Here is a 109,859-nt window from a genome sequence, read left to right on the forward strand (position 1 = left end):
TTTGTGTTCTCCAGTTGCAGGTACCTCACAAATACCTTGCTCCAATCAAACTATACTAGGTTTACTTCTTGCACTTTAACTCTCTTTCCTCATCCCATTTAATTCTTTAATTCTTAGCTCTCTTCACCAGCTTCCCCATAAAAATCTTTCTACTTCCTAGAAACCTCAGGTCTTACCTACTTGTTTTTAATGAATTCTACCAAGAAAAAACATATTCAGCATTGCACTGTGCCAACAGAATACAGAAAATCCTCACAGAAGAGCAGATCATACAAAATAGTTTCATAAAACCATCATGCACACAACCAAAACACATTGGCACAGTCCTCTACGTTAAGTAGAAGACTTAAGAAGTAATGCAGGTGTAAGATTATTTGATAAATTTGGACCACAAATTGGGAATGTTCTTTATTTAAATGATTCCCCATAGTAGGCTGGCATGTGGAAAATAATGTGTTAGTGAGCAATAACGGGACTAGAATAGGAAAAACATAAAAATTTGAAGTGTGAAAGCACTGGGTGAAAGGCTGGGAATAAAACAATGCAAGGGGAAGAAAAGGATTTGAGTTAGGATGCTAGAAAGTGCGTCAGTGCAAATTTTAGCTTCCCAAAACACCTATTCAGCTATCATCTAGTAATGTAAAAAAATGTTGGTAGCTAAGTGGAGAAGCTAGTATTTCACTGTTTCTGAGGCACCTAAAAAAAAAAGCATACTACCTTGTCTGAAAACACCCAAAGCACCCCATATTCAAGAAATGAGCTGCTGAGAGTCTTTTTTAGTGCTTTTTGGGGTGCACAAGCTGGGCATACCCTTAAGCTAGTTCACCAGAGGAGCATATCCCACGTGTTCTCATAGTACGTCTGCTAAATGTGATGGTTACTGAACTTCAGAGGCAGCCAGCAGAGAAAGTTAACTGCCTCTCAAGGCAGCAATTCAGAGGATACATCACCTGTGCAGCTGGGTATCAGCTGAAACCTTCTAGGCAGATGTAGGTGCATGTTGGATTTATGGTGGTTGCACACCACTGCCTGTTTGTGCATGAACAGTAATTGCCTGTCTGCTCCAGCCAGACTGCTGGCTGTCCTAAACCTCCTGTGTCAAGTCATGCTGATAGGGAAAAGCTAAAATGCTCTTGGTTCTCTCCTAGTAAATCCATGCATGTTTTAGGAGAGCACTTTTGTCACCAAGCTATACGATATAGGGTGAGGAAGGAGGAACCAGGCACTAATGTGGGTTAAATAATGCCCGCTCTTGCCAAGTCAGGCTGTACCACTTGTAGCAAGTCATTGAAGATTAATCAAGGTCTGGAAGGAAGTAATAGGGAAAGAATGAGACTCTGCCTAGCAGACAGGGTAATGGCCCTCCCTCACAGAATAGAAAACTTGGTTCTAGCTCTTGTTCCAAGGGCTGACTGTGTATTTTATATTAAACAGATACTAGAATAAGCAACCAAGATCCAAGTGTTTCTGCACACTCCATACCAACTCCCCTCATCAACTGACGAGAATCTCTAACATTTTCTCACCCAGTCAGTGTTTACTTTGATACGAAAAACAGCTTCAACCAGAGATCCTTAGAAGGCACACCGAACAGCCTGTGGTGTTGCCATCTGGGCGTTTTAAGGCATGGGGTATAAAACTTCTTGGGCACAGAAGGGACTGCACTTGCACACCTCTCTTTCCAAGTGAGTGCTCCAACTGTTCACATAATGTGCTCATCAGCTTCTATTGCGTATTTGCCTCTGGGCCTGACCAAAAGAGGCTGTGACTGTCACACTGCTAGTTTTAAAAGTCCTCTCTTCATTACTAGTGTTAGTTAAGGTTTTCCACACTAAAGCCTTGATATCCCCATCTTCCTCTGGCAATGCCTGCTTTAGCAATTAGTGCAGCCCAACAGGAGCAGACCTGCAGAAGCAAAAGTCAGTACTGAGGATCTGACACCCACATTTTACAGGTTTTCCTGCAGACTACTTCTAGCCTGATTCAGTGGATTGAACACCCATTAGTGACTGAGCACAATGAGGTACCCACAGGACACTAAAAAATGGAACATTCAAATGATTACTTATTTTCTTAGATCTGGTGTACTCAGCAGGTGTGCCCACATCAACACTGTCACAACAGAATTTCATGGTTCAGGAAGGAAAGTTGGCATCTTGGTAAATCTCTGAGCATGCATGTTGAGAGCCAAAAGGTTTTCCAGAGCTTAATGCCTATGTACTCTGGAAAACAAATGGTGTCTCCCTGCCCAAATGGAACTCCTCAATGAAGATTAGGTGTTGTAAATGTGTGATGGTCACCTCCTCTGCTGAATTTTCTGGGTATTTTATATTAGATACATACTATTTGAAATTTTCCTCCTTGCCACAAAGACTGCACAGTATTTGTTTTGGGAAAACAGAATTCGGAACCTTGCAGGGAAGTGAAAGAAAATGAGGAGGATCTCATGTAATCTGTAGCCGTTGTCCTGATTCCACCTGCACAATACTTGTGCAAAGCTTTTGACACTGTCCCACATGGCATCCTTGTATCTAAATTGGAGAGACAAGGATTTGACAGATGGACCACTCTGTGGATAAGGAATTGGCTGGATGGTCACACTCAAAGAATTGCAGTCAACAGCTCGATGTCCAAGTGGAGAGCAGTGATGAGTGGTGTTCCTCAGAGGACCAGTGCTGTTTAATGTCTTTGTTGGAGACATGGACAGGGGGATTGAGTGCACCCTCAGCAAATTTACTGATGATGCCAAATTGTGTGGTGTGGTCGACACCCTGGAGGGAAGGGATGTGCCATCCAGAGGGACCTGGACAGGCTGGAGAGGTGGGACCATGCAAAACTCATGAAGTTCAACAAGACCAAGTGCAAGGTCCTGCACAAGGGTCAGGGCAATCCCAAACACAAATACAGGCTGGGTGAAGAGTGGATTGAGAGCAGCCCTGCGGAGAAACACTTGGGAGTAATAGTGGATGGAAAACTGACTATGATCCAGCAATGTGTGCTTGCAGCCCAGAAAGCCTGGGCTGCATCAAAAGAAGTGTGGCCAGCAGGTTGAGAGAGGTGATTCTCTCCCTCTCCTGTGCTCTCATGAGACCCCACCTGGAGTACTGTGTCCTGCTCTGGGGTCCTTAATATAAGAAGGACATAGACCTGCTTGAGAGGGTCCAGTGAAGGGCCACGAGGATGATCAGGGGGCTGGAGCACCTCCCCTATGAGGACAGGCTGAGAGAGTTGGGGTTGTTCAGCCTGGAGAAAGCTCCAGGGAGACCTTATAGCGCCTTCCAGTACTTAAAGGGGGCCGACAGGAAAGATGAGGAGGGACCCTTTATCAGGGAGGGTAGTGATAGGATGAGGGTTAGCAGTTTTAAACTGAAAGAGGGCAGGTTTAGATTAGCTATAAGGAAGAAATTCTTTACTGTGAGGGTGGTGAGACACTGGAACAGGTTGCCCAGAGAAGTTGTGGATGCAACCTCCCTGGAAGTGTTCAAGGCCAGGTTGGATGGGGCTTTGAGCAACCTGATCCATTGGAAGGTGTCCCTGCCCATGGCAGGGGGCTTGAACTAGATGATCTTCAAGGTCCCTTCCAACCGAAACCATTCTGTGGCTCTGTGGTTCTATGATATGATGCACGTTTTGATTGAACCAAATTTCTTCACGTAATATGCCGTCAGGAAAGCATACTCCCGCCTTATCCTCTCACTGGAATTGGGTGTCCTTTTCTTTTGGCACGCTTCAGGAAAGAGCTCATGAGAGAGCCGCCCCGCCGTGGGAGGTTACATCCCCCAGTGCAGCCTCCCGAGGTGCCCCCGCCCGCCCTGGCGCGCTGCCGCCCCGCGGCGGCAGGGACTCCCCTCGCACTGCGGGTACGGTCCTGGAGCCGTTTAAATGCGTTGTTTTCGGTGACTACGTGGCAATAAGTGCCTTTAATTTCAAGAGTGAACGTTTGAAAAGCTTCTTTTAACTTCCCTTATATTTAAAAAAAAAAAAAAAAAAAGGTTTGCTGTAGTCGAAGACGCTCTGGACGCCGCTCCTGGGCTAGGACCAAGACAAAGGACATCCCTCCTGGGCATAACCATCTGCCGGGCAGCTTTCAGGAGCCGAGAGGCGGCGAGCAGCGGGGCAGCCCTCGCCCGCGGCCCGCAGCGCCAGCCTCGGCCCCCGGCCCCCGCGCCGCTCCCCTCACAGCCGCGCTGCCACGACTCGGGAGGCGCAGGGGCACTGGGGAGACGAGGAAGAGGAGGAGGAGGAGGAGGAGTAGAAGGAGAAGGAGGGGAACTGCCTCCCTCTGCGGCACGCACCAGTAACCTCCCGGGGCGGGAGCGGGGAGCGGCCGCAGCCCCCGCCGCCCCTCCGCGCCGGGCGGCGGGGAGCCCCGCTCCGCCGAGCGCCTGGCCGCACCCCCGCCGCCGCGTGGAGCAGCAGCCTGAGGTGAGCGGAGGGGCTCCCCCCCTTATCTCCCCCCCTCCCGCCTCGGCGGGGCCGAGCGGCCGTTGGGGCTCAGGAGGGTGAGGGGAGGGAAGCGCGCGGCGGGGCCTCTCCTCAGGGGAGGGCGGCAGGGAGCGGGGAGGCAGCGGGGAGAGAGGCTGCTCTCCGGAGCGGAGCCGGAGGTTTTGGCGGGGAGATGGAGCCCGGCTGAGGGCCTCCTGCAGGCCCGGCCCTGCTCGGCCGGCTCCCGCGGCGCCCCGCCGAGCGCCCCGCTGCCTGGCCGGCGGACCCGGGCCTGGCCGGCGGGCACAGCCGGGGTGAAACGCCGCTTTTCCCCTGGGCCACCTACCCCGGTGGGAAGGGGTGTCCGGGGGAGCAGGCCTCCTCCGCCCCCCGCCACCCGCTCTGACTTCTGCATGGGCACAGCTCCAAGGATGGAGTAAATCTGACAGAAAGAAAGGGAAAAAGTGATCGAAAAGGGCTGTCTCAGCCCGCCCGGACTCTTTCTGCCTCCACTGAGGTACCTGGGTGGCTTGTGCCTCTCCTCAGCTTCATGATGTGCCATTGCGAGCTTACGTTCAGTTAAAGCAGGTTTAGTTGGAGCGGCATGAAACTCTGGATATTCCCGACTAAATACGTTGGTCGAGGAGAATAAGCGTATCCATGGGTCTGGTTTAACTTTGCTGGCTTTAAATGACATGTGTTTTTTATTAAACCAGTGCATCTATGAGTTAAAGACCCTTATTGCATGTGTGCTTTTTCAGGCTCCTGCTTGACACACAAATTGGTAGTTTACAAAATTCATGTGTTTTCTATGCAAAGAAATTTCTCCTATGTCAAATAGAGTGTGTGTTAAGCTCAGATCTTTAGGAGATAGATTTCATTATGTACAACTTAACATTTCCTTTGACTAGGAAAAATATCCAAATACAAGTTTTTAAGGTGTTTTAAGGAGTTTGAAGCGTGAACATTTTGGACAGTAGTCAATATATGAGCATTTTTTAAAAATCTATCTGCTTACGAATAAAAGTGTATTTATACACTGTAAATGGAAGTGAGTCTGCAGTATATTAGAAATAGCTCTAACGGAGATTAGCAGTATATTTTCTTACTACTTAAGGAGTCAGAGCGATGCAAAGTTCAGTGGTAAATGAGGCAGATCTCTATTTGATACATATCAAAAATGAACAGATTTCTTTGTAGCAATTGCTGGAGGCCCTGTTCATGGAAAATGAGGTGGAAAAAATGTCATCCTTGCAGGAGAAGACTGTAATGTTACAAACACCAGACAGTATCTTTCAAAATTTAAAAAAATGTCATGGCAAGGGATGGAAGAATGTGAATGGAAGATGCACTGAACCTTAGGCATTGCGGTAAAGTGTGGCCAGTAGGCCTAAGGTTAAAGGTCCAGAAAGTAAGTTATAGTGCCAAGTATTTTGGAAGATTGCCTTCCAGGGTGGCTCGAGCCAACAGGCAGGATGGCTGGCTCTCTTGTGTTCATGTTACTAACTTCTCTGTTTGAATTTCCAATACATTGGAATTCATCTTGTAGGTTAATGAAACCTTGTGCTGGGCCTAGATATGTTCTTGGCAAAGTTGATTTCAAGCTTTTTACAAAAGTGGGGAAGACAGAAGAGTGTAACTTTTCAGTATGTGGATAAAGCAACAGAGAAGTCCTCCTGATTCTCTGTGGGTATGAAAAGAAAGGAATCTCCTGCATCTTTCCTGTTGTGTGGGGGTAGATGTGGGTGTGAAGAATGGGAGAGGCTGGTAAGGGTTAAACCCTGGGTTGCTGAAGTGGGTGTCTGACCTTCCCTGCGACTGATCTGGGCCTCTCTGACATTGGCTGGGGTAGGGATTTGGTAGCTGAGGGCTGGAAGAAATGCTTGGGTCTGTACTGTGAAGCAGAGGTGTGTCCCACAGTTGTGGTTTTGGGGTGCATGCTGGGTGTGCTGACTGTGAGGAAGACACCTCTGCTGAGGGTGTTCAGTACCAGACCCCCATTTCTCCCTGTCAGAGGTCCATCCTTTTGGAGTGTGAGTCTGCTATGTGCCCGGGTTTCCTTTCGGAGGAATGGGGACGTGCAGCCCACTCACCTCCTGACGCTGAATCAGAATGTAGCCAGCGTGCATGTGGGGAGTAGAGCTCATGGGGGGCACCACAGAAGAGCTATCCTAGGGGTTGCCCTGACCATAGGTTGGATGTATATACTGGGGTGCGTCAAACAGAGCATAACCAGCCAGTCAAGAGAGGCGATTATCCTGGTGTACTCAGCATTGGTGTGGCCTCACCTGGAGTACTGGGCCCCAAAATTTAAGAAAGATGTGAAGGTACTCGAATGCGTCCAGAGGAGGGCAACAAAGCTGGTGAAAGGGCCGGAAGGAATGTCCTATGGGGAGTGGCTAACGACTTTGAGGTTGTCCAGTTTGGAGAAAAGGAGACTGAGGGGTGACCTCATTGCTCTCTGCAGCTTCCTGAGGAGAGAACATGGAGAGGGAGGTGCTGATCTCTTCTCCCTGCTATCCAGTGACGTGACGTGTGGGAATGGTTCAGAGTTGCACCAGGGGAGGTTAAGACTAGACATTAGGAAACATTTCTTTACCAAGAGGGTGGTCAAACACTGGAACATGCTTCTGTCCTGGTTTAGCCAGGGTAGGGCTAAGTTTCCCCAGCAGTGGGGGGAAGCTCTAGCCGGGTTATTCATATATCATGCTGACGTCACATCCTGGCGTGAGCGTGGGAAGAATCGGTGATCGCGTGGGTTGGCGCAGCTGGTTCTCTCTTTGCTGTATCAGTATATACTTTGCTCTGTTCATTGTTATCACTATTATTCTTATTGTTATTGTTTGTTGTGTTGCTGTTGCTCTGTTGTATTAAACCTTTCCTTATCTCAGTCTCGGGGCTTTGTATTTCACTCCCTTTGTGGGGGAGGGGCAGCGGCCACGTGGTCTCAGACCCCGGCAGGGGCTAAACCATCACAGCTTTCTAGAGAGGTGGCAATTGGACTAGGTGATTGTTGTAGATCCCTTCCAACGGATTCTAGTCTAGTCTAGTCTAGTCTAGTCTAGTCTAGTCTAGTCTACCTATGTCTGCTAATATGAGGGGAATTAAATGAGGCCAGGTTTGTAGGAAGATCCAGTGTATTTTGTTATGTCAATTCATATATGTAGGAAAAACAAACAAGCTTTTTGGCACAACAACCAACATAAAAACCTACATAAAACTGAGAGCTTGTAATTTGTGAGGGAAATGGTCCTTGTATCAGTGCATATAACAATGTTGATGGTATTTGCATGGAAGTAGATGTATGTTGTGGTTAACGGTAGACACGTTACTATTTACATTGGAAAGGGCAGCGTTAAAAGTGCAGATGAGAGGTGAGGTTCATTGCAAGTTCCCAGAAGGTAAATGGAGGAAAATATTAAGGGGGAGTCTGAGGGATGTGGAGAAGCTGAAAGGGTACAGAGGAGGGCTAACAAGCTGGTGAGGGAGCACAGCACATAATCTACAAGAAGAGGATGAGGGAACTGGGCCTGTTTAGTGTGGTGAAGAGAAGGCAAAGGGCACTCTAATAGTGGCCTACAGTTACTTGAAGAATAGTTGCAAAAATATCAGAACCATGTTTTTCTTGGTAGTAGATACTTGGTGAGATATGAGGAAAAATGTTTTCATCAGGAGGAGAGCACAGCCGTGCAACAGGTTGCCCAGAGAGGTCATGGACTGTTCATTCCTCTTAAATGCCACAGGTGATATGAACTAGTGTTGGTGATAGCCCTGTGCTGAGCAGAAAGTTGGACTGGGTGATGGTCACCAGAGGTCCCTTGAGAACGACATTGCTTTGAGTCTATGATGTATGATGCAGAGGAACCTATGGAATGGAGTGTAAGATAAAGTATTTATTGTGTGAATGTTCTTGGAGAGGTGTGTATCTAGGAATGACCAGGAAGATGAGAAACTGAAGCGTGTGGAGAAGGGACTGAGAAAAGGTAGGTATAAACAGGGTGGTAAGGCAGAGGCAGCATAGGGGACTGAAATATTAAGAAATGGTAACAGGAAGAGCAGGTTTTTGGAGAGGAGTAGTAAGGATGAGTGAGGGAGTAGGATAATTTTGTATGATGGAGGAGAAAGATGCAGCTGCCTGGGGACAGAGTTTGAAACAACGGAGCAGGAGCAGGGAAATGGGACACACCAAGCTGGGGAGTACTGGGGATTGTGGTGACGCGGGGAGTTGGTTGCCTTGAAGAAAAGTATTTGGGTATGAATGGTGAAGTAGGGGATGTACGCAGGCCATGAGGTGCTTCGTGGGGATAAAGTGTTTGGGATGGGTAGAGTGAGGCGGGAATGACGGGCGGATGTGGTGAGGTTGTTGGGTTACATGGCTGTAAGAGGCCACCTGGTGTGTGGTGATAGCAGGCGGAGGCGTGTTGGTGTGATGAGTGAGGGGAGCATTGGGAGGTGGTGTGTGAAGGGTGTATGACTGTGTTAGGGTGTGTGAAAGCGCCTGGCAGGAGGCTGGTGTGCAGGTGCTGCGAGGGTATGGAGCTGCGCTGCAGAGATTGCGTGGAGTTACCAGCTGAGGGTGGCAGCAGGGTGAAGCGGGTGTACAGAGAAATGGCATATGTACCATATCCTGATGGTGGGAAGGTGACAGGTGGCACCACATCTGGGAGGTGAGGCTGGAGAAGGGCATAAAACAGCACGGGGGTAGAGGAGTGTAACGTTGTGGTAGAGTGAGAGAGGTTTGTGAGTCAGGAGCAACAGGGAGGAGGGACAGGGGCGTAGGTGAGGAGGCACGTTGATGGCAGTGAGTGAAATGGGTCTGTAGGGTGTCACTTCGGTGGTGAAGGGAATGTGGAGAGAGAAAACATACGCTGTGTAGCTCTGGTAAGGGTCCATTTACGTCATCGAGGATATATTTGTCGGTGTGAATAACGTGTGAAGGTGGTAGAGGATGCGCTGGTACAAGCGGGAGGCATCCAAGGCAGGAGGGGGCTGGGACCCGCGGGAGAGGGCGAATTGGCCCGGCGCTGCCGGGCGGTGTGGGGGTGCTGAAGGAAGAGGGTACCGGGACGGGGAAGGGGACGGGATTTGCGCCGAGTGGCGACAGAAGTGGCGCCAGCTGTCCCGGGGTGGTGCCGGCGGGCCGGGCGGTGGGGCGGGCCCGGGGCGGGCCCGGGGCGGGCGGGAGGGAGGGAGGCGGTGCGGCCGGGCCTCACTGCCGCCTCCCCTCCGCGCAGGCCGAGGCTGCCATAGAGACGCGGAGGACGCCGACGCCGAGCGGAGCCGCGGGCCGGAGCCCGGGCATGGTGAGCGCCGGGGAGGGCGGGCGGTGGGGCGGGTGCCGGCCCGGCCCGGGCTGAGCCGTGCCTCTCTCCCGCAGCCCTTCACCGAGCGCGCCTACTACCCGCCGGCGGCGGGGGGAGCCGGGACCGGCGCGGGGCCGGCGCCGTTTCCCGCCTTCCAGTTCCGCGGCCGCCATGAGGGCCCGGACTGGCGGCGGCTGAGCGCCGTGGACGTGGGCCGGCTGTCGCGGGAGGGGGACGTGGCGGCCCTGCAGGAGCACCTGGAGCACGTCACCTTCTGCAGCGCCGAGCGGGAGCGCTGCCCCCACTGCCAGGGCCCCGCCGACCCGCTGCTGCTCAAGCTGCTGCGCCTGGCCCAGCTCTGCACCGAGTACCTGCTGCACTCCCAGGAGTACCTCAGCGCCCAGCTCGGCAGCCTGGAGGAGGCCCTGCGAGCGGCCCAGGCCCAGCGTGACCAGCTGGGCAAGGAGGTGACCCAGCGCTCGCAGGAGATCAAGGGGCTCAAGGAGGAGTGCCGGCGGAGGAAGAAGATGATCAGTACCCAGCAGATGATGCTGGAGGCCCGAGCCAGCTACCACCAGGTGAGACGAGAGGTCCTGGCGGCCCGGTCACCCGCACCTTGCCTGCTCTGAGCTCACCGGGGACGGGCGGCAGGGCAGCCCCATGCTGCTGGGGTGCAGTCGCTTGCTGGGTGAAAGGCTGGATGGAGCTGCAGGGACCTTACAAAAAGGGAATGCATTGCTCGCAGGTGCTTCACTTCCCATCCATGTTCCACAGACATTTGGCCGGTGTTGCAGACATTTGGGAGAGTGCTACGTCGCCTTTAACAAACCCTCTTTTAACTAACAAGTGCTCTTTATTCTTGGATTCACTTTTGACGCATCTGAAGTGTCAGGTACACACACATACAAAACCTGTGGTAAACGTGTTGCTACTTTTTGTTGCTCTCTTTCCTTGTCTGTCAGCTACATGGTTAGAAAACACACAGGGCAAGTACATCGGAACTGGTGCTAATCAGTAACCTGTCTGTCTGTGACTTGTCACTTTCCTGCAGTAACATTGTCCAGGCACAAAGTTTCTGCTTGTATGTGTGTCTCAGAAGTGACTCAGGCATGACAGTAGAGAGCCCCAGTGGGGTAGCTCATCCCTAACTCCTCAACAATCTGTTCCTTAAGGGTCTTCTCTAAGAGCCTTAGCACATTGCTGTTCTGACTCTCTGTGTCATGGCACTGAGTTTTTTTGGGAGGAGTTTTTGTGTTCTGGGTGTAATAGTTTGATTTAAATATTTTTCAGCTTCAGCATTTTCCAGCAAGTTTCAGGAGTGCAAATTGCAGCTTCAGATGTATTCTGAAGTCTAGAGAGTACACTGAAAACAGACTTGACATGATTTCAGGCTAGCTCTTTGTGTCTATACATTTAAAGTTGTAGTTTTCTTCTTTTTTTTTTTTTTTTAATTCTTGGGATACTACTGTCCTGATTGTTGAAATTCTCCTTAATCATGGTACAGTTGCAGTATAGAACAAATGCAAGTTTTCTTACAGTAGTACAAATCTTATCCCACAGTATGATACCAATTTCAGTAGTTAAGCAAAGTTTAATTTTTTAAGACATCAGCTAAGTTGGTTCAAGTGTTTCTGTAAGGGAAAAGATACCTTATACCCCAAAAGTTAAGCTATACATATGTTAGGTATAGGTTAATGGGAACCTTGCCCCTATGCGTTACACTGTTAGCCTTAAAGACAAGCTGCTGACATGCTATCATTTTAAAAAGCCTTTATGCAACTTACAGAGCAGTTTGTGTGTCCTGTGTTGCAAGAGAAAACTGATCACATGCATCATTTTATGTGTAAACTTAAATAATTCTCATGCTATGGTTGCCAGCTAAATATTACCCAGTTTTCCTGAAATATTTGTAGAATACAACTGCCTCAGTTGTAAGCTGAAAAACATGGTAGTGAACTTGGCTTATCACTAATCTTCTGTTCAGTGGCATTTACAATAAAGCAGAGATGGAAAGCTATTTCCCATTTTTAATTTAATTTCATATAAAGCGAACATCTGCTGTCCCTCTTTTTTTCCTCTCTGTTAGTAAATTCTTGTCTCTAGAAGTTATTTAGGTGGGGAAAGTGAATTCAGGGAGTGACATTGAACAGTTCCTGCAGTTCCTACTGTGTTTTCAGGATTCAGAGAGAAACTCTTTCTAGGGTTTGTAAATGCAGGGCAACAGTGTAATCAGTAAACAGTAACTGTGTGTTACTTATCTGTGCCATGATCTTGGCTGATCTGCAGTGCCAGATAACAGGGGTTTTACTGGTGTTCCTGAGAGGGTAGTTCAGATTCCATCTCCTCAAATTCTTGGCTGTTTTGCAAACAAGCCTGTAAATAGGTACTTGCCTTTTTTAGTGGAGGTGCACTTTGTATCTAATGTAACCATGTTTTGGAATCAGATTTAATGCCTTCAGTCCAACCACCAGGGTAAATTTAACCATGAAATAGTACTATAAAATGGTACTGGTACCTACAGGTCATAAATTTCGGACTTGTTGGTCAATACCTTCATATGAATAATACGAATTTAATTTTAAATAATAATTTTTCACTTTTTTGATACTTTGTTCACAAATCTAATATTCTTGTGCAATATGTAGGCACAAAGGACACTTGTGACCAACACTGTGAACAGTAGTTGCAAGAATAATGTTACATAATTCAAAACCTAAATATTCCCTGTGTTAATACTGTCTCCTGCAGTAAGAGATTTCTTTCACTACCAGCAAGTCAAACTGACGTGAAATTTGTGCTTGAATGGATAACATTATTTCACAGCCAATTTCATTCCATAAATCATGTGCAATCTGTTACACTGTAAGCTCCCTCTTGGTTGGCAGTAGTGCTTTGCTGTCATACTATATCTCTTTACTTTGGTTTTATGTTAGCACTTTTTTGCATTTGTCCAACAAAATTTGTCTTAATAATTCATGGCTTTAGTGTTTGCTGAAAGATGTGTTTAACAGGATACCTGACTATCAATGGCAGTATTTTAAATATTAGATGAACTCTGGAAGTTTGATTATGGCAACAAGATCTTGAATCTGTTAAGTCAGTCTCTTACAGTCATATCACCTAATAAGGAAAAAGGACTCAGCTGACTTTTAGTGGTTTGTTAAAATACATTTATTTGTAAAAAAGGTATGAGAAAGAGGTAACGAGCAACCCTACCTAAAGCGATTAGAGGATCTGATTCATAGTCTTACCAGTATGTTGCAAAATCTGTAGATGTAGCTTCTGTCCTTGTACAACCCATCTGTTTTTAAGATATGAGCACTAGTGGAATGTACTTTGAAGGTGAACAAAAAAAATATTTTAAAATGGGTAGGATCCAAATTTGACTTAAAATATAACTTAAAATTCAAATTAAAAAAAAAAAATAAATTATAGGTCCAGTAATTTAAAGAGTTTTATACATCAGAAGGATGCTAGGTAGCATGCTAATACATATACACATGTACCTTTTCTTGCAAAATGTGTATTGTTACCTGATTTTGGTTGAAATGTCTGATCTTTTTACATATCTATGGTCCTTCTAGTATTGTCATCTTACAACTCCCTTATGTATACTCAAACCCATCTTTATTGTTTTTTTTCTGACTGTATGTGTGGTATCACAGTCTCTTCTGCTGTGATACAAGAGTCTTAAGAATACCAGAGCTCCTAGTTGGCTGAAGTCAGTGTGTATTTTGCTGAATAGTGTTGTCTTACTTTTTCCTTATACTTCTCTACCTACCTATATTAACCTCTTATCTGTGGCTTATATCTGAATTTAAGCTTACTTGGTCAGAGTCTTTTGTGCAGAGTTTGTACAGTGCTAGTACAGTGCAATTCTTGCCCATAAGCATCACTGAGAGACATTAAATACCACAAATATATTAATAACTTTACAGAAATTTGGCACCGTGAGAATTTTAGTCATTATTCTTGTGAAATGGAATTTTATTACAGTTACCTGTTTTTGGACAAAATGTAGTAATCTTAACTGCTATACTTACCAGACAGATGTTACTAGTAATAACTAAAATGTTTTTATCTGTTTTTTGTAGTGTCAGTTTTGTGAAAAGGCTTTTATGAACTATTCCTTTTTACAAAGTCACATGCAAAGGCGTCATCCGGAAGAATCTCAGATTGGTATGTACTTTAATGTTATCAAAAAAAATTAAGATAAATAGTTTAGAAAAGTGTAAATACAGTGAGGATATGCAGTCCATGCTTTTGTGTAACTGGGAAGAATGATTTTCACGTTCCACTTTTAGGTGGCAGATACCAATTTGTGTGAATGCAGGGAACACTGACTGACAAAATGTTTTGGGTGACATATGTTTGAGTCTCTGGAAAATAATTAACAAAGAATTGCATGCCATATTTACGGTAGCTTTTCAAACTAACGTTTCCACCAAATGCTTTAGTCAGCAGCAGAGGTGTGAGTAAAACGAACAAGTTGTCCTAAGGAAAATAAATTTTGTGAATATATGTGAATTATCAGTACAGAAATAACCCAACTCTCCTGAAATCAGTTTGAATAGGGTCAGGCTCTCCTGAACTAAACTGAGTGAGAAAAAGAAACTGTCAAGAATAATCTAAAGTCATGTATCTATGATAATCTTGGTTGCTGTACCACTAATTTATATACTTCTGTCTCTCTTCATTGAAAAATGTTTAGTTTGAAAAACATTGATCTCAAAGTTTGTTTCATTCATCTCTAAATTCTCTCCTTCCTGTTAAGCTGCATGCTTATAATTTATTGCTAAGGACTAACAAGAACTGACAATTAGAATGATTAGAAATGATTAAAGGGTGACTAGAAATGAGTTAGGAAAGAAGAGCATTTGGGAGGAGAAAGAGTGGGAAGAATCTAGTGAGGTCTGAACTGCAGCTTGTCGGACAAATAAAACAGCAGAAACAGTGAGAGAGGTCTGAGTAAGCATCTGAGGAAGCATTAATATATTGGAAGAAGAAAGAAACTTGTGCACTTTACACTTGATGAAAACAGTAGTGGAAGATGCTGCACAATCAGTTGAACTAATTATCATATAAAGAATTAGTCTGAAATGGCTGTATGTGGGAAGTATTCCATGGAATTATTTCTGAAATAATATCTGCATTGGGCTCAGATTCCCAGATGGGCTAGTAAATCCTTGGTAAAATGATAAAATGTTTCAAGATTAAAGATTGTTATAATTTTTGCATATTTTAGCATGTTTTATTACAGTGACATTCCCTCTGACTCATTCCAGATAAATAATGAGTTGTATTCCAAATGGCTTCCTTACCAAAGTTATTTAGAATAAATTAAACCAAACAGAATTGATAATTGCGGTTCACTTCTTCCTTCATACATCCTTTTTTTGAGCCTGTGTTGCTTAGATAACTTTGAAATTAGATAGTATAATACTTTTTCTTGTAAACATTTCATAAACTATTTCACATGTCAGTAATATTGGTATTTTTCAGTCTTTGAGGATAATGTTAGCAGTCCACGGTGAGGATAATGTTAGGATCTTTGGAGAATCATGGTAGTGGGAGGGGAAATGGTCTATGAGAGTCACACTTCATAAAGATGTTACTGAAGTGCTATAGAAACACATTTGCAGTGTTACATTTCCAGAAGTTACAACAAACATTTTGAAAATCTGTGTTTCTTTCAAACAGAACAGAAGAGGAAAGCAAACACAGACAAATTGCAGGATGAGATTGATAAACTGAAGGAGCAGTTGCAGCTCACCAAGTCCCAGTTAGAGGCTGAACAACAGGCTAACATGATCAGGTTTTCTAAGGTAATATGTACTAAATAATATGAACCTCTCAAAAGAATTAGTACTTTGTTCTCTCATTTTGTAACTGGAACAGAACAAAAATGTATCTACAGCTTGCATGCCTGGCAGCAATGGTGCTTGGGCATTAGAGCATATCTTCCCCCTCGCCCTCCCCATAATTTTGAACATCTGCTTTCTGCTTACTTTTGTTTTAGACATACTTTAAATGACTACTTAAGACAACACTTTTATTAGCACTTGCCAGTTCATAAGATAAGTGTGGCCTATACTGAAGCAGATAAAACTGCCTTGCTGTGGTGAAATATAAGCTATTTTTAATATTATGATATTTTGTGATGATTAAACATTTCTTACATATGACTGATTTTATATGTGACTTTATAAACTGAGTAAGATTTATTCTTTGCTTGAAGAAAGCAGTCAAGGAAGAAAGATTGAGAAGAAACGAAGCAATCTAGACCTCACATGTTGGTCTTTAAATGCTTAGAATTTGGTTGACCAGAGAGCCAAAGCAGAAAGTAATCTTAGCTACTGCTGTGTAAATAAAAGAGTTTAAACCAGAACGATTTAAAAGCTGTAGTTATCTGCTTGTACTCACATGCAAGGCTTTATTTAGGATGATACTGAGCCTGGTGGTAGTGCTTACTAGCTCCTAAAGAGAGAAAAAGTCTTTAAGTTACTTGTTTCTGGTCTGTTAAAGCTTGATAATTGGGGGAGGGGAGGGCTTTGTGATTCACTAAGGAGCAAATTCTTGGCATAAGAGACAAGATACTTCTAATGATTCACTTAGATATTGATCTTGGTATTGCAGTTTGCCCTGTATCACATTCAAAAGCAGGGTTTTGTGGCTGTTAACATAACCTGTGAGAACCTTGTCTTAATAGATCGCCCAATATTCAGAACTTCTTAGTGGATTTTGAGGACCTTCAAGCATAAACCATTAAGTCTGGAAAGGAAGACTACATTTTTAATTTAAAGGGAATCAACCAAACATCACTATCATTAATTATTTTCTTCCTGTTTTCAGAGCAAAAGCTGGTCTTCTGTAAAACATGCGGTGTTTCTTTTCCTGAACACAGCTTCAGACTCTCCTTTCTTCAGTCTTCCTGTTCCCCTTCTCCCAGGACCCTTCAGCTTCTTGGTTTTTTTCCATTTTCAAAAGTAACTGGATGACCAAATGCAGAGTGTGGGTAGCGTTTCACCTAGGAGTGCAAGCAGAGGCAGAATAATGAGCCTTGGCCCTGTGTGGACATCTCCTACGTATTCTACTCGTTCATTCTGTGCCTCAGTTTTGAGAGGTGTATCTAAACATATTTCTCCTGCCCCTGAAGCATTGTTTTTCTTATGAGATGGAACTTCAAGTATTCATAACAGTGCAGTGTAGATTTTTTTGGTGCCTTAGGGGCCCATTTTGAAGTCACTTGTCTTAGCTGGGACTCCTAAGTACAAGGGGACTGCCTGAAATGTCCTGAAGCTACAGCTTGCAGTGTTACACAACAAGAAGCTTTCAAAGCTTCTGTGTTTTTCTGGGATGTCAGGGAAGATAGAAATGTGAAGTGTGACTGGCTGCAGTTTGTCTGCCATGACTGACATCCACTGTCAATTCAGGTATCATGATGTTGTTGTCTTTTGATTGAAAGAGCAGGGGATCTTTCCCCTGTGTTTTGTTTTTTGGTTTTTGTTTTTTTTTTAGGAGAACCACTGCTAGAGGGAACTTGGATAAAAATTGTCATGCTTCCAATTCTTGGTCCCTTCCAATCCTTTGAGGTGAAAGGGTACAGAAGATCCTGTTCTTCATAAGTGTACAATGGTTGCTTGTTATAGTTAGTCACAGAATGCTGTGATGGAAAGATGTAGGGGTTAACTAAAAAAGTGTGTATATTCTGGACAGTGAAATGCAGAACTTTGAACAAGTTGAGGACTATACAAAAATAAGTGACTAGGTAATAGACTGGTAAAAGTAATTCAACAGATAAAGGGAAAAAATAATTCTAACTTCGTCTACAAAGTGATGGGTTCTGAGCAGAGTGTTATTACTGAAAGGCAAGATCTTAAGGTTGTGATACATAGTTCCGGGGAAATGTCAGCCCAGTGGTTGGTAGCAGCCAGCAAAGAAAATCAGATGCTACAATTTATTCTGAAAAATCACCGTGCAAGCCACAGCCTCAGTACTGTGTGTAGGTCTAGTCCCTTCATCTTAAAAAGGATATGATAGAGTTATAAAAGTTATGGAGATGGGCTACAAGGATGATCAGTCTGTATTTAGAATGACTGAGCATGCTAAGAGTTGTCAGTCTGAAAAAGAGGCAACAGCTTAGTGGGGATGAAGGCTGAGATACTGATGTCTGCGAAGTCATGAGTTACAGAGTGAATAGGTATCCATCATTCACTCTCTTTTCCAGTTCAGGACCTAGCCTCCACCAAATGAACCCAGCAGGAGATAGATTCAAACCAAAAAAAAGTACTCTGCTCTTCATACAACTTGTAGTAGACCCATGGAGCTCGTTGGCAAAAGGTGTTGCCTTTGGTAAAAGCTGATACAGCCACAAGGGAGGACTCCAAAAGTATATGAGAAATGTATCAAAGGTTACTAAGTTTACAAAACTGTATCAAGCTGAGGAAGTCCTCTGGGCTGAAAACAGCTGGCAGCTTGGAGACTGTTAAGGAGAACGGACCTGTTTGCTTGCCCTGGTATTATCCTTTTCCACTGATCCACTTACGGCCTCTGTGAGAAACAGAATGCTGAACTAGGTGGATCTTTGATATGACCAGGTAAGATCATTCATGTGTTATTCAATGAAAAATAATGAACTACCAAAACTTCTTGAAGTGTACTTGTTTTGCTAGCAAAATATATAGTTTCTACCCCAGAATTCTTCAGAAACTGGTGTTTTTTCATGTTTTTTGATGTCATAATGTTGCCCATCTAAAGTGACTGCTTTCCACACATAGTTTGGGTGCTTGAATTAGTATTGAATGTGGGGAAAATAACAAATAATGTTTTTAAAATAATTTCAGGAATGTGAACAGCAAAAATCAAAAGAAGAAGAAATTCTGCAATCATTTCATAAATGGAAAGAGGAGGAAAAAGAGAAATTGGCTGATGAAATAGAAAAAGTGAAAGAGATGTTTATGAAAGAGCTTAAGGAGTTATCTTCAAGAAATTCAACATTAGAAAATGTAAGTGGTTTAAATTTTCCAACATATTAAGGCAGGAATCCCTTATAGTAGATGGTAGTGAACTTCACATATTTGAAATGTAATGTAGTCATCTTAGAGGTCTTCTTAGAAAACTTTAAAAATAATGGTTGAATGATAGCCATAATCGTATCTTTGTATACTGGTACTTTATTAACATAATTTCAGTTCTTCTTTAAATAGCGTTGTTTTGGATGAATGTATTATGCTTTCAGCAGCTAAGTTAGTTTTTTCTTACTCCTCACCTTTGAGTGCCTGTTTATAGATTGGTAGATATTGTTCCTGTTGCTGTCTGTTAGGCATCCATTATATTAATATTCTTCTAACTGGCATGGAGGGGACTAACCTCTGCATTATAGTCCTGATATTAATATTCTTGTAACTGACATGGAGGGGACTAACCTCTGCATTATAGTCCTGACAGAGGAACTGCATGTATTTTCAATAGATGCTCTGGAAATGCTTTCCGGAGTTTTGACTAGAAAGAGAATTGTAAAAGTGTAGGTGGGTCAGAAAACAAATATATACAGTATTACCAGAGCAGCTTATATTTTGTAGCTGCTAGTTCCTGTGTATGTTTGCAAGGTATATTTATGTTAGATGTATATATTAATTATTACAGGAAATTTGATAAATGCTGAACTCATGAGAAATGTGAGAAGTGTCTGATGCAGTCTGTGTGTAGTTATGTTTAAAATAAATTTTGTATTAAATGACAGTTTTAGAAAACAAAATCTGTATACATATTCAGGTCTTCATTTTTTCCCCCCTCCTTTTAGCAACTGTTAGAATTACAAAAGTCCAATATGCAACAAAAATCCAATTTAGGGACGCTGAAGGACAGCCAAGAATTTACAGAAGAGAAACCTCAGAGTCCTCAGGATTATCACAATGTGGTTAAACTTCTTGAAAAACAGGTACATGTAACTTTTAATGTATTGCTTTTGACAGGCTACTTGTGTTCTTTTCACTTTTTTTTTATATCTGATTTTAAATCTGTAAGTAAAAGTCTCATCCCTCTCACTGTCTAGAATAGCTGTCTTTAAAGATTTACTACTATTTAGTACAATGTCTGTAATGGAAATCAAGGAATTATTTCCCTTATCCTTTATAAACAGTTATTTATTTATTGATATTCTTTATTATTAAATATATCTAGCTTTACCAAGTATGGTTGCAGTTCAATTCCAAAAGGCTCTGATAAACCATTTATGTCTGCTTATCTGTGAGGTTACTTATGGAAGAACTGGAATTTTCCATTTTGCAATATGAAAAAAAGAGAAACTTTCTGACAGGATTTGTCATCCTGTGGCTGACAAGGAAGTGGTAATGTGTTACCAACAAGAAATAAAGCTGTGTATATTGAACTAAATGGTAATGTGTTATTAACAGGAATTAATATTGATTTCCTCTATGCAGGAAAGTAAGTGGACATCTAGAATACAAGCCCTTCATCATGACCACGAGACAGAAAAGTCCCTGGTAAGTGGCACAGCAAACCACTTAAACTAAAAGGAGAGTTTTAATTTTCTTACCCTTTCAGTCATTTTTGCTATGCTATAATAATCTGTCGGATTAGAAAGTCTAGATATCAAGAGTTTATAAGAGTGTGTCCTCTTAGATGTATTTACTGCCTCTGTATTACTGTTATACTAGGGTTCCGTTAAGTCCAGGGTTGAAACTGAATTTATCATTTAAGAATCTGACATACACCTGAAACTGTATCTTTCTTTTGAAGAGCTTACAACTAATTGTGAACACTGTATTATACAGTGTTTTTTGTGTTTTGTGGATAGACTGGACAGTTGAGATATAACTTGCAAACATGTAGTTTTCATCTACCCTGTACCTTCTGCTACCATGGATCTATGGCATATGTCTCAATCTTTTTTTTCTCTTTTTCTATCACTTCTCTGCTGCTTTTTCTGTTGTAGCTTTCTAATGCAGAATCTGTTCAGCTTTTCCAGGAAAAAAACACCATGGCATTTTATTTTGCATCAGTTTATATATTTTACTGTACAAAGCTTTGTTCCTCAGATTTTTTTTATGTCTGCATTTCTTTTTAATCTCTTTCCTGCTTTGTTTCTCTTGCTTCTTTTCCTTTCATTTTCCTTTCATCTGCGTGACCATGTAAGAACTGAGCAGATCATAGTGGTCTGACCAATGCTTCTCCTCCTCTGGCAAGAAAGCAGTGGGGAGGAACCATGGAACATTCCCCAAAAAGGATGTAGTTAATGATACACCCACATACAATGCAAGAATAGAATAAGGGAGGAGTAACGTAAGTATTACTTTTGGGATGGTGCACCTAAAATACTGTCTCTTTCTTCTACATTCAGAACTAATATATTAGGTTTATCATGCAAATTCACATCTCCTTAAAATATTGTTATTTGACACCATTTATAACCAAAACATTTTTATTTGGTTGTATGCTTTTTCCTGCAATCTTATTTTTAGGCAATCTCAGCAATGTGTTTGTATGTCCCTTTCCTTGTATTGAGATTTAGGTAGTCTTCCTTGTGTAAATAAAAAGTGATCCAGACAACTGTTTTGTAATATATGCAAGTCCCAATGAAATCACAAGAGACATTAAGTTTTTGCTGAAAAAAATATTAAAAATATTTAAGCGTGACACTTGCTTGTTTAAACTTTATAGCGTTAAAATATTCTATGTAATATTAACATGAAGTTACTTTTCTTCTGATTGCTTTCTAGCTACTGTCACAGATTGAGAAGCTTAAGTCATCAGTGAGAGAAGACCTGAATAAAAATAACACCTTTTACAAGAGGAGGATAGAAGAATTGGGGCAGAGGCTTCAGGAACAGAATGATCTGATTATTACTCAGAAGAAGCAGGTCTGTTTTGTGAAGCACTCTATGTACTAACATTTGGTCTTTGATACATCTCTGGCTGCATATTTAATATTCCCAATTTGTAATAGTATTGCTGTAGTATTTTGGTTACACTTTGGAAATTATGTTGATAAATAAAAATCCATCTGGAAAAGAGATATGGGAATGTAAACCAGGAATTAAAACACAATTTAAAAGGAAAGGCTTAATAAACCAAATATTTTTAATAAGTTCAACACAAAGTTAAAAGATTACTAGGTCACAGTCACCAAAGACCTCTACAGATGAAAAATTTCTGATGGTGAAGAGGATTTAATCTGCCACAGAATAATCATAATGAGATTTAGTGTTTGAAATCTGAAAGTACGTGAATTCTCACATTAAAAATAAAGTATCATATTTATCACTGTGAGAATAATTAATTACTGTATGAAATTTAACAAGAGCAAGTGCCAGATTCTCCACCTGCGACAGGGTAGTCCTGACCGCTCGTACAAACTGGGGGACGAGAGGCTGGAGAGCAGCCCTGCAGAAAAAGATCTGGGGGTCTGGGTTGATGGCAAGTTGAATGTGAGTCAACATTGTGCCCTGGCAGCCAAAAGGACCAACTGTGTCCTGGGGTGCATCAAGCGCAGCATCCCTGACCAGTCGAGGGAGGTGATTGTCCCACTCTACACCGCACTGGTGTGGCCCCACCTTCAGTACTGTGTGCAGTTTTAGGCACCTCAATAGGAGGATATCAAACTATTAGAGTGTGTCCGGAGGAGGGTGACTGAGATGATGAAAGCCCTCAAGGGAAAGACTTAGGAGAAGTGGCTGAGGGCACTTGGTTTGTTCAGCTTGGAGAAGAGAAGGCTGAGGGGTGACCTCGTTGCTGAGGGGTGGCCTCATCTCAGTCTACAACTTCCTCAAGGGGGGCAGTGAGGGGGGAGGTGGTGGTCTCCTCTGGTGACCAGTGATAGGACACAAGGAAATCGAATGACGCTGCATCAGGGGAAGTTCAGATTGGACATTAGGAAAAGGTTCTTCATTGAGCAGGTGGTTGGTCACTGGCACAGGCTCCCCAGGGAAGCGGTCACAGCACCAAGCCTGGCAGAGTTCAGGGAGCATCTGGCCAGTGCTCTTAGTCATATGGTTTAGTTTTAGGTAGTCCTGTGAGAAGCCAGGAGTTGGACTCAATGATCCTCGTGGTCCCTTCCAACTTGAGATAGTCTATGATTCTATGAAATTACTTGTTTAGAAATGAATTGTTTTTTCTTAAAAATATGCTTTTGTTCAAACGTAACTATTGATTTTTTTGAGGCGGTTGGTGGATGGAGATCTGGGTGTTGTGGAGTTTAGACTATGGGACGATTATGTGGTCCTTACAACCTATTCCTTTATTAGATGATGTGTTCTTTACAAATCAACATCTGATTTTACACTTTTTTTCTTGAGATTAATGTTAAACCTATACTTAAGTGCTTAAAGAATTAGAGAGACAAATAATAGCTTTTACATCTCCACCTTTACAAATTTGATAGCTGGAGCAATAGAGGACTTAATCCTAGACCAATTTCTTGCAGTAAAGTGACCTTTTTAAAGCAGAACAGTATGACCACAGATGTAAAATAGGTTTGGGGGGATCTTAGTTTGGTGTCTGTAGAATAAGTTGTGAAGACCTGCATTCTCAATCCCTTGAAATTGGAAGGGCTTGAGAAATAGCTAATACTTTTGTAGAATTCAAACTGAATGGACAATGAATTGAGGTACTACTGGCTGTATCCAAACTGATAAATGAAAGAGGACCAGGGTCCAATATCTTGTGCCAGCTCCGGCTGACATTGACTGTGTGTCTGTATGGTTTGGGTTTAGCTTCTGTTTGGGGAATTGAGTGCAGACATTGTTTTAATGATATAGGAGTCCCAAGTTTCCTGTTTTCTTTAGATCAAATTACAGCCAGCTTGTTTCCTTTGTGCTCTCAGTTTTGTTCAGTGCATGTCTTGGGTGTCAAATAGACAAAACTGTAGAGCAGACAGGAGAACTGTTCGTACATTTAAAATCAACGTGTAATTAAGCGTTTCCCTGGAGTGGAGCTAGACTTGCAAAGGTGAACATGAATTGCTGAAGCAGAAAGTATTGAGACTGTAAGTGCTGAAGTGGCCCATAAGCCTACTCATTTCACTTTACCGCTTGTAATAATGGGGTGTACAAAGCATGAATTCACATAAGACAACAAACAGAAATAAGTCTTCAGCATTCATTAAGCATGAATGAAATGTATGTTAGGCAGTAGAATAGAATTCCACAAAAGTAGTGTTTTTCTCCCCAAATGACAAACAGTAATTTCTGTAATGGAGTAGTACTGAAACTAGGTATTTTGTACTAAGCATTAATTTCTAGATATTGATCATTTACATTTGTAGCTATTTGTGTATCTCTCTTTTCTCTTTTAGATAAAAGAATTGTCCACAAGATCAGTTGCGAGCGTTAAACCATATGATGGTAAGTACAAACTGTAAGAAAAACCAAGTTTTGTTTCTAATTTCAGCAACCTGGCTGAAACAAATGTTATGACTCATTAAAAATATAGACATCAACTTTGCTAACTAAATATTGAAATCAAATCAGTACTGACGATTTATCTGTGTTTCACAGGGTACCTACCTGTTTCCATGCTATGATTTGCAAAGATAATGTTTTGCAGCTGTAAGGACTTCTAACGTACAAAGTTGATTGCTTGAGTAGTGAAGAGATGTGACATATAGCAAGTCTATTTTATATTATGTAAACAACTTTTGGCTTTGCTTTATGAAGTGTAATTTTAATTGTTTTTTTCATGCTTGACTGTCCTTGGGCTGCAAAACTCACAAAAGGGAAAATACTGAAAGAGTAGACAAAATTGATGAATTTGTCAGTTAAGATACAGATGTTCAAAGAATTTTAAGAATTCTGATGTTTTTGTCTGTGCAATGCTTTAACATCTGAAGTCCATTACAAACAGCTAAACCTGATAATAGTGTTCTAGGATGCAGTCCTGCAACCACAAACACCCGTATATTTGATGCTGCAGTTGCAGTGACTTGAAATAGATTTATTGCAATAGATGATGACAGCTGAATTAATTTTAATCCCAGTTTGGAAACCATCTTGCTCTATTAGCAAGACATTGGCTTGAGCTGAATCTAACAGCAGGGAGTAGGTTAGTTTGAGGAGAGCATAGTAATAGTGTGGCTGTATGGCTGGAGCTGGGCATGTTCAGCCACACTGAAGCACAGACAAGTATGAGACCGTGGCACACAAGCGAATTTGCTCCTAGGCCCCAAGCTGATGTGAGGAATGTAGAATTGAAGTGATAATTCACTCCAAGGCTACACTCTATACACGATATAGATAAGGTTTGCACTAATTGAGATGGAGTGTGGATGCAGCAGATCCTCTTTGGGGAATACAAGCCTCAATCAGACTAGACTAAGTAGCTTTCGGCCAAGGCTTCTTCCCTGGGACGCAAAGGGACAGCATACAGATGTGGCCAAAGAGATGATCACATTCCAGCTCAGTGATGATTTAGTTACTAGTTTCTTTTCCTGATTCTAGAAGTATTAAAAATGTTAAGCATATATAGAGACATACTTTTATGTTGTGAAGGACCATTTTTTACTTTGTAAATGATTATTTAATTTTTTCCCCATTAAACCCTGAAATTATGTCATTTACAAATATGATTAAATATTGCTACATTTAAAAATCTGTATAAATCTGTTAATATTTACTATAATAGATTTACATTATTTTTTATTTTTATGCTATTTTAGTGAACACTACTGTAGAGCATCTTGAAGAATCTAAACCAAGTCTACCAGTGATGCATGGTAAGTTTTTTTGATAGGTCCAGATCCAATACTTTCAAATCTAACACTCTGTCTTCTTAAATGTGTTGCTTGTCAAATCATAGCTGTAAGAGTAGTTATATTAAAAGAGCGAAATTTGAATTGCTTTGCTGTCTGTCAGTATTGAGAATTCCTGTCGTGTAAAGGTGCACTATTGAAAAGAAAAAATGAAACACAAAATAATTTGAGAATATTTCCTAGCATGTGTATAGTATTAAAACACTTTAAGGTAAATTAAACTAACTGAGGAAATAAAATTATGTTTTCTTATAGAAAATATGCTTGTTTGGTATATGCATAAGCTAGATAGGTATATGCATGTACTAGAATTTGTCTAGGGAAATGTGTGGAGATGTTTGTTTATAAGTCTTGAAATACTGTATTTTTCATGTAACTTCAAATGTCAAGGAGGAAAAATACAGAAGAAATAATCAAAACAGACAGTTGTCCCAGAGTATGTTCTTCCAGAGTATATCTGTCATTGCATATAGACATTATTTAGTTATTTTCACTTGTGGCATTGTGATATTGTTTAGAAGTAGGGGGAATGGATGAACCTCCGTTTACATTGGTTTGTACTTTGTGAAAATAGTTTTCTTTTTTTTTTCTCACTAGGCAAAGCAATAAAGAGTATTGTTACCATACCAATATTCTGTGATCAATTAATTCTTTATTTTCATTTTAAGTAGGAAAGTAATGAAAAATGAACTTTGAGCAAGTGAAATATTTAAATATTTAAGACGTTTATTAATTTGAATTATTTAATTATAATTAAATAATTATTTTTGTTATATTTCTCTTAGTTTTAAAACCTGTCAAAGGGAGACAAAATGGAATTTGTCTAAGAAAGATGTACAGAATTTTTCTTTTTCAACAAATTCAAAAAGTTCTGAAAAGATGTGGGGATAAGGGGTAGTATACAATAGAAGCTTTCAATAACTTGTTGAGGAATGAAAAACTGATGAGTATGAAGTGTTGTTGTGACGAGAATTATTAAAGGAAGGAAAATAGATTTTGTTTATTGTAACATTATTTGAATAACACAAAGATTTTGTTCTAATCTATGCAAGGTTAGTAGTTCATTGCTTGAAGCTTTTTAAGTGAAACTATATAGATGAAATGTTGTGTAGAGAAAAGTAATAATATATTAAGTATCAATTATTAGTAATAGTATTTTAAATAATCTAATTCTTTTTCATTCAAACGAGCTTCATTGCGCCATCACAGTAGTGCTGGTTCTGGCTAAGAGATCTCACAGCAAGTAGCTTGGCTATTGCCCTGAATTTAGGAAACAAGTTTTATGAACAATATTGCTGCTAAGGGCTTACACACCAAGCTTGTCAAGCATTGCTTTCTTAGTGCATTTACTTTCATTTGTACTGAGGAGGAAAACAGTTCTATGAACATGAGTATTTTTCGTACTCTGACAATTTAAATCAGCTCATTCAGATCTTTCCCAATTTCCTATTCTTCCAAATATGAAGTTTGTGACACGTTGTGAAACTTCTCAAGATAGAAAAGGCTGTTCCTGCCACTGATATACAAAAGTTTCACTATCAGTTTATTATGAAGCCTCAGAGAAAGTGTTTCCTTCAGATTCCTTTGCTGATGATTATTTTATTTATCTCTGCAGGTCTCTCTGTCTGTCCCCTTTCTTCCCTTCTGGATTTTTTTTAAACTTACCCTACCTAATTTCTGGATATAAAGGTTAGCAGAAGTTACAGTGTCTCTCTCAAAATTTTCAGGGCTCCTCAAGGGATTAAATACTGAATTAAGACAACATGGCTGCTTTTTGTGTCATTATGAAAATGAAAGCGCTCACTGGTGACTTCTGTACACAAATTTATTTAGCACAGAGCATCTCTGAAATCACAAGAGCTGTAGTTTTCCTACCAAACAATTGCCTGCATATGGAATATCTTCCTTTTTTTTTTTTTTTTTTTCCTTGTTTGAAAGAAAATTAATTCTAGACAAGGCTCTTCAATGTGAACCTTAAATACACTTTTCAAAGTTGCTTGGAAGTTTTTGCATCCTAATATTTGTTCAGCACATCTTAAACCTGTGTTATGAAAAGATACCCAAATTACAAATGACATATTTTAGGTGTAAAGTAGTGGAATAACTCTTTTAGTCTGGTGCTTTTGTGTTAACGTTCCTGATTTCTTGTGAGAGCTAATAGTGTGCCTTGAATGCCATCCTGGCTGACCATTCTTCTGTGCATTTCTGAGCTAGCTGTAGGGTTTTGTGCAGATAAAACTTCAGTCTTAGTTTCAAAGATTCCTTCAGTCTCACAAAAAGGCAACAGTTTAATTATGTTGTTTTTTTTTTTTAAATCATGTTCTAAAATCAGGCTTTGGCTCCTGTATTACTCATGAAATGTTGATACTTGTTCAATGTTTAATCTTTGTAAGGTCAATAATATTAGGTGGAATTGAAGGCAGTAGTTAAAAAGCAAAGACATTAATTAGATTGTCCATTAAAACCTATGTCCCAGTCTTCACACATGGTGTGGACTAAGGCCCAGCTATCATTAGGGACATAGCTGAAGCATCTGAGGAAAATTGAGTCAAAGTAGCCTTCCTATACAGTTAACAGAGGAAAGGGGCACCTTCAGAGTTTGGTTCAGCTGAACTAAGATCTGAATTGCTCTTTGAAGTTGCCTGTGTCTCTTCATTGACTGTAGAAGGAGTCTGAGATGACTAGGCTTCTAACTTAGAGGCCTCAGGTAAGTGTCAAAAATTTATCATATTTAAGAATATTGGTTTAAAGTTAATATTTATGCTGCTTATGCGCAGTGTATGGCTTCCTGTTGATTAGTTAGGAGAAAAATATATGAAGTGTGTTGATTCAGAGATGATGGTCAAAATTGTAGGTATAAGTCTGGCAGCTCTTTGGATGTGAAATTTGAGTATAAATTAAATGAGTATATAATGACTATAGCGATGGTTTACATTGCAAGAAGTGCAGCAATTTACAGCAAATAAGTTTTACATTTTGTCCTGGGTTTTCACACTGCAAGTGCAAAGTACTTACTGTAGGTGATACTCCACTATAGATAATTGTAACACTTCTGTTCAGGCTGAAAGTTCTTTAGCATTTAATATTTCAGAGTAAATAGACAGGATTTCTTCTTTAAATGTTGGCCAGAAGACTGCTTTTCCAATAGTACTGTCAGAATATTGGGATTTTTTAAACTAGTTGATAAGAACAGACAAATAATATATGATATGCTTGAAATATACACAGCCTGAATTTTTCATTATTGTATTTTTCTATTCCACCAGCATAGAAATTGTCTTAAAATATAATTTAAAACAGATATCTCATGATTTGTCAAAGTATTCCAGGCACATAATTTTTCAGTAGTATCATTGTCCACTGGAGAATTTAAGGCAACCTGTACTTTTGATACATCTCATCTATGTTTCCACAAATATTAGCTGGCAGAAGAGAGATTCTGGAAGATGTGGCATGACAGACATCATCGTTCTGGTGATCATCTTAAGGTTGTTGGCCTTAATGATGGCTAATATTAATATGGCTTGATTTGGGCCAGTGAGAGATGAGTACGACCAGCCTGCATTGGCTGGTGTTGGAAGCTGCCGTTTCATTAGGTTCAAGCCTGATGCTGACAGGAACCATTCTTCTGAGGCTAAAGATAGAGCTAGGTTTGGGACTGAGGCTGATGATATATCAGGAGGATGTGTCTAGAATTTGCCACTGGTCTAGGTATAGGATCTAGCAATAATACCATTTGCTTAAGGTCAGATGTGGGACTGTTGGGGAGGACCAGATGAATTAGGTTTGGAGCTGTGGTTCACGCCAGCAGAAGTTGTCAATTTATGGCAGGGTCTGCAAAGGGCTGGTATCACCCAGAGACATCTGGTTATTGCTGAGCCAATGTTTGGCAGGGATCACTGAGCTTGGGTTAGGGTTAGGATTAGGCTTAGACAGACATCAATTGGAAAAAAGAGTTATGTTTGAGTTAAGAAGGATCAATTAAGCAAGGTGGCAGCAGCAAAGCCGGACTGATTAGGTTTAAGTATGAAGTTGAAATTTATCTCTATTTTGTAGCCAAGAAAGGGGTGGAGATGAGAGCCGGGGTTCAAATTGGGTCAACGAAAAGTATAATTGAGGTTGCATCTGAACTGCAAGACTGATGTAATCTCCAGTTCTACCAGTACCCTGGTAGTCCAAAGCAGGTGATCTGCTGGAGCACAACATGCCTCCTGCCTTGCTTCAGCCTCCTGGGATCCACTTCCAATAAGGCAAGGACACAGTTTGGGTGTTCAGCTGGAGTGGGGAGCTGAGAAGTGACCAGAGCAAGGAAGGTGGCAGTGTGTCTAGGTTCAACATTCAGGCTAGGATGAAAGCTAGGAGTAAGATCCTGGCCAACAAGGTCTGATGTTGAAGATGCTGATGTAGAGCAGTGTCCACCAGGGTCAGCTGAACTCGCTTTAGGGCTGACAGGGAGGTAACTGGCTCTACTAAAGTCAAAAGTTGTAGTGATTTCTTGTTTAAGGCTAACATTTGATTGTGGCTTGGTGAGATTTTGGGCAAAAAGGTCGGATGAACTTGAGGAAGTTACAGTAATTCAGAGTAGTTAGGATTTCAGTCTGCATCAGCAGCATTGTTTTAGATTTGAAGTTAGTAAAAACTGCTTTGTACAGATTTGAGGTCTAGTTGGGTAGTCAGACTTAAATGATTCCTAAAAATAAGCTTAGTAATATTTAAATGCTGCTGATTTCAAGGATGTGTACTAAGGTAAGAGCTGAGAGGTCTGATCAGTTGGCTGGAAGCAGCACATCTCTGGTAAACATAAGGAGAGGGCTCCTTAAGGGGGCTGATCTCCACATGTGTGTATAAACCAGAGGAGTGGTGAACCAAGTCGCTTTTTCTTACATTTGATTCCATTGATGTTTAATAAATATCTCTTAGAATGCGTGTACAGTAAAGAGAAAGAAAAGACCTGCTTATGCTGGAGAAGTTGCTGTTCACAGCTGTTGCACTCCGCTGTGCCTTAGCTTTTGATCTCCTCTGTCATCATGCAGTGAACAGCAATATTACACGTAACAGTAATACATTTTGGTTTTGCTCCAATCAGTATTCTTTTACTGATTTTTAACTTCCTCTGTTTCTAGTATATTGAGGAAGAGAAGCATGTACCTTTATGCCTGATCAGCAGACTCTTTTCAGGTCTGAGTTCTGGGAACTGGGCTTTTCCTGTTAAATTAAGTTACTTGACAAGGGCTTGTGCAGAGATGAGTCAGCTCCTTTAAGCATATTGCATTTGAATAAAGTACAGGTAAAACAAGTATAGATTAAATCCAGTTACACAGCAACTGGCTTACTGTCTAGTACGTCCAGCCAAGAAACTCAGAGGCCTCAATGCCCACGCAGCTAAATTAAATCCCCCCAGAACATGTCATCTGTGCTTCAGGCTCTGTCCTCCCAGAACAGGCTCACTGCAGGCTTTTGGGAATGATCCCAAACTGTGCCTGAGAATTGTTTTGGAGAATGTTAGTTGGTGCAGGGCAAGTGTGGCAGGAGCAATAGTGTGGAGGATCATGTTCCAGTGCCCAGGAATGCTCTGGCCACTGTTAAATTTTGCAGCCTTAGAGGCTGAAAGACCAGAAGCCTATTTGTCTGGGTTTGGTTTTTAAGTGTTTCCATAAAATTTATTGACATTTGCATCTTGTTAGCATCTTTTGATGGTGTAAGAAGCATTTTTTTAGAGTTTATTTAGTACAAGTTATATGGGAGCAAACCTTAAATCTGGTAACCTGTTTGGAAAAGCAGGTGAGAGGCTAAATATAACCTCAAGTATGGAAAGCATGGAGAGAGCAGCTACCGTACACAAGCATTTACACCACCAGTTTTAGTCCCCTTCACGTGGGGAATATTGGAGATGTGACAGTAAGTGTCACTTTGCTCCAAGTGCTCATTTCATTGTGATTACCCATCACAGTGCATCCATGTGTGTACCCCAATTGTATGAGAAGTGCTGAAGAGCAGGCATCTTTACTGCAGCATCACTTCCTCCTCTTCTACCCATACAGTGTAACAACCATTTCTAGTGCCAAAGGTTTCTTGTGAAGGCTGGAGCAAACATATGTTGGCCCAAAATGTTGGCCAATAAATTGTTTTCTCCTATATTGCCAGTAGTTGAATGCTGAAAGTATAGTTTGTGCATCTCTGTTATCATAAAACCTAGAAGAAATTCAAGTTCTAGTTTTCACTAAAATAAATTAATTTTAGGAATTAATTTAGGAAGGTGAATATTAACATTTTAAAAACCTGAATTTTTATTAGTCTACATATAAGCATGTTCATGCATCTCATATCTGAAGTCTATGAAATTGTAAATAAACTCTGGCTCCATTTATATAAAGCAGATTGTACCTGACAGCCTATGGAATGATAATTTCAATGTGTTTAGGAAGCTGTTTTTAGCAGAGGACATTTCAAGATTTCTTTAAAACATGTGATAATACTGAATCTCATTATATTGGAGTGACTGAAGATTTTTAAATTAGTTTTATTGGAAATTATCATATATATATATATATATATAAATTTTTTCTATGTTTTGCACATATGGACTCAGTACTTAATAGTTCTCCAGAACAATGAGTTAACATTTTTTCCATATATTTTTGAGGATTTCTATGTCTGTCCATTTCACTTGCCTTTTGTAAACTTTTAGCATCAAATTGCGCATAAACTATTTTAAAATGAATTTTAAAATTAAAATGCTTCTTATGAGAAATGAATGACAATATTCATTTACTTAATCCTAGGTGGCCTTGTCGCTGTAGATGCCTAAAAGCATCCCACCTGGCCTCAGGGTGCCATTCCAGAAGGGCACGGGTTTTTCTATAGTTGTGTGGGCAACTGAATTGCTTCTGGGGGGACTGTTGTATTGGGGTCTCCTCTACAAAAATGTACCACCAGGGCAGTGAAGAGTCACAGTGCATTGGGTTTGTGATTAAGCAGGTTGTCAGCAATCAGGAAAATTGACATCAGTGTATTTTTTTTTTGCTTAACTTTCCTACTCTGGACCTTGACCTTCTTCTGTCCTGTTTGTCTGGTGTTCCTGTTCTTCCTGGTTATTAGAGCAGGCACCCTTGGTGCATATGCTGGAGCCCATAGAGGAGCTTTCAGAAGAGGAGAAAGGTAATGGTTGATTCAGCTCAAAATATAGAGGCATGTGTTTCTTGAAAATAAAAAGTAAATGTAATTTGATACCTACAATATTTTTCATTGTATTTCAGTATGCTTATGTGATTTGGGTGGGAACATTCCTTGTTTGCGTCAGTCTCCTGTTTGCTATTGATCCTTGCAAATATTATGATTTCCTTATCCAAGTTCAATGTTTTTATGAAAATCTGGCTGACTCTTTAAAGCAGGCATATTCCATACGTCTCAAGGCACTTGAGCTAAACAGAGCAGAAATGTTTGATGGGGAATAGCCCCTTACTAGGAAATTTTTGGGGCTGATGCAATGTGTGATTACTTCTTTTTCAAACACAGCGTAAGCGGATAAAGAGTTCAGATAGAAGGAGGAAGTTGGTGGTGGAGGTTGAAGCTGCCTACTTTCATAAATGCACCAAAGATACTTTTGCAAGTAATCTAAGTTACACCTACCTCTAAGCAGCCACAGCTCCAGCCAGGGTTGTGCAATTCTGAATGAAATTACGTAGCCCAGTGTTGGCAGCTGTTCTTCTGCTTCATCTGAGGATAACTTGGAGAAGGCCAGTTTTTCAGTGGCAGAACAGAAAGCATTGTCTCATCCTGCATAGCATTCTTCTCCTGAAGAAGGCAAACAGTACTTCAGATGAAACACCAAATAGCTGAATAGCATAATAATCTCTGCTGTCTGCAAAAATCAAAATCAGTCTTGAACCTTATAGCCAATGAGTTTAAATTTTGAAGGAATTATGCTGTTTTGGAGAAAAAAAAAAAATGTTGTTCAAATACGTCTGTGTGTAAGTGAGAGGTTTCCCCAGGGAAAATCCAGTGACTGAACAATCTGAAATAAAGACGGCTTGCATTTTTGCCGTTCTTTCTGCTATTTCTCTTGCTTGCCATCTTCTCTCTTGATGGATTGTCTTTGATTCTTCTGCTGTGCCTAAAGGCATGGCCTGCAGTGGAAAGGAGAGAAAGAAAGAATGCAGTCTGAAAAGATAGACCAAGATTTTTGTGTTTTCGGTGACAGCCATTTGTAAGGGAGAGTGTGAAAATTCTTGACTTGGCACATTATTTCATAGGATTATGTAGGAGCTGAGACAGTGGACCAGACTTAAGGTCCCTTGTCTCTGAAGTTGCTAAATCTAGTATTTAGAGGTTTTTTTTAAAAAAACAAAAAGGAATAAGAAAACAGTTCCTTAAATACTTGGCTTCAGCAAAGAGGATTTGGCTTGAGTTAATTAGCAAGAATTAGTATTTTAATTAATTAGAATAATGCTGGATAGTCTTGTTACGCATATTAGTATGTAGTAATCAAGAATTTTAAAATTATTTTAGATCTATTTTATTGTAAGGATTAACATCTGAAAGGGGCAGGGTTTTCAGAAGGCTCCTTGGAGCCTTCCACTTTAAATTGTCTCATGTCTGGCTTTCTGGGAGGGTTTCATACTGTATAATACACCTTTTCCTGACTAGAGATAGTCTGATAGCCCTATGTTTCCTCACTGACCGGTAGTTTGCCTCTTTTTAGGACTCAGTTCTCCAGCCAAATCACTTTTAATCCCACCTCGGTCAGGGACTGAGTTGTCCACACAGTTCCCAAAGCCAGGGAAGATTTCAGCCAGATTATGTCTTCAACACAGGTCTATTAATACAGTAGCTGGACTCTTTTTCAGTTTTCATGATGTATAGTTCTTTCAAGGATCCATTGGAAGCCACTTCCTCAAAACAACTTAAATATCATTTGTGTATCTTGAGGTTTCTTTGGGTCCTCTTCAGGGTGCTTATCTTTCCCTTAAAGAAAAATGAGAAGTAAATGGAGCTGCTTTTTAAGCAATCATTGATTAAAAATAGAAGTGGCACATCTGTTTTGAAAGAAAATACTTGAAAGTCACAATATGGAATTATTCCTTCAATTATGTCCTTGTCTGTGGGCTGCCAAATGACTCTGCTGCCCTGTAAGGCATACCGGAAAGAGACAAAGTCCTGCCCAAGATTTACCTTTTATTCCAGGGGGCAAAGTTGGGAGTGTGGTTTACAGCATGCTTTCCTGTGATGTTGCATACCCTTCTATGTATGCTTTGCCAGCTTTGCTGACCACTGGCAGACAGAAGCAGCTACCGTGGTGCCACAGATTATTGGTTCACTTGGTATAAGTGTCATTCAGTAAAATTTTGTCTTGCCAGAGACACTTTATAGGCAGGTTCCAGATGGGTGTTTTGCTTCTTTACTCCCCTGTATGACCCTGTAATACTTTGGCCTAACTTAAATGTCAGTCTTTAAGTTAGATGGAAGAATCTGTCTAGATGATTCTTTATTTCTTGCCTAAGAGTTCATGTAATTACTGACACTTAAAGTGAGGGAAAGAGATACAAACTTCTTTGTCTGCTTTTAAGTATGTATGATGTCATAGACCTGCATGGAAGAAAAAACAACACTGAACTTTGTCCTTGAAAGAGTTTTGAAGATAAGTATTACCCATCATGAATTTTCTGTGAAACGCTCTGGCTCAGACTAAGGTTTTGTCTTTATCAGACTTTTGAAAGTGTTACAACTTTCCAAAGACTTAATTTCAGTAGGTGTTTTTTATCAGAGGACATTATGTTGTTTGAAGCTTTTCTTGAAAACAGGTTTGTCATATTCCTGTTCTAATTCCTGCTAGAGTTCAGCTTTGATTTGAAATACCACTTTTAGAGAACTTATCAGAAGATAGTCTTTCTTTATCAGAAGTTTCCAAGTACAGTTCTAAAAGTAAAGATCTTTGCTGCTAAATATTCAGGCATGTATCTTTACAGTGATTCTGTAACATGAAAAATAAAAGATATTTGTGATGGTGAGTATGAGGTACTGAGGTATAGATTCCAAGTGAACTGCCTTCTGTAAGCTAGCCCAAGATTTTAAAAAGAATACAATTCCATGTAGACAAAAAATGCGCATGTATGTCTATGGTGTTTCTAAAAAATGCATGCTTCAGTGCAGTTTTTAATTGTCTCGTGTACTGTGGATTTTTCAAATGTCTCTTAAATGCATTTTTCCATTCTTATTTCAGAAACTGAGAAAGGTGATCATAAAACAGGTAGAAGTAAACACTATTTAATAAATGCTTTGAAGACTGATCCTTCTTTAACTAAAGAATTACGAGTTGTTTTGGAGCAAGCCCTGGAGGACAAGCTGGAATCCCTGGGAATTAAAGCAGTAAGATTATTTTAAATCATGTAAGGGGGGTAATCTTTGTCCCACTTTTTTGCTATTCTCTTTCACTCTTGTACCACAACCCTCAACCTATAAAATCCAAAGCTAAATTTCCATGTGTTGTAAGTGTAATTCATTACCCTGAGAGGATGTCCATCAAATTGCAACTGTGGAGGATATGGCTACACCTGTGAGCAGTGTTATCAACTTTTGTGATTTCTTTACAAGCTTTGTGATATTTGAAGTTTAAAAGAGTGTATATGATTGTAGGATATAAATCCCAGAAAAAATAGCCTCTCTGTTTACAGTACAATTTGTTTCCTTAGGGTGTTCGTGGTATCCCAAGTGATCGCTTAAATAAAATTTTGCGTGCTATTGAATCTGCTAGAGAAGGCAAACAGAAACAAGAGCCTGATATTCACCGAATTCGAGAGCATCTTGAACACCAAGTTAGCTTTAGGGTTGAAGAGAAATCATCTTGGAATAGACCTGTTTCCTGTTCTCAGCTTCCTTCAGAAGGTTAAAATGATAATTTTTTTTTGTTCTCTTACATTTTATAACTGCTATTTAAGGTTTTATTTCACAACATTTCTGTATAGTCACTTTCATCATTTTTCACATAAATATTCTATATAGTTATGGCCAACTAAACAGTTTCCGTTAAAGGGTTCTTGACATTGTGTTTAACTGCAGAAATCTTAGCTCCTATATTGGCAAAATACATAGTAACACTGAACTGCTTTGAAGAAGAAAATTACTTTTTTTCATCTTTTTTGTAAAACTATAATGTGCAGCAGAGGCCTCTTTAATTTTAGAAAGGAAATATAAAAGATACCAAACCTTGTTTCTAATAATGAGATAGATAACTTCTCTTGCAGATAAACAAAAGTGCAATCAATTGGGAATTTCCTCATCTGCCACACCACAAAAAACAATAAAACGGTCTTCAACAGCTGTCCGCCCAGCTGAACAAAGAACAGCCATCGCTGAGAATACATCTACACCAAAGTAAGAGATGCTCTTCTCATAGTACTCATACCTCAGGTAACAATCCTATGGGTTTGGGTTTGGGTATTCGTGACTGATGTGAACATTTCCTGATAACCTTGTAAGAAGTGAGCAAAGAATTTACATTACTTCTATATAAATTTTATGCTTACTTAGTTGACTGTCAGTCTTGAAATAACTTGCCTTGTTATTTTTAGATCCAGAAAGCTTTTTGGAAATGGAGCTTCCAGAAAGACATCTAGCATCACGTATGTTTTGTTCCCTTGTATTTTTGAAGAAAACATTTTTGGTGACTGAATATTCACATGCTTGCCTCACAAAAGCTGCTATTAAGCTAAAATTATAAATACTTTCTGGAATGCATATTTCATATTTTGTTTTAAAGTATTATTCCATTTGAGTGTGTTGTTACAATTCCTGAAAGACAGCATGTTCTCCTTTCAGCAGATGTATTCTCTGTTGTGAACTAGAGAGGGATATTCAGTAAAATCAGGTAGTATCAATTTCTTTAGTTTTGTTCTCAGGTGCTTTTTCTGACCCAGTTAAAAGCATTTAAAGACTTTGGTGACCTAATTTTTTCAGTTTATTGATATTGTCTTATTATGACCAAAATTAAACACAATATTCCAGACTCCACTCACATCAGGTACATTACTTTGTAATTTCCTGCACTGAAAAATTCCTAAATTGCTGTGGATGTTGTCTACCTTGACTTCAGTAAGGCCTTTGACACCGTTTCCCCCAGCATTCTCCTGGCGAAACTGACTACTCGCGGCTTGGATGGGCACACACTTCGCTGGGTAAAAAACTGGCTGGATGGCCGGGCCCAAAGAGTTGTGGTGAACGGATTTAAATCCAGTTGGCGGCTGGTCACGAGTGGTGTCCCCCAGGGCTCGGTTTTGGGGCCACTCCTCTTTAATATCTTTATTGATGATCTAGATGAGGGGATCGAATGCACCCTCAGTAAGTTTGCAGATGACACCAAGTTGGGTGGGAGTGTTGATCTGCTCGAGGGTAGGGAGGCTCTGCAGAGGGATCTGGACAGGCTGGAGCGATGGGCTCAGGCCAACTGTATGAGCTTCAATAAGGCCAAATGCCGGGTGCTGCACTTCGGCCACAACAACGCCCAGCAGCGCTACAGGCTTGGGGAGGAGTGGCTGGAGAGCTGCCAGTCAGAGAGGGACCTGGGGGTGTTGATTGACAGCCGGCTGAACATGAGCCAGCAGTGTGCCCAGGTGGCCAAGAAGGCCAATGGCATCCTGGCTTGCATCAGAAATAGCGTGGCCAGCAGGGACAGGGAAGTGATCTTACCCCTGTATTCGGCACTGGTGAGGCCGCACCTCGATTACTGTGTTCAGTTTTGGGCCCCTCACTACAAAAATGACATTGAATCACTCGAGCGTGTCCAGAGAAGGGCAACAAAGCTGGAGAAGGGTCTGGAGCACAGGTCGTAGGAGGAGCGGCTGAGGGAACTGGGGTTGTTTAGTCTGGAGAAGAGGAGGCTGAGGGGAGACCTCATCGCCCTCTACAACTCCCTGAAAGGAGGTTGCAGAGAGCTGGGGATGAGTCTCTTTAACCAAGTGACAAGTGACAGGACAAGAGGGAATGGCCTCAAGTTGCACCAGGGAAGGTTTAGACTGGATATTAGGAAGTATTTCTTTAGGTTGTTAGGCGTTGGAATGGGCTGCCCAGGGAGGTGGTGGAGTCCCCATCCCTGGAGGTGTTTAAGAGTAAGGTTGACTTAGCGTTGAGGGATATGGTGTAGTTGGGAACTGTCAGAGTTAGGTTAATGGTTGGACTAGATGATCTTCAAGGTCTTTTCCAACCTAGACAATTCTGTGATTCTGTAAATTATTTTCATCTAACAGAATGTCAGAACAGACTTCCTGTGGTACAGATTTGTTGACCCTGAACTTTGTTCTCCCTGCTGATCCATGAAAGCCTACCCTTGTTTGCCTGGCAAGACTTGTTATATATTGGCCTGTTGTTTTGTAAAGATAGTTGCATGGATAGAAATAGACATGTCTATATAAGAGATAATTCTGTGATAACTTTCTGAGTTTACTTAGCAGCATGATTTCTTTTAAATAGTTCTATGGATAGCTAGAAGTTATGGGAGTTCCTGTTATTTTCATGCGAGAAATATGCACATGTTATTGGAAAGGAAAATACAAGGAAGCTTAAATATGTATATAGCAATGCAGTCACTGAAACCCAGTAAATCCTTGGTTGGCTTGTATGTATTTTTGCTTAGAACTCCACCATTCAGCTCAGAGGAAGAAGTAGATGAAGATGATATTAAACAGTATTACACGTCACCAGAAGTATTGCAAAAGCAGTCAAAAACATCAAGCAGCAAAATCAGTGCTTTTCAGAAGGCTTCTGGCAAAAGCAATATAGATGGGATGGAGGACAGTGAAACTGAAGAAACTGGAACACCTGGCAGAACTTCAAAAGGTATTTTCACTACTTTTGTATATGCATGTTGTAACAGCTGTGCAGAATTTTGCATTTCCTGATAATATTTCTGTGTTAGAAAACATAATGAAGCCAGACTATCTAGTCTTAAGTGTATATATATTTGTGTGCACTTTATGTTTTTGCTAATGTGTTTATATAGTAGTTAGAGTCAGTTCAAATTAGATGTGTATCATGCTATTTTATATAAATGCAGAAAAAGAGACAATCTCTGCCTCAGAGAGACTTTTTTTACTTATTTTTACTTTGTGGAGGATTTCTAGAGGGTTTACAGTAAAGCCTTTTACTTGTGAATGGAAACTGACAATGTAATTTTTTGTGAACTTTAGGAACAGTTATTCAAAAACTGACTGAACAAGTTGGAAAGAGTCTTTCTAACCATGGAAATAAGAACAAACCAGCTGGAGGGATTAACGTTGCACAGGCATTTATTAAGAAAGAAGAGGTGAAAGAACTGAAGGTATCACTTTTAATAGTCATTTAATTAAGTAATTGAACTATATATATATGTTACTTTTTTTTTTTCATGCTGAAACCATCTTGACACAGTGGTGAACTTAATTCTCAAAGACAGTTTTGGAATTACAGCGAAGTGGTATTTTTGGGTAGATCTGCACTGGTATATAGTCGTGAATAGCTGTGGCAAGTGACCTTCTCATCCACACTGCTTATTAGCTTATACCATGACTGGTTTGGATCACTACAGCTAGCCCAAAGTTTGGGCACAATTGGTATCATTTTCATCTCCTGTTCTAGCAGCATAGAGGGAGCCCTTCTTTGCTTGGTTTCCTAATATCTTGTTTTGACGGAGGAAAAAATGAATTTGCTTATCTAATATTTTAAAATATTTTTATTTCTAGAGCTTTATCTGATATGGAAATTTTAAATACATTTTAATGAGGGGACAAATTCCGTTTTTGAGTATGGTCTTTGTTCTGCTGCATCCATTTACAATCATATACTGTTTTCACTAAATCAGATCTATCACTGATGTCTCTCCATTGAGTATGGCATGTGTTCACCATCAGAATACTAACACAACTTATTCTTTACCCTTCAGGCTCCTAAGGTCCCAGTCTTGCCCTCAGTTTAGAGTTTTATAATTGGTAAGCCACTTTGATGCAAATTGATCTTTGCCTGTTTTTAACAGTTTTTAAAAGGAACAAAAGTTACTCCAAATCAGAAGTCAACAGCAGGTAGTGTTTTTTATTTCAGGTTTAGTAGTTATTAGATTGAAGTAGGCAGCCAGATACTAGTCCTAGCATCTAAGAAAATATTTTTTCACTAAATAAATTATAATTACTGAGAATCCTGTTGCCCATAATAAAAATGATACCTTAGGGCTTCCTGATTGCCATTAAATCTGAAATTTATCACTCCTTCCAGAAACAGTGCCATTTCTATTTCAGTTTCCAGAAGGGGGTGATTGTCTTAATCAACTTTAGCTCTAATGGTAGGGTAATCACATTTAGCCTGTGTGCTTTTAATTGCCACTGGTGACACTTAACTTGTCCGTGTGGGAGCTGCAAATCACACCAGGCTCAAAATTACCAACTCGGATATGACGACTACAGTGTTAATTTTCTGTCCAAATGTTACTTTGAAATTTTCTGCAATGTCAGATGATACAAAACTGTAAAATGTTCACAGGTAAATTTAGGGGATGTTACATTGTGTAAAGATCACAGTGGGACACTGTATTAAGGAGTTTGGGCTTCAAGAGCAAAGAACTGTAGCAAAATAAGCCTTAAAAGCCGTGTTTTAAAGATGCGATAGTGTTCACTGGTAACCTCTCTTCCCACATGTCTCAAGCCCCTGAACCTCGAGGCAGGGACTGGGGGAATGAAATCCCCCCCATCACAGGAGAAGGTCAGGTTTGAGACCACCAGAAGAACATGAATATACATAAGCCCATGGGACCTGATGAGATGCTGCCCAGGGTCCTAAGGAAATTGTCTGATGTAGTTGCCAATCCACTCTCCATCATATTTGAAAAGTCATGGCAGTCAGGCGAAGTCCCTGACTGAAAAAAGGGAAACATCAAACCCATTTTTAAAAAGGAGGACCGTGGGAACTACCAAGCAGCCAGCCTCACCTCTGTGCCTGGTAAGATCGTGGAACAGATCCTCCTGGAAGATAGGACAAAACATGTGGAAGACAGGGAGGTGATTACAGACAGATGACATGGCTTCACCAAGGGCAAATGGTCCCTGACTAATCTAGTGGCCTTTTACATTGTAATGACTGCATCGGTGGACAAGGGAGGAGCTATGATTGTCATCTATCTGGACTCTATAAGGCCTTTGATATGGTTCCCCATAACATTCTTACTCTAAATTGGAGACACATGGGTTTGATGGGTGAACTGTTAGATGGCTGAGGAACTGCATGGATGGCTGTGTCCAAGGAGTTACACTCAATGGCTCAGAGTCCAAGTGGAAACCAGTAATGAGTGGTGTCCCGCAAGGGTCTGTACTGGGACCAGTATTGTTTAATATTTTTATTAATAGTGCATTGAGTGCACCCTCAGCAAGCTCGCCAATGACACCAAGGTGTGTGGTGCGGTTGACACGCTGGAGGGAAGGGATGTGCCATCTAGAGGAACCTGGACAGGCTGGAGAGGTGGGACCATGCAAACCTCATGGAGTTCAACAAGACCAAGGGCAAGGTCCTGCACATGGGTCGAGGCAATTCCAAGCACAAAGACAGGCTGGGTGATGAGTGGATTGGGAGCAGCCCTGCAGAGAAGGACCTGGGGGTATTAGTGGGTGGAAAACTATGATCCAGCAATGTGTGCTCTCAGCCCAGAAAGCCAACTGTGTCCTGGGCTGCATCCAGAGAAGCGTGGCCAGCAGGTCAAGGGGGTGATTCTCCCCCTCTACTCTGTTCTTGTGAGACCCCTCCTGGAGTGCTGTGTCCAGCTCTGGGGCCCCCAGTGTAAGGACATGGACCTGTTGGAGCAGGTCCAGAGAATGGCCACAAAAATGGTCAGAGGGCTGGAGCACCTGCACTCTGAGGATGGGCTGAGAGAGTTGGGGTTGTTCAGCCTGGAGGGGAGAAGGCTCTGCAGAGAACTTACTGCGGCCTTTCAAAAAATAAAGGAGACTTATAAGAAAAATGGAGAAAGACTTTTTACCAAGGCCTGTAGTGATACGACAAGGGGCAGTGGTTTTAAACTGAAAGAGGGTAAGTTTAGATTGCATCTAAGCACAAAATTTTTTATCATGAGGGTGGTAAGACACTGGAACAGGTTGCCAAAGGAGGTTGTGGCTGCCCCCTCCCTGACAGTGTTCAAGGCCAGGTTGGACGGGGCTTTGAGCAACCTGGTCTAGTGGAAGGTGTCCCTGCCCACGGCAGGGGGGATGGAACTAGATGATATCTAAAGGTCCCTTCCAATCTAAACCATTCCATGATTCTATGATAAGTATTTTTGCTATAATTCATTTAGAATACGTTGTGTCCCTGATGTATCAACACAGTGGGTGTTCCTGTATGGACATGAGTTCAAATGAGTTTATGAACCAGGGCAGGCATTGCTACTTGGTTTCTGTAATCTTTACAGAACAACACAATTATTATCTTTGCTAATTATATATGAATGTGCATATGTTCATGTCCATATTTGTATGTTTAAATGTAGACGTATAGTGCAAGTTCTTTAAATTTTAGGTGGGATTTTCAAAGGTCCCCAAAGACATAATTTTTTATTAGCTTAAATACTAATAGCGTAAATATTTATAGCTGTTAATGGTCATTCTCAAAACCCACAACACCATAAAACCTTTATAAGGCATCCCATTGTCGTATGTTTTATAAAGGTTATGTTTCACAGATGTTACTTCAGAAACATTTTAGAGAAAACTAATTTTGTGCTTACCTGAAGCTGTATTACCTGAGTTCACCTGTATCAGATATGGATTATGGTATTTCTTTGGAGTCAGTCTTTGAGTTAATAAAACTGCTTAGCAGTTTTGATTGGTGCTGTGTATTTACACTTGATCAGAACTGAATTCAGTTTGCAGTTGGCATTTTTCTCTGTATTTTGTATTTTAAAAATCCGTTGGGACTTAGTGGATGTTTGAGGAAGCTCTTCCCCCAGCATTCTCAATATATGTGACTCTGACTTTCCCATTACCACGCCCTCCAAATGCAGATAATTTAAAACAGCAAAATGTTGAATCCTGGTATGTTAATAATACAGCACACTGAGCAGATCTGTCAGTTTCTGAAAAACAGTTTGCAATGTTAAAACTGAATTATGTTGCAAGATAGAGCATTACTGCAGTCTCTTCCCTTCTTTCAAGACACACGACACGTTCATATTTGTTGATTTTTCTCTAGTATGTACATACCTTACATTGTTCTCTAATAGCATGAGTCTTTCTTCTGTGCAATAGAAGCACCTTCTATATCTTACTGTAATATTGAGAGACTCCAGTGAAAGAAGGTTTTAGCTTTGTGAGAAACCATCTTTCACTTTCCACAGTTAAGCTGTTTTAATAATGGCTTGATTCCATTGAACTGCATCCGATTGACAAATAGGGAGATGCTGTAGCTCTCCTTTCCAAAGCTGAATGAAGATATTTAGTTCTCAGGCAGATGAGGTAAGAAAGAACATGAACTCACTGCCTTCAAGTTCCATTTGTTTGACCTGACTCTCACTTTGTGAACTTATTATGCAAATCCACCACTTAATTAAAAATATGCTTGTACATGCTGACAGTGATTCTTAAGAGGAATACATATTTTAACATTGAACACCATGTGTTTTTTTAACTTTCATTATTTAATTTTCTCTTCAAATAAATTAGTTTTAAGTTGAAAAGGCCTTTATTGCAATATTAAATTTTTCTGAATACAGAATGCTTATATGACAAACTAAACTGCCAATTTGCATGGTAACACATCATGTCTTTATAGTCTTAAAGGACTTTCCATCTCATTGGAATAGCTACTATCCCAGAAAAGATGATCCTTATTTAAGTTAGACATGTAATACCTGAAAAGATAGGTTTCTGTCAGTTATAGAACTGACAGAACTTTAAACTGTTGCAGTTCCTGACTTGCTTAAAAAACACCCACTTTTAGCTTTGGAATTATAATAGTGAATTAATATCATTTAGGTAATTGAATTATGTGGATTTTAAAACTGTGGTGATAGATGTCATAAAGGCCTTGTGCCAGTGCATTTTTCTTTAGCGGTTTCACATTGTTGAGTTTATGGAAGATCTCAGCACAACTTGAATGGACAGAGAGAAAATGCATGGTTTTTCTTCTCCTTATTAGTTCACAGAAGTTGATGAAGATGATTGGGATATATCATCAGTAGAAGAAGACTTTTTATTGATGAAAGATGATAGAGGTCAGAAGGCACTGACAGTTCAGAAAAATGAGACAAATGCTGCATCTGTGGTCCATGCATGGGGTCTTCCAAAGACAAGTGTACCAAAGGAGGAAGGTAACGTATTCATTCTTATACATTATAAGCCCTAGGCAACTGACACACCTAGAGGAGAATTTAAGTATATTACACATTGTAATTCAATATATGGTATTTTGTAAGAAAACAACAAGTAAGAAAAACAAAGTGCTTGGTTTTAGGTCATATAAATATCATATATGATATTTGATACATACTTACACATAAACAACACACACACATAAATATACAGAGATGCCAAGAAACTTAAATTGGAGATTTTAAAACATATAGTACAATCAGCCTTCAACCTCATCTTAAAAATTAATCATCCAGGATTTTTCTTTTTAATCCCTTCCCAAATTTAAGGGAGGAGGGGAACTTTCTTACTTTTTCTTGAGAATAATATTTCAATTTTGTTCAAGATTTCTAAGTGACTTACCAGGCTGAGGTAAGTGTTTGAACTACTGGTAAAGTAATAGCCCCAATCTTACATAGAACTTACGTAGTAGTTTCTAGCCTTAACATTTCAATATACTTAAAGGTTAAAGCTATGTCAGTTATATAAAGATACTTGGGGTTGTTTTTAAAGAGAAAGTAATGTAGACACTGACTGCTTGTACTATGCATTGTGTTCTGTGCAGAAACAGCCTTCATATTATCAACACTTGTCATTTCCTCAGCAGTTGAAATTCTGGACTTTCTGAAGTCCACAGGTGTTTGCTTACATAGCATGTGATTTTATCTCATAGATATATACAAAGTAAAAATACCCCCAAAATATTACTAATAATTGTTAATATTTTTTTGTTATTTTAACAGGCCTTCATGAAGCTGATAACACAAGCACGTTAAAAAGCAGCTTAGTCACTGTAACAGATTGGAGTGATTCTTCAGACATATAATTGTTGTGTTCCTGACAGGAGGCACTGCTTTTGGGTTCTGTTGGGGTTGAAAATGTAGTCGAAAACATCAGGTGTTTCCTATTCATTCCTCATATTGGTCATGTAATAACAAGGAATACTGTTTACAGAGCTCTTGTGTCTTTCAGTCCTGAATTTGAAACAAGAATATTCATATACGCATTACTGGCCATGTCTATTTGGAAACTGAGGGTTAATTCTTCTTTCTCATGAATTCAATGGTGAAAGTCTCTTCGATTTCACTGAGGTGAAGATTTTGCCTCTAATGTTTACATTAAAGATTGAAACTGGTCTTGCAAGAAAGAACAGAATTTGTGGCAGAGTATTAATTTATGAAATTTTTAACTGCACATTTTCTTGTATTTTATCATAAACTTTATATAAAATTGTGAACATTTTAAAGAAAATATTTCCATGTATTAAAATGTTACGTTTCTACCATGGTTTACAATAAACACCAAATGAAAAGAAAAAAGGCCTCAACTATAAAACTAGTTATTATTAAATGCCTCTTATTTTGTGAAGCTATTCTTTTTTTTGTTTTGTATTAGAGTTGAGTCTTAGTTAACATAAAAGCATAAAAACTGGAAAAAAAACTAAAACATCAAGCTAAAGTGAGCAAAGTACTTACCTGCTATTGCAGAAATACTTTGATAATGTTTTTGTCCATATTGGCTGCCTTCTTAAAAAAACACAATAGTGTTTTGACTTAAATGAAATAAAAATAAAATAAAAAGAACTTTGAATGGCTTCTGATGTATTTTAGAAGGTATCAGTTATAAAACCTTTCCTATCATACTGTACAGTATTAAATAGAACTATTCATTTTTTATATTTACACCTTTGTCCCAAAATAACTAATGTATTGAAACTCCAAGGGTTCATCAGTTCAAGCCTCAAGACAGACCTCAGTTTGCGTCTTATTTTAGGGTCTCAGTCTAGAAGGCATTTTGTGGTTATTTATAAGCTCTGATCTCATTTACTGACTTGTCATACAAATATTCCCTCAAAAGCCATCACATTTCTATGAACAGGTTAAAAAAAAGTACTAGCTGAATTTTGGAAGTGTTGTAACTAATTCAGGATTATCTAAAATAGTGCTGTTAAATATTGCCTGCTTTTATTTGCTCAGCCCTTAGGAACGTCACTGGCAGAGCAGGCCGGCTGGCATTGCCTGGTGTTTTTCCTTCCCTTTCGTAAACCCGTGGCTCGGAGCCGAAGGTGCCCCAGCGCCCTGCCCAGCGGGAGGGAGTGAAACCAAGGCCCTGGAAGGGTCTTGTGAGGAGCAGGGGTGAGTGCTGAGGCAGGGTGGGAGCCCAGTGGCACAAAGCAAACGCAGAATGCAGGAACTGTCTCCGAGTCTTGTCTTGCCCACCACAAAACTCCCCAGGGCCTGCAGCCTCGCTCAACCTTTGCTCTCCCTGCCACACACATGAAATCTGAGTCACGCATGCGTTCTTCTCGTGTGTGCATCCTTCTTAGACCATGCAAGACCCTCTCTGGTGACTTGTTTTTGTAACAACTGGCCCTGATTCTTCTTAGTAGCTGCTCCTGCCTCCCCCTGTCCCATACTTCTTTTCACTTCACCCAGTCTCTTCTTATTCCTATGGCACCAAACCAGCCAAGTTGCACACTCTTCCACCCTGGCAATGTGATAAGGAGATAAGAGCCCGCCACTTCCCACTGACTGTCATCCGGTGCTGCAGTTGCCACGTGCTCTGCAATTCCAACGTCACTGCTAATCAGTGGTGAGCTATTTTACATACTAACCTGCCCAGAGTATGGCTGTTTTGTCCAGCACTGAGCCCATTTCAGACACGGTTGCAATGATGCACTGCAGGCCATATGATGTGTGCGAAGCCATTCCCATAAGCAACTAAAATACCAAATTGGTAAATACCTCATTTATTTTTTTCAAGAAAGCAACATCAGCTCATGATTTTCAGGTATAAACTTTACAATAGCAACATCAAACTTAAAATATTATATAATAAAATTTACAGCGGTATGTAAAAAGCTGCAAGTTAGTGTTTTAAAAAGTCATTGTCGTAGTGGTAAGTACATTGGGGGTGGGGGGAATCACTCTGAATGAAACATACAAACTCATTTTTAAAATGCTTTAAATCCTCCAACAGTACAATTAAACATAAGCATTCTTGTCAAAGTGCTTTGGTGGGGTTTTGTCTGGGACACTGTTGTGGACCTTTGTACGAGAAGACATCACAGATGTGGCTCCATTATATGCATACCCCCTCCTGAAAAGAAAAGAGAATCAACCATCTACAGCTCATCCCACAGACAGGTAACATCTCTGCATCCAAGCATTTTACTCATATAAGACTAGAAGAAATGTATAGGAATGTACCTATAAATTTCAGGGGAGGGGGTAGGGGGGATGCCTCCCCTCCCTGTGTGGTCTCATTCTGGTTTGACATTCCCCCTCCAGCATCTCTCTTCTTTGCAATTCGCTTTTCTATAAAAGCATATCCCTCATTCACAGCTAAGCTAAATTAGGGCCCACTCATGAAATAGGTTGTGACAGATCCTAGGTGAACAGTTACTCCCTCCAGCTGTGCTTCTTTGTTATCACCCCTCCTCTGCTGCTGGAGGTCCTGCTGCCACCACCGCTGTCCTTCGTTGCTCTCACTTTTGATCTGATGATTTGGGATTAAATAAACTTGTCTATTCACACTGTAAAATAACCTGACCGCTTTTCCTACATCAGTGAATGCATTTTTTTCCAGCTGTAGTAAACTTACGAAGTATATATAACACAAGTATTTTCTCTGAGGCAATAGCTTTTCTTAATTACATTAATGATGGACAAAGCATTATCCTTAAACCCCATTACTTTCTTTCATCCACAGAATCTTTGTCTGAACCTCACTACAAAGTGTTTTGGACAAGTAATCAAACCGCATACGTATAGTGGATACAAATGTGCTAGTATTGATTTCTTTCAATAAGTACAATTTGTGTTTTACCTTGGAGAATTACTGTTTTCAGCTATTGAGAAGCAGAATATACTGCCACCAATTATGCAGAGTGAAGCTCCAGCCCATCCAATGAACAAAGCTGCTCCTAATTCATACCTACAGGAAGTTAATAAATGGGTTTAGTAAAAGAGAGCATGGATTTAACAATTTTTTTCAGAATAAAAGAACTAAATTTTACTTTTTTCCTGAATAACTTTCCATTGACATACACATCATTCATCGCAAAGTCAGCAGCTCTGCCATTCACCCTTGTTCTTTTCATTATTTCCCTCTTACTCAGGAGGCAAACTCTGTCCCTGCAGTACAGTGGGGCAATGCTTACCTCCCTGCACAGCCAGCGGGGTGCCACATCCCCTCCTGCATTGCTTGGCTGCGGGCTTACGTGATTCTGGGGCCTGTTTACAGCGCAGTGCACAGCTTCTGTCCCCTTGGACCATTGCAGGTTTGTTCCTGTTGGCTCCCAAACTGGACTGGGGCTTTTGCTGAGCCGGCAACTAGAGCTGCTGCCTAGAACTCTGCTTAACTCTCCCCTCTGGCGCTCAGGATCTCTCTCCCTCCCTATCCACACTCCAGCCTGCTTAAAACATGAGGTTTCTGTACATACATATGTGTATGCAATATATATACACACACACACGTGCAATATATGCATATACAGATGTATCTGATATATGCATATACAGATATGTACGAGCATGCATGTGCAGATGCACACATGTGTACACAGGCACATGTGCATGTGCCAGCAACTTTTTGCTCCTCTAGTCCTTGTGGCTGGATCCAGGCTGGAAGACACCACTCCCCTCCAAGGCCTTGGGCACAGCTCCAGGTCACCAGCAATGGTCCTCTCCGCCGGCCGGGGCAGCCACAAATTGCAGTCAGAAACTCCTCAGTTTGACTCCAAGAGGAGATGGTGGTGCTTTAGGAGCATTATCACACAAGGATAAAGTTTCTAAAGCAACAGTAGCGAATGAAGGAAAGGAAGGGCATGGGGAAGCGATTCTTTTCCTCCCCCTGCTCAAGCTCAGTGCCCATAACCTGCTCTCTGGAGCTTCAAGACGAGCAGCAAGCCATGGCTGCCACTTGTCTGCTCCATTCCCCAGCTTTTTGCCTGAGGTACTGCTCTTTAAAACGCTTTCGGGATGACCTGTGTTAGACTGCAGGCCCAACAGTCTCCAAAGTCTCATATCCCTCACTATTAGGACAGACTGTGTGTCTCTTTCTCCTTCTTCTCTGCTCCAGTTCCTCCTTGAGGAAACATTTATCTCCTCCTGGCTCCTAGGATCCTGCGGTCAAAACAGAGGCCCCTGTTCCCCATCCAGCCGCAGTTACCGGTCAGGTGGCTGAGCTGTTCAAGCCTTTGTTAGTAAGTTTGTTTATTTACTGTAAGCTCTGGTGAGGCAGCCAAATGAAGGCCTCTGCTTGACAGCCTGCCTGTACAACTGAAAGACTGTGCAGATGCTAGTCTGAACATTTCCATGTGAACAGATCCTAATTTCATATTATCTGAAATATATGACTGAAAACACCTGTAAGCTGTTCTACAAAACTTGTATCTTTACAAAGATGACACTGTGGAAACACTCGAAAATTGCCTGTGAGCCCAGACCCCCAGAAAATGATATAGTGACTTCTATAATAGGTCACAAGAGGGTGAACACTGGCTGGAGAACAAAAAAAAAAAATCACTTTTCCATGTTTTCTTGAGATTCTAACCAGAGGTAAAGAACAGACTTTGGGGGAAAAAAAAAAAAGTCACATAGAGAAAAAGCCACACTTAGGATATCAGTGCTAGATGCTATGGATGCCCAGGTTCAAGTAATTTCTGACTCAGGGACTTACTGCCAAAAAAAGAAGGCGATATTGGAGCTCAGAGGTAGGGCACTTCGTGAGGGCTTGCACCTGACTCTTCATGGCCCTGCTAGTGCTCTAACTTCTAGGCTTCTTTTTTCATTTGCCAATCACATCACCTAAGCAGAGTTTTTACATATGACCCATTGCTAAAAAAGGATCAGATTCCCCCAAACATTCTCCATACCCAGTGTGGGACTTAGGCACCCAAACCCCAAATTAAACTGCTGGAAACCATAACTCAGCTGCCTTTCACCCTGGAAAACTCTGCACCCAGCCCCATTTGACTTCAAAATCTGCCAAACCTGTAAAGCTTTCATTCTAACTGCTCACATTTCCAACCATGTGCTACAGTTTTCAGAAGATGAGCAGAGTTCTGCCTGTTCAAGGATTGGGGGTTCTCTGATTAGAAGCAGATATCTACATCAGAGCTCGTCACCCAGGATCCCATTACAGTCAACAGACAAGAAATGCACACAAAATACACTTCTAAAACACCCTTGAGGCACCTCTTTTAAGGAGCTGTAAAGGCAGATCAAAGTGACTAACTCTGATGTGAGGTAAGCCCCATCCTGGGGATCCCTCCATCCCCTCAGGTACTGCCAGACCACACCTAAGGTACGTGGACCAGGGTTAGGCTCCCCACAAAAGTCAGCACAGACCAGCGCAGTGCTGAAGAACACAGCTGGGCCAAGATCCAGGAAGGCTGTTGCTGTAACAACTTACTTGCCAAGACCATTTGCCTAGAAAGTGAGAAACACAAGTTCGTTTCCACATTTCCATCTAACAACATTAAACATTTGGCCAGAGGCTAATGGGAGAGAAAGAAGGAGGCCAGTTGCCATCTCCCCTCCTGAAGCTCTTCAGTTGTACAGAAAAAAAAAAAAATCAAGATTACATTGGGTTTAATTGGGTAGAAAAGGGTTACCTGACTGTTGCCTACTAGTTGGGAAAGAAGACATGGGGTCCAGCCTTTGTTCTTGGGATGGTTTGCACTTTTTAAGCAACATTTGTTACTATAACATGTATAAACAGATTGCATTATATGGACCCTTCTCAGGTGACTGCCATGCTGCTAGGTTAATAAGTTGCAGAGTTGTCCCAATTGGTCTTTCCTCCACATCTTTATACAAATAAAAAACCTTTCTGATTTACATGGTGCTTACGAGGAAAACTTCGAATTTCTATCTGTGTATGGTTCCCTGGATTTTATCCAATCCATCTTCTCAGCATTTAAGAAGCCAACCCTAACCTTCCATTAAAATCCAGTATGTAAAAAAATCTTACCATATGAAAAAAACCTTACATACATAGGTACCTCCAGAAAAAGAGAAAAAAAAAGCAGATAGGCTTTTTTAGAAGAAATTTATGCACTTGCTGTTTTATCTTTAAAATCTTTGCAGGAACCACACTCTTCTGTCCCTATAATTCTTGTTTCCAAGAACCAAAGCAGCCACTCTCCAAAGTCTGTGGCTGCATATCCACTGTCTCTAATCAACGAAATCAAATTAGAGACCGCTTAGAGATCACTGGCAGCTCAGGGGGGAGCAGGACATGGATGAAGAGGCTCAGAGGTGGTAACTACTGAGGACTATGAGAATTCAGCTGCAGAGAACTGAAAGCCACCTTCAACTACACTGACCAAGCAGGCTAAAAGCAGAGTTTTTGCTGCAATCCAAGGAGGCAGAATTCAATGAAAGAAAGAAAGTACAGTATCAGTATAGAAGTACAATATCAATATAGAAGAAAAATATTCTAGTTGTTACTTACATTAGGACCATGAAGCAAAATTCCAAGCAAACCAGTGGAGGCTTCATTAGCCACCCGGATGTCAGCATATGTAAAGGACATACCTACCTACCTACTGAATCAGCACAACTACCCAAGGGAAATGCACATTTTGAATGTCTAATTCTTACAATTCTTGGAAAATGAAAAATAGATTCAAATGTAACAGCAGGGCAGTGGAAAGAGGGCCTATGCAGAATCCATTCAGAGACAAGAAAGCTAAAGAGAAACAATTCTCTATAAAAGAGAACGAGAAGTTAGTCAGATAATTTGGATAAACTAACCCCATTTAACAGTAAGAATGATCATGATTACAGAGTTCAAACTGTGGCAAGGGACAAAAAGGATAAAGACTCTACGAGGGTTTTTTTTTTTTAAATTAAAAGTGACGAAATAGTTCCCTAAGAGAAGCTGTGTGAGCAACAATAGCAAGACAGCAAACCAGAAGCACAGATTGTCCCCTATTAGAGGTGTCTGAAGAAAAAGGAAATCCATCTTGGCTGCAAGAACCAAAGTGTCCCGTGCTGTCCCTAAGACTCTGCGAGTGTTATTACGTAGGGTCAAGCAATTCCTTTGGAGCTGTTTTAAACTGGCAATGCAAACTATTGCATTGGGAACATACAGTCCAGCCTAAGATTTCTTTCTAAGTAGGGTGGGTTTTAGGGTGTCCCTGTTGTGCCCGTCATTCCTAGTCAGGATGCCTATTCCAAATGCAGAAGGCTGGAGAGAAATTCTAATGGCTGAGATGATGTCAAACATCTTGTGTTATTTGTTTTTCACAAACAGTATCTCAAGGCTGTCTTGGACACCGCCAGAATAACTTCAGGAGAGAAATGTGCAGTAAAAGGTGAAAGGTTGAAACCCTCTCTCAGTGAAGAGCCAATGCCATATTTCCACAATATACCAAAAAAGCATATTAAATTCTTCTGCAATGTGTATCAAAGTAAGGGCTCAGAGATAGCAACGAAATACATTATTCCAACATGTTTAACATTGGTTGAGAGAGTCGAATGCCACCATTAGCTTAATCTGACACAAGGTCATTGCATGAGATACATCTACTGTGCATAGCTCAAATCACAACTCCTGGCTTTCCTCTCTGCCTTTATCTTTGGGGATGTGATTATGTGTGCCCACAGCTGAGCCATGCTGGTTGTTCAGGAAAAAGGTAATTTCTTCAGAGGATGTTTTACTACCTTTATTCTGATATTTAAACTGGATTTCTCATTCCCTTGCAGTAAAACTCCGCTGTGAGGTCTGCCTGCTCTTTTGCAGCAGAAGAGCGGGGGAATACAGTGTAGGAAAGGGACTTCTGGCAACAGTCATGGTATTTTTCACTAGGGACAGTAAGCCTGATGAATAAGTAACTTCTGGCTATATAGCCAGGCTCCATTTTCTTCACAGTGCCTCACACCCTTGTTTCTTTCAGAGTCCTTTCAATCCTGGCCTCACCGTATCAAACAAGCAGAAACTATAGAAGAATTACAGAGGAAACTAATATCAACTTGTTTTCAAGACAGGACAAGCAGTGTCAGTCCTACCACAAATGTGGATCCAGTTAATGCCATTTATTCAGACTATTTTCTTTCTATCAAGAAAAGACAAAAAAGCTCAGCATTCCTTACTGAGCCCTTACTTTGGTGTCAGGAAAATGTATACTCAATATTTGACATATCCTGGAATCACCAAGAAAACTTTTGAGATCCTTGCCTTTAAAGACAACTTTACATTATGTGAGAAGTCAAAACAGGAAAATCTATGATGCTATAATTTATAGCCAGCGTTTGCAGACTTGGTAGTTAAAATATGAATCCAAAATCCAAGTACTGTTTAGTGAACTGCTGGTTTTGTAGGGCTGAGAACTTGCACAGCTTTAAAGGGTGTCTTTAGGGATGCTCATTATTTCTGCTATGGATCCTGCAATTCTATAAACACTCACTTCCTTAAATTATATTACAAGTATAGTTAAAGCATTTATGTCAGTACTTGTAAGATCGTGGGTTACAATAAGGTCTATGATTCACATTTCAGTCATCTGGATTTGAAAATCTGTAAGCAAAAAGTCCACAGAGCCTGCAAAAACCTCTCTTCAAGAGCAGTCAAGATTGCACACTGCTCGACACCTTTATGGAAACCACCTTCTATCAAAAGCTTAAGGAAATAATTTTTTTCCTTGCCTATTGAATGATGCGCCTAATGAGTGCCTCTGTCTTGTGCAATCCTTTTGCTGCATCTCTGACATAAATGCAAGCTTCACTCCTGATTAACCCCATTTGCTCTGCGGCAAGTGGGGCAGAACCCTGCCGAGCCACAATAAGCCTGGGCACAAAGATTACGGAGCAATCACTGTACGGGAAGGTGTTCGCTCATTAAATTTCAGCACACGGTTACTCCAGTTGGAAAATACGATTAAATAAAACTGCAGCCCACTTTCCTTCTTTGCCCAACAAGAGAAGCATATGCTCTCTGTTTAAATGGGCTCTGGTACGCAATACGAAACTTAAGGTCTACTTTGAAAGATTTATGGGTATAGGAAAGTACTTACTTTTGTGCAACAAAAGAAGGATCAAAGAATTCAGACGTAATCCTGTTTGCATACAGGGAACAACTAGTCATAGAGCACAACCCTGAAAAGCATAAGACAAACCATTCAGTGGAGCCAGCAGAAGAGCTTTGGGCCTGACCCTGAAGCCAATGAAGTTATGGAGTATTGTGCGTGGATTTCTGCAGAAAAGCAGCTCTGGTATGACTTCAAATATGCAAACTTAGAGAAATAAGGTATATTTACCAGATAGTATGAAAATCAGTCCAGCTAAACAAGCTATTTTTGCTTTAGTCTGATCAGAACCTCCAACTTTTGTACACTTCATCCCAACCAGTCCAAAAATGGCACCGAAGAAGCCCAGGCAGACAGCGGAGATCATCAGTCCTCTGCAGGCTTGGATGTAACCTGCAGTGAGAAAGAGTAAGGCTAACGTGAGAACTGGAACCACAATGGGTTCTGCTGTAGTTCCTCTCCTCCTGCGCAGCGTTAGGCATTCACTATTGCAAACTGCATCAGACCTTGGCTGGAGTGATGTCACCTTACCCCAGACTGTCATCTTCTAGGTGATGTCTGCCCTTCACAGGGCATCGTCACCTGAGCCCAGCTCATAAGAAACATACTATGGCATTCAGGGCTGCAAAAAACAATCCTGTGGCGTTGGGTAGAGTATCTGCAAGAGATTGTACCCATGAGGTTTTGAAGAGCAACTCCACATGGTCTGCGCAGCGGCTGTCACAGGTTGCAGAGCCACTCTGTGCACACAAAGCAAGTCTTACATGTCAGTCTTGTGTGTGTGTGTGTGTCGCAGATGCAATACAACTGGCAGCAGGTCGGCAGCACTGGCCCTGGCTGGGGTCCTGGGCCTGCCTGGACATGCCACTGATTTGATTTGGATCTGCCAAGAAGGCCTTCACTCTGCAAGGAAGTCAAACACATGCTCAGCTTCATGGACAGCAGCGGCCCTTCAAGATAAAACACATCACTGCCATACTTAAGCCTGGAGAAATGGCTTGTGGCTGGCTTTAGCCGCGCACAATTTTGCCACGCTGGCTGAGGCTGCTCTGAGCTGCACCTCCCAGGGACAGGGCCCTTCAGCAGGACAATGGGTCGCTTGGCCTCTTCTTCCTTCTGAGAGTATCTTGTAATTGAAAGACTGTGATAATCTTCTATCACTGTTTACAGGGTGGAACACTGCAATCTTACACAGCTGAATAGCTATCACAAGATGTTTTTCTTCATAACCTGTTGTTACATCTCATTTAAAATGAAAAAGTACTTCCACTATTAGGGTATTCATTCTTTTTGCTTTGATCTCCAGTGAGTGGAAATATTGAGAGCTAAACCATGTTTTCATTGCCTATTACCTCAAATTTTATGTAATAACAAATAAACACCACCCCCACATAAAAGTCTTTAATATATAGGAAATTAATACATTAAAACAGGGACTAGAGGACATCTAATGAAAACAGAAGGCAGCAGATTAAAAAAAAAAAGTGTGCTTATTCATATAATGAAGTTGCGGAACTCCTTTCCACAGGATTTGTGGATGCTAAAGGTTTACAGAGGTTCAAAAAGAGACTGGATACATTCATAAAAGAGAAATCTGTGACTGGCTAACAGGTCCTTGAGCTGCAGATGGCTACCACTGATGCTTGGCTGCCTTCTGCTCTCCTTACTGCCACCCGGTTTAGCTGCTGCTGGAGGTGTATCAGCTCCAGGATGACTGCTCTGTGAACAATAAAAAAACCCCATTGATTCATAGCTTTGTGCAACAAGCAGCACACAAGAAGCAATTTGTAGCATGTAGCACCCCGTTTTATCAGTCCTACCCAACTTGGGTGCCATGCTGCACGTCTGCGAACGCAACCTACTGGCATTTATCTACATCTGTTGGCAAGCACACAGACTTCTTTCACTTGCAACTGCTTCTGTAGCCTGTCTGCTAAAGAAATACAACAGGCAATGAAATAACTATAACTGTCAAACGACTCACATGTTGGAATATAAGAGAGAGAGTCATGTGTGCAAGACCCAATCTGAAGAAAGCAGCCTTGCTTTGTTAATTTTTGCTATAGGCATGGAAAAGTTGGCTTTTACTACTTTTGGCGGTGTATAATGCATTTCTTGTAGCACACAGGTAAAGCAGGGGATGAAGACTGGCAAGGAAGCTATTATTTTTGACAGGTCCAATTTATTGACACTGTTAGTAGCTAATTGACACATTAAAGTGCTGAACCATGAACATATTTACCCAGAGGTCCTCTAAACTTTTAGTTATGTCTGAATCTCCTAGGAGAAACAGTAAATATTCACCCCAACCAAAATAACCAGAATATGCTAGGAACCACTGGGCTGAAATTCAGCTGTTCCTGAAGGTCAATGCACAGTTTTAATATAGGTAGAGGGTAGTGAGACAGTAAGAAATAATTAACTCACTCACCCAGAAATCATTTTCAATTATAAACAGCATGAGCTGGAGGACTGCTCGGTTCTGCTGAATGAATAACCTTCCTCACTAAATATTTCACCGAATTGCGCAGGCCAGCCACAGCAGGACTTGTTTCAGTTCACCACAGCAATCATCCAACTGGCACGCAGTTTTGAAACAAAACGTATGAAAAAAAAAAAAAAAATCACAATCTACACCAGTAATGTGGAAGAGCAGAAGACTCTGTTAGTCCCACTAGGCTGACTAGGAAGAATGAAAGGGTGAAATCAACCTTCTCTCCAAATCCAGCATCCTATTGCTTGGACCCTAGGTTAAAACTCTGTATAGCGTTTGGCTGTGACTTTTGCTTTGCTTCCTAGAAAGTAAGAACATTACCTTGCCTACCAAGGCTTATAATGCAGGAGCTGCCTATTTCTTTACACTCCTCCACTCAAGACCAAAGATGTCCCCTTTCCAAAAGATTACTGTCAATATTTACAGCAAGTCCTGTAGAAAGCTTGTCATGTACATATTAACCACCCAAATGAAGGTCCCAAGCAACAAAAAGCAATGTTTTAAACAGACAAGCAGACAAACATGCATTACTCATAAAGTCATGTTTAGCAGCATTCCAAGAGAAACCTATTTCAAAGTGGTTTTTTTTTTAAACAAATGTGTTTTGTCTTGCATCCAAATTAATCTTGTTAGATCTTCATCTTTCTTGCCTCACTGCTCCTGATGCTCATAAAGAGTTAGGAGGAATGCATATATTCCTATCATATGACAGTCAGAGAAAAAATATATATACAGTTCTGAAGACTGTCACTTTCACAATAAATGCCTCTGGTGGCATCCTGCAGTCTCCATCATGTGAAGTATAAGAGGTTGCCTTCAGATACAGCACAGATTCCTTCTAAAAGTACACACCCATTGCTTTTGTATGTTTTTCTAAGCTCTATTACCTTCTTTTAGCTCATAAGTAATTTTTGTTTAGTTCTTGAAAAAGGTCATCGGATCCACTGTTGGAAACATGGGAACTGATAGGCCCTCTTTTGGGTAGGTGGTTTCATCACTAAGTTTCCACCTATGACCAGTAGCGCACAAACGCAAACCCAAAATGATCATAAGTCCCACAGACAGCAAGAATATTTTTGCTTGCATACAGAATGTGGGGCTGAGCCCTTAACAAGGACTGGCCAAATCAATTTCTTGCACAGGAATGCATAAAGGTGGAAGGGCACCACGTGCAATTTTCTCTGGTGGCCGCTCATGTGATGGAGTGATGGCCTGAAAGCCTTTGGGGCAGCCCCGCTGCCAGGCCACCCTACAGCAATCTGGGGAGCACAGTCCAAGATCGCTCCGTGATGCAAACCAAAACAAGGGTAATGGGGAACCATCTCCGGATCACTCCTGACTCAAACTATGACACTGTTTCTGAAGAAGGAAGGACTTCTGCATCCCACAAGAGAGCCCCAGCAACTGGCATGGTGATAGCCCGATTTCTTACCCCCTCGTTTTGCCTCTGATCCTCCGGCAGACCTGAGCGGTCTCTCTGGACAAGAAGTCCAGCAAAACTCTGAGGTTTCTGATTGGACAAAAAAACCATTGCCATAGAAGAGGAACTGCTCTGCAAGGCAAACCCTCTCCATCTACATAAGGAAGGAGTGGAGCAGAGCCACCTTTCCCTGAGACAACAAAAATATTTCTAGTAATTTCCCAGTCCTGCCCTACCATTTCAAGGAGAGCAACACATTATCACTATGTGCATCTCTACAGAGTAACTGTTTCTGCTCACAAGCACCTCAGCGAAAATGGGAAGACCGATGTCTCCTTTTTTGTGCCTTCTGAGTCCCCCACCTGAGGATGGAGTGAGGAAGGTCCATGTTCCCAATCACAGGGAAGGGGATTCAGCTTAGCCACGTAGTCTGTGCAAAGAGGAAGAGGAGGGAACGGAGAGGCTACTTGAAGGCTGAGGCAAATTCGGCTTCATGCTGACATACAAATCCTTCTAAGGTATGCGTGACACACTCTAACCCTGAAGTACGCTCCTGCACTGTGCAAGGGTTGGGGCAAAAAGGGGACGTACACACCCACTGTCAGGTGCTAATGGGTTCCCAGCAGAGCCCGTAACGGCGAGGAGGGGACTCTGGGCTAGGCTAGCTACTGAAAGCACCTCTGACTCTGGTGGCTGCCCCTCTGCCCCACCCCAGCTCGCATGGCCTCTGCTGTGAGGGTTATGTTACTCCCTCTCCAGCCTGCCTTTCATTCGCATCGTGCCTGGGTACCAAGGTCTGGCCCCACAGCGTTTAGAGATGTTACTGAGAAACACTGAAGCCAAAAACCTTCCACTAATGATAAGCAGTCTGGCCAGGAGGGTGGGATAAGGCCCTTCCAGATGTGCATTTTGGACTCACTTCTGTCCAAAATGAGATAGTGCTCGGGTGGCTGTTTCACTGTGCAGAAGGTGCCTCAGAAACTCATTCCTTGGGCAGGTGGAACCTGTTACCCAACACACAAGGTTTCAATGCACAGGAGTTTGGAGGAAGAGGTGGCAAGGACTTTGCTGTCAAGTTTCTTTTTCTTTTTGGAATTTTAAATGTTCCAAATTCTGCACACTTTGCAGCTACGCTTTTCTTACTGTGAAAATAGATTAACCCAGAACTAAAAGAACAGCTTAAACAATAGATTCGGTGGATCCAAAAGGTTACGCACCAGCGATCACTCCATGCCCGCCTGCACACAGACCACAGCTCCTTGGCCAAGCCTGGAAACCACGTTCTCAGCTGCCACGCTCGGCTGTAGGGTGACTGATGCCAGCAGAGGCCAGCCAGCCCTCTCACCCTTTTGCAGGAATGGCAAACCCCTCTATCACTGTGGGGCTGGGTCAGAAAAAGGTCTGGGGAACAGTACTTCTCTACCCAAGGGAAGCATCCTGCAAAAGTGATGCTTAAGGGTTGCCTTTTTAGTATCTTGACTTCTTTTAGCCCTTTGTACATACAGAGATTAAAGGTTTTCTGATACTGGTATGAATTAGCTTTGTGATAATGTTAATCCCTGTTATGATAATATTAATCTCTGTTAGTGATTTAACAGACTTTCTTTTCCTTTTAAACAAACCTTTCACACCAAAATCCACTCTCAGGCTCCAGTGCAAAGGGAGTGTCTGGCCAGACCGTTGAACAGTAGACCTGAATTTTTGTATCAAAGCCACTGGGACACTGTATATTTTATTAATTTACAACTATAAACACTTGGAAAAGGTGCCGTAATTTTAAAAACCTTTCATGCCTTTCTTTACAGTCATTCCTGAGGCTATAAAACCGATGCCATCTGCACTTCCACTGTTTCTGCCAGCCACAATCAGTGCGGATTAATCAACTAAAAGTTGAGGTTGTGAAGATTTCCTGCAGTGACCCTGTTTCCCAGTAGGGCTTCCTTAAAGGGCAAAAATGTTTCCCCTTAACCAGGGAAGAAATGCAGCACCAAGTCAGTGTTTGGTTTCAGGCACTACAGCAAAACTCCCAGCTTTGCTTCAAATTCACACTGCCCTAAATCTAAGCAGAGCTATGCATCGCTTTAGCATACCTTTGCATCCCTTACTGCCCCAAGCTTTTACGCTGTCATTTATCAATGAAGCAATTACACCCGAGTTAATAACTGCTTAGCAAAAAAAAGCAAAGGAACATTAATTAAAACAAAATGACGCCAAGGCTTGTTCTTCTCCACCGACCGTTGCACGGCTGGCAAAACCATAAAAAAGAGGAATGTCACGACAGTCGGAAAATAAATCGGCCAGAAAAATTTGCCTACATTCTTCTTGTGTCAAATCCACACGCACAGCGTCTTCCGTGGGGGAAAAAAAAAAAAGCAGGTAGCGACAGCGAGAGGGGCCGAAACGGACACTCAGGCACCAAATATAACCTCAATCGGTGGGTTTTAGGGGAAAAACCCCACTTCCACGGGCGCCTGCAAGCAGCGAGCTGCCACCTGCTAGGGGACCCGAGGGCACTTGCCCACGAGCCCGCGTGGGAGCCACCGCCGCCGCCGGGGTCCCCGCCGCCCCCGCCGGCCCCGCTCGCCGCGCCCCGACCCCCCGCTGCCCGCCAGCCCCACCGAGGCGCCGCGCTCGCCCCCGCCGGCTCCGGGGGGAGCCCCGGAGCCCCCCCGGTCCCGCACACCACCACGTAGGGGGAGGGGGGGGGGGGGTGGAGTTGGGATGGGGGTCGGCGGGAGCCTGACCGTCCAGCGCCAGCATGGATGGGAAGTCCTTGCAGTTGGAGACGCCGGTGGAGTCGGTCACGCAGGTCTTCCAGAGGTTGGCCCAGAAGGTGGCGGTGGTGATGACCGTGCCGTCGATGGTGGACACCTTCCAGTAGTCGGTGGGCAGCGTGGAGGAGACCAGCACCCAGCCCGAGATGGTCAGCAGGAAGGCGATGATCTCCGCCGACGTGCTCGCCATGGGCCCGGCAGCAGGCAGGCAGCGGGCGGGCAGCGGCGGGCAGCGGGCGGGCAGGCGGCGCGGAGCCGCGGTGGCGGCGGCGGCAGCCCGGCAGCAGCTGAGTCCCGGCGGCGGCGGCAGCGGGCGGAGCGGAGCGGGGCGGTGGCGGCGGCGGTGGCCGCCCCGGGCCGCGGAGCCCAATCAGCGGAGGGAGCTCCCGGAGCCCCCGGGCCGCCCCCTCCCGCCCGACCCCGCCGCGCCTCGCCGGGGTCCCCCCGGCAGGGCGGGAGTATGGGGGGGTGCTGCCCCCGGGGTCCCCCCGGCAGGGCCGGAGTTGGGGGGGGCGGTGCTGCCCCCGGGGTGCCCCCGGCAGGGCGGGATTTGGGGTGCGCGGCGCTCCACGGGGTGGCAATAAAAAACAGACTCGAAAACAAACAAACAGCGACGCGGCCTCTAATGAGGCTTTAGTGTCTCCTTCCCTGCAGGTGAGCGTTGCAGGGCATGGCAAGGGCGGGCAGCAGCCTGGCAGGAGCTTCCGTAGCGTTTTCTCAATAGTTTTCAGGTTTGCATCTCGTTCTGCATGCAGGCAACCCCCTGCCCCCCCCCCGAATAGCGTTGCCAGGGGGGTAGTTTTGAGCAATGCTTGTAGAATACAGGCCTGCCGACCGTATGGAGCGCTCCGTATTCATACAAGCAGGTAAGCGTTTCAAATACGTAGCAAGGTTTTATAATCCTCTGAATTTCAGCTGGCCTCTTGTTATTATCTGGCCACAGACGATACAGCTTTTAATAGCTGGTTTTGCAATGCGAGGTGGTGAACTTGGGATTTTCTACCTCGGTCTTAATGCACTGGCATTCGAGCCTGCAGCTCACAGGTGTAAAGTTATTCACCGCGGCTTCTTCTCTTGTTTGAAGGTGTTTACTTTCCACATCAGTAGTATATTTGCCATTGATGTGGAAAGTACACTGCTGGTCTTTACTTTCCTCCTATTTATTCCAAAACTATTGTTACATTTTCTAAACCTTTTTGCCAGACAGGCAATCACTGGAGGATAAGAAGCCACATTTCCATCATTATTCTTATGATGAAAGCTCTTTGGTTTTGCTGTGTGGACACAAACCCGGATGTAATCACCTTATAGACGTTTAAAAAAAAAAAAAGGGAAACAAAACCCAGCTAGAGTTAGGCGTACCCTTGGATGTGTGTCAGAGCTCAGTGGGAACAGGCTGTTTGTTGATCTGTTAATGCCCCAGCAGGATACAATGGGGTCCACAGCTGCGTTTTACTGATGCGATAGATCTCTGCCTACTCTCTGCTTCCTTGGTACCCTCCAACTTGCAGGTGACACACAGGGGCACTGGCAGGGAAGAGGGAGAGGTGAAAGCAAGCAGTAGGCTTGTTTGCACAGCAGCATTGGGCATGGAATATACTACAGCTCCCATTCAACCTCTATGCCAAGATGTCATCTCCTCTCCTCAGGAGGGAAAAGAGGGAGAAAAGAAAGAGAAAGGGTCTGGATGTGGGTGAGCCATACTCTGCTATGGTATTAGACTGTAGCCAGAGCTCACTTTGGGACACAGAGAAGTGCTTCTGACTCAAGGAACAGGGCAGGGGCATGACTGTAGATCCAAGTCCCATCTACACAACATTATGATCTATTTATTGTAGGGTATGGCAGCAGAAAAGAAAAAAAAGGGGTTTTTTAAATATTTTTCCCCATCATAGCACTTTGAGGTCTTGCAGACTGGATTTCTCTTGGTGGTGGAAAGCTAGGTCAATCCAAGCAGCTATCAGCTGGGATCTAATCTGGTCTGAGGTAGAAGACTTGAGTCCCGGTCTGGGTCATTGTGTTTTCTTGATGTGGGGAGCTCACCTTTTGTTGATAAGGCTGCTTTGGTGGTGTAAAGCTTGTTGAATCCAGGGACTAGTGTCTAGGCAAATTTTGTCCAGGGCCCATCAGAAGTTTTCAGTGTGCTGAAAGGGACCTTAAAGATCATCTAGTTCATCCCCCCTGCCATGGGCAGGGACACCTTCCACTAGACCAGGTTGCTCAAAGCCCCGTCCAGCCTGGTCTTGAACACTTCTAGGGAGGGAGCAGCCACAACTTCTCCAGACAACCTGTTCCGGTGCCTTACCACCCTCATAGTGAAGAATTTCTTCCCTATAGGTAATCTAAATATACCCACTTTCAGTTTAAAACCATTACCCCTTGTCCAATCCCTACACTCCCAATAAGTGCCTCTCCATCTTTCCTGTAGGACCCCTTTAAGGGGGTCTTTAAGGGGGCTGCTATAAGGTCTCCCTGGAGCCTTCTCTTCTTCAGGCATGACAACCCCAACTCTCTCAGCCTGTCCTCATAAGGGAGGTGCTCCACCCCCTGATCATCTTCGTGGCCTCCTCTGGACCCGCTTGAGCAGCTCCATGTCCTTCCTATGTTGGGTCCCTGGAGCTGGACACAGCACTCCAGGTGGGGTCTCATGAGAGCAGAGTAGAGGCGGAGAATCACCTCCCTCGACCTGCTGGTTGTGCTTCGTTTGAGGCCGCACCAACACTACATACAGTGGGATGATCACCTCTTTTGACCGGCTGGTTATGCTGTTTGACACACCCCAGGATGTGGTTTGCCCTCTTGGCTGCCAGGGCACACTGCTGACTCACACTGATCCTGCTGTTGACCAGCACCCCCAGATCCCTTTCTGCAGGGCTGCTCTCCAGCCACTTCTCTGCCAATTTATACTTGGGCCCAGTGTTACTCTGTCACAGGTACAGAATCCGGCATTTGGACTTGTTAAATTTCATCCCGCTGGTGATTGCCCAATGCTCCAATCTATCTAGATCCCTCTGCAAGGCCTCTTGTCCATCAAGAGAGTCAACAGCACCTCCCAGTTTGGTATTATCAGCAAACTCGCTAATAATGCATTCAACTCCTGCATCAAGATTGTTGATAAAGATAAAGATATTGATCAGAACTGGCCCTAGAAGTGAGCCCTGAAGAACATTGCTGGTGACCAGTCACTAGGCAGATGTAGCCCCATTCACTACAATCCTTTGAGCTCTGGCCTTTAGCCAGCACCATGAACCTGCGTATCCCACAGGTGGACAACTTGTCCAGAAGGATTCTGTGAGGGACAGTATCAAAAGTCTTACTAAAATCCAGAAAAACTACATCCACCTCCTTCCCTTCATCCACTAGGTGGGTGACCTTATCATAGAAGGATATCAAATTAGTTAAACAGGACTTTCCCTTTGTGAACCCATGTTGACTGTGCCTGATGACTGCATTGTTCTTTAAATGCCATTCAATAGCACCCAGTCTTCTTCTTAATTTTTCCAGGAACTGAGGTTAGACCAACAGGTCTGTAGTTTCCTGTGTCGTCCCTCATGCCCTTCTTGTTAACTGGTATAACATTGGCTAGCTTCCAGTCAGCAGGGACCTTCCCTGACTCCCAAGATTTTTAAACTACATATATTTTACTAATCAGAATGGAATATTATTCAATAGTTGGATTTTTAGAACGTACAAAGGTTTATTGTATTACTGTGTACAGAAGAGTCCTTCAGAAATGGTTTTGCTCCCAAGTCTGGAATACAGGATATTATTGCAGGATCAAAACCACAAGCAATCATTATTGCCTCATAATTTAAACACTGGATGACAACAGCATTTGTTCTGCAGCCAGGATAAGCAGGCCAGGGTCGTCATGCCACTGTCCTGGAGTAATTTTTCTTGTAAATTTACCATCCATAGGTTGGGCAACTTGAGACTCTTTCCTAGCTCTGCCATGTTATGATTTCCAGGGTGCCTAGAGCACTTGTGCAAAAGGAAAAAAAAAACCAACTTTATTTTTCTAAGGCTGAAAGACAACTTCCTTGTTTGCTAGGGTTTCCCTGAGAATTTGAATACTGAAAAGCTAAGGCAGACATGCGGGGGATATAGCCAGTCTTACAAGAGTGTCATCACCTGGGCAAGGTCAGGTCTGCTGTCAGTGATAGATCTGGCGAATAAACCTGAAATTTGCATATGCATTAGAGGAGATTAACACAACTGTAAAATGGGGAGGCTTGCATGGTGTTCTGCATTGTGCAGAACAAAAAGAGCTGCCTAAAAATTGAGCAGCTAGATCCTCTTCTCCAAAGGAGAGTAGACAAAGGAATGTTTCTGTGTTGCCTAAAAAAAAAATCCATCATAGTGGGAAACATCAGTTAATAAACACGAGTCCTTGCTGATGTTGTCACTGTTGTTTTTCTTAAGCTATCAGAAATGGAATTAAATGAAATTACTGCACGTCTTTTGTAAACTGCCAGGACAAGAATGACTTTAAGCTATGCGGTTCATATATTACGTAACAAAAAGTGAAAAATTAATAGGAAGTGACAACCCAGAGCATTTTAAAGGAGTGAAAAATTGCATTCCATGAGCCAATAAACTTTCCCCTCTCCCATTCCGTGCAGTGCGTTTGGACATTACAGACTTTGTTTCTTGACACCAAGATTAATGCATTATTTCTTCTTTTTTTTTTTTCAGCTTGGCTTAATTTTGTTGAAAAAAGCCTGTGTTGTTGCCTGAAAGTTTGTAATACAATGCTTTTAAAAATAGATATAACCTGTTTAACAAACTAAGCAGGAAATGTGAAGAAGTGCATCTCCTACTTTACTGGAGGTGCATTCCACCTGGCCAACAGCACAGGTGCAGCTCTTGGCATTCAGAAGTTGCCTCCACATCAAATTAAGTTTCTCTAAACCCAGGTAGGTCACAGTGTAAAGGAGGGAAACTTTTGAACTGATTTTTAGAACATGTGGCCCTATGTAATGTGATTTACAAAGTGTTTGCAAAATAAAAGAATACTGTATCTAATGGAATTTAAAAGGATTTAATTGAGGTGGGAGGCAGACGGATAAGCAAACGTCTTTCCAAAGCAGCCAGTGTTCAGAAGTGAGCCATAAAGATGAAGTTGTTGAGTCCTGACCAGTGGCTGAGCTGCAAGCCAGAGTTGAGACCCTGGTGTTCCTGGAGCAGGAATGCTTTCCCACCAAGCACATCCTCTGCCCTTGTGTGCCGCAGCTGGTCTCTGCCATTTCCTGAGCACTTGGTAGATCTGGCCACAGGGAGTCTGTCATCTTTTACAGGCACCAGGATAGCTCCCAGTTGGAGGACTCGGAAAAGCTGGAGCTGACCCTCTGGGATGGGCATAGCAACAGGACAAGGGGCGGGAGTTGGAACGTGGAAAATTCCCATTAGGTATTAGGAAAAAATTGTTTACCATGAGGATGGTCAAGCACTGGAGCAGGCTGTGCAGAGAGGCTGTGGGATGTCCCTCCTTGGAGGTGTTCAAGACTTAACTGGACACAGTCCTAAACAAGCCCATCTGATTAGACGTGTTTTGGAATAGATGACCTCTGGAGGTCCCTTCTAACCTGAATGATTCTACTACCCTATGATTTTGTTACCTCACTGAAGCAAATAAAGTAGCACTGGGATACATCTGTTGTCTTATAACTCTAAGTGGCGCACTGGTGCACTAATGATTACATATTACATGTTATGCTCAGAACATGATTGCATGTGGTCCCTGCTACCCTGTTGTTTGGCTTACATACTGAAATCTTCTTTTCACAGATATGTGTGTTTTAGTTCATAACAGCAGTACATTGAACTACTTTTCTAGCTATTGACACATGGGGAAATTTTTCTAATGGTCATCCTTTTTTGTTTGAGGTTGCCTTTAGATATGCCAAAGAAAACCCAAAGTGGAGAGCACGGCACAGAGGCCTTTAGCTCTGCCAGTGTAATACCCTTCACGAGACAGTGGAGCGGGGATGAGGAGAAGAGATGAGCTTCTGGAAAAGAAGGACTCATTTCTCGAGTGGACGCAAAAAGCAAAGCCAATAAACATGTGCTTCAGCTCATAGGAGGTGGTAGCAACTGGAGACAGCACTTGAGGAGATGACACCATGTGAGGTGACTGGCAGTCATGGCAAACGCCCTGGAGGACGCAGAAATAAACTGCAGGAGAGCATGGGCGAGGAGTGATAATTTACACCATGGTCTTTGTACTTAGCCCTGCTTAGGTACAGCCTAGCCCTCAGCACAGATTTGTCCTAGTTGCCAGCTGGGAGGAAGGGGAGACAGATGAAGATGAGCGTCTGCCTTATACCTTCCCACCGTTATCTCCATGTGCAAGGAAGCTCTTCCCCATGCCCTCCTCCGGCTCCTCTTCTCAATTCCCACAGTGGCCCCTTATTTGCTCAGAGAAGTGTTGTGCCATGAAGAGGGTATTGTGGTTTACCATCTCTGACCCCACTGTTTATCAGGCACCAGTTGTCCCAGCTGGTGGCATAGAAAGATTTCATTTAACTAAGAGCACGAAACCACAATCTGGAGCAAAGCAGCTTCTGTAACGTGATTTAATTTGAGAGCAAATGGGCTGGGATCAAAAAAGGTCACGGTGACAAAGCAGAGTTAAAAGCTGACTTAAATCAACATGCTCAAGCAACTCAGCAACAAAGGGAATAAGAAAATAATATGTGACTTTTTTTGATCAATACAGATTCAACAGCATTGATAAACAGTTTGAAATGAACATGCATTCAATCCATCAGCAATACTGCTTCTCTTGATCTACTGGTTTGATTTGTTTTCTGAAATGGTGTGTGTATTTGAAATAGAAGTGATAGCCAGACTGATTTGACAGAAGTGGGTAAAACCCTCCAGCGAAAAGGGGGGCTGCCGGCAGGTGCAGAAGCTCTTGGATAAAGAGGACGTTTAAAATCAAATTTGAACTTGCTGAACTTAAGGTATCACAAATAAAACTGACAGTAATAAGATCTGAGGAGAAGAAAACACCTGAAAAACAGATGCTGATGAGAGCGTGTGTGCACTGGGGGACATGATCAGGTTCCCCCCACCTTCCTGTCTTCTGAAAGCACTGCCTTGTCAAAAATCAAATGGATCAAATGTACTCAGAAGTTTTTTAGTGTGCCAAGCAGTGCTTCGGCTCATTTTGTGTGCAATTTGTGTGCAGCATGGGGTCTTCCTATTCCTCAGTGCAATGTCATGCCCCAGTGCTGACTCTCGAGAAAATACTCTGCTGGTATCTACTGCATGTAGTAAATGAAGCAGTGTATTACCTAGGAGAAAATTCATTTGGACTGCTTATTTTTGCTGGATCACAGTCCACAGTAGCCAACAAGACATTTGCCAAGGACAGGACACAATGTGCTCTGCCTGTTATGTTAATGCTTTCATGTTCCCATACTGAAAATATTTTTCTTTCATTGCATTGCAGTAGTTCTACCTTGCCATTGCCCTTGTAAAGAAATTAAACTTTTTCCACTGATAGAGATTCAGGTGTACACTGTGTTTTTCTGTTTTCCTCTTTGTTGAAGTGTCTTTTCTCAGCTCTTTATTTCAGTGGCTCATTTAGATGTTTGTTCTAGCTTTTTAATTCATTTTAGCTGCAAGTCAGGTGAAGAAGGGCAGCATCACTTTTGAGAATTTAGCATTAAAACTATGTAAAGTCTTTTTTCATGTCAGAAATGCATTTCAACTTTTAGAAAATGAGAAATTCTTAAACAGTTTTGGCTTAAGTCCAATTTGCAAGGGAAATTGCAGCACTGAATGATGCCTCATGCACATGGTCAATGTTTCTGATTTTGGTGGTAAGTCTTTTATGTGGCTTTATATTTAAAGCACTGCACTGTTTTTCAGGAAACAAAGTTGTAAAGTGGGAGAAAATGGGATAATGAAGCAATATCTTTATGCCAGCTCTGGGAAAATTTAGTTTCTTTTTCTTTCCCAGTGTCTGGTGTAGTTATCTCATGTGCTACATGTAGGTAGGAATCAGAAAACCTTCCAACAGCAAATTCATAAATTTCAGAAGTCTCTGTGTGACAAGGTGGTTGCTTTTGATTGTAGATCGCTTGACAAATAGTAATGAAATAAAAATGCCAGTATATGCCAAGCAATGAAGTTGGAGACACCTATACTTATTATACCGACTACTCTGTTTTTCTACGGGATAGTGCACTATTGACAAAAATGACTTTCGGTGATGTCTGGGGATTAAGGGTTTATTTGGAAAGATGGCCTAGAGCATTTTTCATGTGGTATTCTGGGAAGTGTTAACTTTTCTATGTACATACGGGAAAAACCTGATTTGGTAAGAGAGAGTTAGGACATAACCTGGCATGCAAAAGCCACAGGTTTGCTGCATCCATTAAAGAACCTGATACAAATGTTAAAATTCAGCTGCAGGAAGTGTTTGTGTTATTGCTGGATATACTGTTAATGCAAAATACGTTACTTTAGCATGAAATGCAAAACATAATTATTCGTTAAATTAATTTCCTACCCTCCCCCCCCCTCCAGTTTACACAGTCCCATTAAATACAGGGCATCTTTGGAAGATGTGCAGATTTATGGGAGGAATTTTCTTGCCTGTAAAGGAAACCTAGAGGGACTGCCCTTGGCCTAGGCATCAGCTTATAGCAGCTGGTGCGCAGGCTGGTCAGTGACGGAGCGCACTAGAGCCTTGTGAACCTGCGGTCCTGTGCCAGCCATTGTCCTCACCGGGCACATTTTGGTGACACGTCACATGCCCTGAGCTGTGAAAATATTGATTTTGAGATCATGTGCCTGAAGCAGTTTCAGTTTTCCTCCCATCCCAAACAGGAGCTAACCTCAAGCTGGGATCCTCATCAAGCCAGTGTAATGTCCCGGAGGTTACTCCGAACCCTTTTGCTGCCTGTACATTGCAGGAGCTTTTACCCACCTCTGCCACAACAGTTTTCCAGCTCTGGCAGCACAAGTCTCAGCGCCAGACACCTCTGCAGGCTGAGGTTTGCTTAAGCATGACCCAAGACGCGAGTCCCTCTCGCCTGCCTGCGGTCTCTCCCCCCAGAGCCATGCAATGTCTCTGTTTCAAGCCACTGCTTCTAGGGGGACGCTGGCCAAAGGTCGCCAGACTCAGGCAGGTGTTATTGCCCAGCTCTACATAGCGTGAACAAAGAATGAAAGAAATGATGTTTTTTGAGGACTGAGTTTAAAGTATAGAAAGGAAAAGCAACAGTTAAAGGGAAAGTGTAATCCTCCCCCGTGTTCAGTAAAAGTTATTTTCTCATGTTTTTCTAGCAAGCCTCACTCCTCGAACACTGACCGAGCAGCCTCTGCTCACCCACTTCACCAGCCCAATATTGTCCTGGGCTCTCCAGGCCTCCCACCTGACTGTACACATTGGCTTCCTGCTCTCATCCCAATGAGTTGCGGCATGAGTAGCTGAGCTTGCAGGTGTCCTCGGGTTTTGAGCCCTCGTCCCTCCACCCCTTTCACGTCTCCAGCAGTGGCTCCCATGGACAAGCATCTCATGCAAGCAGAAACTGCCCAGTTGCCTGGCAAACCTCACAGGTGCTGGTGTGTTTCTTGCCGTTTGGCAGGGACCAGCCACATCCTTGGACGCACGCCTAGCGGCTGACAGGCTCTTTGCCCAGCTGCATTTCAGTGATTAACCTGCTACCTCCATCTGTCAGCTTAGGGGTTTCTACCTCACACCAGAAAGACAGGAAAGTTAAAGATTTGCTTGAACTCTCTGAGGCTGGTATGATGCCCCAAGGGTGGGCTGGTATGGTGCCTGTCTGGATGGATATTCAGCTAGATATTTGCCACGTGGTCCATGCAATACTAACATCTGTAAATAAAGCCTGTTACAGATCATGTTGCAGACCTTGCTCTCCATACCAGGCTTGGAGAAGCCAAGGGGACATGTTTTCCAAGGCAGGACTGTAAGAGGTTACTCTCCTGTTTGTGCTGCCCCGGAACTCAACCCTTCTTCTGCAAGACACTTCTTGGCATGCCGGTGTCTATTGGCTTGTGAGGAGGGCCCCTGCCAAGTTTTTCAGGCGTGGAATAGGTCGTTCCCTTCTCGTTTTTGAAGTGTCGTGGTTAATTTCTAATGAGAAGTGCCTCTGAACTTCTGAACTTTGAACTCAGCAGAGGAAGCCCTCCCTTGAGGACATCAAAGGCTGTAGCTGTGCTTAGGGGAACGATTCGTGCCACATACTCTTCATGCCGAGAAATTATCTCTAGTCCTTTATGTGGCACATGCATCATTGAATATATTAATATACATGAGTAAATAAAATAAAGCCATTAGACTAGGATGCACATCCCTGAGAACAGAATTTGCTCTGCAGATTAGGAAATGGACTAAAATTCCAATCACTGATTTTTCACAAAGAAAATCTGTCACATCTTAGAACAAAGCAAACAAGCACATGCACACACACACATATATATCTCTCTCTAAAGAATGTGATACAAAGTCTTTTTTATATCCCTGCCTTATATTATGTCTAAGAATAGGGAAGAGAGATCAGGCTCTTATCAAAACTGCTATTTCCTCAATATAGGAGAAAAATTATTAGCCAACAACCCCACCAACCACTTTTTCATCTTTTCTTAACAAAATTAAATGCCTATGCAGCTCAATAAGTAAGCATTACCACTACGAATTGATGAAGCCAATTTTTAAAATAGTGAGATAAGTAGAGGAGACTAGAGTAACCCAACCCCCCTTTGCAGATAAAAATGTTATTTTCCCTCTTCTTACATAAATCTACTACTAGGGACCACAAATCATGTCTGATCACAGGGCTTCTCTTTATTCACGCAATCTCTTCTGCATGAGATATTCCTACATACTACTACCCACCACCTGTATATCCCTAGAATTTTTCATTACTAGAAGTGGGATGGGCATGTAATAATTACAGCAATTCATTAGACTTATCAGGAATTATCCAGATTTACTTACAAAACAGAGAGATACTTCCTTTGTAGTTTTGCCTTAAAAAACCATGGCCAGAAAATGCCCATCAGGACATTAATTTCATTAGGATTTTGCTTTTCATACATTTTTTTCCTCCTTCTACACTATTTTTGTTCTTGCTAGTAAGAACTTGTTTTAGTGTGTTTAATCCATTAGAGAAGATTTCCCAAATGAGCCATTTGTGAATAGCAGGTTGCTGTCTTTCATCAGTTCCACTCAAACAGCGGGTTACGATGAGGTATGACATTCTGGCTTGGTTTGTTTGTGCAACAGCTGGGATTTTTGTAATGGGGAAGTAAGGTACTTGGGTAATCTCCATTTGTTTTCAATAGGGCTGCAGTAGCCTTGAATGAGGAGGTGTTTCTGAGGTTCTTTCCCTGTTGGTTTCCAGCATTTGATGTTGATTTCACTTTTTTCTTTTATGGCAGCAGCCAAGCCTGGCTAGATAAGCTATCTCAAGCCCTTCCTGATACTGAGATGGGTAATAAGGATAGTGTTCAGCATTTCTGTGGGCGTGGTCTGTAGCATTACAGCACGGTATTTTTCACTTTAGAGTCCCATCACCTTCAGTGACTTTAACTTTACTGTCCAATTATATTTGTAACCTTGGGAGTACCCAGAGCTTTGATGGTGCCCTGTATAATCACTCTCATGTGCATAATTCTGGAGTAATTTGTACTCATCAGCAGAGCTTGCCAGATTTTCTATTAAAAGGATGAAGTTGCCAGCTCATGTAAATTTGCTGTAGTCCTGCTTTGACTAGTGTCTTCCTTCAGAACAGCCAGCCGTTGGTTTGCACAATTATTTCTGCACTGTGCATCCAGCGACTTACAGTCTTATTTGAATGAGGTCTGCTTATGACCAACTCACTAAATAGTTCACATCCAAAACCAATTGCCAGTGGTTCTTTCTTCATTATAAGCCTGATCCTGGTGGATTTTATTATTATTTTGGAAACAGCAAAGGATCAACACCATAAGAGGCAAGTCAGTGAGGGATTTACTTTGTTATTATGTTAATATCAGAGTATTTTAATGTAGATGTGAAGCAGCTGTGAACGCTGTTTCTCCAGCTCCCAAACCCTTTTCCAATGCCCGTTTCAGGAAGGATCTCTAAATTGTGATAGTAAGAGTTGACCTTGCCTTATGTATTAGCATGCTCATGAATTTCTCTTAGACTTACTTTTGTTGCTTCTTAAACTAAGACACTACTGCTACATAATTATTACCTATCCCTGTTTGCCGGGAGCAAGGCTGAGGTTAAAATGCATTTGTGCCTGGGAAGTCCCAGAGAAATAAATAATTTTCTCCACCTTTGTAGGCTGAGACAACAGGACACACTGTGTAACCTCCCCATTTGGCTGGACCACGGCTAGAAATGTGGTGCTCGCTTTGCACACGAGTATGCAGAGACACCTTAACAGAAGTGATTTTGTGTGATGACTACTGTATATATGCTTAAGGGGCAGGGTTACATCTTTGAGCTGAAAGCAACTCTTTGTGCACGCATAAATCACAGAAGGGCTGTGTTTGAAGATTGTATCATATCTAGTGGAGGTGATACAATCTACACAGCATGTACATCTCTGAAATGAGTCATTATTTTGAATAACGATCCACACTTGTTCATTTTCATGTGAACAGTTATATGAGGAAGGCTTAGCAGGAAGGGCTTACTTCAAGCTTTCAACCCCTCCTCAAGATCCACTGGTCTGTGAAGTTTAAAGAGCACTGACAAAGGCCATGTGAAATGGTAACAGGGATTGATGACGTGAAAAAATGGAGCTATTGAGCTGTGCAACAGCTGGCATAAGTAACAGTGTGGTCTAACCACAGTGATGCTCCTCTTCCTCTCCCTTTCCTTGCCAGCCATTTTCATCATGACTTCTTTAGCACCTCTGCAAGGGGCCCTTCATCCTGGTCCTATTGAAACGTTGGTAACAGCCCCACAAACAAAGTAGTCAGAACTTTCCATAAGTTCACTTAAATTTGAAAGGAATATGATGTAGTATGTCAACTGGTGTTTGGCAATCAACACAGTATGGGCAACCCTGTCCCACACTGTCACTGTAGAGCATTACCTTGCAAATGCAGGAGGTGGGATTCTCTCTAACTTAGATGTTCAAAATGCAGATGTCCACATCTGGGCTAGTCATTGGAACTCCAGACAATATAGTCAAAGGAGTCTGGAGAGCTACTCAGCTGATCAAATATGGGGTGAAAGGAGATGAACTGTGTCCCTGAAGTCCTTGTTTTGTTTTATGGACTATAAAAAGAACGAAGAAAGACAGATTTATATGTAGTCATCTATATTATAAATGTCATGGGATGGGATTTTTACTATGTTTAATGTCGAATCCCATATTTACAAATGGAGACAGAAACAGTGTGAAAAGGTTTTGGCATTCACAAACACAGGCTGGCAGTACCGTAGTTCTTTTGTATTGCTGGAGATAAATTTTGCGCCCTCTTCTGGAAAAAAGTGTTTGGCATATTGATGTAATAAAACGTAAAAAAAGAGATGTCGGTACAGTGAAGTCATCTCCTCATTTTCCTAGAGCAAACTTGGCACAATGAACAACTCATTAAATGTTGACTGTTCCTTCGGTTCTGATCACTTACAAGTACCTGTACATATGACTCCTGATTTGTGAATTTAACTGCTGATTAAGTTAATAACCAGCCCATAGTCTCTTGTGAAGTGTTGAATGACTTTCAGATGACTACACTGAAGCTCAATGAAAACAAAGATTTTTTTTAAAAAAGTCTATTGGTATCTGTTCACCTGGAAAATCCAGAGCAGAAAATGACCTGACAAGTCTGAATATGATCTCAACTATGGCAGTTTTACAGCAACAGCACTCGATTAGCATCTACACTGTTAAGATTTATTCAGCTCTGAGTTCATAATCAGATCCTATATCCAGTCACAGGAAAGGAAATGTCAATTATTATTTCACTTACAAGAAATGGCACTTTCAAGGGCTAATTCACATGCCTTATCTCCCTGAACGAGCTGAAATGTGGCAGATGGATAATGCAAGGAAAAGAAACAGTTGGACCTAATGACACCAGCCTTGGAAGAATGGTAATTTCAGCTATCAAAAAAGAGAGAGCTACCAGTTCACCCACTTATGTGGGAGGTTCATTGTCTGAAACTTGAAACATGTGTGAAAGGGGGCATGAGAAGAGTATGGACAACTTTCCAGGTGGGATCTGCACATTCCTGTCTCTGAGGGGTTTCATCCAATTCAGCTGAATGACACCTCTTCCAAACTTCTCATTTAAGCAGGATAAACTAAAATGGAACAGGCAGTTACCAGAGTCCCCAGTCTGTATACTCTCAGCAGAAGTGTTTGCAGGGTATCTGCTTTCTGCTGATACTATGTGGTCACATGCTGGAGATGTGTGATCACTCAGAAGCTTGCTGCATGCTGGCTAGGTATCAGCAAGTGAATAGCAAATAAACACTTATATTAACAAACCTGTGTTAAAATTGCAAAGGTCACAAACTACTCTTTGTACTGTTGACAGGCCGATAATGTGTATTGACACTGGTTATAACATCTTTGGCGGAGCCTTAGCCAATGGTCTGAAAAGGGTCACTGGAATAATCAGTTCCCTCCAATCATTTTGAGCTTCAGAAAGAAAAGAAGAAATGAGATCTGTTTTCTCTTCCCCAGTCTGGATAAGGCAGGATCAAGTCAGACACTGGCCTGACCGTTAGCTTTGCTTTGCTGAGCTGTTAGGTGCTAGCTAATGGGAGGAGCAATGGGGCAGCATATGGATATGCAAAGATGTGGACCCAGCACCTCTTCAGGGGGAAAGGACTAACACTGGAGAATACATATATAAAACTTTTGTGTCCAGTCCTTTTGTCATTCCACAAAGAGTAGGCTGGGTCTGAAGCTGCTCTTACCCGCAACTGCACAAAACCGGCTTGTTAGAAATGCCCATTTTTTTGCATCAGTAAAGGTCTGGGGTCCTACTGTGCAGCTCCTGCTCAGTGCTGGGCATTGCAACAACCACCAGCATTCCCTGTGTGGCAAACAGAGTCATGCAGAGTTAGCAGAGCCCCAGTGGCCTCCCCAATCCTCAGAACTGTCATCTCAGCCCCTGAAATGGAGACCTTGCAGCTCTGGCCAAGCTCTGTGCCCAAAGACCCTCGACTGTTCCACACTCCCAGCTTCGCCTGTGCAAATTGGTGGTGGCTCCCACCTCCTGCGGACATGAATGGCAGTTCCGCTTCCTGCACTCCAGCTGATCTTGGGACTCGAACACATTTTGCTACCAGGACCTTGCAGTAACAGGGCACCTAGGATTTCCAAGGATGGGAAAAATCTGTTCTCTGGGAACTGAATTTCCTGTGAGTTCCCAAACTCCACGCTGTGACAGAGGAATACATCTGTTCATACTTCAGTACTGCATAAGAGCAACATGGGAGCACGGGGATGAAGAGGCTGCAACAGGAGTGGAAGGTGAAAAAAAGTGAGAAAGCAGAAAAAAGAAACAAACCTGTCTCAAATAAACCTGAAGGAAAGAAACCTGTCTCCTGTGGACCCAGGAGACATGGAAATGTGTGGCACTTCAGAATATGCTGCCCATGGGCAGGGAAAACACAGATATGAAAGTAGTAGCAAGACCTGAGGAAGAACCTCTCAGCACTTAGGATTGTCTTGGCATGAAGGTAGGAAGGCACAGGAAATGAGATATATGGTCATTTTATAAGAAAGACTTACTCTCCATGTAATAGGGCTATGAATGCAGAGGAGTCCATGAGGAATCTGTAATACACAAACCATGGGTCTCACCTGTGAGCCACAAGCCTGAGCCACCTATTCATTTTGCATGGAATTTGTTTCTCTTAACTTAGCTGTCTACTGACACTGTCTCCATGTCACTGACTCCATGTCTAGTAGACAGACACTTCCAGAGGTTGATCAAGCCCATTGACCTCATACAAATTGCCCTCTGGGGACGCCTGTCTGTTTTCACTTATTGCAGAAAGAGTTTAAGATTATGACCTTAGACATTCCCTTTAGACTGCTAAAATTAGTGAAATGAGTCCCACCTCCTAAGCACAGCTCAACTCAAGAGGTAATGCTGTTGAAATGAGTGACTCTGTCTGTACGCCTTTGGAACAGCAACTTTCTGGATGAGTGATAAACTGCACATATTGCCCACAGTTTGGTGCCTGTCTGCGTCATCTCCTGTTTGTGGACAGACCCTGTGGTCACACTTGGGAAGGCTTTCTCTCCTCTTAGATGATGCCTGTTCCTGCTGTGGTTGGATGGGCCTGGCCATTGACTAATGAGGTATAGACACAACTAAAAAATCTGCTTTCAGCATAACAAGTGAGTTGGTATCGTACTGTGGATAGCTAGAACACAGTGAAAAGGTCACATTGGGAAAGGGGAAGAAATACACTTTTGTTCATTGTCTTCCCAGGACCTGCCGGTATTTATGTAATTTGTTGTCTGTGTGAGCCCTGGCTGCCAGAGTATGCAGCTTTTGAAGCATCTTTCTTTATCCAGGCAAGCAGCAGGTGGGATCAGTGGGCAACATGGTCATCCTTGCCGCAGGAATACCTCCGATCTGCCTTTCAGGGCTAAGGAACAGGAATGCTATGTTTCCTCAACGTCTGCTCCGTTGGGAAAAGGATGTGTCTGACCAGTACCTTGGGAAATACAACATTCACATTTACTGTGTCATTTATGATAGGGTGAAATTTCACACTGTGTTGCAAGTCATCTGGAATGTGTTTGCCTTGGCATGTCCTCTGACTGCCCTCAGTTGAATTACGGCCATCTCTTCAGATATCTATTCATGTAGATCTTGTTTATCAAGTCATTCACTACCTCTGGGAGGAGGACATGGCAGGTTGCTGCAGCTCCAGTCTCCAGTACCAGGTCCTTCTGGCACTCCATGGGTGGTGAGGGAGGGAGGCATAGGAGAGCTTTACCACTCAGTGCTTGCAGGATTGGGATCTGTTTAACATAGACAGCTCTGGACCTGTTCTTGATGTCTGTTAAGAGACTGCCACATTTTGTTGTCTGGAATGGGAGTTATGGGAGATTTTGAGGCAAATGTGCTCTGTGCAAAGCGAACTGTATGGAAATGTCTGGGTTTTTTCTGTTCTTTGATATTCAGCAGGATAGTAGGGAAGCTCCAGTGTGAATGGTTTTGCCCTAAATAATAATGCTTTTCCCAAGTAAGGTCTACTGCTGCAAACTTTGCCGTGTGAGTAGGCCTGGATTTTTAATGAGTGCTTATTGGTCCAACCATCATGATACTCTTCAGCTAAGTTATCTGACAGGCTTTACATGTATTCACTCATACTTCATGGCATCTCTGTGGGGGAGGGAATGGCTTTTCACCTGCTTCATTTCCTTCCTGAAATCTCCTTTGCTACATTTTTACTCTTCTGTCATCACTTTTGTTTTTCTTGCCTGTTTACTTTTTCCCTTTCACAGCCCTAAGACAAGAATATGGATCACTCCTTCCCACTGTACTTACTTGTTCAACTTTACCCCACCTAGTGACTCTTCATTTTTTGTCTTTTAGATGCCTCGGCTGTCTCTGTGTTGTGTTGAAGAGTTTCAGATGTTACAGGGCAAATTTTATGTCCCCTATGGTAGTGCACCTTATATTTCAAGGAATATTATTTTCTGCTCTTGAGGATTCATCTGTCTCCACAATTGTAAAATGACTGCAAGAGTTTTCTGGAGATAGGCTTTCATTCTTTTTTTGATGATAGAGAGGAACACAGAACAAACATGCTGGTAACAGCATAAAATGGCCATTGCCTCCCTCTCACAAAGTCACATAAATCTGTCCCTCACCATCACTCCTAAGGCAAGCAGCAGGTTGTTCCCCGGGCAGGAGGCATGCCTTTGTTCTTGCAGGGGAGAGACCTGTGTATGTGGGAGATGTTCTGTCGCTTTTCCCCTGCTATTATAAAAAGTTGAGACAACAAGGTATTTTTTTGATACACCTGCTCATTTTTTCCAGAGAATTTATTTGTCTGATCCTCTTGGTGGTACTTTTTAAATGCTACTTTTTTCTATTTGGAATTGGTGAATGACACTGCCTGACCTCCCAAGCATCAGTTCTCCAGATATTATTACATTTTAGACTTTGAGCAGAATTAAGTCATAGTAAGTGACCTGGTTGGTAGTCCTTCTGAGGACATGAAAGCATTTGTTTTCCTCCTACCATATAATTTTGTTTCTTACATCTGAGACTTGCGGTATTTGAAGCACAATTCTGTATCTTTTCTCAATAGCTTCTGTATTTATCTTTTTTCTTATGAGTAGATCTTTCTCTCAGTTGCCCCAATATACTATATTTTCCCTTTCTACAACCTTCCCCAACTTTAGCTAGGATTTGACATCTACCACAAAATGTATAACAGGCTGGACTTGAAGATCTGCAAGAATCCCATGTTTGAATATCCCAGCACTAGTGCATGTAGCTACTCCTGCCTTCTGTTCAGCTTTTGTAATGAGTGGTCTCTGTAGGGAACAGAGGCAACAAGGCAAAGCTGCAGAGCAATGCAAGAGGTAAATGCCTGGAGTTCAAATCTGGGGCGGTGCTACAGATTTATAGGTTCATAGAATCATAGAATTGTTGGAAGGGATTTTAAAGATCGTCTAGTTACAACCCCCCTGCCATGGGCAGAGACAGCTTCCACTAGACCAGGTTGCTCAAAGCCCCGTCCAACCTGGCCTTGAACATTTCCAGGGAGGGGGCAGCCACAACCTCTCTGGGCAACCTGTTCTGGTGCCTCACCACCTACCTAGTGAAGAATTTCTTCCTTATATCTAAACTAAATCTGCCCTCTTTCAGTTTAAAGCCATTACCCCTTGCCTTATCACTACATGCCCTTGTAAAAAGTCCCTCCCCATCTTTCCTGTAGGCCCCTTTTAGGTACTGGAAGGCTGCTGTAAGGTGTCCCCAAAGCCTACTCTTCTCCAGGCTGAACAACCCCAACTCTCTCAGCCTGTCTTCCTAGGAGAGGTGCTTCAGACCCCTGATTATCTTTGTGGCCCTCCTTTGGACTCACTCCAACAGGTCCATGTCCTTCTTACACTGGGGACCCCAGAGCTGAATGCAATACTGCAGGTGGGGTCTCACAAGAGTGGAGTAGAGGGGGAGAATCCCCTCCCTCGACCTGCTGGTCACGCTTCTCTTGATGCAGCCCAGGATACATTTGTCTTTCTGGGCTGCAAGCACACAGTGCTGGGTCATGTTGCACTTCTTGTCAACCAGTACCCCCAAGTCCTTCTTCTTAGGGCTGCTCTCAATCCATTCTCCACCCAGCCTGTTTTTGTGCTTGGGGTTGCCCTGACCACCTGCATTCATTTCTCTAACCTTGAGCACTTCACTGAGGCACTTCCATAAGGAATATTTAAACTTGTATTTAAAGTCAGACTTTTCCCCCACGTGATGGAGGGGAGCCTCACTTGTGGGATAATATTTGTGTCCCTGTGCTATCTAAAGGGCTTACTGAGGCAAGGGTCTTAGTGGCCCCAGCTTGGTAGTTCTCAACTGAGGCACTTGTAGTACTTTGGGTAACTGATCTAGTACCTGCTGCTCCTAAGATAACCAAACTGTGTCTCTGTGAACTTTCTTCTCAGATTTACCAGACATTTTTAGGCTTGAGTACAGGGCAATTTACTCCCTGGAAAACTTTACCAAAATGAGACTTTGCAACACCTTTGTGTTCCACGCTCCCAAGATGCAAACTGTCTGGGAACGTAACATACAGACTCCACAGCCAGTGCTTTCAGATTATGGAGATAAAACTATCTGCACAGGCATCTAAGGAGGGTGGACAGGCACCAAATGACCATAACAAATAGCACACACTGACCATCTGCCAGTATCACAGATAGGTAGTAAATCTCCCTTTCAAGAGGTGGTCATCCTAGCTCCAGGATGAAGCACTGCTGAAGAAACTTGCACTGTTAAGGTATGTCTCATCTAGCCCAGCTTGAGCAGACTAAAATTTCAGGGGGTAGTTTATGCCAATTGTATAGGCTTTCTCTATAGGCAAGAAAGAGACAACAGAGGGTAAGGGACACCATATCCAAAAATAGTTGTCTGAGACAGATGGAGTGAGTTGCCTCTTTCTTTCTCTTGACAGTAGGGAGAGCAGAAACTAGTTATTTAATTCTTATTGTCTCTTTGCATCCATTTTTTGGACATTAGAGGATTTCCATCTTCAGTTGTGACAACCTGATACCTCCAGTCATACTGTATTTGAAAGAAGGTAGGATCTTTTTCTTTATGTTTGCAGGATAGTGATCTATCTGACTGGGGAGAGATAGGATTAGTTATTTGCACTTTCTGCATGCTCAGGTGGACAAGAAATCCCTGATCAGCTAATCTTCAGTGAACTTGAGGTCTGTCATATATCTTTGAGAACAGTTTTCCCCCAAGCCAGCCATACTCTGAACAGTGCTTTCCAATGAATCTAATTACTAACCTGTTTATCCCCTTATTCCACTGCACTGAGCTACTGTTGTAGGCAGCTTTGGGTCTATAAAAAGTGAATAAAATTTTACTGGTTTTATATAACTTCTTTCTATAAACAACTTCCTGGTAGAATATTTATCTTACATCTTCTCCTGTTTTAACACCTCTTTGTGCCCCCATCACCTGTTGAAGAACATAATGTTTTCTGTAAATAATACTTAGTTGTATTCAGGATATCTCATTCTACTGTATATTGTTCTCTGTTCTCACAGAAGTGTCTCACAGAGGTTTGGACTCTGCAGATACTCTGAACACAGTTCTTGCAAAACTGGTTATGTCTAATGTTTTGTAGTTGTTCCAAAACACCTTCGGCAATATCTGCTCTCTCACCTATTTTAACAATTTCTCATTTATTAAGGTTGAATGTTCTGTTGCTTTTATGGGCTTTGTAGTTTTGGGCTGACCTTCGAAAGTGTGAGGCATGTGGCAGCACTCTCGTTAACAGCAGGAGTTAAGTGCAGAAGATTGCAGGGCAGGCTGTATGGGTGCAGAAAGCAAAGATGGAAAGTCTTAAGAAACACTGAAACTGGATTCAGGATCAGCTTGGAGAACAAAGGAGGTACACCCTCATAAAACAATACAGTAGCTCAGGACTCAGATCTAGTTCAAAGTACCTAAATCACCAAGGTGGCTTAATTTTGATTTTGTTCTGTCTGCTTTGAAGAGAGTAAAGATCTGCAGAGGATTTCCTTTGCAATGCCTTTGTGACTAATACCTTTGGCAGGTCCCCAGTAGCAATGGCTTTGCTATCGACTGGGAGAGCGTTGTGAGCTGCAGAGTCAGCTTGGCTGGCTGCTGTGAACACTATGTTCACACACAGCTTTGGTACCTTCCTAAAGGCATAAGAATTACAGGCTGCCTTTGCATAGCTGAAGGCAGCTAAAGGCACTCCAGGGCATGAGACGATGCTCTCAGGCCAGATTTTACAGGGTGGCTTATATCTGCCAGCTAGCTATCACTAAAGCAAATTGTCTGGTATTTCATTGTATATCACCAGATCACTCGGTTTGGATCTCTTTCAGACCCGATGTGATGTCTCTAAGACATGATTATGAATTTTAAGGAGTTTTTTTCAGTATTTTTATATCATGAAACAGGATTTAAAGTTTTCACATCCTAGTATAGCATGTCAGCGTGTGTGAGAGAAGGTGCTGCCTATTGGTAAAGCCAATCTGTGAAGCCTGATGTCCTCAGAATTACATCCCAGTTTATGTTTTGGTCAAATTAATTAGTTACCTCCAAAAGAGATCCTGGAAGTGAACTAAAAGACGTAGTGTGGATGATGATGGTGAGGATGATGAAGGGCCTGGTGAAGACACAGTGGCAGTGTGAGCAACTCTACACTTGGAGAATTCAGTCTTTAAGAACAGGACCCCAAACAGCCAGGAGTCACCTGAAATCACTACACTGCATCCCGAGGGGGCTAAAACACTCATAAGGAGCCCTACTGCTGCTTCCTTATATTGGGGCAGGGTGCAGCTCAGCCAGTCTTAGCTGAAAGATTTACCCCAAATTTGTCATGCAGATTCTTCTAGTTTGCAGAGAGAGAAAGAGGCAGTCCCAAAGGACAATTCCTTCTCTGGTTAGGGCAACTGAAGAGCAATGCAGGTGCATGAGCCTATGTGGCTAATGCCATTTTAATTGCCCTAAGGTATTTTCCAGTGCCCTGACTGTGGGATGTGGGTGTCCTCTATTGTGTTTGCCAGCCTGTGGAAAGGACTTTTAAGATGGCTATGTTTAAATACTTCAGCTGTTCCTTTCTCTCTAGGTTAGATGAGCCCTCCTCTCAGGCCCCTGTTCATCTGATTTAATTCAGGAGTATAACTAACTGTGCTGCGCTCTCCCAGAAAGGACTGAAAATGGGTACTCAATTTACCTAAAATTTGATCCCCTCCCCTCTGGAGATATCTATAGTGTGCTGAAGATGAGCATAAATGCTGGTTGACAATGTTCATTATTCAGATTACAAGTATGCTTAGCGATTATACTATTTCTCACTGTCTGCCCAAATAAACAAGTAAACTTTAAAGGCCTTCTTTTTTCTTTTTTTTTTAACCAAGCAGACAAAATGACCACCTTCTCAGTGTGCCACTCCAGCTTGGGCTTCTCTTTATCCACTGAGTGCAGTGGGAGTCCAATGCCTCAGTTAAAGGTCTCAATTTCATGGTACATCTCACCCTCTCAGATGAAGGAGCAATTCACCTTTTGAGATAAGACACAGTCTGCCCAAACTCTACTATACCAGAAAGTTCCTTACCTGGGATCACGTGAAACTGCAGCAATACTGCAGTTATACCTGAGATGTTGAACACCCCATCATGTTTGGAGAGAATCACTTACTCCTCTGAGCACAGGGCTGGGAGTGAGGACAGCCAGTAGCCGTGCAGTAAGGTACTACTTCAAAAGCATGCATGCTTCAGGCTCTATTTTAGATAAATTTTATCATTAAAACCTCTGCTTGCTGATAAAATCTATGACTCTCCTTAAGTCTTATTTCTTTTAAGCTCTCTTACAACAAGAAGAAACTCTTAAAGTATTTATTCCTCTCCTTCACAGAGCTCAAACACGTCTCCAGATAAGGAATACATCTGAGAATTGATTTTGTGTTAAGACTTGATGTTCAGGGCAATAGCATAATTCACTGAATGGCCTTTAGAGGGAAGCAGATCCAAAGAATCCATGGAGAGAGGCAAGCATTTTGCAAGAACAGACTGCCAGGTCTTGGTAAACAAAAACCCAAACTGAGACACTTGGCTTGTTCTCTTTGTCCCTGCATAGTACTGGGTGAGATTGAACACCCCTCACATTATTTGAGTCTGAAAGCTCTCACAGAGCAAAGGAAGCCAGGGCTAAATTATCTTAATCTGCTAATGTCAGGAGACCTTGCTGCTTTTTCATCTGGAGAGTCTTACTTTAGCCTTCAAAAACTCCCTTGAGAGTAGGATTTGGGAATGATAGAGAACCACAGGAGCATCGAGGGCACTCATCAAGTCTGGAAAGAGGTGCCTTCCTGTCGTACATTATAAGGCATGATTTGAAGTAAATCTGTGACCTGAAGCTTCCTGACTTCTGTTTGCTCTCCTGTGAGGGATCAGGCAAAAATGTTGTCTGAATAATAACTAGATATGGACTTAGAGCCAAAATCTCAAAAGGTGATTTTAAAATACTGCATATTTGAAAAGCTGTGATATGTGTGACATTGTAATTCTACCTGTTTGAAGCATTGCTTTTACACTAAAAAGTGTTTTAAAGACAGAAGATTACTTTAAAGATCTTTAAAGATCCAAAGTGGCAGCAAAACCTCCATGGGTAAAGTTCTCTGCCCTTACTATGTTCTCTTTATATCTTGGTGGCACATTGATGGTGCAGGAATTCCCCAGTGGGCGTTCAGCCAGGGCAGTGTGCCTGTGTGCCACACTTCTGATAGACCAGAGCTGTTGTTTTATGGGGAGAAGGCAGATGTCCTATATATAGCCTGGAATGAGATAATGAGTTTGAAGCAATCTTAGGGAAGTTCACTCAATTTTCAGTATATGAATACTTTTAGAGAAAGAACGTCCAAGCAATGAGCTCTGGCATTGGACTTCTGGTTGCCACTTGTACAACTTTATGGCTCAGTTTAGGCCACACCAACTGGCTCTTCCCAAGACCTATCTGCTCTGGAGTATGCCCTAAGCAATCCTGAACACCAGTCTGTCCTGTTTTATTTCATGCCATAGATGGAGCCTTGACAGGCTCATGGAAGATTTGTAAATGGCAGAAGTCTGGGAAAGGACAATCAGGGCCAAACTTAAAAAAAAAACGCAACAAAAACACAACAGAAACATCAAGCAATTAAAAATTCATACACCTAATGTCAATTGTTGGAATTTTTTGAAACAGTGAAATAAACTATTTGTAAGAACCTGTAAGACATTGAAGAGATACATAACAGTCAGTACAGATAAGTCATGTCAAATCAATCTAATTTCTTTCCTGATAGAGTAGAAGGCCTTCTGGGTAGGAAGCTGTACTTAAATGTTGTATACTTTGAGCTTTTTATGCTCAATAAAAACAATATGAAGTTTGCTGAAATCACCCTAAAGCAGGACCCCAAACACCTGCTGAATCATCAGTGGCTTTCTGTCTACAGTGCTCTCAGAAGGGGCCCACAGGGATCCATGCTCAGCCTGCTACTTTTTGGTCCTTTGTTAGCATAGCTAGAAAATAGGATCTCTGTTATTGCTGGCAGAGCTACAGCTTGAGCTATTGAAACTATGTGCATGTAAATTAAAGTATTCCCAATTCTGTCACATTATTTGCAAGATTTTCAGACTTGTGCCTAGTTCCTGGGTAGCCCCTGCCCTCACTGAGTTTGGGTGCTGCCCTAGCTGACACAGGCCACAGTGGTCCCAGTTAAGACTCCTCTGGAGTTCCCAGGCTTACGAAAGGAGGTGCTAGCCCCCTTTTAAATGAGATGTCATGCCTCAGACTTACATAAACCCAGGTTAATTACATCAGGTTTGGTGTATACCTTTTCACTGATATTGCTGAGGAAATCTATAAGCAGATTAACGAGTGCTGGGTGTAAGTTTAAACTTTAATCACATATGTTAACATCCAAGGGTTGTGCAAGACAGCATTTCAAATGAAATGTGTAAACAACATTTGATAATGTCTTACATGTTGTGGAAACCTTACCAGATTTGTATACTCTTACATGTCTTAGTCATCATTGAACTGAACATCCTAACACAACTATTTTAGGTTTTTACCAATGAAACTTTGAATCTCTAGAAATAGGAGTTAAATTCATAGGAAAAAAAAAAAAGAGACAAACAACAAGGTCCACATTCTTGGTTATTTCAAGGACAAAAAGGATTATCCACTGTTAAAACCTCTCCTCTTTCCAAGTCCAGTTGAACATGCCAGCATAAAGAGTGAGAGGAACTGGAGAAAGAAGAAACACCTATGCCTGGGTAATGTGACACTATCCTCTCCTTTTTGTCTGTAGGTGAGAAAGATTTGTTTTTCTGTGTGCACAGTAATTTGGGAATCCCCAAATCAAATTTTTAGACATTATCCCAGAGGATCACATCAAAATTTTTAATCCTGCCACCAAAGCCAATTCTTGATGCAGTTACATAAAGTTCTTCCCCTAATGGTTGTTTCTTGGACCCTAGTTTCAGCTGTAACTGGCTGTACAAGAGCCTCTGTCATATACATGTTAATGGACAATGATAAATGAATTATTAGCACAGAAGCAAGGCACAAACTTAAAGAAATAATTTGTTTCTTCTTAGGTATAATACATGGATATAATGGATATGGATATATGGATATATATGGATAAGTGGCCACTTCATTCCTGCTCAGATGGGTAGGACCAGACTGGTATCTACATTAAACCTACTTCCTGTGCTTGCAGATTAATTTCTCCTGACACACAAAAAAAGAAGAGCACAGTGTGAGATACATAAACTGTAGCAAAGGGGAAAATACAAATTCTTTTATGGGATAAAGGTTTCAAATGATGCAATCAAGAGCACATTATCAATTAGGACTACTATCTTTATCTCTTCCTAGGTTGTATCAACTGACAACCTCCTTGATCATTTTGGAGGCACAGCAGGGGAAATTTCCACCACTGAAACTTTCAGTGGTGGTTACTGAGAATCTGTATGGTCAAGACATCAGTCTTTATCCAATTATATAAAAGTTCCCTACATATATTCTTCTCAGCCTCAGATTTATTTTAATACAGTAAAAGTTAGAGACATCTTTCTCCTAGGAAATCTCTGTTGTCTTATGTCTTCTCCTCAAGAAACAGTCAAACCCTTTATGTGTTTAAATTATTTCTTCCTTGGAAAACAGATAAATCAATTTAAAACATGACTTGTCTGAGGTGGTGAGTGGAGGTACCATTTGAATCTTTCTTGTATTGATACCAGAACATTCTTCTGGTGCTATCACCAACTCAGAAATCATTAAACAATTTGAGAAGGTGGCCATGGGATTTCAGAGCTGAGATATTTTCTCTTTCATAATTAGTCCCCTTTCCACAAGCTTGTTCTCTAGCTCCAATGTTGATCAACCCCCCGAAAACACCCTCTCAGCATACAGACTATGTTTTGCCCTAAAATGCACTTAAGGCTTTGTGTGAAACTCAGGAGCTGGAGAGGACTGCATCCAGTTTCCCATGTCGCTCTGCCATTCATGGGCTGACCACCTGAATGGTCTAGCAGAGAAAGGTGCCCTCCACAAACCCGTGGGTGCTGCAGAAGAGGCGGGGGCCACCGAGCCCCCAGCTACCACTGTCATGGACGTGGTTTCCTATCTGGCGGTCACGTTGTGGCCAAAGGTTCTGGCTCCTGTCTCATTTCTGGGTGCAGTCTGGCTGGACATTTTGATCCTGTTCTTCAAGACGCCTAAGAACTATAAACTATAAAGCATTTCAAAAGGAGAGCTGGGGTGCTGTATCTTCTTGATTTTGACAGAGATGATTCCAAGCTGGGAAACACAGCAGTGACTGGTGGAGTTAACTCCCAGCACCCTGGAGGAAGAGCCTGACAAAGAGTCTACAAACCCCACCAGTCCAAAGGGTTTTTTCCTTTTGTGTTTTGGGAAGCAGCATGATCAAGTGATCTTGATCTTCTTCTTCCACCTCCTTCTTCCTCCTCCTTTATGGCATAAGCCTACACACTTCTTTTGAAGTTAATTCCCTAGATTATAAACACTCTGGGACAGAGCTGTCCTTTGTGTTCTGTGTTTGTACAGTGCCAATTACAAGATGTACTCCTAGAAGCCAATAACAATAAAAAATAATAAACATTTGTTCTGGTTTCAGTGGTTCCTGATAAGTGCAAACAGAACACAATGCCTGTGTTTGGTTGCTTTGTGGAGCATTGCATGAGAGAGATGTAATCCCCAAAATATGTGAATATAGCTGACCATCAGTAGAGCAGTGAAAATATCTCATGAAGCAGAATCAGGTTCACAAATGCCCTAAGCACCCTACAGAGCAATATTTTCCTTCTAGTCCTTGTCAGTTCTAAAATCCATATGGCTCATGGTAATAGTGGCACAGCCTTTCCAAAGTAAATACAGTATTGACTTCAGTTTGGTCCTTCAAGAAAAAGAACACAACGTTATTGCTGGAATTAAAACATAGATATGGAATTCAATAGTATACGAGCTACTGTAAAAGGGAAGTCATGTAAGTCAAACTTTAGCACTACTATTGGCCACGTTGCCAAATATCAACAAGGCTCCTACATTCTCATGAGGAAATGTGAAATTTCTGTGCTTTGAGGATATTCCACCAAAGAATATACATCTGAAGCTTGTTCACTAGTCTCTTTTCAGTGGAATTTGGTGAGTGTGCACAGAAGTGATGGCCTGTCCTTCCTTGTATACGCATGTTGAATACAACATTAGTGAATAAATGTGACAAAGGCTGTCACTTTTAGGATATGTCCTACTAAGGGACTTGGTAAGTGAGGAGAATTTTTAGTTTTTGGGAGAGGTATCTCATGGAAGCAAGTGCTCAGTAATGGAAATTCTACCTCTGAGAGACCTCTCTGTACTGCTTCTGTTAGGAATCTAGCCATCAACATGAGCTGAAATGCATTTATTGCTTTAATACTTGGGTATGGGTAATCCATACTCAAGCCATCTCCTTGCAGGTCTCCTTGCCTGAAGGACATGATCACCAGCCACACTTGGTGTAGGGAGGACTGGAGTAGGACAGAGGTGGCCACAGCTATGTGGGAGGGGAGCGCCAGCATGGCATGGGAAGCATGGGATGGGAGGACAGTGGAAACTCACATCAAAGCTGGGAGGCTTATGTATCCAAATGCACTCCAGGTAAAAGAGAATCCACCCCTGAACCCTGCTGGACTTGCTTTCAGAGGCACGGACAACTGAAGCCAGTGAGAACTGCATCCTCTATGCGCAAGGTCAGTTAATCTGCTTATTTATCTGACATTAGGCACTCAAAGTGTAATATTTTGGGCTGAGATGGCAGCTATTAGGAAACAAACACTAACTAGGTAAGAAAAGCTTCCTCACAACATTTTTAACTTCCTCAACCCATTTAAAATGAGCCAGCAGTGTGCCCAGGTGGCCAAGAAGGCCAATGGTATCCTGGCTTGTATTAGAAATAGCGTGGCCAGCAGGGACAGGGAAGTGATCTTACCCCTGTACTCGGCACTGGTGAGGCCGCACCTCGATGACTGTGTTCAGTTTTGGGCCCCTCACTACAAAAAGGACATTGAATTACTCAAGCGTGTCCAGAGAAGGGCAACGAAGCTGGTGAAGGGTCTGGAGCACAGGTCGTACGAGGAGCGGCTGAGGGAACTGGGGTTGTTTAGTCTGGAGAAGGGGAGGCTGAGGGGAGACCTCATCGCCCTCTACAACTACCTGAAAGGAGGTTGCAGAGAACTGGGGATGAGTCTCTTTAACCAAGTAATAAGCGACAGGACAAGAGGGAATGGCCTCAAGTTGCGCGAGGGAAGGTTTAGACTGGATACTATGAAGCATTTCTTTACAGAACGGGTTGTTAGGTGTTGGAATGGGCTGCCCAGGGAGGGGGTGGAGTCCCCATCCCTGGAGGTGTTTAAGAGTTGCGTTGACATAGTGCTGAGGGATATGGTGTAGTTGGGAACTGTCAGAGTTAGGTTAATGGTTGGACTAGATGATCTTCAAGGTCTTTTCCAACCTAGATGATTCTGTGATTCTGTGAAAAGCAGTGCTTCTTCCTTCCCACAAGCTGCTGCCTGGTCACACTGCTACAACTGATGGTGTCTTTCTCATGCCTTACTTCTCCCCTCCCCAGACTTGGGTCCTTTGCCAGACTGACAGGCATTCCAAGGAATGAGGTAAGGACACTGGTAAAAGAAGTAGCTTTTAAAAAGTATTTTATATAAAAATAATCACTAATATATAAGCTAAACATAAGGATAACTGGAATAATTATAAAGTTATCTCTGTTATTATTTTGTCTGTATTTTAAGACAAGAAAAATTTAAAAGAGTTCAGATTTTTTGTGTATTTTAGACCCAGTAAGGCAGATTACTTAAGGCAACATGTTTGGAAAAAGGCAGTCATGTTGCCTTATCCCAACTCATGTTGCCATACACTACACATCCCCCAATTTTTATTTTTTTTTCTGTTGTTGTAGAATGTGATTTCTATAAATGTAACCTGACATTTTCTTTCAAAAAGATCTGACAATACATTTTTAATAGGACTAAGTTCTGTAGGCCTGATTCAGTCTGAGTCTGATGTAATTCCATCAAAATCTGTGGAGTTTCCCTGGCATCAAAACTGCAGTAATTTAGGAATGACTCAGCCTTTGAATTTCTTGGATTTTGCCAGTAGGAACTTGGAACGAGCGATTCAAAAATTACTTTTAATCGCATCCGGAGATCCCCATTTACTTTCAAAGATACAATCTTCATCGTCACATACTCTGGAACAGCACACTTGCATTCATGTTTAGAAGCTTAATTATGCATCAATTACATGGGGGAATTTTAAATAAGATTTGCTGATCCTTTTGTTTCATGGATTTGACTAAAACATTCTGTTTATTTTGGTATCACTCTCATAGTTGGCATGACTGATTTATCTGATGACTAATTTATTTGACTCCAGCCAGAGATATACTGCCAAAATTTCAACAAAGGGCTCCTTTGGAAAGGGTTTATATTGTCTCAGTGCATTCTAACTATTAAAGACTTTACAAAAATGTTCATTGATTCCCAAAAGCTGCCTGGCAACGATATAGCTTTAAACAACTGAGCTTAACCAGCCCTTCCTCTTGATTAGCCTTTTTGCCTGCTGTAACTACTTCTCCACCAGCCTGGTATTAGTGAAGCATCTTTCAGGAAGGATAGCATTATTTCTGCACAAGGAAAATGAGCGACAGCTTGACTTTGTGTGCGCGTGTGTGCGCACAGAGTATGTTTTATGTAAAAGCTTGATCAAACGAATAAATGTCAGGCTTAGTTTTTGAAATAGCTGGCGTTATCTCTTGCGTGAGTGAGATACCAGCTCTCAGTAAATGCCTATCAGAGACTTGTTTTCCATACTCATGTCCATCACTGCACTATGGCTAAAGAAGAACATGGATTTCATTGGGTCATCTAGGCTGTGTGGAAAGAGGGGGCAACGAGGCTTTGCACATCAGGGACAGTTTGAGTCCTGGTCAACTAAAGGTCCATTCAATGAAGACTGAATAATATTGGATGGAGAGGGGCTCCTCAGTCTGAGGTGACATTTTAAGGGCTGCAGTGCTTTACCCCTGCAGCAGCTTTCAGTGAAAGTGTTGCTCCCTTTGGGCACAGATTGGGAGAGAGGAGAGATGTGTCTCTCGGAAATATTGGAAAAGTAGCTACAGGAGGAAAGAAGGAAATTCCTCTCCATGTGGACTCTGGTTTGGATTGAAAGTTGTGGGTATAAACTACATCTAACTGATCTGAGGTAGGGGTAGGGTTCACCTGCAGGTATCTGCTAACTCAGGGTGGGATCCAGTTGAATCCTGCCTGGTATGTCCATACCTTCACTAGTCATCCATCTGCTTTACTGTCAGTTGGCATGTCCAGACTGCTCCTCTGGCCTGGTGTAGGTGTCTCCCAGGGATAAGATGGATCCTGTCCTAGAAGAGGACAGGATCCCCTTTTCCTGTTTACTATAAGGTGATCACAGGGTGACTAGCTCACACACAGCATTTCACACCACAGATGTCTAAAGTGGTCTGGGATAAATCCTAAACTTACCCTTGAGACCCAGCACAGCAATTTTACCTCATCTGTACCCAGATTCAGGTGCCTGATGAAGCAGGACAACATCTTCTAGTTAGGAAGAAAGGAGAACTATGGGACCCACACCATTCGAGATTGGTAATGTGAGACTTTGTTCTATACACATGATGACAATCTCATGGCAAATCTCAGCTGTTACAAAGGACATAAAGCTTATTCAAAGCATTGCCTCTCCCTGCCAGCCTCTCTTGACTCTACCCTGAGCTGGCCATTAACTGAATGTTTTTTGTTCAGATTCCAGTCTAATGCTGTTTATATTTAATAAAAGGAAGATAATGTATAGCTTGAGTACTTCAAGCATTTTGACCTATATTGTCCCCCCCACCTCCTCTGTTTTGGGCTGTTTCAGATACAGTAGGAGAATATTGTTTGGCAGTGAAAATAGCACAAAGTAGTGAAATAGGATGAATGTGAGTGTGCTGTCTTTGCTCAGGGCTGTAGACTTCTCAGCAGTATCTAGGCCAAATCATGGGCATCAAATGTGTTACACAGAACTATGTGCTCTGCAAGCACAGAGCAAAAATCCCACTCCAAATTCAGACAAAAAGTAGAAAACGTATAAAAAAAGCACAAGAGGATTTAATACCAACCAAGCTTTGCAGACCAAAAGTCCACTAAAAGACCTTTGTAGACCAAGGGCTACTAACAAGTGGACCTTAGATACTTTATAAACTATATTTTCTGAATTACATCTTACCACCTAAGCAGGCTGCAAGGGGGAGTCCAAGAGAAAAGAGGTGAGGACTTCAGAGGGCACATTTCACTTCTGGCAGCTAGAACTGACCATGGGGTGTAAGGCTGAACTGATTCAGGTAACCACGTAGTTAAACAACCACAGAGTAACAAACTTAAGCTAAGGGTTAGAGGTAGTCTATCCATAGACAGACAAAAAAGGACAGTTGCTTTTAGAGTAGAATGCTAAAACTGCTAATAGTCATTGTGGTAATCTAGGCTCACCATTTCCTGTGGTATTGCCACTGGAACTGATTATGCTCTTCCTGCTTGCAGACACTTTTTACGTATTTTAGGGCTATTTTTGTGCCTATAGTTAGTTTACTCTTCTTTAGACTAAACAGTCTTAACTCTTCCAGTCTTTCCTCATAGGTCATGTTTTGTAAACTTGAGGGATTCTCGTTGCTCTTATCTGTGTGCTGTTTCCAAGTGCTCTGCATCTTGCTTCAAGTGTAGTACCCAAACTGGACACAGTACTGCAGCAGAGGCTTTGCTTGGGCCAAGCAGAAGCCATCTCACATCTTACAGACAAGATATTTTTATGAAGACTTGTTTGGGTTTTTTTTTTTTTCAACACGGTACAATCATGCACTGTCTGATCCCAACTGAGAAGATCCTGGATATTGGATTGATCCCTGCTGGTCCATCTACACAGACCTGAAATCTTGTGGGTATTTTTTTCTGTTGAGTTTCCAGTAAGTTATTTAGAAAGGAGAGGTAGATATTTTGAGGAAAAGGAGGGGATAGACTGTAAAAACTAAACATTAATTGAGCAATAGTACCAGGTCAGACATAGCACTGAACTAATTTATGATCGTGTCTCTGCTAGTGGCATGAAGGAGACAGTAAGGCTGCAAAGATGTTGAGAGAAAAGGAAAAAAATATAAATAAATCCATTTAGAAAATACTGCTGTTGGTAGAATTAAGTGAAAGCAGATGTAACCCAGTGAACTTCAGACCTTGAAGTAATGTTATTTATTTTGCTTACTGAGAAAAGTGAGCAATGCCAGTGAAAAAATCTCTGGCTCTAAAAATCACTTTGCATGACTCATGAGTTATAGAAATTAGTCTTGTTCGGAAACAGACTTTTTCTCATCATTCCTTCTTCTTTTAGAGAACTACTCAGGAGCCTTGCACACCTAAAATAAATGTCTTTGTTTCCTAGTTTCTCTTCCTTGTTCAGCAGTGCTTTCCCTTCAGTATTATGAACTATAACCATCTTGCTGCAAGGCTGTGTGAAGAAGCAGGCACAACATGGAACTCTGTTGCTAGACATAAATTTTTGAAATTATCCATGGTGGTAAAACTGTAAGGAACAGGTTATTGAAAGCACTCTGGCTCCTTAAATAAGAGCTCCCACTCATTCTTTTGATTAAGATGCTAGACGTTTTTAGAAATGGTCTAATTTCTCTCAGTTGAGCAGTTAGCCTTTGCCTGAGATTGTGGAAAACTTGGGCTCAGTCCCTCTTGTACCAAAAGTGGTGGCCGAATTGTCACCACCAGGTCAAGGCAGAGCCTTGCACCTCACAAGCTCACTTTCTGCTTTCCTAATGATCTGCTTCCATCAAGCTGTCTGATGTATTTTGGGTGTCTGTGGCCTATGTGTTTTGTCAAGAGCTCTCTTCCTGGCCAATGCCCCAGCTGTCGCACACTAGACTTGCTTTCCTTGACTGCAAATGTTTTGCCTCCTTGCAAACTGTTCCCAGGAAAGAGGAGTTCAAGAGAAAGCCACTCCTTTCTCCCTGACTCTCCTTTCACTGGGCGAGGTCTTGCACACTCAGATCTTGCTGATTGTGTGCAAATCCCATCAGCGGGCCCAGACAACCTTACTCTGCCCTGGGCTTGCCCTTAGGTCTCTGCAGTAACTGGAGCAATTGCCACACTGCAGCACAGATAGCAGTGACCTTAGGAAGCACTCAAACATTTGCATATTATTGCAAACATAAAAATAATAATAATAATCTGTGGGATATGGGGTGGTGTGGAGTATCTCTTATCAACAGGCTCCACAAAAGCTCCTTCTTTTGTTTATAAGGAACTGCAGACCAGAGATGACTGGATTTGCAGACAGGAAGGGTGAGGGGGGAAAACACCCCCACTTGTTTTCTCCTTTGAGCAACAACATTTCTCTTAAGCTTAACCAAAGAAGGTAGTGAAACCACTTGGCAAACAGACCTGTGTTAAGTACCTTGGCTGGAAATGTTTATGCTTGTTGCTATTAACACACACAACACTCTGCTCCCTGCGTGCTGAAGGGAGGGGAAGGACTTGCCACCCTGTGCAGCCATACACCTTGTAGCCCACCACACCCCTACACCACATGTCTGAGGAGAAGTTTGCCCACAGACAGTTAACTGCTGCCTGCAGGGAGAGATGCTGGCTTCAGCTGCCCACCTCTCCTCCTGCCTCTCTCCCTATCTCCCTAGCCATGCCAAGCACAGACACTCGAGAGGGACCACCACCACCACCAGCCAGGGCAGGGGAGCTTCATTGCTTGGAAGGAAATTAGCTGAGCCATGGGTTGGGGGTGTCTGCACCCCAGTGAAGCCCAGGCCAAAGTATGGCTACGGCAATGCAGGATGTGCTAGCCACAGAGACCGAACTGGCCATTGACTCTCTGAGAGTGAGCCTTGTACCACAGTCTGGAAAGTGGCCAAGATGCACAGAGATGGAGAAGCACAACCCTTTCGATCCCTGCTATAACACTGCACTGAACCTCACCATCTCCAACCAGCTGCGTCTCATTTGCTTTAGGGGAAGATGTCTCTATGGCATGTGGCTTCCAACTCCCTCAGGGACACACATTTCCAGCTGTAGATTATTTCTTTGCCTTTGGCTATCCCACCTTCTACCTCAGCTGAGCTCCCTGTGCCTCCTGGAAGGATGTATCCATCTCAAACACCTACGCAGAGGCAGTGGTAACATGATGGTCCCTCTGCAGCCTGTGCTGTCAGACTCTGTTGGCCAGAAACACAAAAGGAGCCCCGTGGTGGTCTCAGCTGGAGATGCCCTTGGGAGAAAAGGGCTGAGGGACAAAACTAAATAAAATGAAGGCTGTGAGGTTGACAGGGGATGTGCAGGATGGCCATGCCATGTTCACAGTGCCACAGGCACCTTCTCAGCAGACCTCTGTGAGCAGTGCCAGTCTGTGGTGCTTGCTCAGCTTCTGGGATTGCAGGGTGAGAAGCCCTGGCTGCCATCAGCTGGCTGGAATGGCAGCGAGTCTTTCTGACTCAGCAGGAATTGGCCCAAATCCCTGGCAGGGAGGAAAACAAATTTTCTGCCTTCCACTCATATCCTGTCTCTGGCTGTGGTGGGTGCCCTTGTTTTAAAAGTCCAGGTCCAGGGCTCTGACTAGGATACTGGGTGACTTTTCAGCTGGTGGGGCTTTTTGGTCAGGTTGCATCACCATTTCAACAAATTCCACCTCTGGGTACCAATGTGAAGATTTTGTAGCCTAGCAAGATGACACCCAGCTCATCAAGAAAGCTGAAGAAGCTTTGGCTTTTGCACTGAAAGGTCATCTTTGCAGGGAGCTTCAATCTGAATGGGGATGCACTCATGAGGGTCAAAAACCCTGCTGGGTGCCAGCGTTGCACCAAGCCAGGCAAATAGGTCTGCTTGAAGGGTACCTAAGCCTTGCTGCACACAGAGGCACAGGAGTCACTGACACTTGAAAATACTGAATTATTGTGAAGAACTGAGTTTCTAGGGACAGCATAAAGTAAACATGATACTGGAGAATTTGTAATAGCCACTGAGTAGAGCAAAACTACTTGTGGCATGAAGATGTTGAAAGGTGATATAAATTAAAATAAATTGGTTTTGCTGGAATATAATTGTATCATCTCTTTTGTAAGGTGGAACGTTTCCATTAAAAATATGCTATGGAAAAGCCAGATGCCATTAATGATTATTTAGTTAATTAAATTACCTCTTTTCCCCACTGTGTGAGATAACTACTTCTGTTATTAACCAAGGGTGGCTGACTCAGGGCCCAGTATGTGGTGTGATGCTTGCTTGGGATGGGATGCCAGCCTGGGGTAGCAGCTTGGGCTCATGGTGGGCTTGCAGTGGAGGAGCTGTTTATACCTCTGGAGAGTCTTGTTCTCCTGGCTGCCCAATTAAACACTGTATTGAATACAGTTAGTGAGTCACTTTCACTGTTTCTTAGTGGCTGGGGTTTGGTTTTGCTTTTGCTGCTTACAGGATGAAATATCAATAGAAAGGCTTTTATGTGACATTCTGTGTTATTGTTTAGATATTCGTTTGTGAAGAAGGAAAAGGCAGTCTCCAAATAACAGAAGATTTTGGCAGCTTTCCATTTGCAAAGGAAATTTAGAACTTCTGAGCTCTCATTTCCTTTGGAAATATGAATCAGTGTACGTTGTCCTGAATATGAGCCCAAGACACATCATTGTGTCTGATGTGTCTGCAGAAGAGTAGCCTCACATCTTAGCTGGATACAAAAATAACGGCAACTATAAAAATGGGTAGAGTGGACCTGGTAGAAACCAATATATATTATGAAAGCAAATTCATGAGAATCTTCAAGTATTCAATTTTACATCTCTTTTTGACTGTCAGGTTATGTGATTGTACTCTTTCAAATACTAGTAGAATCTGTGTAATTAACTTTTGGGAAAATGAGGGGCTAGAAGGGAAATTTTGGAGTCTAAACTATAATAATCTTATAAAATAAGATTAATGACATGTCCAGTTGATGGTTTACAGTATTAAAATCTACCACATGGAAGTCTTAATTTATGGAAAACTGTTCAATAGTACAACATAAATCTTAGCCTAGGATGTGGAATTTAAAAATTCTATCTTTAAGCAGGTTAATCCTGAGGACATGTTTTACTAGAGCTTGGTTAATTACCTCCGGACTAACATATGTTTTCTTTAGGAAAGTTAACACAGTAAAAAAGAAACATAACTGTAAAATGATCACATCAGTAGACTGTTGGACATGGTCTTTAGAAGTCTTCAATGCCTCTGCATTTTTAACTCTTTCAGATCCTTTTTTAGAAATTTAAATGGCAAATGTCTGGGTGACCAGTACAAGGTATTTAAGGTGAGAGATGAATAAGATGTTCTCAGGAGACTTTGCATGTGCCTGAATTTCAGTATGTGCTTTGCTGAATTAAGACCATAAATGTTTAAGTTCTAGGTTTTTTAATATTTGGGCAGGTAACAGTTCTCCCAGCATCTCATAAAATGTCACTGTAGGGGCAGAACAAGAATCTGGCTTTCCAGCTTTCTCTCCAGGCCAGCACATTTGCTCATTCCCTGTCAGTCCTGCACCTGGCATGAAGCAGATATGAGGCCATCTCGTTCTACAGGTCCATCCTATTTGGCCACCACCCTCGAGTGACCTCAGCTAGCTAAAGGCCAGTTCATAGCATCTACACTAACAGATTCTGGTAGATGTCTGCTCAGTGTTGTTGGTTATCTGTGCCAACTCATCAAATGACTCTTTTTAACATCTCTTGTTCTGTTTCCTTTGACCCTGGTTTCATGCCTTTCCGTTCATTTCTCTCTGACAGAAAGCATCCCTTGGAAGAGAAAGACTTTGCTGGTTTACTATTAACAGTGAAACTAATGAAGGGTTGAATGCTTGGCTTTGTAACTTGAATTTTGTTTTGAATATATGTGCATTTTTAAAAAAAGAAAAGTAATAAAATCCAGGAAGATTTTAATGACACAAAACCATTATTAAATCCTGAATACCATCAAAAGGGAGGTGCTGCTTCTTCACTTCAGTAGTGAAATGTCATCAGAAGTGCCCCTTTCCTTGCCAGGTACCCCACTGCCAGGCCTGTCTGTCTCATACATTCAGCTTGGGACCCTTCTCAGCTGCCCGTCTCCCAGGCCTCTGCCTCACCTCCTGCACCATGGCTTGCCCCCATTCTAAGATCATTTGATCAGCAGGTCCATGAGCAGTTGCATGGCTGTGCTGGGCAAATGAGGCCATGGACTGAGAGTCATGGAGTGGGAAAAGAAAGTGCCATTTCACCCTGCTTTAAGGCACAGCCATCTGAGCTGATGTGCTTTCTCCTGTGTTAGGAAATGCATCCCTGGCGAGGAGAGCCATGTAGAAGCCCTGGGCTTCAATGTCCAGTGTGTAAGAGAAGATTGAGTGGATGGCAGGCATCTGCTGGGCACAGCCAGACGTCCCTCACAGTACTGGCACCAGGACTGAGTCAAGGAATAAGTGCCCTGAAAAAGCATGAATGTGAAGCCCTCAGAAACGCCCCTGGTGACACCTCTGCTCCAAGCATTTGATTTCATTTGAATCAGTGAAACACCCAAGAGGATACATTGATCAGCCTCTAAACCGCCAAAGAGTCCCACAGCACTCACTCCAGGGAAGGCTTATAAGGATAACGAGACACTGTAGGACTTGAAGAATGTGGGGTATGGAGACGAATCCCATGTGCACAGCTCTATTAAAATGGCTGCGCTCATCTGGCATCTTGCTTGACATTGCAAAACTATGCGTAAGTACCATGAGACAAAGAATAATGCTTGCATTGAGGGATTTAATACCCCTATTGTCTGTGTAGTGATTTGTTTTCTCTACCAAATTGGCACTTAACTCACAGTTGCCCAGCCAACTCCATATGGTATTCACAGCAGAGACTTTTATGCACATTTTTTTTCCAAGCTACTTGCTGCTCAGCCTCTGTCCTCCTCCTTGCACCACTCCTTGAAGATGTCATATGTGCTAGAAGGGTAATGATTTCAAATCTTAAATCTCAGCAGTGTGAATTCCAAAATCATCAGCTATAATGATTTGTACTTCAGTCTCCTTCTCTCACCCATCCGCCTACCACAGCTGTTTTTGCCAGGTCTCTCCCTTCCTGCTGCAGGGACTTGTAAAAATGAGATGGATTGTATCTCTGTAACTTTGAATGAAGCTCTGGTTGTAGCACAACTGCTGAAAAGATTAGAAGAGGTACATTGGCCTTAGGCTCCACAGTGCACGATACAGAGAAGCTCCCCTCACCCACCTCAGCGCTCACAAGGCAGACCAGGGTACAAAACCTGTTTGAACAGAGGTATTTTAAGACATTGGCTGCATACCAATTACAGCTGAGTCCTATTCATTTTGCAGTACACTCTCTGCTGCTATGCAGGAGTAATCAAAGAAAGCTAAAAGCAAAGTAGAGATAACAATCTATCCTGGTGTGAGTATTAGAAGATGAAAGAGTTTTGTTATTAATGCCCCAATAACAAGCTTTGCATTCCCATCCTTGCACCAGCTGCATGGGAATGCTAGCAAACAGCAGTACTTTGCACCTTCCAGATTTCCTCACTGATTTTCTGCAAATGAAGACCACCTCTGGGGGACTGTCCACCAGGTAAAAATGTGTAAGGATGACTGAAGAGAAGCACAAGCAGCATTACTCTTGTCCAGGTCTTGACAAAAGTGAAAAAGATCTCAGCAACACAACCGTTGTCCTTGTACAAAAGTAGGAAGACAGAAGGCTTATAGCACAAACAGAGGATTGCAGAGATGATGCCAAATTGCCAGGTGTGAGTAAGAGCTAAAAAGGAAGGCTGGTCTGCAATGCCATATGCTTTCCTGGAATCCTGCAAGGTCAGAGTCTGTCCTTTGTAACCTGCCATCAGCTTCTCCTCCAAAACGGGTAGCTGTCTGTGAAAGCCTCCACCTTCAGTGTTTTCCAGCTGGTCCCATGCAGTCTAGTCCTGCAGTTCTTGAACTCACTTTGTGTATCTTTCTGGCTGCAGACCCCCCAGTAGGCACCCCTCTCTCCAGTCTGCCCCATAGCTCTGGACTATTCTGGTTCAAGTAATTGGCCAGAGCCAGACAGTTTTCATAGTAAACAGCAGTACATAGTGATTCACTGTGGTTTAAATTAATGAATTTTCAAAGCTTATAGATTAAAATCTTGGAAACAAAGAGCTCAAAGAGAAGACAAAATTTGGCAGCAGGATTTCTTGTGAACCACTTCAAAATCTCTAACCTATGTTTCAGCTCTGAGATTCAAAACCCGGGTTTCACAGAGTTGTTCTGCCTCTTGGGGGATTCCTGGGCTCTGGATGCTTCCTCTGCAACTTGCCACCCCACGGAAGCTCTGGATTTTGCTCTGGATCTACTGCAAAGCTGCTGCTGGAGCTCCCTGGGGGAAAATCTCTTGGATACTTGGGAGTTAGCCCCTTCCTTCAGTTCATATCTGTTCTGCCAGGGGCTGCTAGGTCAAACATGGCTCTCTGCTTTGTGAATGGCTCTGCTGCATATGAATCAATTCCTTCCCTTACTTGAAACCACCCTAATAAGACCCGTTATTGGTCTCAGACTAACTCTGACCTAGTCTGACTTGCTTAATTTACTTTCTTCTTTCACTTTTGGGGATAGTGGGAGGGAGAGAGTGGGCTATAATATAACAGATTCCAAAAACATTTACTGTATATTATCATGATGTCTCATGACCTCTAGTGCATTACCAGCTTCCTCTAGGGACCAAACATGCATTTCAGGCTATCTTGTTTGAGCAGAGAGCAGACCTAGTCATCTAATGGCAGAATGGAGGTCATGAGCTTGGTAAGAATCTTGCTACAATGGAGAGGCAAACTGTGAGAATGGAGAACCTTTTGTTACCAAGATTTAACACCTTATTTATCTGCATACACAAAAGTGCCTGTGCTGGAATCAGCATTTCAGTCAGTTCAAACAGTGACCCTGCTGCCCTGCTGAGAAATGGAGAGTACTTTGGAATTAAACCATAAAACTCTGAGAGGAATTCTGGCCATGTCTCATGGTCACCATTTGCAAATTTGCACTATTGATCCTAGTGTATATTTCTTTTTATATTAATGCAACTTTGCTAATGCTGTTTTGACTTTGTTTTTCTAAATCAGCAAATGGATAATGTACTTACTGGGCTGAAAAACTTAATGGTGGGGTGGCTCAGGCTGTCGAACACAAATCAACCTCCCTTCAGTTACCACTTTTCCTAGAAGGATTTGCTTGCTGCAGGGAAGTTCTCAGACACAGTTATCCTCTAACCTCAATAGCAGACTCCCGTGACTCTGTCCCTTTGACTACCTGGAACATCCCTCAGCAGAGTCCTCTGTGGGTGGCCATCTGTCTGAAGAAAACCTCCCCGATGCCCCGATGGATTTCTTCCTTCCTGCTGATGGCCGCAGCCATTGACCCCTGGCTGACGACCAGCCCTCTCCCCTTCCGACCTCCCAAAAGTGCCACTCTGCTGCTGCTTTGCCGTGGCTCTGGGTACAGCTAAACCGCTCCTCTCCTGCGGCCGCGCACCCCGGGGAAGCTGCGGGGGAGGAACGCTGCCTGTCCAGGACGAGAGGGAGCTTCTTGCCCAGACCCGGGCGGGGCGGCCGCTGCCCCCGGGCGTGGCCGGCACCTCCCCGGGGCCGCGCCTGCAGCACCATGGAGAGAGGAGCGCGCTCGCCTCCCGCGGGCAGGGCGCGGGCAGGGAGCGGGCAGGGAGCCGGCAGGGAGCGGGCAGGGAGCGGGCAGAGTGCGGGCAGAGCGCGGGCAGGGAGCGGGCAGGGCGCGGGCAGGGAGCCGGCAGGGAGCAGGCAGGGCGCAGGCAGAGAGCGGGCAGGGAGCGGGCAGCTGACAACGGGCAGGGCGCGGGAAGGGAGCAAACAGTGGACGGAGAGCAGGCAGGCAGCGGGCAGCGGGACAAGCAGTGGACGGAGAGGGGGCAGCCAGAAGGCAGCAGGCAACAGGCATGGCACGGGCAGGGGGAAAGCAGTGGACAGAGAGCAGGCAGGCAGTGGGCAACGGGTAACAGGTAATGGGCAGGGTGCGGGCAGGGAGCAAGCAGTGGACAGAGAGCGGGCAAACAGAAGGCAGCAGGCAATGGGCAATGGGAAGGGAGTGGGCAGGGAGCAAGCAGTGGACAGAGAATGGACAGGCAGTGGGCAACAGGCAACAGGCAGGGGGCAAGCAGTGGACAGAGAATGGGCAGGCAATGGGCAGCAGGCAATGGGCAGCAGGCAACGGGCAATGGGGATCTGTCAGGCAGAGGGGAGCAGGAGTGCATTGTCTGACCCCAGCCCTCACCCCACTTGCAATGTGTACAGAGCAGTGGTGTTGACCGCTGGGGGATTTAGCACTAAGTTCCCTCCTCCAAGGCTGAGGTGAAGCCTGGCCTTGGCTGCCACGCAGATACCTGGCTGGCTTGTTGTTGGCAGGCAGCAATCAAATGGATGGTGTGTTTTTCCCGGCAGTAAGTTTCTGTCTAGTGAGGGAAACTCTCATGTCAGTCCTTTCCTGCTCTAGGTTGAGCCCTCTGGGAAAGTTGCCAGTGTCACTCCAAATCATGGTTGGAATTGCTCTCCACACCCCAACGAACTCAAATGGTGTTTGACTATCAAGGCTGTTCTGGGTACAGGTGCTGCATAGTTGTGTTGTTTCAGCTTCCTTCCACCCTTTAACTGCATTACAGTGGCAGCTTCATGAAATGACAGCTCTGAATCTGTCTGCTGCTGTGATCCAGACGTCTGGGCATTGCCCTTTCCATATTGGCTACCATCAGGATAGCACTACTTCCCCCACCTGGCTCCATCAAAACAGGCACTAGCAAGACTAAGAGATTCCAGCAGAAGACCTGAGGCTTAAACAAGCAAAGGTGCAAGGAAGTACATTTCTTCTACTTTCTGGTACACCTCCCTGAATGCATGGCATGGAAAACCAGAACATGCAGAGGAGTCATAAAACAGCGCTGTAGGCTAGACATGCCAAATGCTGAACTAATTGTTTGAAGAAGCTTAGTAGCTGCCCTGACTGACTAGGGAAGTGTCATAGGAAAGGGATGTGGGAACAGTTCAGTTTCTTAGTTACACTTCTGTATTTTATGTGAATAAAACAGCTCTCTGTAGCATCACCAAAAGCAAAATACTTAAATAAAGTGTCTAAGCATTACTAGACAACTAAAAGCTAATTCTTGTCAAATCTGGATAATTCTGGGATTGTAAGAATTCAGGATGATATACAAGAGAGGAATGAGAAAGAGAGGTAAATACTGCCTGTGGAGTACTCAGGAGTTAGCAGGAGACTGGGTGGGTGGAAACTCTGCTTCCAGTATCTTTCTGGAGTCCACAACAGCTCTGACTCCAATGAAGTCAGGAGCTTTAGTTCCCAGGCTCACCCCTTGAAGGGTCTTTGTGGGTCTTTCTTACTGATAAGGACTGACAGGTTAATCAGAAGTCAGTGGTTTTGTTAAACAATATTGTCTCTCTTCTAGTTTTCATTTCTGGCATTTATTGCCCGTGTGAGTTTATGCCTGTATGTAATGGTCCCTTGGTTTTGATCATATAATTTCCATGAGTATATCTGGTGCACTGATAATCATAACGAAGTTAACTGAAGAGACAATGTTCCCAGATAATATTTAGCTTCAAGCTTACTGTATTTGTCTCAGATCTGATGAATTACTTTGTTGCCTACTTCTCCCAAAGCAGCTGATTTAATAAAAGATATTGCTTCTTCCCACAAACTTTGCCTTAAATGACTGTAGCTACAACACTATTACTATTCATACTCCTCCAGGATCTTTTGTCTGAATGTTTCAGTCACTGCAGCGGATTACACTGGCTGTACATGTGAATGTGCATGTACGTTTGGCAACAGCCCAGCTAGCTTGGCTACTGTTAGCAGCATGGCTGTGCTAACCCAGACCTCCAGAAACATGGATCCCTCAAGATCTGCAGGTGGACTGGGTTGCAGAAGCTGAGCTCTTACTGCCTTGGCTGTGCTCCTATCAGCACAACTAGCCCTTTAGCTGAAAGTCAGTTCTGATAAATACCTACATACTGCCAATGACTGCAGGGCAATCCTGCTCAAAGAAAGACCTCTGGAGTCTGTTTTTTGTTTACTGTGATTTAAATAGGAAAAAAACCTTAAAACTTCATAGAGCTTATGTAGAAGCCTCTCCTGCAAAATCCCCCAAGAGTGCAATCAAAACTTTAATGATCAAATGAATCTGCTTTGGAGTAGACGCGACTTATGCTATTTACTGGTAATACTTTCTGTGGGGTAACTTGAAGACAAATAGGTAGGAATGGATTGAGGTGCTTGTGTAAGAGAGTTATCTTTGGCTACAGGACAAATTGCAAATAGATTCCATAAAATCATAAACATGCAGAGAAAAAGATATATTGGCAGCCCACCCTGACATCAGTATGCCAATAACAATGATATATTGAAGCTCTGAGGACAGAGATGGGAGTTAATCACTTCTTTAATCTGAGCATTTTATTGTTTTACAATGTAGGGCACAGTGAGAGTGCAAAGCTCTTTCCCCGTTGAACTCTTGTTTTCCTTGGATTACCAGAAGTTTATGTTTAGCAGGTTTTCCAAACAAAATACCTCACTCTTTCCCAGTAGTGTTTATGCTACGTGTAACATTACCCTTTGCTGGTGCGTGCACTGGCAGGTTAAAATTAGACTTCTAAATGTCAGTACAGCAGCTTGCTACTCTCTTACTTTAACAAGAGCTTTCTGCTTTGATTTGTTGTGAATTTCTTGTCTATGTTACTCTAAACAGCAAATAATCAAAATCTTACTCAGATGCTTAAGTATATAGTTAAAGGATGCACACATAATGATGTGTATTTTGTTTATTCAAGTTTCAGTCTGACAGTGATCAAAATAATAATAACAAAACAAAGTGGCAAATGGATTACAGCTGATATATTCTGAAAGCAGCTTTTGTACTACTAATAATAGCAATAATGGCAGTTTATAGTTACTGAAGTACTTTCATTGCTTTAAACAAATTTGATCATATGTGTCTGAGAAACAGTTGCTGTTTTTTTCTTTCTTTAAATCTCGGCAGAAATAATGCATAAATGGTTATTTGCGAAGATATAATATTCCTTTTTAAAGCATATGTGTGCTTCTATGTCTTTTAAGTAATTTTTGATGAACAGCATTCTTTAAAAGAAGTAAAACTATACCTATCTATTCATATGCCTCATGTGCAATTTGTGATGGTTTGGAGCAGGGCATAATAAAATGTGTACAAAAAAGATGCTGAGTTTTATCTCAAAATCCTCTCTACGTGTAAGAGATGATCTGTATCTCCCAGCACGCAGTCTGATGTGGCAAGGGCATGAGAGGCAAGAAACAGTATGGATCTGTAACATGCCTGTGTTTCCATGTTTCCACGTTTGTGTGAGGTATGTGTATGTCTAAGACCCTGTTTATGTAATATGGTAAGAACCACACAACAGTACATTTTATATCTCGTTCAGCCCCTGGCTGTTAATACCTTAGAATTGTGCTTCTTTATAGTCTCATAAAAGCTTTGGAAGATGGGCCCTGTCTATCCTGGATTTCTTTTTTGGTTCCCTAAAATAACCGTGTTTTGATCCACTTTTTCCTACTCTAGCCTGACTCCATCTTGCTCATCCCAGCACAGCTGCCCACATCCAGGAAAGAGCAGTCCCTCTGCCCTTGTCCTTGTGAGTGCTCACACACAGTTTCACTGAAAATACTGTCTTGCCTACTGTCTCAAGGCTTAACATCAAATAGAAAACAAACCTCTTAATTTACTGCTTTACACACAGAGCAAAACAGAAAACACATTGTGCAGTAAACTTTCCGTTAGTCCCTATCTCTGAGAAAACCTGTTCCTGATATAAGGCAAGAAGACTCCATTTGGTTTTTACCCTCTGATAGATGGCTTCCAAATCCAATGATTTCCATTAAAATGGACATTCTGAAACAGCACACCTTTGATCTTTAAAGTTAAAATATTAGCCTGTGATACAGCAAGTATATACACGTGCACTTAATTCCCAGCATATGAATATTTGCACAGTATTCGTGGAAGCGGTTCTTTGCTACCTCATTTCCTTAGATACTAAAAAGAGTACCAATAGCTGCCACAGACCTTGCTATCTTTCCTCCTCTCCCCATACAGCAAGCAGGACGCTTATTTTTGCATGGAAATTAGAGCTGGAAGACAGTTTAGTCCATGACTCAGCTAACAGTGGTTTGTTACTGATAGCATATTTACTGGGACTTTGTCCAGTATACTTATCGCATATTACCAACTACAGAGTAGAGCTTACTGTCTTTCTTGGAATACATATCATTCCTACAAAGTTGTTTCTGATATTCTGCCTACAATATCCTTTACCTATATTCATCACAATGCTTTAATCATAATCTCTTGCACAAGCCAAAATAATCTTTTTCTCCTCAGGCTCACATCTTGCAATACACACAGCTCCCCATATGTTCCAGTTAAATAACACTTACTTACCTTCTACTTTGAAGATAGTAAGGTGAGGTCTGCAGTGAAAAGCACCCAGTGCATTGCCGGCACAGTTCATCCAAAGACCCTGGAAAACCCACGTTGCAGTGATAACAGATGATGCTCGACTAGTGACTTTCCACTCATTTGATGCAGTAGCAGCAATAGCAGCTCCCAGCCCACAGAAACAAAATATGAAAGCTATAATCTGTATTCCTAGCATGTTTCTCTGTAACCCAGGGACTTAGTAATGCCACTGTGTGGAGAGAAAAGTACTTTAGTCATGTGAGTAAGCAAAAAGGCATAACATAAGCAAATTATACTTGAACAAGTTCAGTAACACTTGCTACAGAAAGTTAATGTGGCTGAAAGAAATTGTCATGCTTGAGTGATTTAAGAAAGGCCCTAGGCATTACAAATGTTGAGAAAGAAAGTCAAGGTAGAACTTTATGGGAGCTAATTACTAGTACTTACTTACTAATTTCTAATTGTTAAAATTAATTAAAATGTTTTCGTATTTTTTTCAATTAAGGTATGCCAGTTAATGCTTAATTTTTAGTTAATTGGAAACTTACAACCATTGCATCTAGCAAAATAAGGTCAGAGTCCAAACTGTACAGCGCTATTTAACAGATTACCATAACATTTTAGAAGGATCACACAACACTTGAAAAATAAATTTTAAAAAGGCTGTAAAATTAATTCAACCATAACTAGCCACCATACAAGCAGCTCTAAACCAGTAGCATCTTGGAGGTGGTGTCTGTGGATGTATTTGTAGAATAGCAAATCTAGAGAAATAACAGAAACAGCAAGTGGTCCCTAAGCAGTGATGCAGCTGCAGTAGTCAGCAGAATGAACCTTGTGTAGCCCCCATTGAGACTTCTTCTTTGGTCAGTGTAGAAAATTTACTGCTTCTTATGGTATGTTGGCTCTGCACAATGAACATAGCGCAGAAACATCTGTCCCACCACTGACTGAGCTCCTGCAACCTCATGCCATGAAAAATCCTCAAAGAATATCACTGATTTAATAAAATGTCATATTTAAAGTAGCAGGCACAGACAGCACCACATTGAAACAGCTATTCTACTTCCAGATCCTGAATCATCATCATTACTGGTGTGGGACCTACACACGGTTTTGCAGACATGTGTGGTCTTCACTCTTTTAAGATGCCAACTTCCAGCTTTATTCATGCTTCTCCTCATTCTCTGGTCCTTTTGGCCTCCTCTCTGAAGAAGGACCATGCGTCTTTTCTCTTTTGTGTTACCATATGCCACTCGGTGACATGAGATCACCCCCCTGGATACTGAGCATACACCATCACTTTTGACAATGAGAGTGGTCTATTTTTTTTCCCTTTGGGTGTATCTAGTGTTGCTTCTCCATTACAGCTGTGATAAACACCACACTGAACTTTGGCATCAGAGTTTTTCTGCAGACATTTCAGAGCTCAAGGAGGGGTAATCAAGGATGCTAAACTATCATTGACATTCCACGTAAAGAGCAAGAGGAGTTTTACTGAGCCTGTCCTGTTGAACCATCACCTGATACTTCCACTTCAAACAGCCTTTGGCTCAGTGTTGAGAAGTAGGACCCAAAAGTATGATTATACAGACCAGAGAATTACACTACAAGAAATAACTTCTTTTCAGAGTAATTAATAGGCTCACATCCCACACACTAAGGGCAAATAGAAAGCTTTTTATTAACATAGCCAGTTTGAGAGACATGGAAATTGTTTTTGCTACAGACCAATCCTGTAATGTAGCAGGTTGGTTTAGTGATGAGGACAGTATTACACAGACAGGAAGCAATTTTTCCTTGCTGTCAAATAATGCAGTAACATATTTTTCTTATGCCAAGGGTCAAACTCCATGTAATCCTTCATTCACCTTTTCACAAAATTTGAAAGGGTATAGAGGAGAATACAGAAATGGGTCCATCTTTGAA

At 42.4% G+C, this 109,859-nt stretch overlaps 2 protein-coding genes and 1 long non-coding RNA gene across 6 annotated transcripts; 2 read left to right on the forward strand and 1 right to left on the reverse strand.

Moving 5' to 3' along the window:
* Window positions 1–3,895: 3,895 nt before the first annotated feature.
* On the forward strand, window positions 3,896–46,159 carry DZIP1 (DAZ interacting zinc finger protein 1). Of its 2 annotated transcripts, XM_074815440.1 has the most exons (20): window positions 3,896–4,425; window positions 9,660–9,728; window positions 9,803–10,306; window positions 13,823–13,907; window positions 15,429–15,553; window positions 18,572–18,733; window positions 19,531–19,668; window positions 20,171–20,233; window positions 21,470–21,610; window positions 24,043–24,091; window positions 25,402–25,458; window positions 32,593–32,652; window positions 35,714–35,859; window positions 36,183–36,375; window positions 36,735–36,864; window positions 37,062–37,112; window positions 39,119–39,321; window positions 39,672–39,802; window positions 44,629–44,800; window positions 45,584–46,159. In XM_074815440.1, the coding sequence occupies exons 2-20, from the start codon at window positions 9,726–9,728 to the stop codon at window positions 45,664–45,666; spliced, it is 2,496 nt and encodes an 831-aa protein (XP_074671541.1). In that variant the 5' UTR covers window positions 3,896–4,425; window positions 9,660–9,725; the 3' UTR covers window positions 45,667–46,159. The 2 variants fall into 2 exon arrangements, with proteins under 2 accessions (XP_074671541.1, XP_074671542.1); XM_074815441.1 differs by lacking the exon at window positions 32,593–32,652.
* A 1,414-nt stretch (window positions 46,160–47,573) lies between these two features.
* On the reverse strand, window positions 47,574–108,072 carry CLDN10 (claudin 10). 2 transcript variants are annotated; one of them, XM_074815443.1, is made up of 5 exons: window positions 107,913–108,072; window positions 55,108–55,269; window positions 54,865–54,946; window positions 48,669–48,776; window positions 47,574–47,939 (listed from the first exon to the last, which is right to left on the reverse strand). In XM_074815443.1, the coding sequence occupies exons 1-5, from the start codon at window positions 107,980–107,982 to the stop codon at window positions 47,825–47,827; spliced, it is 537 nt and encodes a 178-aa protein (XP_074671544.1). In that variant the 5' UTR covers window positions 107,983–108,072; the 3' UTR covers window positions 47,574–47,824. The 2 variants fall into 2 exon arrangements, with proteins under 2 accessions (XP_074671544.1, XP_074671543.1); XM_074815442.1 differs by lacking the exon at window positions 107,913–108,072 and adding an exon at window positions 61,535–61,843.
* LOC141920244 (uncharacterized) lies at window positions 62,132–69,077 on the forward strand. 2 transcript variants are annotated; one of them, XR_012622271.1, is made up of 2 exons: window positions 62,132–62,430; window positions 67,451–69,077. It is a non-coding gene; the product is annotated as an uncharacterized LOC141920244 (long non-coding RNA). The 2 variants fall into 2 exon arrangements; XR_012622272.1 differs by lacking the exon at window positions 62,132–62,430 and adding an exon at window positions 66,284–66,480.
* Window positions 108,073–109,859: the final 1,787 nt, after the last annotated feature.

Source organism: Strix aluco, chromosome 2 (assembly GCF_031877795.1).
Source record: "Strix aluco isolate bStrAlu1 chromosome 2, bStrAlu1.hap1, whole genome shotgun sequence".
Lineage (NCBI taxonomy): Eukaryota > Metazoa > Chordata > Aves > Strigiformes > Strigidae > Strix > Strix aluco.

Bases quoted from the DNA above. Each gene is read 5' to 3' on its own strand.
- DZIP1 (XM_074815440.1), top strand. The intron at 35,860-36,182 runs GTAAGATTATTT...TTGTTTCCTTAG, and splicing joins AATCCCTGGGAATTAAAGCA to GGTGTTCGTGGTATCCCAAG. The intron at 44,801-45,583 runs GTAACGTATTCA...TTATTTTAACAG, and splicing joins AAGTGTACCAAAGGAGGAAG to GCCTTCATGAAGCTGATAAC.
- CLDN10 (XM_074815442.1), bottom strand. From the start codon at position 61,754: ATGGCGAGCACGTCGGCGGAGATCATCGCCTTCCTGCTGACCATCTCG. The intron at 54,947-55,107 runs GTAAATATACCT...TATGCTTTTCAG, and splicing joins ACTGATTTTCATACTATCTG to GGTTGTGCTCTATGACTAGT. The intron at 47,940-48,668 runs GTAAAACACAAA...TTTTCTTTTCAG, and splicing joins GAAAACAGTAATTCTCCAAG to GAGGGGGTATGCATATAATG.